Source organism: Cuculus canorus, chromosome 19 (genome assembly GCF_017976375.1).
Source record: "Cuculus canorus isolate bCucCan1 chromosome 19, bCucCan1.pri, whole genome shotgun sequence".
Lineage (NCBI taxonomy): Eukaryota > Metazoa > Chordata > Aves > Cuculiformes > Cuculidae > Cuculus > Cuculus canorus.
In genome coordinates, this window is record NC_071419.1 from 6,223,446 (window position 1) to 6,341,867 (window position 118,422).

Below are 118,422 nucleotides of genomic sequence, written 5' to 3' on the forward strand. Positions count from 1 at the left end.
GAGAATACTACTTACCAGGGGAGCGGAGTGAAAAAGCAGAACATAAACAGCACAGCACTTTAAAAGTGAGATAAATGAGCAGTGTTACACAGAAAAGGCTGTAGATGGCAAATACAGCTTCAGACCAAGCTATCAAAGTTAATTCAATTTTAAAAGATAAAGAAAAATAAATATGCAAGAGCAGTGCAGGAAGTGATAAATGTAGCCCAGCGTCTGCCTTTAATTTATATGTCAGGACAGCGCATGGACTAGGATTTTTATCCCTTCGCATGTTCACCATAAAGTAAGATTTCAGAACCCCAAGAACACTCCTTTTCCTGCAGTTGTAATACACTTGTTTTCAAAGAGCAATTATGCCTCTGTCCAATTAATTTCAACAGCCTCATCAAAGGTGACACTTTCCCTGGCATTGCAGGAAGAAAAATAGCATTATAGTCTTATTATTTGGAAAGAAAGAGCAAATATTTACTGCAGAAGTTCAGTTCATTGCAGATGACTGCTACAAGGTAGCATGAGTGATTTACTGCTTTCATTATTCAAGTTAAATAAATCTCCTCCTTTCCAAGCTATTGAATATAGAGCTATGCTGGCAGAGTGGATTACATTTGATCTATGTACCATGACAAGTAGGGAAAATTGTGGGCTTCATTGCTGTATTCACCCACTCCTTCCTGAACACAAGAAGAATGTGTCAATACACAGAGCAGCCTTTGCTCTGTTCCTTCAGCACGAGAAAGCACAAAGCTGCTCTGCAGCTGTAATGAGTATACAGTCTGACACCATGGAAACGAGGATAAACTCCTTTTAACTCTTCCAACTAACCTGCAGGGTGTGGCATCAGACCTGTTAATGAACGCTTTATTTGCATATATCGTAGCTCCTGACAGGCTTGCATTAATGGTAACTGGAGCTTACTTTTATTTCTAATCATATGGATGAACTCTTAATCACCATAGAAGCAAACAGCCTATCTGATTCAGTCTGGTTTCTATATTATTCGAAAATGAAAGTACTTAAACATACTGCAACCGCTTTAGAAGAACGAGAAGATGAGTCTCCCACACTGCTCAGCAGATGGGCATCTCTGATATCAACCCACAGTCTTGACTCTGAGTTTCTTTGGCATAGTTTGTGAAAAGGAGGCTGATAAGTATGCAACAAGAGCTTGGACAATGTTTAAGAGACTCTGCTCCTTAGTGGGATTTCTGTTATCACTTCATCTGCTACCCACATCTGCTACAGTCTGCTACCCACACCACACCCAAACACAACCAAACCACCACAGAAAGAGAAAAATCTGAAAAATGAAACCCCACTGTTTTCAACCATGCTCAAAGCACAAGTTTAGTTTACTTTATAGCCTGCTTAATCTACAGATTTGTCTCCAGTAGAACCTGGAAGACTCTCCATGCAAACCAAACCCTTATGTTTACTTGCTGTAAGTTCAGCATTTTGACTCCAGGAAACAGCGAGCCTTGTTTTATACCACGACTCCAGCACCAGACGTGTCACCACAACCGTCACCTAAATCAGAAACTAAAGATTTGAATTCCTAGCAAGTCTCGCCAGGAAATTTAGAAACAAAAAACACAATCAGGAAGGAAAGTTTTATTTGATTTGTAATGCCCACATCCTAAGAGTAAAGGTATTAAAAAAATAGCTGCAAAGAAAAAGAATGAAGCAAAACACGAACAGATTTGTATACCTTTAGGAAATCAAGAGAAAACAGGCACGAGTTTACATTCATTAGTTTCAGATATGGCAGAGGAATGTTCTACTGAAGAGGGGTCGATAAAATCCTGCTTTCCCACCTCCTTCTATGAGACAGCGCGAGTCGTGCTCTTCAAAGCCACGCTGATCCCGGAGATACAAAAAGGCAGATTTTTCCTCATTCTTTTTTATTGATGTATTTGTGCTGTTAAGCCCACGAAGACCAGAACCACTGGTGAAGCTTGTTACAACCTCCACATAAAAACTGAAAGTCATACATATTTGGAATCCTGTTTAAGCATCTGAAACCATTGAAGGATTTTATTTCATCACTGCTAAGCCACTTTAAATCCCCATCAGTGTTAAAATCTTGCAAGTGTCAACCCAGAATGATTTAACCCCTTGAGAATAAGGGTTCATTATAAAAAAGGCAAATATCTTATCTCTAGAGATCCTACTGGAACACGTATCTCATCTGCTACTAATACTGAAGAATTTCCTCTGCTAGAACACAATATGCTGGGGAAAGGAGGATTTTCTAGCGATCTGCTATGCAGCCAGAGGGCAGAGAGTTGTTCTATCATAACCTTTCACTCTACCCTGCAAAACAGATGCATGTGAGGTGGCTTGGCCCTGCTCTGGACGTGATCAGCGGGAGCAGCCCAAGCCCCTGCTTGGGGCTGCAGCTGAAGGAACTGAAGGCAGCAGGTCACTGACCACCACCCCTCAAGGTCAGGGAGAGCTTCTCCTACAGGGCCAGCTCGCTGATCCGAGCAGCACCCTGCAGGGGCTGCAAACACCTTTCCTCTGCCTTTCCTCTAAAGCTACAGAGGGACTGGGGAAAGAGAAAGAGCAGCAATGAAACAGCAAGGGCAAGGGGGTAGCATAGAGAAGTTTAACATCCTCCCCTGTAAAGAGAAAAATCAGTTTATCTCAGCAGACATCCTTGGCTCGTGCAGGAGCAAGTTAGCATTGGTGGGCAGAGGGGGAGAACTCAATGTCTGAGAAGCTGTGGATGTTCTCAGGGAAGATCCCTCTTTAACCAGCATACCCCAATTGCAGTAACGGCTAAGGAAAAGCATAAAGCTGTCGTAAAATTATCTTCTTCCATTTGACTGATTAGGAATTTGCAATTTCTTAAATTAAAAAGCTACAGTGCAAGTTAGTGTTTGTTTCATGGGGACCCTGTATCAGTATCCTCTCCTGCAAGGATGCCAAAAGCCAAAGTCAGCGGCCAGCGTTCTTGTCTGTACACAAAGCAGGCAGGCTGCCCCAGCACTGAGGCCAAAAGACACTGAAAGTAGTAAATAAATACACATAAAACAACTCTAAAAATGATAAATTAACAGCATTGATTGTTTAGAATTATAATCCATCTTATGACATTAATCTTCACATTTATCCTCTTTTTAACCACTATACAAAGCTGCTGAAGTTTCTCTGTCTTCTAAACTAGCCAGACAAGAGCACAAAGCACTATAAATTTTTGTTTTGGCAAAGTAACTTGCTTTCAGAATACAACATTTTGAATCACAGTTTACATGTAGCAGGTGTGCCGTGCTAATACAACATCCTCTGCTCCTTCTCTCACTGCATGCTGCCAGAAGCGAGACACCTCAGAGACCTTTCCTACTTTAATTGCTGTCTCTTAAATCCTTCTCCTAACAGTTTATTTCATGCAGCCTCACTCGAGTCAGCTGGTCTTCACTTCTGCCTCAGCACTGTCTTGTTTATTGCATTAATCTGGTCGTCAGGATAAGCCACATCAGTCTGATGTGCTTATAGAGCAACAGGTGTTACATGCTCTACACTTACCTCTTGCAAGCATCTCAGGAGCATTAATCTACTCCTTTTACATCCTCCTGTCTCCTTTTTCCCTGATTTCCTTCCTGCTTTTACTAGCGGAATCCACATTAGATTTCTGAGGAAGAAGACAGAAGGCATTTGTATTCCCCCAAGCCCATGCACTGGCTTTCCACTCATATGGAAACTCCAGAGTCTTACTTCTTTTTTTTCCCTTGTGAAAATACAGCTAGATCAGACTTACGCCTTTTACCTGGAACAGACACAAGGGAGAACTAATCAGTCTGGTTAAAAAACAGTGAAGCCCGTGCTTTTCTGAAAGTCCTCCTTTTCCTCTCCCTGAAGACCTTCTTGGGTATTGGAGGTGTATGTGGACTGGAATAGGAGAAAGCACAGCCTGGACCATCACCCTTCATCTGTGCCATTGCATTCAGAGGACCCAGAAAATCACTGCTAACCCCACACAAAAACCAGAACTGCTTCAAGTCCAGTGTGCTCCGCCGCTGCTATCCTAAACTGGTACCAAACTCAGCACATGGCCCAGAGCCACCGGATTTCAGGTGCCGGCAGTGTGGTCAAGATCACATCATTTGAGAAGAGTCCATCTCAGCACAACAAGATCCTACATACGCACACATTTGACACCCAAAACCATGCTGTGTTTCTTAGGATTGTCAGACTATAAAGAGTCGATTCCTTTCTAGCAGCTTGATCCCACCTCTCCAGCTGCCTGCACACATAACCCTTCTTGTACATCACATCCAACACCTGCATCTCAGAATCCTTTGTGCTTAACAGGAACAGGCACTACACTACACCGGTTCCCTCTCCTTGTGCACACCTCACACCTCCTACCCCAAAAAACTGCTGCTGGCTCATTCTGAAATACAGCAAGGCACTTTGATAGATGTTAAAGACTTTGTGCATGCACAGGCAGGATGCAAATCCACCCTCGCCTCACCCTAACTTGCCTTAGAGGCAAATGCAGACCTCAGCAGACCTCAGCTATCTCTTAAACGAGGATGGTCACGGTACAAAGCCCGTCACCTAGCCTGCAAAGAGCAGCAACACAGAGAGCAAACAAGCTTCCTCAGAGCTTCAGACCAGTTACAGAAGTCTGCATTTTACATCAGTGCTTTACAGAAGTATTTCTTCCTCCTTAGGAAAGAAATCTTTGCTAGTCCCGTTGCATGTGCTAAAACACGTAAGGTGAAAATCAGCAGCAATGTCTGTAAGAAACACAGCAGAGAAGAACGATAATAAAGTTCCCAAAGCAAACAAAGCCTCCTGGAAAAGCTAAGGGTCAAGTGGGGAAATTACCAACGATGTTCCTGCTCCCACACACCATCGTAAACGTCAGGGATTACCTCTCAGAAAATGCTCAGGCCAAACGGGTACATATGTTGCCCTATTCCAGGGAATCGGGCATAAATCTGGGCCCAGGCTGTTCGTGGTTTATATGACACATGAAAAATAATATTAATAAAAAGCACAGGAAGGTGGAACAAAGAAGAAATTCAAACCATAAGCTGGCAAGTGGTCCTGGATCCATCCCAGCAAACACTACTGGCTACAAAAAGCAGAAGGTCCCACCAGGTTGCTGTGTGTTGAGATAGTCTTGCTGCCACATTTCAGGTAGTTTTATCCATCTCTGGGAGGAAAAACAGCCTTGTACAAAACTTTTCCTCCCCTGACTCACATCAGATGAGCTCCTTCAGTGGCTCATTTTCACCAGGAAGCATGCCATTCATCTCGGGGGAAGTCTCAGTGCCCAGATATCCCAAGAGGATCTCACTGCGCCGCCGCGACAGCTGCAAAATGTCTTCTGCCAGCGACTGCACGGTTGTGTATCTCACGATATCCAAATCAAACATGTCCTTCAGATATTGTACTATCTGGTGCTGCAGAGACAAAAGGAAGGTTTACGGTAAGGAGATCTCTTCCCATCTGCCAATACCAGCTGCCTAAACTGCAGCAACCACAGAACTCTAAAGGAATTTTGCACCTTTGCCATCCAAGCAAAGGTTCAGGCTTGGGAATCACAGTTATGGCCAGATCCCCTTATGCCTCTAAAACAGGACAGCAGAGTTCCTGCAGCGAGGAAAGCAATGGCATAGCAATATCCATGCAAACATTTAATGAACACAATGCAGCCTCTCATGATAGTATCTACAACAACAAGAGGACTTAGGCTTTAAGATCAAATACATAACTTTGAGATGTCATGCACTCTTAGACAAGATATTCTTTCAGCATATGAATCCATCCTTTCCAGTACTGAAGGTATAAATTGATCTCATCGCGCACTTTTTCTATCAGCTGTGGTAAATAGTGCTGGGAATTTTTATCAATCTCGATTCAGCAATCTGCATCTCAAAAACAGAGCCAAGTTTCTTGATGCCACATCAGTCACCAAAAGCTCACACCTGCAGCTTTAAGCCAGCAGGTAGCAGGAGCCCCACACAGATTAGATACAGAAAAGCCATCTTACCTTGAAGAAACTGCAGACTTCAGAAAGCTGCTGCTTGGGCCCCAGAAAACCAAAGGCTAGAACAGGACTGACATGCTCCGATACGGAGTAGAAATGAGAGATAAAGCCATCTGGTACCTGCCAGAGAGAAGAGAAGAATTGGTTGGTCTTGGTTCTCAGACAGAATCAGCAGCTTATCTGGTATCAGCTACCAAACTCCCTGACAGAAAGCACCATGCTTCAATAACTGAAATTAAGAGCTACTTAAGAACACATCTTCCTGCAGAATTACATTTATCTTTCTGATCCCTTGAAGGATGAGTAAAGCTTTCTATCTTCATGTTTCTAGACTACTATTTCAGTAGGAAAATAAATAGAAGAAAATGAAAGGCAACCATCAGGCAGTCTTTATAACTATTTATAATCTCCAGATCAAGCCAGAAAAGGGCATGCAAATATCAAAGAGAGAGCTACTGTATAGCAGCACCAATACAGCTCCCAGCACTCTCACTTCTCTTTGCACCATCTCATGAGGCAAAGCCAGTTGCACCAGCTGGTTGTGGGACAGGAGTTGAAAACCCGCCAGAGGCCACATGGTTGAACCAGGGTTGTGACGTTGCAGCTTCCTGTTCTCCAAGTCCATTAACTCATCCGCTGTTATATTTTAGAAAGCCACAGATTTAAGAAAAGCGCATCAAGTAAAAGCTAGTCAGTACTGGGAAGCAGAGAAGCACACGAGCCATTTATTGCACTGCCAAGAGGGAAACTGCAATGCAAGAGCAGCCCCTTGTTGCTTGGTGTCTGTGACCATTGCTATGGTGCAAAGAGAGGGAATACCAGACAGGCAACATTGTCTTTTCAATCCTCACATTAATAAAAAGGGGGAATAAACTCAGACTGATTCAGTAAAACACTGGCACGGCACTGGAGCAATGTCAGCAGGACCACAGGGCTTTAAAGCATCACAAAGAATGTGACTCAGTTCGGTTATACCACTCAGATTTTGTGTTTTTTTCAAGACCTAAGTGTTATCTTTCCAGCTTAAAATACATTACATTCTTTCCCTTTAAATTAATCTTGCTTACCATCAAAAGTCTCCTTTTTGCTTTCAGAACTGACCAGCAAGCAGTTGCTAGAGCCTACAATTAATAGAGAGACCATCAGTTACCAGGATTACTTTTCAGAATAAAAACAGTTTACCAACATGTTGCCATCACAATATCGAAACAGTGACCCTTTTGTGCCACCAACTCTAAAGTTACTGGCAAAACCTAAGTGAATTCGAAGCAGATTTGGTCACTCAAGACCCATTCCAGAAAAGCCAAAGTATTTGAAGACTGCCAATATGATCCGAGATGGTTGCCAAACACCCCAGGATGCAGACTGTAAGCACAGAGATGATCAAAGGTGCCTCCCAAACATCTTTTTCTCAGTCTATGAAACTAATCTATCTTAAATACGCAGCTGGGGGCCAGAACTGGAGAGGAGCACTGCTATTTAAGCCTCAGTGTCTGCTGAGGTACCATCAGAACGAATGGCCACGTGCAAACAAAATCCCTATTTTTCCCTATATTTTGATCCTCTGGAAATATAGGGAAATATGTGCTGTCATCTTTTAACATCCCCAGGGCATCACTAAGAAAGGCCATTAGAGAAATAAGTCTATAGGAGCCAACCCAGTGCTTTCAAAATAAGGACAGCTTTCCTGTAAACAATTTACATGTACTGAAGATTGCTGTTTAGAGCTTCAAGAAAGCACGGTATTTCTAAAGAGCGTATTCAGCTCAGCCAGGACAGCCAAGGTTTTGCTCTTGGCACCACAATCTCACGCTCAGCACAAGGACTCGCTTAGCGCACCGTCTCCTTGAAGCTGTCGGAGAGCCATCGGTTGCGCAGCACAGCCAACACAGAAGAGGGAGGGTTCTCCAGATCCTCAAAAGCATCCATGAGGATAAAGTCCAGCACGATATCAAAGAAACTCATGCACACCACCTATCAGAGAGCAGAACAGTCTGTAAAGGAAACAGGTTTAGAAAAAGCAGATGGACTTCACTCTTTTGCCTTGAAGCAACAGAACTTAATGAGCTGAAGTTTGTCACCCAGGAAGGAGGACTGAACTGTGCACACCCAGCTCACAGCCCCCAAGGAGGGGCTGGCCAAGAGATTTACCAATCCTGTGTCCAAGAAAAGCCCATTCAAAAGGCAAACAAATCTTACAGACCTACAAACAATAGCTTGAGCTCTCTAGGAAAAAAAAAAAGGGATTGGGGGTTTGGTGTGGTTTTTTTGGCTACAGTAGAGCTGATGTCACTGAAGGCAAGATTTGCCCCAAATTTTAAACATCTCAAGAGCCAATTTTCCCCCCACCCTCCCCAACAATGTACAATCGCAAACTAATCGTATTTCAGAGCAGTTCTTTCACTCCTGGCCCGTTCCTACATATTCATTATCTTCCAACTCCTCTACAACTTTCTAGAGAGAATGTCTTTACCAACCCCTCTTCCCTCCAGCTCCTGCTGAGTGGTTGGCCAAGTCTCTTGCTTCAGTGCATAACGCAGCATCTCCTCGTAGCTTTCCAGAAAAGCTTTGGGGTTCTGGGAAAACAGAGGAACAAAACACTTCATTAGGTACAACAGTTAGGGGCATTTTGACCAAAGTTTCACTACTTTTTTTTGAGCTAACACCATGTGTATGACTGGATGATGTTTTTAGCCAAAAACACTTTGTGCAGACAAAGGGAATTAATTTCTGCAAGGCATGGATGGCCCCAGGCTCAGCTGTGACTCAAAACACCTGTGTTGCTCCATTTTCTTCAAGGAAGGAGGAAGAGACCCCGAATGCAAACTGAGCCAGCAAGGGACTAACACAGTGCAAGCGATAATCTCCTTGTTTAAGGGAGAAGCAGTGCTAAGCCAGTGATCTGAGGGCTAGTGTGTGGTTGAGGCAAAGGTTTGATTCTCTTTTCTCTTTCCTATATTCCCCGAGACAATGCCATTGCTGATGCATAGCCCAGACCCTACGTACACTCCAGTATGGCACAGCATCAAACTGTGGGCAGGAGCAGCACAGAGAGCTTCTTTCAAGAGAATTTGGTTAAACAAGAATAAAAGCATAAACACTTTATGTCTCACGATAGTCACCAGCACACAGATCGAGTATTCTTTCTCCTTCCAAGACATTGGAATAACTGGATTGGGATGCAGAACTAAGTGTCCCTGTGCGCACAGCTGAATTGTTACACAAAATTCCTACCTTTTCAGCTTTTGTCATCAGTCCTATCACCATTTGCTTCCCGACCTCCCCAAAAAACAGTTGATTGCTTTCATCCTCCAGTAGTTCCTGCAAAGGGAACACAAGAAGTCTCCTGTGAATGCCTATGGCCACACGAATTCTGAGTTGGGAGAAAAGAAGACAGGACACAAAAGTAGTGCAATGCTGCATATACCAGTATCGCTAACCTTTAATAGGCTGGAATCTAGAAAACAAAACTGCTCTCTCCAGGAAGCGAGTTTAAAGTTAGGCTGAAAGACTGGAAGCAGCAACAACAGAGGCATGGGAGCCACGGAGCAGCAGCGGGGCCAGAGTACAAAAGCTGCTGTTCAGGCTCTAGACACACATTCCTAGGACATGGATTGTGGTAAGGAGAAGGAAACCTTGCTCCTCGACTTCAGAGGTTTGACTCCAACACAGCAAAAAGCTCTCAAGCGGGAGTAGCAGCTCCTGGGCCACTCTGAAATTACCAAACTTTCACCTCCCAGTACTACACCAGTGTCAGTGGCCATGTTACAACTGCTCAAGCTGAGCATGGGGACCAGGGGATCCTCTTCCTCTCCAAATCAAATCAATTGGGACAGGACAACAGAGTTGAGAAACAGGAGTTTGGGCTGCTGCTGCTTCTGCTTTTACTTGCTCTACAGAGACAAAGACTTGGCACCTGCACAGGCAGAGAATGTGCTGCTGGCAACAACACACCGCAGGAACCCAGGAGCCTTGTGCTCTTCTCACCTGGAAGGCCTGCCTGACACAGTGCAGCTTCGCAAGGAAATCCTGGTCACTGTAGCAGCCAAGGAGCTCTGTCCTAGAAGGAAACGGGAAGGATTGCATAAGTATCAGCTCTACTGACATCTGTGTTCCTAACAACTACACTCCCCTAAAATATTTAATTCCCAGTGTGCACCTAGGAGAAAGTAACAACCGCATTGCCTTTGTGCAGCTCCCTGGGGAACCACAGCAGCTCCGCAAAGGCTGTTCCAGCACAGGACTATGCCAGGCAGCCACACAGAACAGACACATTCCTCATTTCTGATTTTCTGGGACAATTACCCTTCCTCAACATGTGTTCTAAAAATCTACAGTTCCCCTGGAAGTCCAAACCAGCAGGAAGGATTCTAAGAGTTTCTGCCCCCAAAAGGTTATCCTGATTATAGAGCTGCTCAAAAGAAAATAATGTGTTCACACTGCTCAAAGGAGCCTTGACACAAGGACCCACAGCTCCAGATGGCACTTCACCTCAGTGTCCGGCACGCAACTTTCCCTTCTTTCACTAACTGCAGAGCTTCTTCATATGCCGCAACTGGCTTAGAGAGGTGGAACGGTATTTCCTCAAAGTGGAGAGGGTCAAAGAGCTGTAGAGGTGGCAAAAGGCATGGGAAGAACAAAATGATCTCGTTAAATATTTACAAATATTCAGAGGCAGCACATAGGACATGACTTCAGCTAGCAAACTTCTGTCAGTGTCAATTATTTAATGCAAAGGTATTTCTTTTTTCCACCAGTTTCAAAGCTGTCTCAGCTCTGATGCAGCTCAATATCCCCTAAAATTTACACAACCAAGCCACATTACATTAGATTTACAGTACTTTCCTACTGTTATGACACGTTTTCTCTTTTAGATAGGAAGATGACATGGAAATGCTGGCAGGAAAGGGCTGCACCATGCCCCTAATTAAACGGCTTTTCCAATATCCATTGTGAACCTCCCAGCTTGGGCTGTTGCTCCATGTTCTACCATCTTTTGCTACCAAGACACATATGGCTCCACTGCTTTTGTGGCTCCCCTGCAAGCAGCTGGACTGCTACAGACAGCTGAAACTCCAGTCACCTCCGCTGCAGAGAAGAAGGAGTCCTCGGAAATCGAGCTCTCTTCATCATCTGTCCGAAGCCGCAATGACCCATCCGTCAGTGGAAGCATTAAAGTCTTTTCTGGAGGAGAGGAAGAAGCCGCATGTGTTGGAGTTCATGGACTACTGCTCCTCTTAGCCACTATGCCGTCCCTCCCACCTCCACAAACAAGACTCTGTCACTGTTCAGTGCCTGATTACACAAAAGCCATAAAATCAGAGAAGAAACTGGCTTTCTAATGCATTTCCAACCCATCTCCCATACCCAGATCCAGCAGCATGCTGTCTGACGGAAGTGAAGACCCAAACTCTTCCTGGAGGTGGTAGGCTCGGTGCAAGAGAGATTCCAGCTTCTCAGCGAACTCCCTGTTCTGGGACTCCTCCTTAAACAGACACAAATGCCACCCTTCATTAGCCAGCTGGGAAGAGACAGATTGACAGCACAAATAGGGAAGGAAATTTTCAGTAAAATGGGATTTACAGTTGCAGATTAACTGATTTAAAAAAAGAGGACTCATTAATCCTACAATGCAGCTAATAACGCAAGGGGAGGGAAGTTTCTACACAGCTTATTCAAACCCTCTGGCTTTTTAGCTTTGCTATATTGTTTTCCTGTTGAAAAAGGAAGAAAGAACTTAAGAACTTCAACCTGCCATCCAGAAAAACAGGTGTTTTATTGACATACAGAGAACTTGGTTCTCCTAACTTGTGGCTTTAAGCTAATTTCAAGAGGGATTTACATCAGAAAACCTGTGTTGAATACAGCAGAGCATCCAGAAATGGATAACAGAGTAAGAGTCCTTGGATGAAGGTGCTGGGCATAAGCAAAGTTTGCTGTAAGCAGCACAGGAGGATAGGAAAAAAAAAAAGAAGGGAGAAAAAAAAGACTTACACAGCATCTTGGCCTCATCCCTTCTGTCTGCTCTGACGCAGTTCACTATCCCAACCAAGCCACATTATATTAGATTTACGGTACTTTCCTAATGTTATGGCACGCTTTCTACTTTAGATAGGAAGATGATATGGAAATGCCTGAAGACAGAAGCATTAACAAGAAGCATGAAATCTATTTTGACAATGAATCAACTGGTTTTAAGTGCATTTTAGAAACACTACAGGAATCTTCAAAGACAGAAACAACAAAAGAACCCAGATTTGACTTGGATAACTATTATCTACCACAAAAGACAAGTATCCTGCATCTTTGCTACCAGCCATGTTTATAAGAGGCTGGGAACACTTTTTGTCAGAGAGAACTCCTGGGCAGTTCGGAATTCAGCTCCTTTCAGAGTCCTGAGGTACAGCGGCTTCTTTTGCTTCCTGACTGTATTAAGCTCTTCTAGTTTGGATCTCCTCTTCAAAGAGCTCTTCCCTGCCTAGTCCTCAAGTCCAAGACACCAAGACATTGTCCTAAAAGTCTTTTGTCTGTAGCTGTAGGCAGAAGAAGTTACACATCTCCCTGACTCACTTACTCAGTGAGCAGGGTCATACTTAGCTCCTTCACTTCACTCATTAATGTATGCAGGCAGCCAGCCTCTGCTTCTCCCAGCTTCCTCAGAAGCGACAGCGACCATCCAGATCTCCACTTTCAAATGAGTTAAAAAATTACAAACACAACACTGCCAGGCAAAAAGCCATTTCTTTCTCTCTGGTGCAGTATTTGTTACAGCCTTTTCCTACCGCAGCTTCTGCTGCTGGAGGACTTGCCTGACAGCGACTGACATGACGCCGAAAGGTGGGTAGAAAAGCTGGGGAATGAGGGGGCGAGACTTATTAAGAAAAAAAAGAAATTAAAAACACCCCCTCACATTGCATAAGGAAGCTGCAAATATAGACAGCTCTTAAACAGAGTCTGGCCCAGCTCTGCCCTTAATTTGCTCTTCTTTTAAATTCCTAATTACTGCTTCCACACCCAGGCTGGTCTTTCAGCCTGGTCTCCAGCTGGCTAATGCAAAGAAAGAGTGGAGAGGTACCTCTGGGATGTTCTCAGACGTGCTGTCGGTCTGTCTCCTGCCGTCCCAGGGCACGGGGGTGCTGGTGCTAGCACTGTCCCTCTGCCTGATGGTCAGTGCCTGCTCCCACTTCTGCAGGGCCTCCTCAAAGAGCTCCATGCCTGGCAATGCAACCAAATACAAGCTGTGAGAGTCCCAGCTTAGGAACAAAGAGATACAGCACAAGATTTTGCTCAGTCAGACAATCCAGCAAATAGGGAAGCCTCTCCCCAGCTGATAAGAAAGAATAAATGTATTTTAGTTCTTTTCTCTTAAAATAGGTTTTCATTTGGATTAGAAGTTAAGGAGAATATGCTCAAACACCCTGCATAAGGTAAGCCCACTGCTTGAAGAACAGCATTTTAGAAGCAAATTATTCACCAAGAAAACAGAGAAATGTTTCTTTAGCAGAAGATGGGACTTTTATACCTTAGAAGTGACTGAGTTTAAGTTGAGAATGGGAGAGAGCTTCCTGCTAGAGCTCTACATTGAGCTACCGATGCTTTATATCGGTTTACATTCTCTTTTTGCTCTCACAGTGATAAATAATCCCCCACAGGATGATGTTATCCTCATGCTTGTTTACCTTGAATGTAGAGGCTTTCGGCACTGGAATCAGCGAGGGCTCCAGCATCCCCCATTGCCTGACCCTCCCACATTCCTGCTGATGCTGGTGTTGGACTGGAAGAGTTGACTACTACCATCTGCAGGAAAGCAGCAGAGAGCAGCAAATGCTTTTTAAATTCTCTCCAAGGGTTAAGACCACACAAACACCACGACCAGTTCAATCTGAATGATAAGCCATTTCCCTTCCCAACGTCTGCCCTTGTGCTCCCCCTTAGCCTGGGAAAAGGCATCAAGAGTTACAGGCCCCCTTCCACTTGGGTTTACACTACACTGTCAACTTCTGAGAGCCACACAATGCTGAGAGGGGAAGGGAGGTGAGAATTCCTCCCCTTTTCCACCCAGCACCACAGCAGTGCCTTTGAAAGCACAGCAAGTTGTGTGGGAAACACCTTCCCAAGCAATTTACACTGAAGCTTCATTAGGAAATGGCAAGCCCGTACAGCACTGAGCACCAGCAGGAGAGCACTGATGGAGGTGACAGCCTGGGAAAGCTCCAAAGCAATCGCTACAAAGGCACAACGGTTTTGATAGAAAGTTCCTGTCGGCTGCCTGTGCAAAAAACCCTGGAAGTGGGGGGAAAAGCGACCACCATCCAGACAAAGGAACAGATTACCAGCAAAAGTACAGCTGAGAACTTTGGCCAGGGGGATCCTCGCTGTTCCCTTTGTAACCAAACCTTCTCCTGGGAGGGCTGAGTGCCGAGATCCACACAGCACAGTCAGCTTTCTCCAATTTCACAGTAACACATACATGTCTTTTAAAGTCTGACCCAACTAACGCACTGGGTTCAAATGCTATCCATGACCAGTGTTTTCATATGGCTTAGAGAAAGACGTCCAAATGTGAGTCTGATGCTAGGGAAAAAGCTACAGTAACCGCCTGACAGCTGAATTCTTGCCCTCCCTCCATTGATTTATCTCTGTGGAGTGTTAATCCATCACCTTGAGATCCGGAACTGCAAATCATCAGTTCACTGGTGCTGACTCCTTTACTGCATGGCACAGAAAAGCCCCAGGAAGCAGACAAGAGCATTCAGAAACTGCAGCTGTGCGAAGGATGAGCTGTTTTCCCATCAAATAACATGCAAGCAAGGGGTACAGTGTGACAGACACTCAGCTCCCGCACAATAAGGGAGTAAGGGAACAGATCCCTCTCCATGTAACCATCCCACCATGCACTGGCAGTGGAAAAATGAATTTAGATCAGTATTTTATCTAAAGTGAAACAGACTCCAGCAACACAAAACCTGCACAGCATCTGTGGAAAGGGAGAAGCCACAGGGGAATTAAATGGACATGAGAATCCCTGCACAGGGAGCGAGGCCAGAGCTGGACACAGTTTGGTCTGCACTAACACATCCCTTTATATCCCAGTTATCCCAGGGGAATACTGGTGCAGGGCCGTGCCAGCACTGCCGCCTGCTGGAGACACACTTCTGCCAGCACAGATTTTTAGCAAATTGTGGTGCTTTAACCATACAGGACCAGCTAAAACAGAGGAACGGGCCAACAGCTCCCTTTAAAGGGTGGGTTTTCCCTTCCTGCCTCAGCAGAGCTAACGAGCACCGAGGCCGGGCGCTCTGGCAGGTGCCGCTGAAGAGAGATTTCAATTAAGTCCTGCATGAAGCTGCAGAGGTTCGCTTGTGCTGCCCCCTGTTCCGACCGCAGCATGTCAGGCTTTGAGCAATGGGCATGTAAAACAGGTCTTGAAACCACAAACACTCCCCAGTCCTTCCATGGCTGGTCTGACAAGAGGTGGATATAAGCAGTGGTGCCTCCTGACACCTGGCCAAGCCAGAATTGCCAGTACTTATAGGCTGCTTTTGGCTTTGGAGGAGGGAGAATGACAAGACTGTTCTCAACCTGCACTCTTTCCCAATCACAACTATCTGATTTTGGTAGTTAACCTGGTTTTAACCAAGCAACCTGTAAGGAGCCCCAGCACAGGAGGGCTGTGCTGGCACAGGGGCTGCTGGGCCACTCAAACCCCCACAGCAGAGGGAAGAAAACAAGCTTCTCATCGCTACGAGACCAAACAACAACGCAGCCTCGCTCTTTGACGGGGTTACGGAGAGCCCCAAGGAATCACAGCTGCGTCGCACACACAAGACCCTCCTGTAGCCCCTCGCTGGCCAAAGAAGTGGGATGCACCCTGGGGAAAACACTGCTCTGATTCATGCAGGCAACTCCAGGCAGTCAGTGCGAGGTTAATATCAGAGCCTGCTCTCTGATTATGCCATAACCGGTTCTGCTCCAAAAGCTTTGGCAGATCCAAGGACTTTGTCTTCTTGTCATAGGTAGGTGCACTCACATCTCCCAGCCCTGCTTCTCCCCGCCCAGTGGAGAAGGTCCTTACCGAGGCGAGGCTGTGGGAGGAACTGGAATGTTTGCTGGGCTCGATGGAGGAAATCCCACTGAGCGTGTCATTGCTCTTGCTGCCAGGACTCTGGACTCTCTTGCTGGAGTATCCTGCAATTGGGAAGGTCACACAAAAACAGGATTTCAAGCCCAGTTCACCGCAGCTTTAAACACAGAGGGGAACACCGCCCTGTCAAGTGTGACTGCAGAAGGGGAAAGCAGCATCCAATACCTAGAAATGAGTCATGAATCTCCTGTATGCTTTGTTTTACTCTGAGACACTACAAAAGCTGACGTCAGTGGGAATCTGAGCCTGAGGAATGAATATTTATCCACTGCTTATGGATGGCAGGAGGCAAGCACAAGTGGAAAGTGTCAGGGAGAAACTCCTCCAGCTTCCCTCAGGCCAAGCAGACCACGGACATTATTAAAAACACTTAAAGATTTTCATATATTTCACAAAACAAATGCTTACTCCCTAAAGTGTTTTGCTGAGGGCCTGGGTCTGTCTTACCCCAAAAATCAATTCAATTATGTGAAGAAGCTGACCGGGGTGCAGGAGCTGCCACAGAGTTGGATGGACACTCCCAACTCGCCTGGCCAAGGCCATCCTTCCCTCTGCTGCCCAGCCTTCCCGATGAGGCTGCACACGGAACCCCTGGGTCAGACGTCATCTCGGCATCACCAAGATCAATATACAACCAGGTCACCGCATGCCCTGGGCCGTTATTATTGGGGGAAGCATGGTGCAATGGGTCCACAGCCTGTCTGCAGGAAGGGGGATGGGAACTGCAAACCTTGGTGAAAACCTCACTTTCTTCTGGCAAAGGCTTTGAGCTCAGGGTCTCTCCCTTTCCTCTGCTAATTCCATGTTCACAGCACTTTCAGGCTTCTAATTTCATTCTGCATCAGTGCACTACACAACAGCTTTGCTTTCCTCTCCTCAGCTCTCAGGAACTTTCCAGCGTTCCCTGAACATCCTCTTTGCTCCCTCACAAAAGGCTTTTGGGGATTTTTCCCTTTTTACAAGTCCAACCTTTCTTCACAGAGGAGACCCTCCTGGTTGGCAAGATGGGCACTGTGATCCCTCCAGGCTTAAAGCCGCACTTCTCTGGAGCAATCTGCTTCTTTCGACGACGACGACGCTTCATCTGATGAGCTGCAAGAGCCAACGCAACCGTCCCAAGAGCTGTAGCAAACAGCACCTTACGCAGGCCTGGAGAGAGCCGCAGCTGAGAGAAGACAGACTTTAAACACAAAAGATATGAAAAAGCAACAATGAAAAAATAATTCCACCACCCTTTTTCTTATTTTTTAAAAGCAGTTATAATATAAAACACCTCGGCATTCCCCCTCCCCCCTGCAAAACACTACACAGCTAAGACTTAGCAGCAGAGGTACTGCAGAGCATCATTTTGACAGAAGCTGGAGAATCTGGTCTCAATTCTCTTCACTGAAACACGCAGCAAAATTTGCACACAGCCCACAACAGATGCAATCCAGGTTAGCCAAATTCAATTCTTAAACCCTGGTACATAGCTGAGCTGTATATTGCCCCAAGTGTTGCATTACTACAAGTGGGAAATACACCAGTCATCTTTAAAACAAGTCTTTTCTTAGTGCCTTTGAAGAAGAGAAAGGTTGAGCCTGGGTGTTCTTCTGGGAGGGATGTGGGAAGCTCTTCTTTCTCCTCTCCAAGCCCACCCTGAGCAGCTCTCTCCCACCACGCCAACCTCTCCATGCAATTGTTACAAACCCTGAGACTGCCTGGGTGCCCAGCATCACCCCTTCATGCCTCTGTGCCTCACAACCGACACAGACAACCTCCACAGAGAAAATCCAAGGAACCCAGTATGAAAACCTTTCCTGTTTGTTGTACCTGCCCGAATGTCGTGTAAACAAACACAGGGATTTCTGCCACAGTCATTGCCAAGGCCTGGATGATGGACATTCCCTCTGTCCTTCTAAATGCCATGTCTGCACGAGGATGTTGGCACCTCCAGGAGCCACCGGAAAGGCGAAGAGCACTTGCAGATGCTGCGTGAGCTCCTCACAAAGAAATCCAACTTTCCTCTGACATCTCGCTCAGAGTCCTGGGGTTGCCCTTCATCCAGCAATCCTCATCCTGCAGGAAGAGGAGAAAAACAGGTGACTGAAAGGAACACGATCTGTCTCCCCCTTGCACTGCACTTCACAAACCATACACCAGGTCACTGGAAGCAGCAACGCTGCTAGAGCCAAGTACATCTAAAGCACCTTCTCACCACCAGCAGCACTTGCTTAGCTTGTCCTACCAACCATGGGGTCAGACTCCTAACTGCTCTACAGCAGCACCATCCTCAGACTCAACGGCTGCCACAGATTTCCACATGCACCAGAAATGGCTGCATGTGGTTGGAAAGATTTTGTTTGCAGTCCTCATATTAAAAACATAATTATTACAAATAGCCATACGCATGCTTTCATTGTCAAAACAGCACTTTCATAGAGTTTTCTGTGCATCCCAGACCAACCAAAAGGTGTTTGTCCAGGAGGTTTCAATGTTGCTCAAGTTTACTCAGAGCTTTGCTGGCCGTGCCAGGAAGGAACGCCATGCTTCACACCAAGGACGGAGCTACAGAAGAGCATATCAAAACTAGAAGGGGTCGTCTTTTAAACACCACAAAGTTATAAAAACCCTCTGGCCCCACTCTCTGCCAGACCAGCCTTTGCAACAAGCCAGCTGCAGCTCTGACCCCGCCACGTCAAGCTCTGGTGTCCCCCACACGGACAGTATAAACCCACCCCGGTGTCGCAGCAATGTGGGGAGCCCCCATGCCTGCCAGACCCACAACCTGTGGGTTAGCAAACCCCTCTGGGAGCATCGTTCACAAACGGTCTCAAGCTGGCTGGAGCCTGCAGGGACAGATAGGGGCGACGGGCTCTCCTCACAAGGTTAAACATAAGCTTTCGGTCACAGCAGAGATGAGAAGAGCAAAGTGCAGGAGATTTGGGGGCACAGAGGGCTGTCTGGGGGTTACTAGGCCTGCCTGGGGGTGCACGCAGCTGGGTATCAGGGCAACCCCTGCCTGGGGCATCTCCTCACAGCCCTGCCGGGCAGCTGAACGCATCAGCCAGGTGGGCCTCAGGCGGGAGCTCCTGCGGTAATCCAGCACTGTGGCACAATGGGACCACACCGAGGGAACCCACAGGCCCTCTGCACCATTCCCATAGCCCTGGGCCCCCCAACACCCTTGGGGAACACCCCACACCCTCAAGACACAACCCCCCCACACTCTTGCATCTCTGGGGCCACCCCCTACGCCCCCAATGCCCCTGCTTCCTGAGGGACCCCCGATACCCCCCAATACTCCTGCACCCTGGGGCAACTCCCTACACCCCCCGTGAACCCTTCAATGCCCCTGCTTCCTGAGGGATCCCCGATAACCCCCCCCAATACCCCTGCACCCTGGGGCAACCCCCTACACGCCTGGGCATCCTCGATAACCCTACACCCCTTTTATTGGGGGCACATCCCCTCCACTCCTAGGGCTCCCCCCAATACCCCTACGGCATCCTTTCACATCCCCTGCAACTCAAGACATCCCTAAGGGCCCCTGGGGCACACCCCCCACATCCCCAAACACCCTCAAATGCCCCTGGGGCATCCCCCTCGCCACATCCCCTGCACTCCTAGGGCATTCCCCCCACATCCCTGGACTTTTGGGGCAACCCTCACACACCCCCACTCCGAGCATCTCCATCCCCCTATATCCCTGGGCTCACGCCCCCAAGCCCGGTTTTACCCGAGGTCCCCCCCGCCCTGCGATGGTACAGCCCGTCGGGCCCGGCCCCCGCGAGCCGACGTGGCCGGCACCACTCACCGTGGCGGGGGGGCGCACGGCCCCGCTCGGCGCCCTCTCCCCCCGGCGCGCGCCATTGCCGCGGAAGGGCAGCGTCTCCTTCCCCCGCGCCGCAGCCAACCCTGCGTTGAGGGGGCGTGGCCAAATCCAAGACACGCCCTCACCGGGGCCCTCCGGTGCAATTAGAGCAGAGAACCGCCTCCCGGCGAACCAATCAGAATGCTCCCCACGGGGATGCGGCGCCGAGAGCGGCGGAGCGGCAGGGGCGGGGGGCGCCGCTGACAGTTCCCCCGGCGGCCGCCTGCTTTAAAGGGGCCGCGACACCCCTGTCCGTCTCGGCGCGGTGTGAGCGAAGGCTTTCGCGCTGTCCCTTTTAAGGGGCGCCAGGCCGGGGTCCGCCCGGCGCTATAAAAAGCAGGAGCAGCGGTGACAGCGGGGGTGTGGTGCCGTGGCTCCAGGGCCGCCATGGACTTCAACGTGAAGAAGCTGGCGTCGGACGCGGGGGTCTTCTTCTCCCGCGCCGTGCAGGTGGGCCTGGGCCTCCCTCCCTCTCTTCCTACCGCCCTATCCCTTCCTTCTCTTCTTCCCTCCCTCCATCCCTCCCCCTCCTCCCTCCCTGCCTCTCTCCGCGCCCCTCCATCCCCCTCTCCCCCTGCCTGCCTCCTTCCCTCCCTCCATCCCCCTCTCCCCCGCCTGCCTCCTTCCCTCCCTCCATTTCCCTCTCCCCCTGCCTGCCTCCTTCTCTCCCTCCATTTCCCTCTCCCCCTGCCTGCCTCCTTCCCTCCCTCCATTTCCCTCTCCCCCTGCCTGCCTCCTTCCCTCTCTCCATCCCCCTCTCCCCCTGCCTGCCTCCTTCCCTCCCTCCATCCCCCTCTCCCCCTGCCTGCCTCCTTCCCTCCCTCCATCCCCCTCTCCCCCTGCCTGCCTCCTTCCCTCCCTCTATCCCCCTCTCCCCCTGCCTCCTTCCCTCCCTCCATCCCCGCTCTCTCCCTGCCTTCCTCTCCCTCTTCTGCCCTCCCTCATGTCATAGGGATACGGGTTGAGGCTACAGCCAAGCCAGGGCATGTTTTTCCCAGCCTGAGGGAGGCTGGGGAATGAGTTTGAGGCTGGATGGATCCCTTTGACTGAGCCATAGCAGCAGGAGTCACTGCTGAGGTCTCTGGGTGCTGCTGACCAGCCCCAGGCAGGAGTTGAGCTACCCTAAACCATGGCCCTGCTCTGCCCATGAGGGGCTACTATAGATTAGTAAGGCAAACAGCCCCAGAGATTGGGGCAAGGTGGAGAGGAGCGTGTGGAGAGGACGTTGCTTGCCTAATGGTTGTTGTCCTTAAAGAATAGCTTGTCTTGCAAACATCTGTTCAGTTTGCTGTGTCCAGACCCTTCAGGGAACTGTTCCTTCTCGCTAGGGAGATGTGGTAGAGACTGCCTGCACTTCTGTCCCATGGGAGGTCAGCTATTGGGAACTCTTAAGCCCTAATGGGACACAGTGCTAGGAAGGAGCTGCTGAGAATGAGCAGGAAGCATCTTGGTGGGCTTAATGTGCCATCAGAACCATCCTTCACACACTGGGGATCAGGGGCTCTCTGGAGATGCACTGACCCACTGGAGCTGTGGAGTGAAGAAACTTGGCTGCCCGTGAGGGGGAAAGTCTGCAGCAGGTGGTGAGATGTGGCTGCCGAGTCAGTCCATTTTGCAGGCATGAAAACCGCTCACAGTTGGGCAGGAGAGGAGGAGAGAGGAGAGTCCGAGCTGGGTGGAATCCTGCCTGAGAAGTGAAGTTCAGCTGGTGACTCTGGGACTGGGCTGGTGCTTCTACCTATCATGTGGGGGGTGATAAACAAACAGAGTGGTGCTGGCTTGTTCCAAACCTTCTGTGCAGTGGAGTAATTCTGGCTCTTTTAGGGCCTGGCCTCCTGTAAACAGATATCACCTCCTATAACCGTGCCAGTGAGTCATATGTTATGAAAAAGGAGATGTAAACTACAGGTGCAAAATAAGGAGCAGATGGAAAGCTTAAAGATGCTGTTCTCATGCAAATGACCTCGGTAGAAGAAGAAAGGAAGAAATGCTGTAAAGAAATCTGATGTTTAGAAGACTCATTGTAAATCTCTGATAAGTGTTTTTTAGCTTCAAGGCGTAGGAAGACGACAGGCATGGGAACAGTGTCTGCGCATAGTGATTCTAGAGCAAAGAGGTGGTTATAAATAGTGGCTTCTGCCTGCTACACCTACTCCAGATGATCTTGTATATGGATATTCATATGACTAATTCCAGTAGTAATTTCTTGAAACAGGCACTGGTGCTAGTGGATAGTGCAGGATTAGGGCGCAGGTGTTTGCATAAGGAGGGGAGACTGGAAGGAAATCATAGGTTCATACAATGGTTTGGGTTGGAAGGGACATTAAACCCCATCCAGTTCCACCCCTGCCATGTGCAGGGACACCTCCCACTGGATCCGATTGCTCCAAACCCCATCCAACATGGCCTCGAACACCTCCAGGGATGGGGCAGCCACAGCTTCTCTGGGCAACTTGGGCCAGTGCCTCACACTCCTCACAGGAAAATATTGCTTCCTAAGATCTCATTTCATCTCCCCTCTTTCAGCTTAAAACCATGCCCCTCATTTACCCCTGCACTCCCTGATGGAGAGCCCCTCCCCAGCTGTCCTGTAGGCCCCATGAAATGGATTGCTGAGGCTCAAAACCACTTCCTGAAATGCAGCTGCTGGGGAATGAGACCTCTTTGGGCTGCCCCTGGTGTGGGCGAGTGCTGCCCTGTCACCTCCAAGAGCCACAAGTGACAGTTGGTCTGCTGTTGGCAGTAAGGATCTGGTTTGTAGCACTCCTTAGCACAACAAATCTTCTAGGAGGGGAATAAGACCTGCCTCGAATAAGCTCTGTTCTCTATAGCGTTGGAAATGCTTTCTTTGGCTCCTGGCGTTTAACAAAGCAATGTTTTACTGGAACTGCAGCGACTGGGAGATAAATGGACTGGCCATTATGTGCTGTGCCGCTCAGACAGCATTAGCTATTGCTGTCTGGCTGAGATGTCTGGCCAACATACAAGAACTTAAACTGGAAGAAGGGCTGTAGCATCACTCAGCAAAGAGTAGAAGAGGCAGAGTGTGGTCAGCACACCTCTGGAGTGCCTTCCCTGAGGCTTCGGACAGGAACAGGTTTGAACAAAACATAACATAGGTGCTGGCTGAAGGATTTTGGACAAGGCTAGACCTTACTCGTGACCAAAAAGACCCTCAATGAACCACTCTTTTTATATAGCTGTTTTCTAGCTCAGGCACCAGTTAGCAGGACTCCTAACTGAGGAGAAGCCAGGCACCTCAAAGGTTTTGCATGCTTCTGGGTGGGCAATCATGCACCAGGAGCAGGACAAAGGTGGCTATGACAAAGAAGCTGTGTAACCATAACAATCTGGCTTCATGGCATCTCAAACCAGGTAGAAACAGACGAGGGAGGTGGTGGTCAGCACTAGTGGGAGTGCAAAATAAGTTTCTAGGCTTGGGCAGCTGCAAGGATAAAGAGCCTTTGTAAGATTCAGCATCCCACTCAAGGATGAGTTGCACCACTTGTTGACACTTGCACCACCAGTCGCAGCCATTGAGTAAGCATCCTCAGAGAGGGTGCAGCACAGCCCCTCACAGCTCTGTCGCCTGCAGAGGTACTTCAAGTGGGTCATGCTCTTCACCTTCACTGAAGATGAATAAAGCCTTTCTCCTCGATCAGCTGTACTTTCCAGGTATCAGTATCCCAAACCTTTGCAGAGGAAGCCATGCTAACAGCTCGAGCTTCCCAACAGAACTTAGATGTCTTCTTCCAAAGTTAACACATTGGATGTCTTTTTCTAGATAGGCTGCGAGCCAGGCTCTCTCAGGGATGTCTGGAAACAGTTGTAGGTGTCTGTCTTTTGTCGGTTCTGATGTAAACTGGCTCTGGGTGGAATTGCCCAAGCGTGAGTACAGTTTTTGCAGTGCTTGTCCCACTGCTAATGTAATTACTACCAGCAGCTAGAGGCTGCCTTATTCTATCTTGAAGCTCCTGAAGAAAGACAGACTCTCCCATCTCTCTGAACTCTCCTGATAAAATAGACTTTTCCCCTCTGCTTGCTGACCTTACTGGGGTTGATGCACACCTTAGAAGTCAAGAGAACAGGTGGTGACTTAAGAAAAGGATTTTGAAGTCAAGAGGTACAGGACAGAGAGTGTTTCCATTTGAAACACACTCATGAATCCACAAGGGCAGTATTTTTTCCTCTCCTAAATGCCTTGCCCGTGAGTTAACCAAGCTGTCCTGTTAATGGCTTCCTTCTGTCCTCTAGCACAGTTTCAGCTGGCTCACAGCCTGGCTTTCCTGACTCCTGGTGACCAAACACTTGAAGCATAGACTGTATCTGTTCCAGAGCTGTTGAAATTCAGGTAGTTTTTAGATGCTGACAGAGTGGCTGTGCCTTCTCTCCTCTAATGCAACCCTGCAAAACTGGGAGGTAGATTTGCCCGAAACAATTCTGTCTTGCCTCTGATCATTGAAAGAGCAAATGTTACCATAGCCTAGGCATTATGGGCTGTTTGGATACTTTGGAAAACCCAACATTCCAGATCTACTGGCAAACGCAGGAGACTATTCCTGGTTTAGGACTCATAACCCTGGTTTGATCCTTGTGATTTAAGGTAGAAAATCATAAGTAATGTCCAGCTGAAAAAAGGGATACTGCAAGTGGTGCAGGGGCCTGAAATCTGCCCTGAGATTCCCTGCAAGAGGGGCTGCAGCTGCCCTGGTCGAGCTCACAGAGCACAGGTCTTGGGTCGGCTGGAGGGCAGACGGATGGAAAAAGCGCACAAGCCTGGAAGAGACACAGGTCAACTTGTGCTGCATTGTGCAAAACAGCTCTGGTGTTGGCATAACTCCGTGAGAGCACTGGGCTTTTATTCCACTCACTTTGAAGGGGAAAAAGGTGCTAATGCTTTCAGCAAGGAAAACAATGCATGTGCTATTTTAAAGCCTAACCTCAATGGCCTTAAGTCTCTAGGGCTGTAGGGACAGCCTGTTATGGTAGCTGTGGTGCAGAGGGACCCCATCCAGCTCAGCTCTACTTGCTCACCCTCCTAACATCCCAGTAGTGTCTCTACCAGCTCTACTGGGGAAAGGGAAAGTTCTCCACCCCAAGTCTGAACACAGGCAGCTGCCTGAGCTGCACTCTTGCCTCTTTTGAGTCTATTGCTCAAGTGCTGCTCTTGCAATCTGTCAGCCTGCTCGCCCACCACGGGCTCTGATAATGCATCTAGCGTTCCTGCTGGCCAGCCAAGCCTCCCAGAGGAAACCCGACCTTTGGCTGAATTATTGATGCCTTGGAATGCAGCACAACTCTCCTCTTCCTGGAGAGCGAGAGTGGCACTCGACAAAAGGCTACCCTGCATTATTAATCACCTCATCGGCTTCCCTGCATAAAGACTGGACTGGTGTTCAGTTGGGATGCTTCCTGCAGGGCAGGAGCAGTGGAGCCTCTCAGCACAGTGACCCGGCACGTGATCCTAGGATGCAGAACCTGGAATTGGTTCAGGGCAGGACTGTTGACCCAGGGATCAGGTTCTAGAAAACAAATGGGAGTAGTTCCGTCACAGCAGAGTGGAGGAGCTTAAGGTTCTTCCCATGTGCTCTGCTTACCCTGACTTTCCCAGGTGGACATGTGCCAACCCACTGGGCCAACCTGATAAAGCCAATAACTCTCTCAATTATAGCAATCTGGAATATTTGGTGCAGCAAAAGACAACAATGCCTCTTGTCCAGGAGAAGCAAGACACAGTATTTTTGATCTGCCTTTTAACAACCATGAGGCACAAGTGTGTGGTCAGCTTGTCTGTCCTTCTCCATCTCTTGGCCTCACAGTGAAATCTTGTGTCTGTTGTATGGCAAGGGAAAACAATGCAATTCCTGTAAGTGTTATGAAAACAAATGCCTAGGAACAGAAATGCTTTGCGGGGGAGTTCTGCTGCAATGCTTGAGTAGCCAGACTTCACAAATTGCTGTTCCTCCACCCTGCTGTTCACCAGGGCCACTGGCTCGGGCAGCCACATGAGAAGGGATCAGTGGCCGAGATCTGTTGCCACATGAAAGCTTGGATCTCTACTCACCAGACATAAGAAACAGCTCACAGGATAAGGCAGTGTAACTTACCTCTAATCTCCTTCGCTGACTGTGCTTGCGTTAGAAGCTTCATCTGATCCCACCGCTGGCTGCTCCTGCAAGAGGTGGTCCTGCTGTCCCCTGCACCTGGTGGCCCATTCCCAGTAGTGCTGTGTAGTCAGGGAGTTCTCTGATGTGCCTGAAAAGTTATGTTAGAGATTAAGTTGAGCTGGATCAGCTACTCCTCGTGCACAGACAAGGATGTAGAAGCACGTTACAAGGGGGGAAAAGATCACCCTCTGCAGCAGCCTGCAGTGAGGTGGTAGCAGCTGCCCTGAGGCTGTGCCTGGGTCTGGACTTTATGGCATAGGCAGCTTCTGGACAGCAGCAAGGGGAATGCTGAGGGAATTAAGAGTAAATAGAGTAAGAGCCTCCCATGCCCTTGCATTCTTTTCATGACATTCATTGCCCTGCTTCCAACTCTGAAAGAAAGCTTGAATAAGAGATTGTTTTCTGGGCTGACCCTTGGGAGCCACAGGCTGTGACTGAGATTCCTGCCCAGCCTCCCCTTCTGGCATAACCTAGGCTTGTAGTGACCGTGGTGCCTGTCCTCAGCGCTCTTGCAAGACAAACAGCTTTAGTGCCTGACTTGAGATAAGAACTGCGTGACTGCATCCTGGTTGCTCAGTGGCTGTGGCGAAATGACCCACGTTGTTCTACCACAGCACGCAAAGAGGGTGGGTTACAGCCAACAGCTGCACAAAACAGCAATGCTTGTGAATACAGCAAAGGGCCTCAGAGCTGGAGCGATTCGAGAGGCTGGCAGTAGCACTGAGGAGATGCTGGAGGGGTTCAGCAGTGATCTGACTGCAGCAATGCTGTAAGAAGCTGCCTAGGTTCAGCTGATTAAAAACTGGGTTTAGACTGACAGCTCCAGGGCAGATACTGGTGCAGGATGAGTCTAACTGCAGGAAGAAGAGCTGGACTTCAAAGTGAGATGAGATCTCAAAAAGCTGTCTGGGAAAGGGGGGGTGAGGGAGACTGTTATGTTTGCATCAAAGAGCCTTGGCTTGTTTAAGAATGCTCTTAAACAGATGACAGAGAATTGGTGCCAAATACCTGGGAAGCCCCAGTTTGCTGCATGGCAGTGACTCAGCCTGGGATGGTAGAGCCTGAAAACAGCTCTGGGCTTCCTGCAGCAACAGAGGAAGCCACTCACACATGTCTGATAGTCATGTGTCCCCCAGAGACTATCCTAGATGTTAAGTACAAAGCAATACAGACATCTCACCTTGAATGCTTTTAGCCATGTGCAGCAGTAGCCACGGGTTGCGTGGCAAGAGTGAGCTGAAAATAAATGTCAGTAACCAGGGGCTGCTGGTGAGGAAGAGACGAGCCTGGTCATGCATGGCTGCAACTCTTCTGTCCCCACAGGGCTGCAGGAGGGAGTGTGACTGCAGTTCAGTGTCTGTCACCGCTGGCTCCAGCTCAAATCTTGCCCAAACAGGTCACTGCGTAAACATACCTGCAGGGTTTGTGTATCTCGGACATCAAGTAATGTTTGCACACTGCTCAGCTCATTTGCCTGCATCGCGTGCTGGTTCTGGGCTTGCTCCTCCTTATCTCACTTTGTTCCCAGCATTGTACTGGATGTGAACACAACAGAGCTTGCCAGAAAGCCCTGCAGGAGGGGCAGCAGACGCAGACCCCACGAAAGGACATCTTAGCCTGTCTAGAGCTGAGCTGTGGGACAGGGGAGGGTAGAGGAGAAGATACAAGCAGCAGATCCACAGTTGTATTTCATTTAAGAGTTTTAGCCAGGCTTTAATCTCCTGGCACCTGACTGTGCCAAGCATTGTACAGTACCACATCCTGATAACTCAAGGGTGGCACCAGAGGCCAGCAACAAGGGCTAAAAAGGACAACTGCAACCTCTGTAGGAGGCCAGATGACATATCTGTCTAAAGGGGTCTTTTAGTACAATCCAACAACACACTGGTTCCATCAAGACTGGGAAATTGTCCTTAAAAATACACTGAGGTTGGCCAACTTTGCTGAGAGGAGTGGAAAACGGGACTGGGATGAGAGGGAAGGGGCTCTTCTCTCAGGAATCCCCCAAGGAAAAGATGAGGGGCATCCAGGCCGTCTGACGCTGCACGTCCAGACTGACAAATCTTGCTTGTCAGATGTCACTGCCCAGTATGAAAACACTAAAGACTTGCCCAGACTGCTTTTCCCTTCTACTAACGTTAAACTTAAAAAGAATCACGGAGGGAGGAAGAGTTTGTTGCCAGTATGAACCCGAGTCAGACGCCGTTCTATTTCACTCAATACTCTGCTTCAGAGCCTGTCCAGCCACTGCCTGTCCTTGGGGAAGTGTCGCTTGCTAGAAGTGCTTTTATCCAAATCTTGAGTTTGAGCCTCCTTAAACCTCGGTTGGCAGCGCACTGCCAGCAAGGCAGGAGCCGAGCTGGGAGGCAGCACTCGGACACTGTCAGAGGGAACTCGCAAGCCCTGGAGCAAAACTGATGTTGTGTACATGCTTGCCTAATAAGATGAGAAGAAAGCATGGCCTGGGGTTAGCGGCATTCCTGGTCCTGTTTGGTTTGTGGGACGTAGAGTTGGTTAGGAGGAGGTAAAGGAGGTTGGCATCTTGCCTCACTTGAAGGTCTCCTGCATGAAGTACTGGAAGCCGTGTCCACATTTAAATCGATTCCTCACAACTAGAGTATTTTTGACCAGACCCTACTAGAAATTACTTATTTCAGAACACCTCTCAAACCTGGGCTCTATTTTTAGCTCAATGCTTGTTTCACTCTCGGGCAAATTTTTACCCTCTTCCCCTGTAAGATGCCTGGGAACAAAGAATGATACATCGAAGGCTTTTTAGCTCTGCTCCGTGATGAACCCATGGGACAGAATAAGCCTCAGTGTCTCGTAACAGCTCTGTAGCACACTATAATTTTGCTTTAGTGAAGCAGACCTTCTAATGACTACCTCCTACCTGCAGTTTACTGAAGAAAAGTTGGGCCAGGCTGAGAAGACTGAACTAGATGCACACTTTGAAAACCTTCTGGCCAGGGCAGACTGCACAAAGAACTGGACAGAGAAGATCTTGCGTCAGACTGAGGTTCTGCTACAGCCAAACCCTAGTAAGTCCTGCTTCCTCTAATGCTCGAGGGACTGATATCACTTGCGGCTTAAAAAGTGATAAAAGACATGTCCTCTGGCAGAGAGCCCTGTTCCACCAAGTTTGTGGAGGTTGGAAGAAATGTGTCTTTGCAGGGCCTGTCCTTCCTTCCATGTGTAGCTGAGAGATGACTGATGCTCCTGAGGGCTGGGAGATGGTTGAAAGTGAGGGCACACTTTCTCCCAGTGCTGGTGTTTACTGTCCAGTGCATGATTGAGGACTGCATGGGATGGGCTGCCATGAATGCCACTTCCAGAGGCATTCCATCCTGTAACCATTGGTGGTATCCTCATTCCAGGTGCCAGAGTAGAAGAATTTCTCTACGAGAAGCTTGACCGGAAGGTGCCTTCCCGGGTCACCAATGGGGAGCTGCTGGCACAGTACATGACAGAAGCAGCCAATGACTTTGGGCCAGGGACACCTTATGGTAAGTAAGCCTGGCTAATTAAAAAGCCCTGGGAATCCATCCCTTCCTAAAAGGGTATCTCCACTACCATTTTGGGTTTCGTAGCATAGATTGGAGTGGCCTGCGCCCCCTCAGGGCAACATGACTATTAGTGTGTCAAAGCTGGTGCCAAAGGGCCTGTCTTCTCTAGCACAGAAGCAAGCAGCCCACCTGGAGTAGGAAGTCAGCGTCACTCCTTATCAAAGCATCCTCCATGCTCTGGGGGAAGAGGGGTAGGGGGTCTCCCAGCCCTAATGCAATCCTCAAAAGCTGGAGAAGAAACAGAGACACGTGGATCAAGGAAGGTCATGGAACTGGTTACAGGACACAAACTATTCTCACTGTTTCTGTAGGTTTCTAAACTAGCATAACAAGGAGTTTTAGCGAATGGCTTTAGCTTTGACCAGTTTGAGCGTATCTTTAGTCTAAGATGGTTCCTCATCACACAGAGTTTCTCTAGGCTCTGAACAGGAGAACCATCCTTTAACTGCATCTCGCAATTGGAGGGTGGGAATATTTCTCCAGCGGAAAAAGAACAGGAAAATAGTCTTGGGAAGGTTGGTACTTGGCCACAAGCCTCAACCAGCCCCTTCCTGACATCACAGTGCATCTTTCTGCTCTTAAATCCAAATGACTGCCTCTTCCAGGGGGAATTCTGGACTTCTTTAGGCAGCAGACCTGCACAGAAGCCTTAACTTCCAGCTGTCCTTGCATCTGCCATGAGCATTTTTATTGCTCTCCAGATCAATAGTTGCTCAATAGAGTCCTGTTTCAGGCAGAACAGCTGTAACTGCATCTATAGCCAGCACTGCCTAATCAACTCATTTTTTCTGGTCTGGTGCTTTTTAATTTGCTGTTCTGTTCCTGTATCTCTGTTTTATGAGACCAACAGATCATTCTGCGCAAGCAGGTGTAGGAGTAAAAGGACATCAGTGGAATAAGTGCCTTGGCAGACAGATAAGATCAAAGCTGCACTGGGAGCAGCTAAGAGGCCTCAAGCTAAAAGCAGATTGTAGTTAGGACTGAAGCTGGTGTGGTATGGACACGGTCAGCTTGTCCAGGCACGGTACATGGTGCCTTTGTCCTCCAAGACTGGAGCCTGATAGCTCTTGGTGAGTTGGCTGAAGCCAACACGATGTTAATTGGTTGCTCCTGGGGTTGAAAGCTCCTGTTATTGCAGGGAAGACCTTGATAAAAGTTGGCGAGACTCAAAGGCGCTTAGGTGCAGCCGAACGGGACTTCATCCACTCTGCTTCCATCAACTTTCTGACCCCACTGCGCAACTTCCTGGAAGGCGACTGGCGAACCATATCTGTAAGTATGGTGGCAGGGAAGGGGAAGCTTGTCACCTCACCAGAGACCCAGGGGAGAGGGAGGCAGTGCTGGAAAAACCCATTTCCTTTCCCTTTTGAGAAAGGAGGACTCCATACCTCTCCCCTCAAAGAATGCAAAGATAGGGATATACCAATCCTAGACCTGCTCAGGGCTCCCTCTGCAGCAGGGTAGAATTGCCAGTTGATGTGCGTGAGGAAGGTAACTCCTTTCCTGCCTGCTGCAGCTTAGTGGGCACCACCCACCCATAAGATGCTCCGTTTCCCTGGCAGCCAGGCCCAAAACACTTGCTGATGAGATGAACATAGCAACTGCTTCTTTCTCACTAGCACTTCTTGCTAAGGAAACCAGTTTGATTCCTAGGGGATACCTTGTTGCTTTCCCTCCCCAAATCTCCTAAGCTGTCTGCTCTTATCCTATCTTCTATCCCTTCCAGAAAGAGCGGAGGATCCTGCAGAACCGCCGCCTGGATTTGGATGCTTGCAAAGCCAGGTTGAAGAAAGCCAAAGCTGCCGAGGCAAAAGCAGCGGTAACTGTCTCCCTTACTCCCCTCCCTGTCCTTCTGGCCACAGGGCTTGACTCACACCAGCAACAGCACATGGTCTCTGGACAAAAATTAGGCTTTCCTATGATGTTCTGGCTCTGGCAGGCATGGGTGGGGGTATTCTATGTCTGGTATGCAAGGGAACTGGGAGCAGGAGCCACGTGCCTGTTCCTCAGATATCCTCCCATGAGAGAGGTGTTGAAACAAATAGTTCTGAGCTTCCAAAGTCTGAAAACTTCTACTTGACCCAGGCTCCCATCTCCTGACAGACAGTAGTTGCTGGATGGTTTCTGCTAGTAACTAAAAGGCTGTATCTTCTGAGGACTTGGCAAGTGTCCTTGGGGATCTTAAAGCAAGCCAAGAGAGCGCTGAGCTGGGAGGTGCGCAAGGAAGGAGCACGCTGGGGCACAGCAGCAGTCCCAGGCTTTCACACTGGCTAGGATTCTGCCAACTCTGACTTCCCCTGGCAGGAGTGCTGCGGAGCGTGTAAGCCATGGCTGGGGTCAGATCAGCCTCCAAGAGGCCCTTCCTTCAGCCTCTCTGTTCACTTAACTCACGGTGCTGTCTAGGTACGGGCTAGTCTTGCCCTCTGGCATTGGGGAAGCCGTGGCATGTAAACTAGCAAAACCCCCAGGTCAGAGCAGTGCAAAGAGACTGATAAGTCATCTAGCATCCCTGTCTTGCCTGTGCAATGGGACAAGCGCTTCAAAGTGCTTGTCTGAGGCTGAGCAGACCTGTCAGCTCAGGGTGCTCCCTGGGCCTGAGACAGCTCCTGGAGGCAAGCTCTCCGCGGGCAGAGAGGCGCTGTGGCAGGAGGCTGTGCCCCCGTGGGTTCCCTGGAGGGCCTTGTTGAAGCAGTTTGCCATCCAGTAGCACTCTGGCTGTTGGCACAAGGACTTGCCAAGTTCTGCTTCTAGCCTGGGGCCAGGAGCTCAACTAGCAAACGTGTCAATCAGAACAGGGAGGAATCCTTGTCAGTCAATCTCTGGGACGCACTGGGATACCAGCCTAGGAGCCCTGCCATCAGCCCATTTTCTAGCCATCTGTTTAGCTGGGCCTCTGGCCTTACAGCTCCCTGGGTGGCCAGTTCCTGGGTGTTTACCCTTTTCGCCATCTCCAACAGCATAGGTGCCATATGGGGAAGCTGTGCTGAGCTCGGCAGCTGCCATCAGCAGGGCTAACGGAGCGCTCAGGCCTGTGTGGGAAAGCCCTGAACAAAGCTTTGGGTGAAGAAAAGAAAACTGCCCTTTTAGGAAAGCCTCCTCTCATCAGTCAGGGCACCCAGATCCACTGAAGGTAGCTTCAAGGATCCCTAATCCCCTTTCTGAAGGGGATGGTGCCCCCTGTCACAGTGGGATGTGGTGGCCATTGCTTTATCTTAAGCTTAAATCAGAGCAGGAATTGAGATGTCTCCAGTGCTTCCTCTGTTTCATAGAATGGTTTCTGTTGGAAGGGACCTTAAAGATAATCCAGTTCCAACTCCCCTGCCATAGGCAGGGACACCGTCTTTACCTTGCTTCCTACCTGAAGTGACCCCAAAGCCTCTCACCTGCACACAGACCCTTGAGTGAGGGACTTCCCTGTAGCTAGAAAATAAGCACTTCTTTTCCCACTGGAGCTGCAGGGTTGGGGTTCTCCAAGCAGGATGCAGAATGAGTCCAGGCTTTCCAGGGTGTTTGCCCGAAGCCACGCTTCAGCCCCTTTGCGTCAAAGAAACAGAGATCACACAGCAAAACAACCACCTCAGCTGCTCTTGTGGGCACCCATCTCTTACCCAGCTTAGCTTAAAGGTGGGGTCCCTGGCCTTAGGGTGCCTCACTGACTACTGGAGCACAGTGCACAGCTGGGAGCTCCCAGCATTGGGGTGGGAGGAAAGAACTGCTGCCTCCGTTCCAGACGTGTTAATTCATCGCTAGACCACAGTGTTCTCCGTAACGTGCCTGGAGTCCCATCTCACCCTGCTCCATCCAGGCTGGCCCAAAGTATCGCACCTCTCCCAGCTCACCACTCTCCTGCTGCTCTTCCCCTCTGTAGTGCAAACTTGTGTTCCTGCAGCTTCTGTCTCGTGACTGACCCTCCAAGCGTGCTGCTGTCCAGACCTGTGAGCTGCTGTTCGAGTGTCTGGGCTTGTGCATTTCTCTCAGACTTTGTGCTTTGTCCTTCCTGTTGATGCTGTTTTGTTTACTAACCTTTTTGTTTTGTTTCTTTGTAATTTGCTCAGTGTGAGGGAGATGTGAGTATTGACTGTGCTAACAGTGCTATATGATTTGTTTATTTTTTTTCTTTAACACCTCTCATTGTCTCTTTCCCATTTTAAATGAAAATTCTTATCCTGTTGGGACTGGCCCTGGAGCATGTACTGAGCGTGGGCAGGGCTGCGGCCACCTGGGGAAGGTGCCCCAGAAAGTTGGGAGTGTCTGTTGGCTGCCTGCAGCCCTTCTGGAGCATGAACTGAGTTCCATCAACACTGCTTGCAAGCAGTGCTCAAGAGAGGCATGGGCTCTGGTAAAAACCCTCTCAGGCTCCTCCGGCTGCAGGCAGGAGGAGGTCAGATTAGGTGGCAAGTCCCTCTCCTGGAAGGGAGACAGCCCAGAGACAATGACAGGCAGGTTGATCTGGTTGTGGTGCTGTTCTGTCCTCCAGGGTCCAAGGCTCTACTCATTTTTCCTCTTACAAGAGCAGAAGGGGGTGGGAGGTGGATCCCTTTTGACCACTGCTTGCAAATATGACTTGTCCATGCATAGGAGCGCAAGAGCGGCTTGCCTCCTTCATCCCATGTGCTGTGTGACTAGTTTTGGGACTCCCTGGAGACCAGGGAATGGGAGGAGAGGTTTCCTCAATTGTTTTAGATCTTTTCCCTCAAAACAAAAAGCACAAGAAGCAATTCTTGCAAGACATCTCCTCTCCCCGGAGGGAGGAGTCAAGCCTAGTTGCTGTGCTGGCCTCAAATCTCACTAGTACATTTTCCTCCCTATGTTCAGTTTTAACTGATAATAGGAATTGCTCCTCCTTATTCCTTCCTCCAGCCATCCCCAAAACTCCTGGATGGTTTAAAAACCTCTTCTTGTTGGGATTGCCTGACTGCTCTTCCACACACTGGTCACTCATTCCAGCAGGCTGCTCAGAGAGCAGCAAATCGGGTCAGCGTGTGTAAGTAGTTCTAGGTGAGCTGCAAAGAGATTAAGCTGGGAGAGGCAGTGTGGGGCCTGAGAGGATTAACAACATAGTTGGGCTGCAGCTGGATCGTGTGCCAGCCTTGTACACCAACCCACTGCACAGTAAAGGCTGACCAGGAGGGTGCCCTGATCCATCTCACCAGTGTGATGGTCCTGATGTAAGCTCGCAGGTTGGCTTCTCTTTGGGTAATGCTACAGGCCAAGGCCTTCCCAAGGAGGAGGCATGGTCTTGGCTTAGCTGAGACCACGTTATATGATTGTAGTGAGCCCACTTCTGTGTGAAGGTGTACTGGATCCCTCACATTCCCAATTTCCTGCTCCAGGGCAGAGGTTTAGCTATGGAGAGGGTAGCTTGGAAGTTCTCCAACCTGTAGGCTGAAGGGTCATACACAAGCCATGGCAAGGCTCGGGACTAGATCTGCTTTGGCTAAGTCATGTCTCTCACCGAAAACAGCAGATCTGGGTCTGTGCCCAGGGGCTTGGTAAGAATAAGACAAGTAGATGTGTTTCTTTAAAAGGCATCGTATAAAGGATGACTGATGCTAGTGAACTTTCCTACGTTAAGGACAACCCACTGCACAGGGACACTTCTAGGACTGCAGGCGGGAAGCAAGGAGAAAGAAGGTCCTACCCACTGGACTGAGTCAACATGACATGAGCAACCTGCTGGCTGCAAGGGAATGGGAAATGCATTAGGGATTGTGCTGTCTCATCTCCACTCCAGCCGGGCACTGTGTGAGCGGGGAGCTGTAAGCGCAGACAGAGTTTCTAGCAGTAGAAATATCCGTGCTTCAAGCACCAGTACGACTGCCTGAGCAAGTCTACCTCCTCTTGCACAAGCCTGGCTTCCGCACACCACTGCCCACACTGTCAGGAGACCTCCCTCCTGCTATCCCATAAGAATTTGAACTAAGCTCCCAGCACAGACAGGAAAACACACCAGTCCCGTCTTTCATCCATGGCCCAACTGACTCCTGTTGACTCTTCTACGTGACTCGTGCATGAAACTGTATTCCCCCCACTAGGCTGTGCCTGACTTTCAGGAGACTAGACCTCGTAATTACATTCTCTCCGCCAGCGCATCAGCGGTAAGATTGTCTCCTCCTAGATGTTGCCTCTCCAACCTCTTCCTGCCCCTTTCTTCACCCGACTTAAACTCAGGCCTTGTGCTCCGCTGTTTTCAACATTTTAATGTGACATGGGCTGCCCAGGGTTCCTCTGACTTAGCCTTAAGGATGCAGATCCACCCTGTGGGGTGCACGATCAGGGTCTGGCACTTCACTGCTCGCTTTGCTTTCCAGTTTCTCTGCCAATCCATTTCTATATTTTTAGTGAGAATCTTCTGACAGGGTTTTTATTGCTTATGGGGCAACTGAAAGGAGAAAAACCGCAAAGGTTAACCCTTCTGGGTGGTTCCAGCTGTACGATGGCAATGTCACACGCACAACTGCCTGACCAATACCGTGGTGTCAGTGTTCAGAGGCTTTGTAGCTGGTCAAGAGAAGCAAAGGTGGAGGAATCTGCCACCCATCGTGTCAGTAATGCAGTAGGCTGGCAGAGCAGGCTTGTCTGCTCTGCAAAGAGAGGTCAATCCTTTTTCTTTCATCTCGGGACCTGTCTGTTGGTGGCTGTTATGCAATCAGATGCGTTGCAGGTGGGTGAATAGCCCATCGCCTCTCTACTGTCTTGCACTGAGTGGCTACGGTCAAGCAATTGACTCTCCATGCTGTGTTCATGGCTCCTCATTGCACAATGTCACATTTCTCATTAAAATGTTGAAAACTGATCATCTTGCTTCCTAAATAGCATTCAGAACAACACTGATGCCTGTTAAGAGAATAATCTGGGAGTGGAAAGGCTGGGGAGCAGAATCTGTAGAGATGAAAAAAGACAGCCCAGCCTTCTACCAAACCAAAAGCACCATGGAAATGAGTTGGATTCGGTTAACAGGCAACCTATCCCATTTGGAGAAAGAGGTATGTCTGAGCTGGTAGCATCAGTGTTAGTTCCCAGGGGAATCTGTCCTAACCTTCTTGGAGAGCAATGCTGGGATCAGAAATGGCTTTGCATAATAGCTAGAACATTGTTTCCGTAGGTAACTGGCCCAGCGATGAGACTCTTTAGGAAGAAGGTGATACCGGTGATGCTGGAGCAGTTGCTCGGTTTCCGTCTCTCCTAGCACAGCAACCAGCAGGGAGCCTGTGGCTTCTCCCCTGCAAAGGTCTGTTCCAAGGATAGTGCAATAATGGGCAAAACTGAGCTGTAGGAGAACTGGAGGAGAGAGAAACTGGACTTCCCCTGCCTCTGAATACCTGTGATTAGGCCAGGGTATCCTGATCACTCCCTGAGGCTTTCTAAAGCAGACCTGAAGGCAAGCATTTGCATAACATGATTAGTGTCTTGCAGAGTGCCCAGATGCTCAGTTGGACACGTCTGGTCATCACCAAACTGCAGCTGATCTGCTCTTGCTGGATTGCAAAGCTGTTCTGGGGAGCAGCTGCCAAGCACAGAAACATGACGGGAGAATTTGGTTTTTGGAGGGGGCGGTTAACCCACAGGTGTCTACCCTGGCACATCTGCCTGGTTCAGTGGTCCCTCTTCAGAGCCCTGCTAGAGAAGCTCTGGCAGTGATGGTGACAGGGGACAGTCAGAGCTTGCTCTAGGTAAGCAGCCAGCACTGACCTTCATCACTTAATCATGTTTGATGGCTGCACAGCAGGACCTCCAACCAGGAGTTGTCCTTGTGGCTTCCAAAACTATCTACTTCAGAGGCTGCAACTGGTGGCTGAAGGGCCACCTGACATCCAGCTGCATTAGGAGGGGTGACTTGAATAACAATTGGCATCTCTAGTTAGCTAAAACATGGGGTGAGCCCCAGCTGCTCCCCACCTCTGTGCAGGTAGGACCACTTTGCGACAAGGTCTCTAATCCCAGCATTCATCCCAAAGGGTCAGGCGCTGCAGCAAGGTAGGAGCTCTTCACGCTGTTGCTCTGCTTTTCTTCCAGGCGAGAGTCTTTGCGCTCCTTTAGCCTTAGTGCTTACTGACAGCATAAAGCGGTGGGTGCCGCTCGCCTTGCTGCTGAGCTCTGCTCCCTTCTGGAGGGAGGGGTTGCTTATGCCCAGGTAACAACTTTGTCTTACAGGTGAGCAAACAGGTCAGCTCTCTCCTGGACTGCATGCCCTCAGCAGGGCTCCGATTTGGCTTCTAAATTTATGTTGCTTTTTGGAGAGGTGGATAACAGGGTGCCTTTATTTTTCCTCTTCCATAACAGGAGGGCTTAGATGGAATTAAATGCACCTGGTGGCAAGCACCTACCTTGTTTTATATGAATTGGAGGCTGAGGAGCCATTTCTCCTCTCTCCCACACTGACCTTTTGTTTTTTGTGTAAGAAGGTGTACGTGGGCTGTGCAAGCCTAAATATCCTTTTCTCTCAGACCCTGCCGCTCCTAGGAGTGATTCCAAGAAAAACACATTGAGTACCTTCCAGAGGGTCCCCTGGCTTGAGCTGGAGTGCAGGAAATCAGGGGCAGATCGTGGTCTTTTCTGCTCCCTGAAACACTGCTGCCTGGAGCCAGGTAGTGCCTCAGCCCAGGGACAGATGTGGCAAACCTGGACTGCTCCACAGCACCACGGGTCAGCGCTGGAGACCACACCATGAGGCCAATAGCAGAGAATCAAACCTGGCCACGCACCCAGTGTGTGTTGCAATGATTAAATGAACCTGGAGTAGTTAAAGCACTGGCCACAGCATCTAAATAAGACAACCTGAGGCCAGAGCGAAAGCTTGCCATTGCCCCTAGAGTAAACCTTCCTGCAGAAACACAAGGATGTGCTGACCCAGGCCTTGTGCCAGAGCAGCAGTTCAGCCCAGGACCGTCTTCCAGAGGTCTTCCAGCCATCTGCCTTCCAGATTCAGGGCTCTTGGGCCAAGGAGGGGCTTGTGTCCCCACATACGGTGAATGGCCCGGCCCTTACTTGAGCTAATTTCTGACTTATAGTAACAAAACACCCTCCTGGCCTCAGTGTACTGAGCACTGCCCAGGGACAGCTTGCGGTCCTACAAGGACCGGCTACAAAACTCCACTCAAGTAAAAGGAGATGCCAGTAAGGCTACTTACCTTGGATCAGGAGCTGCTGGCCAGGGAGACAGAATCTGGAGCAAGCCAAGGAGCTGGTGTAACACCACCCTCCCTCAGGTGCTCCTTATATTGGCTGGTGATGTTGTCTCTGCGCCTGGGGCTTCCCCAGGGCACCTGAGGGCAGTTGCTGGTGAGCAACCTCAGCAAGGTTCAGCTGGCTCTAAACAGAATGTGTTCTGTCTCCCACACCACAGCATCCAGCCTGGGGCTTCAGGTGCCTGCAGCACAGGTTCAGCGGTGCCACGGTGAGCTTCCTGACCTGCAAAGGGGGCATCGGAGGGTGGAACTGATGGAAGCCATCTCCTGGCCCCACCGATTTAAGCTGGTGTGGTTCCATCAACCCAGGGTGATTTCATGTTGCCAGGGCTGAGGGAGTCATCGTCTGCTAAGGAAAGGCCAAGCCAAGAACCTCTGGGAAGGATCAATGTGTTTTTCTACCTCTTTTCCCCCTTTCCCATCACTGTGCGTGACTTTTGTTGTCAACTGTTCCGTGTCCTGGAGCCAGATCCCAGCGAGCAGCTGGCAGTGTTGTGCTGCCCCAGACGTGCCCTGTGGGTGAGGAGCATAGAAAGGAGTAGTGTGATGTTTAGCCTGACTCAAAGGCAGCATCCAGCCATAGCTTCATCCTTCCTGTAGCTAAACGTGCCTTCGGGAGCACAGACTCACTGGATTAAGATCCCGGTAACCTAAGCTTTGTCTGATTGGAGCTCACGGCACTTCCCAGGTCCTGTTCATGGGTTCAGGGAGCTCACTTGCCTCTCCACAATCCTAAAAGAAGGGCTGTCCTTCAAGAACAACCTCTTCAAGCTTCAGTAAAGTAACTTTTGCTGCTCAGAGGTCTCTGCTGCTCAATCCTTCTCTTTCTGGAGCCCGTTGAATGCATTGCTGTAAGAGCCCTGGCAGGAGTGGAGCTGGATGCCGCTGGCTCTGCTGGCGAGGGCTTGCTCTGCCGTTGTGAAACTGAGCTCGAGGGGCAGGAATGAAGGCAAGGGGCATCGGTCTGGCAGCTGCTGCTGGGTGAAGGGCTAGCTTGTCCCTGGAACTGCCCTTCTGCATCCACGGAGCGTCCTTGCCCATTGGTGTTAATGCCCAGTGCTTCTCGACGTCTCCAACACTGATCTCCTTTCCTGTTGCTCTGTGGCCCCTACAGCTTTGGAGCGACGAGGTGGAAAAAGTAAGTACCCAACTGAAATTGCGTTCAAACCTTCTGAGGGGGGTGTTTAGGGGGCGAGGGCGCTGTGGATTCTTTCCTGCTCATGTGCCTGCACGGATGCAGGGGAGGATCAGCGGGATGCTGCTGTTGTCCTGATCTTGCGGCATATGGGTCAGGGTGACGCTGGCAGTGGCGGGGGCAGAGCCTTCCCCGTGGGCTGTTTGGCTGCCCTGGAGCGAGAGGCTTCCAAGGCAACCCGGCGTTCGTGTGTACGTGATAGAAGTGAACTCTGAGAGCCCTGCACTGGTGTCACAGGAGCAGAGGTGATGCGCTGTGACGTGATTCAGCTCTGCTTCTGTGGCAAAGGCCCTGCCTGCTCCAGTTTTGCACGTGCCATGCATTCATCTGTAGGAGCCCCTCGCCTGCTTGTTCTGGGGTCTGAGCAGGAGTTCCGAGCAGAGCTGAAGCAAGGAGAGAGGGTTCCCCCCCTGGACAGCCCCAGCTGCTGGAGGGAACAGCTCTGTCAGGCCAGCAGGGTGGGAAGTTTGGAGCCTATCACGGAGTTGATGCTGTCTGGGTGAGCTGCTCTTACCCTCTGAGTGGATCCATGGAGACAAAGTCCCAGATCTTCTTTATTTTCTGGGCTCCGCAAGGGGAGTGACTCGTCTACGAAGATGGATGGAGGGCTGCTAGGGGACTAGAGATGAGGATCAGCTCTGTGCAGAGTTCCAGCGTGGCATGGAGCTTCCAAGAGACCTTCTGGGATCCCATTGCCCCTCACGCCTCAAATACTCCCAGCAGACATTAGCCTGAACTCCAAGGTGGTAGAATGGCACGTTCCGCATGCTGTGCATGGTGGCACCCTGTTACTGCCTTACTCCGAAAGCTGCATCAGAGCAGACCAGCTTGTTTTGAACCAGCTCTTTAAATCCTTCAGTCCCTCAGATGAGCTGACTGCACTCAGCTCTAAGCGTGCAAGGCTCTGTGCCTCTATCCCGGTTGGACAGGCTGAGGTGTGTCAGTAAACTTCAAAGTTCTCCATGTCTTGGAGAAGCACAGGACTGGAAGGGAGCTCCCAGGTCACAGCCCGGTGCTGGCTTTATAGCGAACCACATCCTGCAACTGCTCTGAGCCAGCACGGAGAGGCAATGGGTCCAATCCCAGCCAGCACCAAATGGAGCTGGGGCTGCCTGGCAAAGGAGCAAATCTCTGCTGCTACCAGGGTCTCTGCTCAGCTCACCGGAGTAAGAATCTCTCGGTGCTGTGTAAGGCATTGCACTGGTAATTCCCGTGTCATCCTCCCTTCTCCTTTAAATAATCCCTTTCATACAGAGGATGCAAAAAAATAGATCAGTTGTAGCTTAAAATAGGCAAATCTGATTACAAGACAGTCCAAGCATTTCTTTATTCCAGCCTGGCTGTTCCCAGTCCTGGTAATGCTGGTGCCGGGTGAGAGATGGAATGGCCCCAGCAGCTCCTGTGGCTCACCCTGCTCGGAACCATCCGCGATGGGGCCTCTGCTCTGTGCCTGTCAGGATTAGCTCTTTGAGGTCAAGTCCAAACAAGTGCAGTGCCAGATGGATCAGAGCATTTCCAGCAGAGCGAAAGGAGCTGTGCAGGAGCCACTGCGCCAAGGCAGGCAGCGCCCTGATCGCTGCAGCCCCTGGAGAAGGGGAAAAGGACACAGAACCCTTACTCCCCTCTTTCCAGTGAGCTGTAGCTGAGCGGATATCACTCTTCTGTGCCATCCAAAGAATGAACTGGCATGTTCCGCTTGGTGTTAAGGAGTAACGCATGCTAGAGAGAACAGAAATGTCTGTTTGTTACCCCTTCCCCTCTGGCAACAGGAAGGGGAGAGCAGACAGCAGGACACCCAACTGCCCCAGTCCTTCTGGAGCTCTTCTCTTTGCAAGGATCCACCTGGGTATTCTGGTACTGCAAAACTGCCCTAGCGTGAGCGCACTGGTGGGGGAGAGGTGTTCTGTCTGGTTGGTAGAGTCTCTGGTATCAATCTGTCTTTGAATTCTCAGTGTCTGCTGTGTAGCTGCCTCCTAAGAACCACTGCTGAATTCCTCCAAGCTCAAAATAAGTATCGAGCTTCAAAGGAGAGCCTTGGGTAGAAGCTGGGTTGGGATGTAGTCAGCAACAGCGATTTGGTAAATGCTCCCTGGCCTCAGCCTTTGTTCTGTGGTGACAAAAAGGATACCAGCAGGAGCTGTGCTTCTGGAGAGAAGCTTAGGGAGGCTGTCACGTTCCTGTACCTAAAGGCTTAGAGAGAGGGAGTAAAGGGACAGGTGCTGGCATGGGACTGGCTTTCCACATATGTCAGGATCAGCAAAGCCTCTCCATCTTCATGTTCTAGTTTTGTGGGAGAAGGAACTTCAAAGCTTAATGGGTCTCTCTTGAGCTGCCATTCCATGACATGCAGTGATCAAGCAGGGATTAAGGTGAATTACAGCCAGAGGCTTCTGGGATCCTCACGCAGGGTGTCCTGTGCCTGATGCTCAGTGTCGCAGGCGCACGTGGATCCCACTGAGCCGACAGCACACTTATCTCTGTGCCAAAAGCGGGGTTTGGCAGAGGAGTCGGGTGTTGCCTCTCCCTGGAAGAGGCAGAACAGGGGGTCCTCACCTTGTGCTGTCTTGAACACTCTGTCCTGTGTTGCAGGCGGAACATGAGCTGCGGCTCACACAGACGGAGTTTGACCGACAGGCAGAGGTGACACGTCTCCTGCTGGAGGGGATCAGCAGCACACATGTGAGTCTTCCAAGGTAACGGGGGGGTGACAGGGACCACAGAGACTCTTGGCTCCTTCCTCTAAGAATGCAAAGAGGATGATGGAGCCTGTGCTGGGAGCAGAGGTAGAACAGGTCATAAAGTTGAATGACAGAGCAACCTCCTCGTGAGACCAGGAATACTCAAACTGCAAACCTGCACAGGTAGTGCCATTGTGGCACCTACTCTTCTGCAGTCCTTTAGAGGTTTCCAAGCCAGAAAAAGCTAGTTCTTCTCTCACAAGAGCTGTGGATCGGCTACATGGGCATGGCGAGGGTGCCTGGAGCAGCCTCCTCACTGAGATCACCCTGGGACCTACACAACATTCCCAAACTTGACAAGTTAGTGTATTCAAGTGAACCAACTATGTTTCACATAGTGGCCTGCACAAACCCGCTCCCTGTGGAGGTGGGTGGTAGCTGTGAGAAGAGATTTCCTGTGCCTGACAGCCAAACTCACACAGCAGTTTACTGTCCTTCTTCCTCCAGGTGAACCATCTTCGCTGTCTCCACGAGTTTGTGGAGTCTCAGACCAACTACTATGCTCACTGTTACCAATACATGCTGGACCTGCAGAAGCAGCTGGGCAGGTGAGCCAAGAGATGGCTTTTGCTTCTCTCAGGGTTTCTCCCACATCCAGTTACCCCCAGCTTAGCATCACTATGTTGTAACGCTGGATAGGAGTTAAAGCCCTCTCCAAGCTCTGACAGAGCTTCTGAGCTTGCGGAACAGTGAGCAATCCCAGCAGCAGTGCCTTTAGACCAGGCTTTGCCATTGGATTCATCTGGGTGCCTACATTCATCTCAAAGCATCATTGCCATGAGAGTTCAGATGTTCTTCCTCTAAATGAGTTAAATCGCATGGGACACATTCCTGTTGCCAAGCAGTGAGCCCGAGAGTGCTCGGCTGCAGCAGGAACGAACTCTGTGCTGCGGCTGCACAGCCCGTGGGCAGGGCTGTTTTGTCTGTTACCTGTCACATCAGCACGGTCGCCCAACTCGGGAGGGGCTGGTGCCTGCGCGTGATCACTCACAGCTCCTCTTCCATTCTTTTCCATGCTTGCAGCTCCAAAGGAGAAATGTAAGTAAGGTGTTGCACGGGACTGGCTCTAAGAACTCTCCACCTCAGCCAGACTCTGGAGTCTGTGCAGGCTCGCTAGGAAGGCCAGCGAGGGCCAGACTGTGCTCCCTCGGTGCAGAGGGGGCACAGCCGCAGATAACGAGAGTGAGAGTGAGCTCCATTACTGTCTCTCTCTAGAAAGCCCAAGAGCCTCCAGCTGTGGCAAACAGTTTAACAGCACAGTGACCGTCTCTGTCCCAAAGAACTAGCAGAGTAACCAGGTAACACAGACCATGGGAGAGCAGGGCAAGGGCACGGCCCAATGAACCCAGTGGAACGGCCGCAGAGCCAGAACGGCCCCTGCCCAGACCCCTCTGTGCCACACTTCAGTCTCAGTCTCGGTGCATTAGGTGCCAGTCCTGTAATAAGAAACTGCAATCCAAATAAGCAAATAAACACTACCTGTTACGACTCAGCAGCTGAGAACTGAGCGCGTTTCCCCACCTGTAGGGCATCATAGGTACGTTATAGCCGTTAGCTGGAACTCTGCAGTTTTAACAACTGAAAGCACAGGCTCGCTCTTGTTTTCTCACACCAGAGCCTTGCTGAACTCTGCTTTTTCCCCCCCTGCGTAAGATTTTCAGGCACGTTCGTGGGCAACGCAGAATCCACATCTCCTCCCCCGGCCGCTACCTCTCCTCCAGCCGTTGCTGCTGCCACACTCCCTGCTGTGCCTACCATTCCCGTTGTGCCCACGATTGTCGGGGTGCCCAACACCGTGGCAGAGAGCGTACTGAACCCAAATGAAGTCAAGCCTCCTGCCAGCGGGACACGGAAGGCCAGAGTCCTCTACGATTACGAAGCAGCTGACAGCACCGAGCTGGCACTTCTTGCAGATGAGGTTGGTAGCTTTTCTTTGCATTGAATTTTGCTCTAACTGCCAATTAGATGCTCAGTGAGGTCTCCATTACTCTCCCTGCCCCTAGAAACCCTGTTTTGTGGAACTGCTAATGAAGTCTTTCCCTTGACACTCGTATTCACTGGGTTGCAGTGAGCTTGTGCTCATGGCCATTTGCTGTTTATCACCCCAATAACTCTTCTGTTCCTGCTGGAGCCTGGCTGTACCCAGCTAATAAAATCCCCCAGTACTTGGTACCTTCACTGTGACCCTCAGCTAGAGCTGCCTTGTCCAAGAGCAGCGAGAGCAGCTGCTGGCTGGGGCCTGGTCTGATCACACTGAGAAAAAAGGGAAATTCAGCAAGTTTCAAACTTTGCTGTCAACTGGACTGAACTGTGGTATTCGGAAGGGATGACACGGCAGTATCGAGCCACCCTGCCTGCGAAAATACCTTAAGTCAATTTGGAGAATGAAAAAGCAATAGGGGCATCGCTGGGCAGACGGCTGTAGCTCTTTTATTAAAGCTGCAGAGAGCTCCAGGGAAGGGGGAAAGACACCTGCCAAACGAACTTCAGGAGTTATTGTTCTTCTAGTGCCCATCTGACTGTGCTTCTTGGCTCCGCTTGCAGAGCGAGGTCCTGTCTAACGCCCTCTTCTCTCCCCAGATGATCACTGTGTACAGCCTGCCAGGCATGGATCCAGACTGGCTCATAGGGGAAAGAGGGAACCAGAAAGGGAAAGTTCCTGTCACTTACTTGGAACTGTTAAGTTAAATGTTTCCAGGAAGAAGAATGTACAAGCAGAATGCACCCCTCATCTCCTGGCACTTCTAACATGGATTTCTTCATCCGAGACCATTGCTCTCTTCAGGGTTGACACTCCATTGCTAAAACGGGAATTGTGGGAAAGAAGTAAAACTTACAGTAAGGCTTTGGAAAAGGGCTGATAGCACCCAGGACTGAATTTGTTAACTCCCAGTGCAGACTGCTTTGAGGTTAGTCGTGATGGCATGAGATTCTGTGATTACTTTTTCCTACCCTACCTTAGTCTCGTTTGTCACAGTGGCTTTCCCCGGGCCAGCACGCTGTCCCCCTCAGCAGCTGCTCACAGTTTGAGTTACCCTTCCCTTGTGTCCGGTGTGGGTTAGAGTCTGCCCCCCATCCTCTCTGTTCTTCAGCCATAGAATTGCCCGAGTCAAACCATCAAGCATTCCAGTGGGGAGGTGTCCCACGCAAACCCCCTGACATGTTTTAGCTCCTAAGGCAAGGAAGCTGAGTTTAAGAGTTCAGAGCCTGTTAAACCCTTCCACTTCGCTCACCTGTGGGAGAGCAGTAATGCAGCACGCTCTGCGGGCCGTGCTTGCTGCCGCCGTGCCTGGTAATTTCAATCCAGAGCCGTCCTGTGCAGCTGGAAGGAAATGTCTTTGTGAAGACCAACCTCGTACCATAGGGCCTGTCTGTCAAAAATCCAACCTCAGTGCGAAGGACCATGCATCCTGCTTGCCTTTCCTCTGAGAAACTGCTCTTGGACTGCAATGAGTTTACAAGCTTTTTTACATGCTTTGCTCACTGTGTTAATTGTCCAGGCTTTTCTTTCAGTGTGTCTGTTCCAGGCATGGTTTAGCCTGACTTTCACCCGAGCTCACGGATTTAACTGGCCCTTTCCCTCCCGTCTGGGCAGTGAGCGCTCGGTGCATCCCAGTGCAGGGAGGGGCGATCCCCTGTGTTGTCCTCTCCAGCCACGCACACACGGAACAACCCTGGCTGCCCTTGAGGTTGCGGTGGTTTAGCTCGAAGGGAGCACTTGGGTGTGAGGATGTCTTGTCGTCCTGCAATGAGTTGTGTAGCTGGAGCTCAACCAAAGGATTTCCGCTGCTGTGTAACCAGTTCTCTGCTCAAGCTGGATGGAAGAGAAACTCACCTGCACCGAGCTCCGTTCACAACCTTCCCCTTGGTATGTCAGAACTAACTTTGCTTGTTTATCAATCTTTTTGCACTTTCCCCCATGGTATCGTGACCACTCTAATGTAACAGGGCACGGAGCACCTGTCTATGTAGGGCTCATGGTTTTCAGCACTTATTTGCCAATAAACAAACTGCCTGACCTCCTGCCTCTGTATCTTGTGTGCGCGCAGGGCTGCTCTTTCTCTCCAGCCAGACAGCCAGAGGCTGTTGGACAAGCGGCGCAGGCAGGGAGGCAGCTCAGGTGGGAGCTGTGCCCTTCCACCAGCCCAGCCTTGGCAGCCACCAGCAAAGGAGAACAGAGCTGCTGCTCCTCCTCCCTGTCCCAGCTGAGACTCTTAGTGTGCCTCAAGGCTGTTAAAACCTTGCGGTTCCTTTCCCAGCTGAACGTCTTGGTTGTACTACAGACTGGGGAACGCTCAGAAAGAAGAGCTCCCCCTGAACCTAAAGCAGAAATAGAGCAGCAGCACGACTTCAGCTGCTGCTGAGAGACTGGAGATGCTATTCTAGATCTAACAGACTTTTTTTGTTGTTATGGAAACTAGAGCTGCTGCTAATTTAAAATCCTAAAGCCCTGTCCCTAGCACCCAGCTTGGAAAGAACTCCTGGGAACAGCAGCTGTTGGAATGCTCTGCAGTGTAGCAATAGTGCTCCGTTGTCCTAGTTGAACTCAAATGAAAGGCAATAGGGAAGTGGCATCATGCTCTGTTTTAATCAGTTCTACAATTGCCGTGATTACCACTGCCACGGTTCTACCCCTCCCTACCTCCCTCCCACCTTCCAGGATGCACACCTTTCCCTCAGGCTGCTTAACATCCCTGCTTCCCGGGTACACAGAGAGAGGAAGAACAGCTTTGGCAAAACCAGCAGCAACTTAACGATGCAGAAAATGGTGCTTCTTCCCTCAGAGCAGCCAGAAGGAAGTCTGTTCCTGGCAGCAGCGCTCCCTTCCCTCTGCGCTAGAAAAGAGCACATGAAAAGCCCAGCGCTGCTTCTGAGTGGCTCTCTACAGAGATTACGCTCTCCTGCTGCTTATTTGCAGATGCCGTGGTGAGCCAGCGTGGTTGGAGGCTGTTCCACACCCCTCGGCAGCCACAGGGCAGTAAGGGTACAGCTCAGCGCTGGGATGCTGCTGCCCACGTGATGATAGAGCTCAAACACGGATGTAACCAACAGCATCCACTATTCTTTACTGTCTGGCACCAAAGGCTCCTGCCAACGCCATGAATTTCCACTCTGAAGAAACATCTAAATGCCTTACTTCCCCCTAAATTCTCCTCTCCATTGTTAAACACTAACATGACTACCATGCTGTGGGTGACTTCAAAAGCTGAGACAGAAGGTATCTATGAGAGCTACCAAATGTCCACCCTAAGCACTACTGAACCTGCTCAGGGGTACTGAATTCTGGCTTAACTCCCTCTCCCCATTGCTATCCGTCACCCATTTCCATCTTCTCTGTGCAGTTCTCCATGTTTGCACTCAGAGTTAATGGTTAAAGGTAACCCCACCCAAAGGAGACCAGGCTTGGGGCTGTCACACCACCTCCCTCGCTCTCAGAGTGGCTCCCCTCAACATTGGGAAGGTATTCAAGCCCCACTCCCTTCTACCCTAAGACCACTTGGTCTAAGTTCAGATCTCTTCAGGGCAAGCAAAACTCGATCAAACAAGCATGCTAGAATATCACCATCGCTTAAGCTTACAAGAAAAAAAAAAAACAAACCCAAACTCCAAGCAACATAACCCAATTTTCTCACTTAAAAGCATCAAGATTAAAAGGGTTCTGACTGGTAAAGCAATCAAGTGTCTATTTAGGAAAGAATTTGTAGGCTACTAGCTCAAAGCTATGCTGAAATTTGATTTCTTACCTTGGTTCTGTCTGCCTAGATTTCAGGCTTTACTTTAAGCAACAGCCACTGACCTCTTCCTGTCTCCATCACCCACTGAGCCTTGGACCATTTAAGGGTTTGTTGTTCTCCTTCAGAGTTCTGCAACGGTGCGATGCCACTGTAGAGAGTTCTTCTAGCTGCAGCCGGTGCCCTCCCCTGCTGCTGCCACAGGCAAAGCACCAGCTTGGCCCCGGGCAGTCCTCCGTGCACGTGGCTCACACCACCGCCTGTGGCACAGTCACTCCCGAGGAGTATTTTATAGTGGTGCTTCACTTCAAACCTCCTGTGAGTTCCCCGCCACGAGAGAGACGGGGAGTGGGTGTGGGAAAGCCGAGGGAATCAACCTTTGATTCTAATCACTTTCTGATTGTCACTCCCACGCTTCGCATCGCTGTTAGCTGCGACTTCAGCCCAGCCAACGCAGCAGAGCCTTACACAGACGGTGCAGAATTGGTGCTGCAGGTGGCTGTGCCCAAAGCAAAATCACGAACCCAGCTGCTGTCTATAAAGGTTTTAATATCAGTATAAATAGGGCACAGTTACAAAAACTCGCAAGACTGGAGCAATGGAATTTGGACTTAAAAACATCGAGTGAGGCCTCGCTCTTCAGAAACACACGCAACGCACAGACTGCAGGGTGAGGGGAAGGCGTGAGCACACATACACCGTCTTGCCTTGAACCATTCAGTACAAAAATAGCAGTAGAAAGATGGTCTCTGAATTGCTGGCTGATCCCTTGGTTGTGCCTTAGCTGGACCGTGCGGGACTGCAAGGGAGAGGCGGATCGCACCTTGTGTTAAGAGCAGAGTTAACGCCCAGCAGGAAGTTTGTCCCCTCTCTCATCCAGCCCCAGTGTCCCCAGCTGAGGTACAAGCTATAAAAATAAAGGTTTTGACCGCTCAGCCCTCGCACCCAGCCAGGATGCTCTAGAGACGGAGCGAGTGGGCTGTGTGTGGGGGCTGATCGCTGGAGAGCCGCTCCCGGCTCTCCTTACATTCACTCTGCTGTTGGGTTGCAAGAGTTCCATGGGATCTCGTGGCTAAAGTTACAGCTCGGTTTACACCGCTGCCCACGCCAGGCCTCCCTCCCTTTCCCACTCCACATGAGCTCTACCAAAGGTGACGCCTTCTGCGGTGGTCGTGAATCATTCCGGTGCAAGTCCTGAAAAGGGAGGCAGGGGCAGGACAGAATCTATCTCTGCACGTGCCGGACAAAGGCCTGCACGAGCTGAAACAAAGGCTCCTGCCCCTCGGGACCCAGCTTGGTGGAAGACTTTCCTTGGGGAGAGGGAAGGACCCCGCTGGCAGGTGAGGAGGGACCACCGCGGCGGAAGTAACGAGACAGGCTGGAGAGCAGAGTACTCTGAAATCAGAAGCAGGTAACAAGTTAGCTTCTCTCCAAGGCCCTGCCCAGACAAGGTGCCGGTGGCCCAGGAGAGGCTGCAGAGCGTGCGGCCCAAGACGCCCTTTCCTTGGGGAAGGGGCTCTACTGGGCAGCCAAAGGGAAATGACCTTCTCCCACAAGACACATTTCCACCGAACAGAAAGGAAGGACAGTCCAAGCCCTTACCAGCTCAGAGCTGAGCTCCTGTTTCATCCGCTGCTTGTCACGGGGATGCACAGCTGGGTCTCTCAGGTACCGAACGGCCTGGGAGATGAGCAGGTAGAAACAGTTTTCCATTGTAAACATGAGCAGAGACCTGTGCAAAGAAACACACGTCAGCAGGAGCCAAAAAGGGCAGCGGCTCTAGTTTCAAGATCAAATACTCCTAGAAAGACTTCACACACAGGAAACATGCGAGGGAACACCGTTACTGCCCACATTTTGCTCCAGCAGTGGTACCCAAAAGCCACTGTCTGGAGAGCAGAAACCCCTGCTGGCAATCAGGGAAGTCTGATTTAAATACTGTGGTAAATAAGCATCAAACAACTTGGATCACTACATCAGGATGGGATGGCTTCACACACCCTTCCAAGAAAAATCCCTGCTTGCTTTGGAGAGCTTCTGATAGGCTGTCTGAACTCCTTGGATTCAGAGGGAGAAGCTCTGAATACACGAATGCATCTAAACCTCAGTTCTGATCTGAGGAACACGAGGTGCTGCTTCTTGGCCACGACTACGTCAAACAGCAATAAACTTACTTGAGGATTTTGGTTCCCTCTTGTGTATTCAGCCCTGCAGCCTGAGGGAAAGGTTCCTTCTTCTTATCAAGCTTAAAAGGAAAAAGAGGCAGGGATTAGAGACCAGAGACAGTATAGGAAACAGCTGAATGAATGCTCCAAGATCACTGCAGCTGCTGTCCCAAACACAAGTGGCCAGTACCTCTCCCAGCATGTTAAGGGCCACGTTGACTGTGGCAAGGAGAGTCCCAAAGGAAGGGGCAACATCCGAATCAAAGGCTGGTGTGGTGAAACTCAAAACGAAGAGCATGTTGTACTCGGCAAGGTCCAGCGACTGTGGAGAAACAGAAAGAGTAGTGAGCAATGCCCGAGGCCGTGAGTACGCTGTTATCATAGCGACAGGAACACCTAGTCCCTGTATCCCGCTTTTTGTGCGGAGAACTAGAAGCACTGAGCCAATTTCCCAAATCTCAGGCATACAGATGGAGCAGTAGAGTGTTCTGTATGGTACTGCCTGCTTAGACCACATAGTTCCCCTCACACAATGAGCTTTCTCCAACTCCCAAGCCACACAGCTTGCCACCAAGTGGCAAGCTGAAGTAATGACCATTTCCAGACTGTTTTCAAACGCCCCGGCATATGTACCTAGAGGCACAGAAAAAGGACGTTAACTATCCAGGAGGCAGCAGCAGGACGCTGCCAGAATCGAGGATTAAATCTCCCTTTTCTGAGACTGGAGACCGGCCACCAGGTCGCACCGACACTGGAGGACAACAAGAGGATGTCTCTTCTGAAGAGTGGCAAACTGGATATAAACCTTGCTGGGTTATCAGTCTTCTCCAGCAAGGTTACACAAACACAGCGTTGTGCAGATCACACAAAAGCTCAGCCAAGCCTTCCCTTCACACTGATCAGTGTCTAATTCCTAAAGGGAATTCCTTGCACCCTGCCTTCCAGCTTTATGCAGGACAGACAGATGTATAGTGGGGTCACTGTCTCACAGAGGACGGACTGCGCCTCACTACACAGGCCCAAACCATTACCCAAAATGCTGAAAACTCCCTTATTCAGGGAGCAGCGTCGCTCCTCTTTCCTCTACCTGATCGAGGAGGATCTGGCAGACATCAGGGGTGAAATGGCGCAGGGCGGCAAGACACTTGCTGAGGATTTTCAAGAGGCTGTACTGCACCGTAAGCAGTGCTTTCTGCTCTGCTGCTTCTGACTCAGGGCTGGGATGTTTGGAGGAGGCTTGGGGATTACGCTGCACCCGTGGAGTCACACTTGATGGAAGGGAATCACCATTTTTTGTCTGTGGAGAAAGAAAAAAAAAAGTCTAGAATACAGATCATGATGGTTTTGTATTACTTTCAGGAAAAAAAAATGCTATGAACAAAAGGAACGAGGAAGCAAAGCACCCAAGGTCTGCCACCTGCTAGAGGCATCAGAATCTGCACTTAGCGCACATCGGGAAGGCACCGCATTGCAGGGAGGCAGCTGCAGAGGCTATTTAGATCCACGTTCTGGGAAAAGACTCTCTAATCAACACACTGAGGCTTAGCCATGCTGAAATAACACATCAGTAGCAAAACATCATCTTCATACCGTGAATCTAAGGATTTCCCAAGAACAAGAGCTATCCATCTTAAATCAAATCAGATCAAGGACACCAGGACAATGGTGGCTTAATTAACGGCAGTACAGAGTACTACAGCAAAGCAGCTTTCTCACTGCAGCACAGGCAGCTCTAAAACAATAACAGCACCATTCAAACACAGGGTGCTGTTTCTCTACAACTGGCTTGACACGGTCCAGAGTTTTTAAGAATCCAGGCTACTTTTAGCAGATATTTTTTCTGTGCAGAAATGCAAATCCTAGCTGCTGACGAGTGTCAATAATTACCACTAGGATTATCAACAACCGATTCAATATCTAAGAGCCTGGATACTGGATAATATTTGCATTTTAACAGGAAGCATGGGCATGCAACACTCCTAACTGACGGTTTGGCTTATAGTCCCCCCCCTCCTCACCTGCAGGTAGTGCTGGAGCATCTTGCGGCTGTGCAGGAGGCAGGTACAGGCCTGGCACAGGTAACACAGATTCACCTGAAATAAATAGGGTGAGGAAGAAATCTCTTAAAAGCTCAAACCTGTCTATTCACTCATCTGGGTGAAAGCTAGAAAATACAGTTAAACAGAACTCTGACCATCAATGCAATCTCTCAATTTCCCAGTATTTTCTTGGGAGTCACCTGGCGTGGAGTACTGAGAGCAAGATATTGAATTCCCCAAGTTACTTTTCCAAGCTAACATCTGTTTGCCCCCAACAATTCTCTCTCCTCACCTAACTCAGACAAGGTATTGACAGAATAGACATTTACATGACCTCAGCCATAGCTCCTATGAAAAGAGCAGCAATAAAAAGGAGAACTAGTGCCATTTTCTTTTAACACACGCAAATCCCTGCGCTCCAAGGCAATGTATTACCCACAGCAGCGCCCTGATCTTTACCTGCATGTCCCTCATCAGCTGCGGCAGGTGGAAATGCCACTCCTTTTTGAAATTTGAGAGCTGAAGAATGAAGCCAACAGTGTGATCGGCCTCTTCCAGACAGGCCAAGCTCTGTACTGTCCGAACTGCATTCAGGCACTGGAAAGGAGAGAGAAGTAAATCAGGGCGATTATAGTTAAATCACAAAAAGCCCATTCCCTTCTCTAGAAGAAAAAGCTGAAGATGCAGCAGATCTGCCTCTAGTAACAGAAAATGCATTCGTGAAAGCAGCCACACCACATGTGGGCCAGACTCAGAGCACGTGACATTCTGAGACAGAGGGCAATGTGTTTCATGAGCTGTGCTGCCACACGAGAAGACAGCTATTTGTCTTGGCTTACAGACAGATGCGCCAGCGCCTCTGTACGAACAGAACCCTTCTGCACTCACACAACTCAGCCAGTACAGGTATCTCAGTGTCGCAGGACAGGAGAACTTGCCAGCCCAAACGGTGATTGATCCCTGAGTACAGCCTTTTCGTTATTTGAGCAAGGCTGAGCTGAAGACACCTCCAACAACAGCTCCTATTTTTATTTCCAGAGTGTTTCCATCAAACTCCACCCTCTAATATGTCTGCTCAACACAAGAGCAAACACTTGTAGCAAAGTTATAACCTGAAAGTGAATAGGGTGAACAGATGGAGACTGCCCAGGTTTAACAAGTATCGTAACAATCATCCCTGCCTGACATACCTGAAGAATCCTCTCTTGATGGACACCAACAAAGTCCAGTGCTTCTGTCAGGAAGTTGTATCGAAGTGTTTTAAGAAGGCGTTCCATCAGCGACATGGAGAGGCGATAGACCCCCGGCCAAGAAGGGGCATCCAGAGACTTTCGAGATGAAGCAGACGTCTGAAGAAATCGGATACAAAATTAAAATTCCTTATTCACATGCTGCCCGGCGTGGCACCCACCACAAACCCTCGCAGCCCAGGAGGGCCGCGCTCCATCCACAGCCCGCAAGGCGGGGCACAGCAAACCAAAAGGAAGCAGCACCCACCTGAATGGCTCCATTGGTGCTGAGCTGGTACACGCTCAGCAGGGGCAGGCAGACACTCTGGGTGACACCAGCACCAGCCACTGCGGCTGCTCCCTACAGGACACAGAACAAGCTACTGTTAACATCAGTCTCAGAGAGGAAGGAGACAAGAAAAAGGGCCTCGCTTTACATTAGCTATTTCTGTCCTCTGCTGTCACTACCCTTTTAGAGACATTTCATCTACACACACTTCTTCTATGTTGTTAAAAATTTGGTATCAAGAGAAGCCACAGTGTTCCTCGGTAAAATCTAACCCACACAACCATGAATTCCATTTCAATGTCACCTGCTTTGGTACATACACAATCTTAGAAAATAGTTGGCTTTGGGATGGCCTGGCTTTCACCTAAAGCTTCACACAAAGTTGGATTTTTAATAGATAAATAATGCTTTACTGCAACTAATGACAAAGCTGGTTCTGACACTTAATGCTGTTCTAATTAGGGGAGATAATTCGCAATGCAGAAGAATATATTCAGTGAAAAAGTGTCTGCTCTTAATTACAGGTCTGCTCTGGCTGGCTCGGCTCTTCCATCCCAGACATCCCGTTATAAGAAGAACACGGCAAACCAGGCAGGCATAAGTACAGGCCCCGCTACTCGCCAGCCTCTCAAACCCCTCTATGAACAGATCATTGTTCATCGCAGACAGAATAACGGGATACAGAGTTCCCATTAAAAATGTAGAGCTATATGTTCTCATTTCTCTGCGCCTCTGACCTGTTGAGTTCTTGCTAAGGTCAGCAGTAAATGTAACGAGGCCTCTGTGAAGTGAAGGTTTTGTTTAACTCTCAGGCTGATCTCCAACGCGGCAAAGATAGTAGGAAGCACCGGGACTTTCCTAGTAATCTGCAGCCAGTAGTCTCCATCTTCATCAGCCTCACAGAGCTCTTTAGCCAGATGCAGACCCAGAACACACACCTGCAGGGACAAGGAACGGAGAATTGAGTATGGGCTTGACATGGATAGCAAGAAAATCTTGAAAGCATTTACTAACACAACCTAAAGTTCAATCGTTCTCAGCATAGTAAATTAAGGCACCTGGTATCCCTCCTGTTATAATACAGCCAGGAATTGTGCAGGGTAACAATTGCAACTATGTCTTTTAGGACAGCTCTGAGAGACAGCAACAGCCAATTCCCCAAACTTACCTGTGCCAAAAAGACACAGAGTAATTCTGAAACAGTAACTGCTGAAACCTCCTTTGAAGGCAGAAGGCTGTGAGGGAAGCTGCTCCAAGCACAGATCAAACTTTTGTTTAGAGAAATGAAACACAGAAGCAAAGCAAACGGACAGGCCAGTTACCCCATCTCGCTGGTCCTTGTGTTTAACTCGGGAGGCATCATCTGTTTCCATGCTGTCCTTGTCATCTGTGGCGTCTCCCAAGGTCAGGCTGTGTCGAGTCTGATCAAAGAGCGCTATGACCTCATCCTGGAGCGTTTCACACACACTCAACACCAGCTGGGAGTACTGTGGGATCTCATTCACTGTGACACACACAGAACAGACAGCAGTTAACGCGCCGTTTGTGTACTAAGGATTCCAGTTTAGCTGATAACGTCACTGAACCACATTTCTTGGAGTTAGTATTTATTCTGTTTTCATATCAAAACCTATAAAACAGAATGGGAGGAACTGTGACTAAGTTAGATGATGAAGCCTAGAAGCATACAATAAGGGATCAGACTGTCATCTGGATAATAAAGCATGTCATTTTCCCAAGAGGTCATATAAACTCTTGACATTTCAAGACAAATCAAGCACCACTATGGACAGATTATTCCATAACTGCTCACCACAATACTTCCTACCCATTTCTCCCTGTTGCTGGTACTGGCCAGTGGGTGCAGTCTATGTTCTGTAACTCCATATTAATACTACATTCTCATCAAAACTATTAGAATAAATTGCACCACCTTTTACCAGCATGACCAGAAACTCAAATTCAACAGCAAAGAAAAATATTTAAAAATCAACTCAACCCTCCATTTTCTAATTATTTTCCAAAATATATTGGCTTGCAGAGCCCAAGCAGTGGGACAAGGACTACAGGGAAAGGTAAACTGATAGACTTCTCAACAACACAGTGGCCTTGCGTATGTGTTGTATAGAGAAATACAGCCCAGATTCCACTGAGGGTCTTCAGGTGCTACTGCAATATAAGCTGCCCCACCAGTGACAGGAGTAATACTCAGATTGGTTTCTCTGGTTTGTAACAAAACGTACCCTCAGAAAAGTTTCTTGTGGTTTTCTGTTGGGTCTTCTATTATCTCCAACTAGAAATTCATGTCAGAACCTCAGCTCTGCAGTCACTCTGTGGGATGGCATCCCTTGGGTGTCCCTCCCACACCTCCTGAGATATTTGAACCCTATCTCATCTCTATCAAACTGATCAAATACAGAGGTTGTTGTTGGGGAAATGCAACAGAAGGGAAGACACACACATGCTGTGAACTTCAAACCTCATCTCTTTCTAAAACGAGCTAAAGTAAGTCATTAAAGAGCACAGAAGTCCCAGAGATCGGTGACTATTGGGCATTCTGCACTACTGCTAACACCACATGCATTTTTGTCTTGGAAACACTAGCGCGTTAGGTTGTATTTGGCCACAGCAGCCCTGCTCTTGACACTTGTACATACACCACCTCACCTTTCATCTCCTTCATTTGCAGCACAGTGATAAGAGCTGAGAACACTTTGGCTTTGGTTTTCTCCATCATCTGCTGATCTGCCTGCAGCACTCCCTCCAGAATCTGCGTCAAGGAGTTTATGATTTTATCCACAGAACCCAACTCGCTGACAACAAAAAGGGAGAGCTCTTCAGATTAGACAAGATCCCTCAGTAGATACACTGGCTTGACTGAGCTGCGTGTATCATAACTTACGCGATCCACACAAATAAAAGCAGTTCTTGCAAGTAAAGTTTAAGTGACCACCTGGACCTCACTAAAGACATGCCACAGTGCAGCAAGCATGCAGGACTGACTATCACAAAAGCATTTTCAATACACTTTTCACCATTAAGCAGGAAGCCGAACCATAAAGAGACTTCAGCAACAGCCTACAAACATTTGCCATCCCAGAAGGTTGTGATGTTAAGGTTTCAACTTCCTCCCCAAATCACTAAAGGAACCTCACTAGAGCAAACCACTTAAATGTAATCGCCCGAGTTTTTATGTTTAACAGTGACTAGCAATTATTCAAACAAAATACTTACCTCTTCCACTGTTTGAGCAGGATCAGAAGAAGGGTACAGAGCATAGACCCCAGCTGCAGGCAGGAGACTGACACGGGAACTAGGAGCTAAGAAGAAATACCACAAGAGTTACAGCTCCAGTAGTCACACGTAAGAACATTTCAGAAATCCTCAACCCAAGCACTGCAACCAAATGACCAGGTTTGTTCTTCAAGAGCCAACAGCACCAAGAGAACCAGGGTCAGGCCCTCTGCAGGGTCACTCAGCGATGACAAGAATGACCCATACAAAATGAAGATTGATAAGAAGCTTATCAATCCAGGGAGAGAGATTTTGTTTCAGTCCACTTTCACAGGATCTAAAAGACCTATGATGGCAGGCAGACGCACAAACAGAACTCCTCACAGTACAAAGGAGATGAGCAATTGGGAAATTAAAGAACTGACAGGAAGCAGCACCTACCAAGGCCTTGGTCCCATTTAGCACATCCAGAAACAACTGCTGACGAACTGCAGGATCAGTCAGATGCATTATATCTGCCTAAGATCCACAAAAACAGAGACCAGTCAAGCACGACAAAAGACACATCTTAGCAGTCTAACATCACTCTACTGTTTTCATTTCTTTCTTTAAGAACTCACGAAATGTTACAGCTGCTGAGGGATGCAGTTTTACATACATCACTCAAGTACGACATTAACAGTTGACAAGAAGTCAGCAGTGACTGATTTCCCTAATGGTGCACTCCTGCCTCACTTGACTCAGAAAAATCTCTTCAGGATTACAGAATAATTTAGAATCGTTATAAAAATCATCTACTACCTCCTTCCTCTGCTCAGACACACAATACACTCATTTTGATCAAATAGCAAACCAACGCCTACTCCAAGCTCGTCTCATGCTCGTGCCAACTTGTATTGTAAGAAAATTGAAAGATAAAACCAGTGAATTCCTCACGATGGCTTAGCTGGCCCTGAGAAGCTGCCATTGTATTATTCAAAATGTTCATTTCTGATTGTCATGAAAGATAAGAAGTAGCTCTTACATGGCTAGTAGCGATGATGAGCAGCATCCGCCAGGCGGAGATCAGCATCTGATATTCTGTCACGGAGGCACAGCTGCTGCCCTCTGTCTCTGCCACATGATACGCCAGTAACTTCACATATTCTGACCAATAGGCAAAGCGCTTTTTGGTGGAGAAATTCTTCAGCGTGTCCTTCAGGGACTGATCCAGGGAGCCTCTGACCAAATCAAGAGGAGAAGTTATCTTTATTTATTCTTTGGTCAGAAAATACACTTCTTCTGAGATTCAGGTAGGAAAGCCAAGGACACAGCTTGCAAATGTAGGTCATTCCACTTATTAAGACCTGTGCAGGCAATCCCACTTTTCACCTCAAATGTGAAGCAAAAACAGGATCCCAGAAGAAAATCTATGATTTATTTTTAAGCAGAGATTTTAGTTAATGCTGACTTTTCAATATTTTAAAGGGCAGTCATGCTCAGGAAAACAAAATGAGTAGGAGAAAGCTACTAAAATGTTATTCAGTAATCACTATAACAGGTGTAGTTAGCTTAGTTTCCCATCAGTTTCAATAAATACTGTATATTTTCATTCCAGGATACAAGAAAAATACTACCATTCTCATCAAGAGGCTGCAGAAAGGCTGTAAAGCCTCTTTCTGCAGTTGGTGATGGCAAGAATCTCTAATACACATATGTAATTTGTTCTTTAAATCACTGTTCCTCACACATTTTTTACAGCATTAACTGTACTTTGTCCCCCAAAGCCTGCAAGGTCTAACAAGATCTAACACACACAGTTTAACAATTTAAAAGTACAGGGACAAAGGAAAGACTACCAAAGACTCACTTGACAACATAGTAGATCTCCAAACAGATGATTTTCATAATTAAGGCACAGGTATCCAAGACACTGAGCTATAAAGATAAAAAAGGAAAAAAAACAACTGAAGATCTAGCTCTACAGGCTGAGTGGAATTCTGATTTATCCCTAACCATCCTCTTGCAGTGACTGATATTCTAGTTTTGCAGGAGCCTTGTTTCTTCCACAGCAGCAATAGTTATGTCGTTTGACCATGGACTAGTGATAACAAGGAAAGAATGCTGTGTTCAAAGTGGCACTCGGTGAGAGCATAGGCTTTAAGAATAAAGGGGAAAACTCCCAGAGAAAGGAAGAATAACAAGAACCTAATTGATTCCTCTGTGATACCAGCCAGCCTGAGCTATGCCTATAAAAAAGGGAGTTTCTTTTGCCAAACAGCACACAAGGCAGAGTACAGATACACTGCAGCCAAAAGACTAAGTGCACCCACAGGTAACATCTATTTTTGTTTCACGTGCGAATAATTTGAAAAGACACTTCACAGCTGTCCAGTGTCTGCAGAGCCAGAAAGCATCCACTCCATCTCCTGCCTGTGTTTAAACCACTCGAACACACTTCCTTTTAGAAAGCTGCAAGCAGAGGGAAGAGCCTATACATCACTGAGAAGCCTTTGATGAGAAGTACGTAACTACCCTCATTTTGTTTGGATGTAACTCACCTCTGATGATTCTGAAGGTGGAGGAAGGGTCCCAAAGAGGGGATTAGTTAAATTTTCCCAAAACTTTGGCCTAAAATATATATGAAGAGTAAAATCAGTTTTCTCCCCCACACCACAGGCCTAGCAGCATTTTGACTGTTCCAAACTTCATAGAAAATATGCTGGGATAAATACAAACTTATGTGGCTTTGTATAAAAGAAACAAAATGTATTTGATTCTGAACATGCACATAGGGGCTTTTCGGCTTCTTTCCTAAGAGACTAAATCCAAAGCCCATACACTGCCTACCCTTACCAGGGCTCACAAAACCCAAAATGCAAATGGCCCTGAAAAGCCTGACGAACCAAAGAAAAGATATTTTGGAAAAAAAGGAAGGAAACGCATTGTAAAAAAACAACAACTCACTTTGTCCTCAGAACTAGCATGGCGCTATCTCGACGGTCCTGCCACAGAGCATGCAGGAAGGCAATGGCAGCACGATGCAGCAGGGGAGGGCACCAGTACCTCTCTTGTTGTTTGGAATCTATCAGCTCCAAGACCACTTGGAGGCAACTCCACTCCCCTAAACTGAATTCCTAAAACAAGGAAATGAGAGAGGTTACATCACCACAGAACCACTATGCAGACAACGATTAAAGCAGAAGACATTCCATTCCACTTGAACAATATATGGACAAGTAAATCTTGAGCACACGATGCCGTCACACATTTTGTATGCAACTACAAGGAACGCAGTCAAAACACAGGAGAGATAGAAAGTATTTTCAGGGGAATAAAAAACGAGGTAGGCTAAGTCTTCGTAAAGCTCAAGTGCCTCCCAAAAGGTTCCAACCCAAAAAGACCTCGAACTCTGGAGCAAAGCACCAGAGAGGGTATTCTGAAAAACCAATACTGTCTCACTGCACCTCAATCTTCAGCTTTCTCACTGACTGGCCACTGCCAGAGTCAAGAGAGCAGCCATAGAGATCTCTGGTCTAACTCAGTAGTGTTCTTATGTTAACTGCCTTGAAACACTGGGAGAAACACCTTGGTTTCAGGGCAAAGTAAAATTGAGGTGCAGCACATCCACAAACTGCAGCACAAGTTGTACGTATCTTTACATTAAGCACATCAGGTTACACGGAAGAACTATCAGATTTTAGAGACGGTGCCGTAAGACCACGCTGAATGCTACAACAGAAAACTAGTAAGTCCTTGGGCAAACATTTGCTATTCTACCTTTGAGCCGTCACTGCCATCCTTCACTTCCAAGTTCAGGAACAGCTCAATGAGCCCAGGTTGTGTCTCCACTGCAACTGTGAGGAATTCTAGTATCATGACCTTGATACGCATGTCCTCAATCTTGCTCTGCAGGCGGGTGAGGAAGGCATCGCGGATGGCAGCAGCATCACTACCAAGGCAGGCGTAAACAGACATGGGAGCAACCTGCAAAAAGAACGGAACATCAGAAGCAAGGAAACCCAAACCCTACAGAAAGCTTCTTCCGTCCAATAAAAGTGATCTGCATTTCAAACCGAAACTCAAAACTATTTGATATTGAGTCTACGAACACACATGAAGGAACTTAAAAGTTGTTGTTATTAAGTGGGAAGAAACCTGCAAAGTGACACAAGTTTTTCTCTTTGGCAATTCTGCTCTATTCTTCACCTATTTCTGAGAGTTGTGACAGAGCTGGAAAGCACCAGGAGAAAAACATTTTTGGAATAATGTTTCTTGAAATAAACAAACCCAGAGCTGGATTTATATGCTTTAATAAAGCTACTAATGCCTTCTCAGAAGTATAGTAGCCAAAAAGAGGAAGTCTAAAAGCCAAAGTTGAAAGCGTCTGATAAAAACTTAAACAAGATCCCCTCTTAAGCTGCTGAAGTTCTAGTTAAGAAAGTGTGGGAATTGTATTTAAGAGAGTGACTTAAGAAAGTTGCTCAAAAAAATGGAAAGAAATCAACCGGACGCACAAATACTTTGCAGAGAGCACCCAACTTGCTTGAAGCCTCTCAGTGAGATGCTGGGCAACTTTTGAAACAGCAGAAGACTACGTTAAAAAACTAAGGGCCCTTTAGGTGATTTTTAACTTGCTCTAACTTAGAGCTTTCAGTCCACGCTGCCTTCAACTGACCAGCATTACAAATAAGCCTGAGGAGTTATCTTGAAAGCATTTCAGTGGTGGAAACACTCACAAGGGAAGAAGCAAAGAAGCACTCGAGTGAGTGTCATCTTACCGTAGCCAGTCGCTTGAGCAACTGGATGGCCAGGCGTGGGAGTGCAGGGTCGTGCTTGTGGTAGATGTATTTGGCCAAGACTGCAATAAGATTGTTTCCATGAGCACCTGGAGAGAATACAATGAAAATCAAAGAAGATACTGCAATGAGATGTCGCTATTTACCAATGATTTCCATAGCCAAAGGTGACAATTAGGTCAGTCTTCCAAAAGAAGGCATGGGCCCAGCAAGAAGTACTAACAGCTGCTGATCCACAACATTCTGTAATTACATCCAGCTCATTACGAAGCAGCAGACAACAAGTAAGTTTCTATAATACTTTAGAAGCTGCCTTGGAGGAGAATCGCTTAGTGGAGGGAGAATAGAAGTTTCTGCCACTGCTAGAAACCACTTTTTGGAATCTTGTTTGTAATGAAACACACACTGACTACCTGCAAATAAAAAAGCATAGCTGCCCAGGCTGTCCCAATGGAGAAATACATACCATGCTGAGTAAGTGCCTGTTCCAATGGAGATACCACGCTAGAGGGGGGCTTCAGTCGGATGACGTTATTGGTAACCGAGAATGCCAGCTTAACTGTCTGGATCAGCAACTGACCTTGGCCTTGTGACTCATCACTGCATTTCCAAAAACAAACCAAAGTAAGTAACTGTGATGACAATCAACATTTCATATTTGCACAACATTCAAAGAGGAAATTCTATACTCTGTCAGTCAGGGGTTATAAGACATTTTCACTCAGGTTGTCCTGTCACCCCTTAACAGTTGCTGAAACACAAACTCCCACAAACTCTACTCAGCCCGAGCTGTCAGCATCAAACAAAACAGAAAAATAGCCTGACAGCCCATTGTCACATTTGTTCCCCTCTTTAGGATACAGACAATTGAAATGTGTTAAGACAGGGGAAGAAACATTTGCAGAACCAATCTCACAGAAATTATGGTGTACAAAAATGGGACAAAGAGACAAAACTGGCTCTAAGTCTGGTATTTTCCTTATCAGATAAACATTTCTCAGATACGCCTCACTTACTCATTAACAAGTCTAAATTCCCTTCCTGACTTGTTTTGAAAGAAAGAAATAGCAGACTTAATCAGAAACAACCTGCTAGCAAGTTTGGCTGGCTGCATGTCAGGAAAGGTTGGACAGGAAAAGAGAAGAGAAGGAAGGAGAGAGATTCAAGCCTCAGTGAGAGCCACATAAGGAGGTTAAGGTACTCAACTGGAGATATCATCGGTACTTCCAGAGTACTTCAAGCTGCCTTTAGAACCATGCTGAAAAGCACTTCCTAGCACTTCCAAAATTACAGTTCAAGCTTTAATGCAATTTACTCATGAGCAAGGCTTCACTTGAACTCTGTTACTAGAAGACATAAAACTATCATTGGCTCTAATCTTCTCCCTTCCAATTCACTCATGCAATCTCATAGACTGCATTCAAGCAACTGCATTCTTTACTAACAAAACTGAACTGCTAGTAAATTTTAAACTATTGAGCACATTTACACCTACCAGCATGCTCTAAACATCTTTCAGAAAGAGAAACCCAAATCAATTGCATGAAATGGATAGCGTACAGGAAAGATTATATGCAGATCTGAAACAAACAAGGCTTTTTCCTCCAGATCACACAAGGCAGGCCGTCATGGCTAGCTGCTATGCTGATTCCTCATTAAGCACAATCGACTAAAGCTGCATTTCAAATATTACTGCTTTCCTCACACTACTAAAATGAAACACATCACTCACCTACTAGACTGGGAGGCCATTACCATATCGATGGTGTCTACACCGATTCCCATGATGTTAATGACAGCTTGGCCTGCTTCTGTGTTGGCCAGGCTGAAGATGCACAGGGACTGAAGGCTGGGGGCATTGCTGTGAGATACAAACACCACAGGGCATCAACACTAAGAGCATTTACAATACCTTCCCACAACGTAACCTCTTAATTTCTACACCCCTACTATCCTCTAACTTTATTCTCCTTTCTTCAGGGTGGATACACCAAACAGGAAAGCAGACAGCAGTCTGTCCCAGGAAATCTATTTACTGTTCTCTCTTTCTTCACCAGGTGTTCTGTAAAACAATGTCCCTAATCTTTTTCTAGCCTTCCTCTGATCACTAACACCAAAAAGAGCTGAAACCAGCACCAAACAGCCTTGCCAGTTCACTCCTAGTCATCTACATTTAAAATTTGAATCAAAAAGAGCAACGGAGCCCTCCTGTGCTCTAAGCCAGGCTGATGCAGACCTGAAATCCATCACCCGGTCTTACCTGCTGCGAGGATCCATTTCAGGGCATAAATTCAGTATAGCATGGATCAGCTGCAGAATAAGGCATCCTAGAACAGAGATGAAACGGATTACTCAGGTCAGGAAGGTCTGTTGCCTACTTCCTAATATTTTCAAACAAATCACAGCATCTAGCAATGGCAGATGTACAAAGCAAATCCCAAATGATTGCTAAAAAAGGTATAATAAAAAAGGAGTAAAAATTCACATATTCTCTCTGAGAACACAGGCAATCCCTTTTATTCCTTCCTTCTCCTTCCCCTTCACCCAACATCCTTACCAATTTTCTCTCTCACTCCATGAGAGTTGTAACGCCATTTGTGGTAATTTGGTAACATCTCCTTCAGGACAAACACAATGCAAGGCACGAGTCCTTGGCTCTGGGTGCTACCAAGTTGTCCCTAGGAGAAACAGAAATGTTATTGTCCCCTTTCCAGTTAAAAGGACAAGAAACCTTTTGCAGGAAGATGTGCTGTATGTCTTCAAAGTGTGAGAAAACTATCGAGCATGAGGACGTAGATTTACAACTTCTATTCTTTTGCAGATAAGATGAATCAAAACACTTACTGAAAGAATCAGACTGCAGAGAAAGCACAAATAGGAGCACGGAAGGGAGCGTCAACCAATGGTTACTCATAGACCCATTGCACAGGGCATCTCAGACATGGCTGTATTTCCCTTTTCTATTCTAACAGCCTACAGCTGAATTCACACGTAGACCATTCCAGAAGCACTCACCCGGACAAGGGTTGTGATCAGGTTCAGGAAGGAGATGGTAACGCCGTACTCGCCTTGAGGCTGTTCTATACTCATCAGCAGGTTTCCATAGCCCCCAGCATTCATTCCCTCTGCACTGGGAAGTGAAAAAGAGGGTTTACTACATGAATATAAGGACTGACATGAGTCAGAGCTGTCAGACGCATAGATTTCACACTGGCAAAAAGCTCTTAGGACAGAGGTTGGGGAAAAAAGGGTCGAGGGATGATGAATACCTAATCATGTGATTCATACTGGACACAGGATTGGCAACAAATGGTAAGAACCCCGTATGGTGAAGGTCAGTCCAGACCTGCATGAGAAAAAGAACAGATATTCCCCCTGTGTCTAGATACACGTGTCTGCTAGTTCTCAAACCCAGAAGGTTGTTTCCTCACCTTGGCTGGCATCCAAGCAGCCAGTACTGTCAAACAATTGACACAAGAAGCAATAACATCCACAGGGGGAGAGATGACAGTTGTTAGCCTAGGAAAAAGAAATACTGTGCATAAAAAGCATTGCCATCAGAGGGCTAGACGATACACTGTCATTCTGATCAAAAAAGCTTCTCTCTCACTTAAGTACAGAAGTTTAAAATCTAAGCAGGTGAATACACGCACCAGAGCCTGTGCTTTCAGTCTAGGTTTGGCACCTCCCCCCTCACACCTGAGGCAGATCAATTTACTGCAAAAGGCAAGGCTGGCAAGACAGCAGCCTGTCACAGCCAACAATAATTATGCAGTGGAACGTCAATTCCCAGGCAGTTAATACTGAGTAGAGAGTTAATGAGTACAACTGGTTTAACACCTGGAAATTACTGCTCTAATGATATGATTTATTCCCCTTTTAGTAAAATACAGCTACCAATAAAAAAATGCCTTTAAATGGATAAAATCGCACAACACTGGCAAAAGACGTGGAAGAGGGGCCATTCTCCTGCATCAAAGCATTATATAGTGTGTAACCAGAATGGTCTTGAGAACCAAACACCAGTTTTGGAGAGTTCAAGCACTGAGACACACTCCTTGTAAAGCTCTTAGCAGAATTAGTAATTAGCCACACTTCCAGCTCGTTATATCTTCTCAGGTATCTCCGCTGTTAGTGGCTTCACGCCGGTCAGTGACTTACCTCTGCAGGAGCATGTAGATCCGTGATGTGATGGGTAGAAGGCAGTCTGCTATTGATACATCAGTGCTGATGACTTTATGAACCAGATCAATTATTGGCTTGACCCTCTGGCAATGTTGAATCACATCTGCATAAAGAAAACTAACACTAGAATGCAAAAGCATACTTCAGCAGTAATCAAACCTGCAACAATGCACATTAATCTTACCACAAATCTCCATGATGATTCCAAAAATACCACTTATTTTATCCACTTCAACATCTACCTCCCTCATCGAAAATTTCTCACTACTCAACATGCTCTTGGCCTTTTGCAGTGGACTTTACAGTATCATAATAATAATAATGAAAAAAGATCAGGTTTCTGGGAAAGTATTCCACGTTCTTTCAAAAGTATTCAGTATTCAATCCTACTATTAATTTCAAATCAATGCCGACTAGCAATTATTCGTTCCCTTTTCTACTCCCAGCCTATCTCACCTGCTGTTGAAACAACATGGAGCAGCATCTCAATCTCGCAGGTGAACAGTGTCCAGCTGCTGTAGGAATATTCCCACCGTACCAAATACGCCCGATCGTCCAGCATCACTTGACCCACTGTTCCCTGAGGTATCCGCAGATTTGTTTGACCTAGTCCTAAAATTGAAGCAGCAGGTGAAATGAAGTCACAAATCTACCCATGAGTGAGAAGCCAGATAAAGAATTAAATTCCCCAAAGCATTTCAATACGAAAAGTTTAAGAGCGGTTTCCTTACCAAGAGGATAGAGGAGCTTTGGAGCCTGTCTTCGCCAAAGCGTGCCATCTTCATGAGAGATCACATCGGGAGGTTTATGCTTGTACAGTTCAATATAGAAGGACATTTTATCCAGGAAACTGTATACCTGGATATAGAGAGAACTTAAACAATACAGCAAAGAGACAGACCTTCTTAACAATTAATCAAGCAGATCATTTCCAGGAAAAGGCAAGTTTTCTGGATGTGGATAATATCCTTCTAATGCATCAACCTATCAAAACGTTGTTGGACAACCAACATGTCCTGACGAGTCTCATCTAATGAATCACAAACTTCTACGAATGAAGTACAACCAGAAAAACCTGGCAGTATCTTAACCTTCAGCCACTAGAGTTGAAAGTTTTCCAAAAGCCAGAAAAGAGTGTCCTGCAACAACACAGGACTAAAAAGGAGCCCTGTCCATCGTTCTTTGACAAAAGCTTAATGTCTGTTACCTAAGATTGCTACTGAGATAAGCACATGTAACAGAAAGAAAGAATCACACAGCATTATCACATAGTATGTTAACTCTCACTTGAAATAAACCATCTCCCAGACACCAAGAAAGATCCTCTACCTTTTTTGCAGTAGACTTATCAGACACAAGGGCTTGGAGCAGCTGAAGAAGAGGAGTAAGAAGATGGGGGAACATCCCACAAACACTGTCCAGGATAATGCCCAGACCCGCAGTAGGTTCCTGGTAGTGGAAACAGAAAACAAACCACCTATCACTATAAAGAAATGCTAAAATGATCTCAGTAGAGCACAAGGATACGGTTCTTTAAGCTGTACATTTAACATTAATCATGCATAAAATTATCACTCCAGTCCTTGCACAGACTAAAGCATGAGGCAGTGTGCAAGTAAAAGGCAGGAAGTAAGATCGTAATGCATTACAGATCACCCTAATTCTGTGACAACAAAAAAATAAGCATGATGCTTTTGCCAGCAGTTAGTTCAATCCTTGCAACCACAGCCCTGGTTTAAACTATCACCTATATTAAAACTTGTTCCAGTATCCTTCAAGGGTAAAGCCAAGGCTGTACCTAAAAGGTAGGAAAGGGCAAAAGTAAATCAAAGATAGATACAAATGAACACTAACTCCTCAGGCCTTCCTAGAAACTAACTAAACAAACAATCGGTCCATCCCTTTCCTAAAATGGGATCTTTTATTGGCTTTTAGCTATAAGCAAGGTAGGTCAAAGAAGTGGCTAACACACTCACTGTCTTCCAGAAGAGCTGAGGAATGCTGGAAGCTGCCAGAACTTCACATGCAGCATCAATTATATCCTTCAAAGGAAGAGAGGGAGAAAATAAAAGTTACTTTATGCAGGAGGATTTCATCCCAACCAAGTTCCGCCACATCTTTGGAATTTAAGTTACCATGTTTTTCAGTCAAGTCAAAACACCCAACACATCCAAACCCAGAATACACAGCCAGACTAAAGCCACACTTCATCCTTAGCACGATTTGACTGTCCAGGACAAACATGTCCTTTATATCAGCAAAGGGCTATATGATGTCATCTCAGACTTGAAAATGGAGTATGTTTGATTTCCATTGCTTTCGAAATAACACATCAGCAATTAGTTTCAAATCCATAGAAATTCAAGTGCAAGATATCCTCTTCCCTTATTAAATCGGTCCGTCAGCAGAGCTATTTACTAAGTTTGCATTATGCAAACGCAATAGGAAAACCAGCAAATCAGGGGGGTAATTTAAATCGCAAAGCTTGCAGTCTGAAATGCAGGATTACAATGTAACAAAAGTAATTAGCATCAGTTATGACAGGTTATTTTAAATCAAGTAACAGACACAATGAGCCTTGGACACTTACCTGCTGACTGCCCAATGTATGTAACTCCAGTGAGGTCAGGACAAAGGAAAGAAGTCCATAGATACACATGCAAGCTGTGCTGGCAGTGCACTGCAAAGAAAGAATACACCAGGCTGCTAGAGAAAAGACTGTGAGCACACTGTAACTGTTCCCAGTCTCCTTTACAAACTGAGTAACTGCCTTTTTCACAGACCCTAGCTGTAGTCAGCAGTCAGGCAGCAAACAGGTACCAGTCATTAGTTAGGCTCCACATGAACTTGAAGTATTTCACCAAAATGACAAATCCTGCTACTACTATCATTGTTAGAAGTACCTTCCAAACATCAGAAAAAGAAGCACTTGGTGTTCATAGAAATCAAAATTATTTGCTTTCACTGTCTTCTGCCTACAAAGCAGTTTACTCTCATACACAGCATCATCTAATGAAACCATACACAGGGAAGAGCACAGAGTTAGACCATCCCAACCTCAAGACGCACAGTGGCAAGCGCAGTCACGGAGGCACGTGACCAAATGTGATTAAATGCAGTCTATCCTCAAAAGAGATGTAGCTCCTCAATTTACAAAAGCTTTTTTTTTTTTTTTCTCCTTTGGACATAAAAATCTGTTTTGTTTCAACTCGATTTCTGATCTTCATTGAAAGAAGGCAAGATGCTAAAATATGTTTCACTGGATACTCTACTTCAAAACCCGATTTAATTTGAAAGAACATTGGTTCAAAATCATCGGATTCCCATGATACCTTGACATCAGCAGCAGTTAAAAACCTTCAAGAGCTTACATATGAGATTATAAGAAACTCACATTCTTCCCCCCACTGCTCAGTGATTGCAGAAGCTTTGTCAGATACTGGAAAACATTGAGCTGGATAGCAGTGCTGCCCATTCTCCTGATAATATTTGTAGCCTCCTCTGGGTTTATGGTGTGACGGAGCAGAGCCCAGGCCAAAAGCACCGGAGCATGGTGTGAGACATCCCCCAACTGCAGCAGCTGACTGTCCATCTCCTGCACAGAGACAAGACAAAAGGAAAGTAAGAGAAAAAAGTCCATATCGGCAAGCATATGGCTGACTGCATTTCCTTGCTTACAGTCACCTTTCCTTTGAAAATCATTATTTCAAACGTGTAACTGACCAAATCACACACTTGCAGCCTCAGTCTGTGTTTCTGCGTGGTTTACTGACTTACACCTGGTCTGACCTCAGGTGTTTACTGTCCTATAAGCACTGATACTACCAATCTTTTGCTTCATTTCCTCCACAATGCCCATTTCTTTGCACACATCCTTCTCTAAAGAAAGGCCCAGGGTAACCGAGGAAATATAAGAGGGAAAGGAATTGATTTTGCTCTTATTTCCCCCAGAATATCATGTGATGCCAGTTCCCACACTTGGTCATCAAAACCAAGGGTCAGAGACTTACAGACAATCTTTAAACAGCACTGCTTGGGTAATCACAGCAAATTCTGTATAATTAGGCCTAAGGAGAGGTTACTCTGCCAGTGCTTTACCTGGTGGATGCGTTCATTACTGGCTAATTTGTGCTCCTCTGTCCTGTCATCCAAAGCACGCTCATGGAGGGAGTCGATTTCCATGCCTTCCACCAGAATAAGAGCACTAAAGTAGCTACAAGCAGGAAAAGAATAAAACTAAGGTCATCAGAAAATTTATTTAAGAACTCAGAGGGCTTTTTAAAATCCGAAGTAATCAAAACCACAATCTTTAGCTAGCTTTTGTTCTGCTGTTCTTTGAAGCAACAACAAATTATACGAAATTAAAAGCAGGCAAACCAAATTTTGCCTTCAAATGCTAGTATATGACAGATTACAATCTTCAGAACTACCATTTCTGGTTGAATAGACAAAATGTCACTGAAATTTGAAGATAGCTTTTCCACCTTTGTAACTCTCTGCCACCTGTCAGGATTTTCATTCCCCTTGGCTGCAGCTCCAGTTACGTCCCAGGCAGCAAAATGAAGACATTAATGCCATTTTGGCAGTCCCACAGTAGCTTGAATGGAGACAGCAACGTTAACAATACAGGTCAGAGTGTCAGCTGCCATGCAGGCAGTAGCACAGGACTGCGAAGACGTAATTCCACTCTCTCACACAACCATCTAAGGAATGGCACTGTGTCCTCATTGCCAGAGGCAAGATGATATACTAGATTAAAGCTGGTACGCGGATAACTCTCTACTTTGCAATCACCCCTTCACTTTACACAAAGTTTTTTCTCCAACGTTGCCAGAAAAGCTATTTTGTCTCCATCACAAGCAGCTTAACTTGAAATAGTGGTGATTTTAAGAGGCGGCACCTAGAATTATAAGTAGTCTTACTGAGGAAAACAATTGTTTTGTTCTATCCTTGCTTCACAAATAAACAACACTTACCCAATACGATCCACCAGGTGATCCATGCTCTCATCTATCAAATGTCTGTTGGTTTGCCTTGTGCCAAATCCCTGTTCTTTGAACATCTTTGCAAAAGCCAGAAGCTCATCAGGTGCCATTTCAAAGTATGCATAGTAGAGAAAGATGACTTCCAGGAGCATGGACTGTTCACGGAGGCATTGCATAAACCAACGGGAAACCTGGCGTTCTGTCTGCACAAGGAAAAGTCCCACCGTCAGACATCAAAGCTCACAAGTCAGTTAAAGCAGTTAAAACGGAGAAGTGGTGAAGCATTTCAACAGCTTGTGTACCCAGCGGTTTGTATGAATGGCAAAGAAAGCCACTGTAGATACAGAGTGTGCTGATGCAAAGAGATTATGAACAACTACACATAAATGGATCGGTTAGCCTGGCGCTATCGATGGATTTCTTACAAGGAACAATACGTTCCATGCCACACTCTCTGTTTCTGAGCAAACGTGTTCAGAAAAACAATTTTAGGTTTCTTGGACCAAGAGAAACATCCCTTTTAACTGCCTCTGCACATATGCCTTTTCCAATATGCTAAATCTAAGGAAAGACTTTATAAATTTGATAAATAACAGCACGAAACAAAATACCATAAGATTTCCATGTGTTTCCCACGTAGGAGCTTCTGCTTTGTACAGTGCTTCGAACTGTTTCCGGTAATTAGGAACTAGTTCCTTGTCCAACTTCTCAACACACTGGAAGTATTGTGCCTTAAATAAAGAAATAAATAAATGAACTTCTTGCATGCACACTCACGTGCTTTCTTCAATCACAAGTGGACAATTCCTACCCAACGCACATATTTAGCCTACATCAATGATATCAGTGCCTGTACTCACTGTGTAAGGGTGTCTCTCATCCTGAAAATAAGTGAGCAGGTGGAGGACACAGCGCAGAATACAGATCCTCTCTTCATAGTAATAATCAGCAAGCTGTGAAAATACAGTGTGATGTCAATTTGCTACAGGGTCCAGCTCCCATACGCTCTCCCGAGCACTGCCAAGGCCTTCATCACGAGAATACACAAGGCTCAAACATTACTACGGATGGAGTTCCAATTAAGCAGTTAAGTTCTCAAAAAAACCCACCTTAATTAACTTTGCAGAACCCAATAATACGTGCCTATGGGCACATGTCTATAATTACATTGGTAAGTGAGAAAATTAGAAAAGGCAAAAAGACAGAGATGATCTCTCATTCCTCATCCTTATTATCCTGTCAGCTATGAGCATCCGTCTCCATTTCAGAGCTGTCACTTCAGACAATCACATGCAAACCTATAAGCTTTGGGAAACACACCTGCTCACCTAAATTCCCTGACATTAAGCCTAAAATTTCTTTCTGTAGCAACTATTAACACTGTTCAAATCTTCATGTACATCCCCCTATTTCAGAAACAGGCCTTTTAGAATCCGAGAAGGAATACTTCAATAAATTCCACAACTCCAAGATTTTCTTAATCCATAGAAATAAAGCTGAGATCTTTTGAACTGCAGATATAAATGGAATTGACTAACCTTCAGCATCAGAGCCTGACTCTGTCTTTCATCCTGAAGAACTGTCTGTAAGCAAAACACAACAAAACAAAGAATTACATGCTGCAGAAATATCTTCTGACAAAATACAGTCTCATCAAAGAGAGACTGAAACAAAAGAATTTGTTTTTACACTTCTGTTGGAAAGACAGATCCCAAAAGTACAAAGTACAACCACTCATTTTTAACCACAGAGTTGTTCTTCGTCTCCACTCACTCCCCTTCACAAGTGTGTAGCTTTCCTGTGCTTCTGCAACAGAGCTCCCACAGAGGGATTCAAGCAGAAAGAGGTACTAGAAAGTCACAACTGGATATCTGCTAGCACTTTGCATTTTCACTTGAGTAGTGTAGGCAAGAGAAGAAAAGCTACAAAGCCATTTTCAAACCAGAACTCAGACTCGCACGTGACCATAAGCATCAACAAGCCACTGGTATTAAGGAAAGAGGTAGAGCAAACAGAACACAAATGGGAGCTACAGACCTTCAGGGAGTCCCTTGTTCCTCTGTAATCCTCTTGAAGATATAACTGTAACAACTGTACACTCTGCTCTTCATCCAAGCCCTGAAAAAGAGAGACATGCTCTGAAATGAATAAAAGGAAACTGAATTCATTAAAAATGAAGATTCTCTCTAAACACTCAGGCAGCTCTTCTCTGCCAAAATAGTAACTTCCAAGATGTGCCAAAAGAAACTTTTTTGCATCAAGCAGATGCTCCCTTTAGTCAGCACTTCTGTTTAATGCAAAATACATCAGCTTTGATGCCACTAAGATGCCACTCCAGTTTAGCTGGAGTATAACAGTGATTATAAAAAACATACTGCCATCGAGTCACCAAATTCCAGCTTCCAGACTGAAGGAACATAACCTTGCCGGCACACTGACAGTATTTTCAAATACAGCAACTATTTAAGGGACATCAGTTCATAGCTGAGCAGTTTCAAATGTCTTGAAAGAGCCCAAGAACAACCAAAAGCAGGATGGGGTGTTAGCCAGGACTACTGAGGCACCTCAAGATTACTGATCACTTCAAAATTTTCACCTACAGCCCCAACACGTACTTCTAACACCCTTCTTTTGAATTGAAAGGAATCCAAGTTTACCTCTTGCAACATCAAGAAGCTTACTTAACCAAATCCCAGTAACAATGCATTCCAATCGCAGAGATAAAAACTATAACCAGAACAACATCTTCACTCACCAAAAACTTGCTGACCCTCAGACCCAGCTCTTTCAGGGGAGCAGCGACATCTTTATCAGCTTTTATTTTTTCTGCAGAGTCCGTGCTAAAGACAAAAGAAATTTTAGTCGTGAAAAATCCCAAGGAATGAACTAGAGGGGCTTAATCTCAAAGTTGTCAGTTTTATCACTTTAATTTGGACACAGTTTAGTGGGCACAGTGGGGTTGGGCTGAGGGTTGGACTGGACAATCTTAGAGATCTTAGAGATCTTTTCCAACCTTAATGATTCTATGATTTTCCTTTTCCTCCACAGCCTATCAATGTTTCATACAGCAATAATTATAATCTTCCCTCCAGACAAAATTGACCATCGCTCACAATCATTGCTACAATAAACACAGGCTATATTCATTCCACCTTTTCTAATCAGGGAATTTGGATATCTTTCTGGGGTGACTGAGCATCAAGAGGAGTCACTTCTCCACAGGCTGCACACTTTCATAAGATTGCTGCAGCTCTGCAGGATAAAGAGCTACCAAACGTTCGTAACGACAGCAGAAACTGCTGTTACTTCTTTCCAGTTTGTTTTTCATGCCCAAAAACGCTATGTGTTTAAGTACTTTCTGTTACTATTCCTCTTCTGAAATCTCAAATTATGCGAGAGAGTACAAATCTATTTTTAAGTAATCAGAAATATTTTGCATGTTCCTCTACTCATTAAATGAGGCCTCATTTTAGAGATTAATATAAAAAATCAGAAAATCACTATACCTTGGTGGTTTATAGTATGAAAGTCCCTCTAAAAACCTCTGCCAATGCTTGTTCAGTTCTGCTGCGATCTGTGCCTAAAAAAGAATGGAACGCTACTGAACAGATTCCGCACTGTACATTGCCTAGTACCAGATTTGTTAAATTTAAGCTAAGTAAAGAAATTCCACCACCACAAAGAGACAAGGACAACACAAGACGAGCATCTATGATTCCGACTGATTCAAGGTGCGTATTGCACAAGAAGGCTTGTTGTCTTGCCTAATCACAGGAAGGGAGAGGAAATAGGAGGCAACGGACTAGGTTCAGAAACATTTGGATTTCCAACCTCTGGGCAAATTCTTGAAAGCACGGGCTCCGTCCCAGAAAATACGGAAGCAGGCTGTACCACTCATGAATACCCCAGGCCAGCCAGTCTAGGAAGCAGCACTTGTGTCCGCTCCAGAAAGGGAACCACCTTTTCACACACACCCTTCCAGGCAGTTCATGAGGCAGCTACAAACAAGGAGTGGAAGAATGAACAAGTAGCAGAGACAGAGGAACAAAAATCGCACTGAGGAAGAGGGAAAAGCAGCAAAACGTCTCACTAATATTCAAACAGATGTACGAACGATACATTTCACCATGGAATCCATTCAGTGATGAGTAAACCTGCTCCGGAAGACATGGACTTACTGGTTCTCTTAAAGCTGATCTGCCCAGGAGAATCGTCCACAATTCTCTGCTGCTCCTGCATAGGAAGGGACAAGGTAGAAAGTATTTTAATGATGAACACTGTTGCTTACATCTTTTCAAACCTGCAATTAACTCAGATCACACTGCAATACAAGAAAACTAATTTAAGGAACATCAGTTTTCAGCTGACCGGTTTCAGATGTCCTGAAAGAACTCGGGAAATACCCAAAGAGGGTGACAACCGATACACTTGCAGCTCACAGCAAAGAAGCATCACCTTCAGGTCATTTTCTTAGCTCAAAGTGATTTTGCTAAGTGGATGTCTGAGGTTGGGGAAAAAATACTAATAAAAATACAGAATATTTTACTCAGTTACATTCAATGCTCTCCTCCAAATAGAATTCTTTCGTAACAGTTTCATCCTTTGCTCTCAGTGGAACATAAAGCTGGGTGAAGTGAAAAACTGCAATACCTTTACATAAAGCAGAATGATTTGCCACAAATCTTCAGAACATCTACCCTTGGCTTCTTATTTCTCCCCCAAAACTCCATAGAAAAGTCAGTCTGCGCTATAAGGTATCACAGACCAAACCCTGACCCTGCCATACACATCCAAGAAAAGTGAGTCTCCCTACCGCAGCTCAGAAAAAGGATGTTTGCAAAACCAGTATTTTGGGAGCTCAGACAAATGCTGATTTGATAGCAATGTAATGCAAATGAGGAGTTAAACACCACAGCTCCCCACGCAAAGACTGTCTACAAGAACACTCATTGACTTATTTTTAGCACAGCTTCATCAAAATAACTCCCTATGGCAGCAAAACTCATCTGCAACTTCTGACACGTGGTGCCACTTAACAGAATGATAACGTCTATTATTTCCGTACACCTACCAATGCAATTTTCACCGGCTAATTCCTCCCTCACTTCAGCTTGTTTGGCCACCCACTATGGGTGCAACCTCTCCAGCCCACACAGAGCACTGGAACAGCCACAGAATTTTACCACGAAAAGAACAGAACTCTGCAGTTCCATTCTTCAGCCCAGCAGAGCCACACCACCTACTTTTCATTCCCTCCTGACCTCTTCCGTGAATAAAACAGACCAGGATTTGCTGCCAACTCATTAACTAGACTCCACAAGAGCCAAGGAAGGCAAGCTCTCTTTACAGGATCACATGTAACAGTGGTGTTCTTGTCCCCGTTAGGGCTTACACACATTAATTTAATAAAAATTAGACACGGAAGAACGCTCTAGAGTCTAAAAATGTTACAATAATATCAAAAAGTGTGCTGAGGACAAACGAAGGCACCGATCTGAAGCGATGGCTGAGCCTGGGAGTCACCAAACCGCTTCCCTGCCTCATCTTTCGTGACTCCGTTGTGACTTTCACCCTCTCAGAAGGACTCGGGGAGCCCCGCCAGGCACCCCCTAAACTGAGACCTCGCCAAGCCGCCGCTCGCACACAGCCCCGCGTCCCTTTTCACAGCACGGCAGGACGAAAAGAACGCGAAAACCGCTACGAAATCCCCCGCCAACACCCGAACTCCGTCGCTCGGGGGCGCCCTGGGCGAGGGGCGGGGCCAGACCGGAGCGGGCCGCGCTGCCGTTAACGTCCCTGCTCCGCTCGGCGCGGGGCGCCTCACTGCCCTCCCCCTCTCCCCCGCTCACCACGGAGGGGACCCCGCGGCGAAGGACGAGGCCGCCCCCTCCGACCCCGTTCCCCGCCCCGCAGCGGCCGCCGCGGCCCCGCACCTCGCGCTCAGCCCGCCCGGCGCCATCTTGGCGCCCCTCTATCACGTGACACCTGCCGCGTGGCCCCGCCCCTTCCCCGCGGCGGGATCACGTGGCTGAGGCAGCCGCTCCGCCCCCCCGCCCCCTCTCACGTGACCACGGCCACGCGGCCCCAGCCCCTTCCCCGCAGCGCGGTCACGTGATTGGGCAGCCGCCCCGCCCCCGCACAGCTCGACGCCATTTTGGTGTCCCCTCGCTCACGTGACACAGAGGCAAGGGGCGGTCACGTGGTTGGAGCACCCCTTTGGCCCCGCCCACCGCGGCTGTCTAGGTCATGTGACAGGCGGCGGTGCCAAGATGGCGGCGTCCTGGCAGGTGGGTGAGCGCCGCATTCCCGGAATGGGAGGCGGGACACAGGGATCACGCCAGCGGAGCCTCCGAGCGCTCCCAGCGGCTGCTGCGGCCCCTGCGCCACCGCAGCGCCCCTGTAGGCACGGGCTGCCGCAGCTAAGGGCGAAAGGAGACGAGGGGGGCACGGAGGGTCAGAGCCAAGGGGGGGCTCCTGCAGGGCTAAGGAAGGCCTCAACGCCGCAGTGGAGGGAGGGAAGAGAGGCAAGAGGCCGGTGCTGCAGCGAGGCAAGGGCTGCGGGGCGTTTGGGAACGCGTCAGGGGGAAGCCTCCCCACCCAGAGCAGCCGGGATGGGGATCACAAAATAGGCAGAAAACGGAGAGCGGTGGGTCCCGGCCAGTGTATGAGGAGAAAGGAGGAGCGCTGAGGAGCTTCGCCTTCCCGGGAAGAGGGTGCAGAGGACAGAATTGCAGCTGGCAAGGGAAAATGAATTAATTCAGCAGTGAAATCCGTGGTGTTGCCGATTCGCAGGTCAGCAGCTTTCGAAATTCCTGTCCGATAGCCCAGCGGGCACGCTGCCAGCTGGGGGAAGTCATCTTTGCGTGCTGTTATTACTGCAAGAGCTGGGTCACAACCATAAAGTTGCCAGACAGAGCGTGAGCTCGTGTTAATCTTTGACAAGTGAGCAGTATTGGCCCTGCCTCTCCTCAGATAAACCTTGAGTTTCCCCCTCCCCAGTGCCCAGAAAGATTACATTTGGCCTGACCTGCCTGTATAGTAACAATAAAAGCAATCAAGATGTTTGGCAATTGTATATTTCAAGATAAAAAAATAAAGATGCCGTAACAATCTATTAATCATTAAGTTTCCAATACAAAGTCATAAATAGCAAAACTTTCCAGACCCACACTGGAAGGGAGTTCGAGAGTACGCACTTTAGTAGTTACCAGTCATATCGAGACCAAAGTCTTGATCAGCTCTAAGCTCGTGACACCTCTCAGTACCTGATGAAAACCCAAAACAGAACTCTGCATAAACTTCTAGCCTTCTGTGAGTGAGCTTATGCAGATATCAGGAGCAAAATTTAATATGAGGTTACTGCTAAGATATAACATCAAATTATGGATAAAGAGAAATAAAACAATAGACGCTGGTGAGGATTGCACAGCATTTGAACACCCACAAAACTCCAAAGAAGGCAAGATGTGATTTAACCTAATAGAATTGTTATGTGTGTTGCTGATTAGCTCAACTGTTTATCTTACAGTCCTGAAGTTTAAAGGAACATTTAGTTTGCAATGAGCTGTCATTGGCTGTGAGCCTTGATTCGGAGACATTGAAGTGCTGTAAACAGAGTAAGCGTCAGTAAGACACGGAAGTGAGTGAATATCGAAAACAATGACAGCTTTAGCTCATGATCAAGAAGGTCTTACTAGGTTTGCTCAAAGAATTCGAGGAAAACTGTGCACACCAGAGGTTAAACAAATCTCTTATGAAAAATGGATTTTTGGGCTGAGGATTGCTAATATTTGTCTGGTGTCATTAATGACTGACTAGCATTAAAATATTTCACTTATTTATGCAGATCTAAAGTCTCTGTGAAACGGCAGTGCAGGGGTTATTGCTGTGAAAATAGCAATCAAGATAGGTGCCAGGGTCTGTGCCATGGATCCAAGAGAAATGAAGCTGGTACCTTTCTTTAAAAACAAGGAAGACTAAATCAGGCTCCATTTACTCACAGGTGAAGCTGTGTAACGGTTAAAGCATACAGCTACAACACAGCCTGGAGTTAAACAGAATATTGCCAATACGTCAAGATGGACTAGAAGTGTCTTTTAGAATCAATATCTCTGTAACAAACATGACCCAGCAGTGCTGTGGAAGCAAAATAAATTAAGCAGCTTAATACTAAGGCTGTGCTGAACATCCTCTCATGGCCACAGGCAAGATGAGGTCTGTTCGTTTCATTTTTCTGTGCTCAGATCTCCAACTTTGCTTATCTTGACAGTTTTGGTAATAGAGCAAAAGTAGATAAAGGATGACATTTGATGATTTTTAATGATTGTGATGTTTTCTTTCCTTTTTATATTGTAAATACCACTCAGCATTGTAAAACATCCGCTGCAGTTGTGGAAGTATTTGGTACATTCAGACACCAGTAACGGAAGGAGAGAGAGAGGTATCTGGGGGGGTTGCACAGCCATGGGAAGATAAATATTTAATTAAAGGAGGAGCACTGTGTAAAAATACAGTGAAAACCACATACAAAATTAGGTTCTAAGGTTACCTTTAAACTTTTAAACTGATTGCATTGCAAATTCATGCCATCACAGTGAAGCCTTCGGGGAATATTTGTGGCTTGTTTGCTTCACATTTCAGTTCAAAGCTGCTGCAACAGAAATATTGAAAACTGCATCTGAACACCCCAGTATTCGGTGGGTCATTTCTGTCACTGCAAGCTCACTGCTCTGATTCTCAGAGCCGGGTGTCAATTTTGGCTGATCTATTACCTCACTGGTTTTATTTCTTTTATTCACCTGTGTATCAACATTTAACAATTGGCACAGAGCTGTCAGTTTAAATTGAGCTGAAGGATGAAACAGCTGCGTGAAAGCTTTAGCTTTTCTACTAGTTGCTTTAATTATTTGCTCTTTCTTTTTTTCTAAATAGGAATTGCAGTAGCATGAAGGAGGATTCTTCCTAATGGACAACTATTGAGCACATTGGGACTCCTGAGAAAGACTCTGAAAGCTTGAGCCGCATTGGACTGGAATCATGTTAAACAAGCCAGTGCTGGCAGAGTCCCTGATTGTGTTCCTCATCGTTCTCTGCGTGCACGCAGTAGTGTGGGACCGGTATTCCTGGTGTGCCGTCGCTCTCACCATCCAGGCTTTTTATGTCCAATTCAAATGGGACCGTCTGCTCCAGCAGGGTGGGGCTGTATTCCAGTTCCGTACAGCAGCCAACAGCGGCCTCCTGCCAGCTAGCATGGTCATCCCCTTGCTGGGGATAGTGATGAAGGAGAGGTGCAGGTCTGCTGGCATCGTGTACTTCGAACGTTTTGGCATAATTGTAGCTTCCACCGGCATGCTGGTTGCTCTCTTTTTATCTGTAATAGCAGTTGGCATCACAAAACCTGTGCCAACCAACACTTGCATACTTACCGGTATTGCTGGCAGTGTCATTATCTATACCATGAAGCACTCCTTGACTGTTTCAGAAGTGATAGAGGTCCTAGAGGTGCTGCTAATTTTTGTCTACCTCAGTATGGTCTTGCTGTACTTGTTACCTCGATGTTTTACTCCCGGAGAAGCATTGCTTGTTCTCGGAGGCATCAGTTTTGTTCTCAATCAGCTCATTAAACGCTCACTAAATGTAGTTGAGGGCAGGGGTGATCCCATAGACTTTTTCCTTCTGGTGGCAGTTGTTGGAGTTGTTCTTCTTGGGCTTTTTTTCACTGTGCTCTTCATTTTCATGGACTCGGGTACGTGGATCTCCTCCCTGTTTTTCCACATGATGACAGCAGTGCTAGGCTTAGGGGTCATCATGCCTTGGCTGTACCGGCTGATCCAGAGGAACCCTTTGTTCTGGCTACTCCAGTTTCTGTTTCAGACACAGACAAGAGTTTACCTTCTTGTATACTGGACCTTTTTGGCTGCTTCAGCATGTGGCGTAGTTTTCTACCAGAATGCTAAGAGATCATCCGAATCTAAAAAACACCAGGCCTCGACTATAACTAGGAAATATTTCCATTTCATTGTTGTAGCTACTTACGTTCCCGGACTAATCTATGACCGCCAGCTTCTCTACGTTGCTGCAGTACTGTGTCTGGCAGCCTTTATCTTCTTAGAGTATGTTCGGTACTTCAGGATCAAACCATTTGGCCAAACCCTTAGGCATTTGCTGTCTCTCTTCTTGGATGAAAGAGACAGTGGACCTCTAATCTTGACTCATATTTATCTTCTTCTTGGCATGTCCCTTCCAGTATGGTTATTCCCCAGATCTTGTGCTCCAAAAGGGACCTTGTCTGGGGCAGGAGCACTGGTTCCCTACTCCGGGGTGCTGGCGGTAGGGGTAGGAGACACCATCGCCTCTGTTTTTGGCAGCACAATGGGGGAAATCAAGTGGCCGGGAACAAAGAAGACCGTTGAAGGGACAATGACAGCTATTTTTGCTCAGATCATAGCTGTGGCGCTTATTCTAATCTTTGACAGCAGTGTCAACCTGAACTCCAGCTATGCCTGGATTCTGGCATCTGTGAGTTTGGTTTCTCTTTTGGAAGCTTACACTACCCAAATCGATAATCTGCTCTTGCCTCTCTACCTCCAGATAATGTTTATGGCATAAAAGCACTGCCTGGAACAGAGGTTTCTCCCTTTCTAGAGAAAAGTGGTAATAGAATATGCATCGTAACGAGAGCTCAAAGCTGATCTAAACACTACGTTTGGTACAGCACATAAAATTGTTAAAAACAGAAATGAAAAAGACCCATTTAAAATAAAGAGTGGTTTGGTCTTGTTTTTTCACCCTGTTAAAACAGCGTGAGGTGCTTTGTTTTCACGGGAACACAAACGTGACCAATAAAAATAGCATTGCTGTTTAACAATCCAATTTAAGTTTCTTCTGGGTGCCTAGAGGAAAAGGAGGTAAGTCAATCAGAGAAGAATAAAGAAATAAATAAGCAAACAAACGAACAAACCTCTCGGATGATGCTGCGCCTCTGTATGGTAACACAGCCAAAACATGTTTTGTTGTCCTGAGTCTTGTCTTGCTGAATATGTGAATCCTTTGTTTCTGTAGGAGCATTTAAAGCATGTTTTATAGTGAGGGTGCAACAGCAAGTACGACTGTCCAAGTATATCCATCACCAAGAATCAAGCTGATGCACGGGGACATGAAAACAGTTCAGACTCAGCTGCCGTAGCTGAGTTTATCCAGGGCGGGTTGGGGAGATCTGAGAATGTCAGAGCCCGTTTATTCCAAACAGAACTAACACGGGGGTTGCAGTTCTAGCCCTGAATTTTTGTGGAACAAGAAGAAGGTTAATCTTTTTCAAGATTTTAAACTTTGGAATAATAATATAGAGGGAAAAGCTAAGCGAGGTCACAAAAACTAATTACACATTAATCACAAAAGCAGAGAATCTGTTAAAGTCAATAAACTTTTCTAATACTAAAACGGTTTCTGACGTTTTGCATTTCTTCAGCTACATGTTTAATCAAAGAATTTATAAAAATGCTTCTATCAGCAAATCAAGTAAGTGATTTAATTCTGTCCATTTAGTTAAAATGATAACTCCCATTTTGTGGCAAAGAAATCCCATCTGACTTTTACTTATTAAGCACTTCTGTATTGACAATCTCTTCTTGACGATGCCAAGCATCCACTAGAACACCACACACGAGCCTGTGTAACTCTCTGCCTCTTCCCTTCCCCTGGGAATTGTCCAAGCAGAAGAGTTGCATTCCAGGATTCTTGTCTGCGGAGTGAAGTTAACTTTGGATACTTCTTAGATTGACTTTTGGGAACAGTTTTGTGCCGGCCCACAATCCCTTATAGAACCACTGCCCTGCTTAGACTGTGTTATAACTGAGAATACGACAAGGGCTGGAGTGAAACCAGTGCTCCGGGCCAGCAGGCTGAGCCAGAACCCAAGATTGCCTTTGTCCCTGCAACAAGCCAGGACTCAACCAGCCGCGAGACAGCGTTGCCTAATTTGTACCCCAGCCAGGGCCGGGCTCCTGGGATTTGGTACTGCTTTTCCTGACAATGTCAAACCTGTTTGGATTTGGGTTTGGTTAATAATGCAATAAGTTGGCAGATACTTTTTGTAGGGAACCAAAAATCATAACTCCGCTAGATTTCCTTCACATTTAACAGGAAATCCTGCCAATCCAATCCAGCTTCTTGCTTTTATTTATGCACTTGCACTTGGTGGTGGTGTGCATTGCAGAAGAGAGGGCTGCGGATCACCAGAGGACAAACTACCGCTCCTCGGCAGAAAGGTGCTGTTCTAAATTATTAACTCTTCTGACGGAAAGATATGGAAAAAGCTTTAGCTGCTCCCGTCACGAGTCACAGTCTTCTACTCTGGCATGAAATAGTACTAGAGTTAAAAGTCATTTTCCCTCCACCCCACTCAGCTTCCAAAGCAACCATACAAAAGGTAGGGGAGGGCAGCAGCTGCACCTGCAGAGACTTTGAACTCAAGGTTCATGCTCTTGCCATTGCCCGGCTTCCTAATTCCTGCTACAGCCCCGGGTTCAGTCCTCTGTGACGAAATCTGTGCTGTGCTGAACCTGCCCTGCACCGCCCAGCAAGCCCAGAGGGCTGAAAGGAAACCTCTTACCATAAAGAAACCAAGTTTGACTATTTTGTTTCAAACAAACACCAGAGATGGGCAAAATACTTTTGAAGCAATGAGTCAATACTTTTCTTGTTCAGCCTTTTCCTGATTCAGCCTTTTATGGGGCTCCCTCTGCCAGGACTCGAAGAAGTCTTAAGGGGACTATGGTGTAACTCATGCATCGATGAGCCTCTCTCACACCTCGGGGTTGTCCTTGCAGCAGTGCCAGTGAGATTACTCCTACGCAGCTTCTGTTCAGCTCAGGACACAGGCTTGAGCTCGCCTCGCATCTAACTTACATTTCTTAACATTCTTTAGGTTTCATCTCGCTCTGAGTTGGTTTGGTTGGGGTTTTGGTGCTGGTAGCTCTTCTTGTGCACACTGAGGGTTCGAACCAACTTTACACCAGTCCCATCCATTGGGAAAAGGTCCCACCATGTCTTCCTCAAAGAAAAGAAGAGGAAGGTAAAAAGGAGACTTTAAATTTTTATTTTATTTAAACGTTAGGAGTTTGATCGGGGATTTTTGTTTCCATAATTCCAACACGAATCTGTAAGAACTGTAATATTTGTAATCAACACACTCGGAGATCAAACACTCAGCTGCAGTCTGCTAGAAATACTTAGAAGATTGATTCTAAAAATAGACTTCCTACTTCATTTTGCCCACAACAGCATTATTCCTAATCACTATTATTCAAACAGCAGGACAGAAACGCAAGAGTAAGAGTCAGTCACCTTCACACGACACGTTCATCTGCATTCCTAGGATCGACACAGCCAAGAAATGCATTAGACTTAAACAGAAGAAAATAGAGAGTAGCTGCAAGAAGAATTACTTCTTAACTGGTCCCGGTCAAGGTGCAATGGCCTTTAATGGTCTATTCCCAAGACTGAAGATGTTTCTTTACCAAAAGGACTGGATGACTGTTCTCATACTGGTAGGGCACATGCTGTAGAAGAAGTTTCTGTCTAATGGGGGTTCAAACGTGTCAAGGGTCCTCATTCTGAGAAGAGGATTAATTAATCGTGAGCGCTGATGTAGTGAAGGTTGTATTTAAAGGGAACACAAACAATCAGAAAGGAATACTGATCAGCTATCGACTCCAGAAGCCAATCACTAACTTCAAGTGTAGAGCGATGGAAAAGGCAGTTCGGGAGTTGGCTGAAGCCTAGAAAGTAAAGAGGTCAAAACAGAATTTCAGAGGTTGTTTTCAGTCCTAGCGATATGAAATCAATGTTAACTGAGGTACTACCAACAGAAACTGAGACACACATAGAGACAACAAAGAAAAGTTTATCCTATCTCATTGGAAAGCTCTAGTTTCCTCAGCCACTCGTTGGGATGGGGAGCTTACCAGTTCTCTTTGCTCCAGCTGGTGTCTTTGGCTTCCATCACATGGAAGGTGAATGCGTGCCGAGATGACTCCGAGCTGTTCAGTTCACTCTTATGGACGACTTCCCCGTGGATGAGAATGAGCCCACCTGGTTGAGAGAAACACCTGTACTGCTTGTTGAATTGTGAGTGCCAGCTTTAAAATAGAAGGGAAGCTGAGAGCGTTGAGATATCATTCTGGCTCTTTTGCTTTCCTTGACCTGTAAAGCAGACTGGTCGGGGTTGGTTTTACCTTTACTTATAGGCAGAGGTATGAACTGGCTGTCATCGTAGGTTGGCTCTGACCCTACAAACTCGACACATGTCGAGGCACCTGAAGCTGCACGAACCATTCTCCGGGTAATTCCATCTGCAAATCCATAGAATAAGCAAACACACGTCAAAATTAAACAGCTAGCGACATTCTGCATAGCAGAACAGTGCCTGTGATTTCTCCTGGCACTGATCAGAAAGTCATATTACAGTATATTATATTTTTTCCTTAGCAATTTGGGTGGGTTTTTTTCATTTAATGAAGGTTTCGATTTTCCAGCTGTGGCAAAAACTAATAGACAACTACCTTTTTTTGCCTTTCTGGCTATTTCTGTGCATTATAACACAGCCCTTAGGAACACAAATAGTCATACACTCATGCAAAGACAACTTTTGCTCCGTTTCTCCTTTCTATAAGACCATAAATTGCAATCAGAACGCAGCCGACTCCAGAATTTATGAGGGATGACTGCCTGCAAAACTTAAGAGTGCTATGATTCCACTCACAGAGTGAACGCTTAAGTGATTAACAGCCTAAAGCTGATTAGTGTGCCGTAGAGGTAGTGAAAAACAGGAAAGAGTGCGGGTAATTCCATAGTGGTTACAGACACGGCAACGCTCATCACTCACAAGAGCTGTTCCAGGATATGATTTGGTTTAATCTGTGCCCTCCCCCGGGACACTGACTGCTCTCCAATGCTTTGGATGGTGTTCAAGCAATCCTTGTTTAGACTTAGAGGCCTACTTTGTTCACTGATATTCAAACCAATATCTGACAGACGCGTGCATGTCGAGGAAGGTTTTTATTCCCCTTCCATAGAGTTGTCAAGACTAAAACCATTAGAGGGAAGGATGCAACCTTGAAAAGAAACAGTTTTCTGAGCAGATGGGGAAATAAAGACAGAAAAAGGGAAAAAAAGTTAAAAAAAGAGGTTTCTCAGCGTATTCCTGCTCTGGAAGGCAAAAGGAGAATTTCTCTTTGTAGTCCAGATCAGACTTGAATGTTTTCAAGGCTACAGTCAAAACTGTGGAAGGATCATCAACACATAGCGATGCTCTGTCTCACCACAGGAGGGAAGAACCCAGTGGTTTTAACACCTTCATTACATCAAAGCCTTAAATCTCAGTGGCCTGGCAAGGCCAAGTCCAAACCCTGCAAAGGAAGCTTCTGAAACAATAGTGACGTGAAAAGAAAAGCCTCAAGAGCTGTTTTAATGGGCCTCACTTTAACAGATTCTAGTGTAAATAAAATTTCAGAAGGACTGTCCTTCGTTTCGCCGGTGCTTTGGATTCTTTGTTTCTAGGCTAGATATCGATTGGACACGGTGCAAGTCATGTACACCACCTTTTTTTAAACTAAATAGTATTGTTATATCTGACTCATCTGATGGACCAGTAGCCAAGCTCAAAGTGAAGCAGATAATAACCTGCTGAAAAATATAGTTGTGGATTTGGCAACAGCATAAAAGGAGGCTTTAGTAGTAAAGAAAGTTGTTCTTTCGATAAACAAGGAGAGCAGTGCGCTTCCACAGGCACTGTGGGATGCAGAGAACACAACATGGTCCGTGTTACCCTTTCACCCTTAGGCACAAGGACGGCACACGTTTCACAGCACGCACCAAACGCCACAATTCTTACTGGTGTGAGAGCCAGGAATGAACCACAAGCAGCCGTTCTCCCGCGTGGCGTCCTCCAAGGCGATCCAGAACCCCAGGATTCTGCCCAGAGGCTCCGTGTGCAGGAAGGTGGCATCCTGGTGTGGTGTCACTGCAACGAGAGGACCTTTTAATACCCGCAGAAATCAGTTCTACTAGGATAGCCGGCTTGTTCTCCTTGAACTGACCTATCCTGCCCACCCACCTGTCATACATATGAAATCATACATGAAAATACACCCTTCAGCCTGCTGCAAACGTAAAAGCTTTGCTCAAGCTGCGAAGGAGGTAGGAATGTTTCTGGAAAACACAGATGCTTTTTAATAATTTTAGGAAGGTTCAGACCACAAACCTCACAGGCTTAAATCTGATTCTAAGCCTTTTTCCCGGTAATATTCCTTTGCCAAAGGAGTATTATCTGCAGTGTGTTGTAGGGATAATACGAGTCTCACCTTCACCACCAATGCCAGGTTGCTGCAGGGAAAGAAAGATGATGTGTGAAGAGAGTTGTTCACAGCTTCCCACCTAACCGAGTCTTATTTCTGGAGTGACAAGACAACGTGAATTACCGTACCTTGAAGATATACATGCTTTGCACGACTACTGGTCTCTCAAGGCCCAGTTTTCTTCCCAATTCCTGTAAAGAAACTTCCCAAAATTTACGTTTGCTGCTTTTGTGCACAAAGCATCATTCGTTGAAGATAGTTAAATTTCCTTTTAAGGACAAAATTACCCATTTAAGATTCTAGAACATTTCCATTAACTACTCCATAATTTAGTTTTTTCCAGACTACGAATGGTGACGGCTCACCTGCACCTTGGAGGAGTGGGTGATTCGCTTGAAGACAGGATCATAAGCGTGTAAAGCTGAGGGGAGACAAAAGGTTCACACTGAAGATGTCGTTAACAGAAAGGAACTTGGCAGCACTCAATGAGCTGCAGAGACGACAGTCAACCAAGACCAATTGCAACCAGAAACTTTGATCCCTCCCAAGAGTGGATATAATGGACTTAGCACGCTTGAGGTGATACAACACTTGTAGGCTTGTACCATCTTCTTTAGAAACCAAAGATATAATCACTCGCTGAGCCACAAACTGCAGCTACATAAAAATAGTGTATAACAGTGAACAAAAACTTAGTATTCTGTGATGAAGGATTATATGGGGCAAACGCTAACACAACAACCACTACATGTGGCCCCGAGGCAGACAGATGAGTTTGATGCTTACAAATATGATCCTTAAGAACTAACAGAAAGGTAATTACTGCAAAAATGAGCTAGGGCTTATCCTCAGTGCTGTTTGCAGAGGGCCACAGCCCGCAGTCAGAGCTGTCAGCATGCAGGCGCTTGCTACAGTCCGGCTCCAACGAAACCATCAACCAAAGACTTTGAATCATGAATCCATCTCACTGTGATCAAATCTACCAGGAGGACACGCGACTGGGTCCAGCAGGGGCTGCTCCTGAGCAAGGGATGAGGGAAGGCTGGACCAAAAATGAGCAATTACAAAAAAAAATAAGTCTAAGAGAAGCTTTTTGAATTGTTAAGTTGCTGAGTCAGCAGGCATCTACAGTTGTTTTCACTTCCACTGTGGAAAAGCTGATGTATCACAGGGGAAGGGGAGAGTGTTTTCCTGAGAAAACCAAAGAACCAAGAACTCTCAGTACTGAATTTCCAAGTTTAGCGAAGTTCAACCAGAGCAAAGTTCATGTGCTTGCAGATGCAGTGAAACCTGCTTGCGTTTTCCTTGTATTGTTTGAAAGCAAAAGGGGTCAAAATACAAGCTCGGTTGCTGGCAGAGAGGAAAATAGTCAAACTGAAACCAGTGAGGGTAAAGAAAAGGTGCTGCTGGTGACACCAAAGGAGGTAGGACAGCTTCAGCATCAGCAACCCACCACTGCGCAGGACACAGAAGATGGTTTGATCTGCACTGAACATGACCAGTCTGAGGTGGTAAATTCATGCAAACAATCTCTCACATGAAAGAGAGAAGGGCTGAAGTCCAAGCTTTTGCACGTCAGTGACTCTGAGCTATGCACAGCTGAAAAACCTCCTGGAAGGGTTTGCAGAAAAGACTGTAAGGGAAGATTTTTCAGTCCTTTGACAGCAGAGAGTGAAGGACAGCACAGAGAGAATTGCAGAGGCTGTGGCAGAGCGACTTAGGGAGAAGCAGACTGATGTGTAGAAATCAAGTTGAAGGACTTAATGCAGAAACTCAGAGTAAAACAGCCCAGGGTTGCAAAGACGGGCACTGTCACAATGGCAAGAAGGACTGAGCTCTGTGATATTTGACGTAGTCGCCCCAGGAGGCACAGGGAGGGAACAAAGAGGGAAGAAGTCGCTTCTGTGCTCAGAAAGGTTTCAACTCAGAGGGTCACAGTTATTTAAAGTGAGTAGGTCTGGAGAAATCCTCATGTCCGACAACCACATCCTCATTTTGTCCCTCCCTGTCAAAACCCCTTCTTTTAAACATACCGTGACCGATCTTGCTGATGGACTTCTCTTTGGGAATTAGAAAGTTACCTACAAAACAAAACCAGAATTTAACATTGTTTGCAAAGGAGGAATCATCCCTAGAGCTGGAAACTGCCCCTGATCCCTCACTCCGCCGACTCCTGTCCCCTCCCTGTGGATAACACCAGCCAGGGCTTACCTTTCTTATCCAAAACACCTTTCTCAAAGAAGAATCTAATCTTGTCTCCACTGGTTAGGAAATAATCTGAGCTACCCTGTCAGGAATAAAAGCCTAGTAAAGATAGCATCCTTGTGAAAAGATAAATGAACCTTTGATCAAGGTGTTGATACTCACCTGCATCTTTTCCCCATCAAGCCGCAGCATGAACAAAACACAGTCAATAGAAACCACTCACACAAAGGCTTTCCACGGCACTAAATCTCTTGGCATTGATTTGGACTTCACAAGAACCTCTCATAAAGAGGCTACCCTCATTCTTCCTTCACTCGCTGCCTGGAAAATAACCTACTTTCTGTCTGCAGAATAAGTACAAAGTGATCTGTGTGGCTGCCAGGGGCGATAGCTGTGGGGACCGAATGTCCAGCAGAGCTGGACGCACCCTCTCCTCCTTCACCCACCACCAAGCATTTGTATGAACCTGGAGAGCAAGTGCCTCATGGTGTCACGTTCAGTTCTCACAGAGTGAATCCCGAGCAGCTATCTACTTTTTTCCTTTCTCCTTCCAGCGCTTTGATGGGGACAGCCCTTCCCTTCCCAGTACCTGTGCCTGGAGCTGCTCCTCTTCTCTGGTGGAGAACTCGGTGCGGCAGTGTGGTGGCACTTCCATTTCCGCTACGATTCTCTGAATCTGGTTCCTCATGCTATCACACTCCTCAGTGGTGAAAAAGTGCTCGAGGACAAGGAAACCATCCTTGCAGAACTGGAAAAGACGGGGTGACCGCTCTCCTCCAGAGTCCCCAGGGGAAGCAGCATAAAGCAAGTGAAAACAGTTCTGGCCCTTTGCTGTGACTCAGCTCAGTCCAAAAAGCTTCCCAACTTCAGCTCTGCAGCTCGACAACCTGCTCTTAACTTTTAATTTCAGGAAGGGTTTCTACTGTTAAAAAGTTTGCTCTTAAACAGGCTTAGATTCCATAGATTTAAGAACTATGTATTGCAACACCTCAGTCCACAAAGCAGAGGAGGTACCACCGGTAGAGCCTTTGTGGCATAAGGGTCTCTTACCTAAGGTGTGCGACCAGCAACTATTAAATTGCGAAGCCTGCTAAGATGATCAGAGCAATCGTACCTGGATTCCAAATAAGAATGAAATCCTTTACAAGCTGGAAAGCATTGTTTTCTCCAAGGGAAAAATCCCTAGGTGATTTCTCACAGTTGACTACACAATCCCGTATAAAATGAAGTGAACTCTGGTAGCACTGCAGTTTCTTTATATAGAATACCCCGGAGATTATCCTTCGACAGGCAGATTTTGACTCGGCGGATGAGAGCAGAGCAGCAGAGACAGAAGGGCATGAGAGAAATTTCTCTAAGAGCTCTGCGGAACAAGTCGCCCTGTGAAAGAGTCTGTAGCCACGACGGGGTCCTCACACACCAAAACCGAAGGTAAATATCAGAAGCTGAGAATATGAAATGTTTGGAAAGCAGATCTTTGCTAGATCTGACCACAGGGTAACTAACAGTGACCGTCTCTCACAAGCAGTGCCACCTGCCTGCTCTACAGCCGTGCTCCTTCGCCGGAGCGCAGCTCCTTACCTGTTGGATCTGATCCTGAGTTACAAACGCCATCAGAGGTGAAAGCTCCCAGGATCCCACCAGCAACACCACGATACAGCTCAGGCTTTGCGGGATTGACTCTCCGCCTCTTCACGTGATCCTTTTCCCAGCACGCGATAACAGCAAGCACCAGGCAGCTGGACTGGGGTGCAGCCAGCGAGGCTGCTTCTCAGGGAATTTTGTCCTCATTTCTGGCCATTTGTTCCTGGCAGGGACATTCAGGGTTGAAGAGTTTTGCTTTGGCTGTTGGTATCACTTAAAGTGCCAAAAATGTTCTGCTCAAGTGCATTCACAAACACGATTCAGTTAACTCCAACGAGGAATCACTGCTTTAATTAATAAACCAGATTAAAAACCAGACCAGTTAGGCTGGTAAACAGCGGTAAAATAAGGCAAGGGAGGTAAAATGAGATTTAAGTGGGATGAAAAGATATAAAAGTTTTGAAACAAATTTAAAGCAGTGATTCAAACCCGTAGTGAGTCCTTTCTGCTCAGTCAGCAACTCCTGCCTGCATTTCCATGCCTGGAAGGGGCTCCAGGAGACAACAAACATCAGACTAAAGGGTGATAAAGCTAAACAGCTTTCACTAAGGGTTCAGAAAAATTCATAGAGAATATCTTCTTTTCATTCACGGCTGCTCTGTGGTGATTTACACCCTCGCTTGCTCAACTCACACTTCTCCAAACGTACTCCAAACGTACCTGTGAATAAGTGACCCCAAAGCTGCAGCTGAAATCGGAGAGATAAAAATGCAGAAACCAGGTCTAAAAGGCAGAAGTGATGAAGAGATGGCAGCCCAGCGGTGGCGCTCCCCACCAACACATCCCTCCCATCGCACAGGAATCCCAGGGGAAGATTTTCTTCTCCAGAAAAAAGTGCTTGGCTCTTGCTGGAACTACTGAGAACATTCTCTCAGCAGCACTGCACAAAGAAAGGGCATCTAGGGGGTGCAAATTGTTCTGGGAAGGTGTTTACTTTGCATTATATTTGCTCGCAACTGAAGATCCATCTTAAAGATACGTTCTTTGAAAAAATAAAGTCCCCTATTCTGTAAGGGAATTGATTCTAGATCAAAATCTCTCCTTCTTCAAGGTTGGTTTGGGGTTTTAATGAAAGGGAAGTCTATGTTTTCTCTTTTTGAGCGTTTACAGCTTATTTTCCAGCTTCTCTGCACACAAGCGGATAGGAATTCAGCCGTTTAAAGGGCTAAATTTTGCAAGAGAATTTACCCACTGGGCTACAAAAACAGAGGGGAGACAATCAACCACCCACACAAACCAAAAAATAACCAAGCAGTTCCTCCTTCCCGGTTAAGGACTCTCATCAGCTGATGGGAGGTGAATTGTTTTTAAGGAAGCTGTGTAACCAGCGGAAAAAAACCTGGTGTAGCTGTTGCCCATGAGTCGATCTGGTGAGGACTCACCTCACCCTTCACGGGGAGGCAGCAGTCGTGGAGAGGCAAATACTCCCAAGCCACTCCCCGGTTCCTCTCCGATAGTGTCGTGTACTTCTAATTCCCAAGCATATTTTTCCTTCTATTTAGTACGTCATCTTCTCCACTCCCCACCTTACGCACACACGGTGACTTCAGAAGCTGGTTTAGCTCACACGCATGACAGTCAACCACAGTTTTCCTGTTCTATGGAGTGTTTGGAGCAACATAAAGAGTGGATCATGGTACGCAACACGGCAAGAACCCCAAGACTGCTTGAATTATGAGGTAACCCATCTCGGTTACAGGAGCATTCAGCAGTGTCTGTCCTTAGGAGTCCTCCAGTTCTTTGCCGCTCCAGACATGCTCCTATTTTGAGGCTTAGAAACACCTTGTCAGCAAGAGGAAAACCACCTACACCACATAAAGCCCAAAAACAGTCGGGGAGAAAGATGTCATCTTTGTCAATACCTTCTGTTCCAGTAAGTTTAAATAAGGAAAGTAGAAAGTACTCGGACAAAACTGGGAAATGACCCCCTTTTCCTTCCTTTCCTCCCCCTCCGAGAGTTCTTTTGCAGACTATTAAACAACATTTTCTCCTGCCAGCTCCCCAAGAAAACTGCACTTCTGGCAAACTCCATTGGAGGCTGCCAAAACCCATCCCACGTCTGTACGAAAGGTACAGGAGTGAGTGGCACCTGGAACACAGGCAACCCCTCCAGCAGACAAAGCACAAGTGTTTCAACCGCCTTTTTGACTGGCACGATTATCTTAATTTCCCTCTTCAATAACTGTTCCTATTGAAACCACTCGGAGCCAGGCCAGTTTGCCAGCTCTCCAGTTTAAAACTGCTGCTGTTGGAGCTGCCAGGGTTCTTAGGGGAGGAAAAGTTGCAGCTAGATCTCATCAACTCTCCTGAAATCTTCTATATGATCAGCAACAAGAGACAGAGTATTTAATGAGAAACAAGGAGCACGAGAGCAATGACAATGATGAATATTTCAACTGTATTAAACAGTATATTTGTATATAAAATGGCATAGATACTTGGATCATTTTCCCTGTATTGACAGGGCCTTTCAAGTTATCAACAGCCTCATAAATGCAGTCATTTTCCATCGAGGGAGTCTCATTGTCATCAACAAGTAAAAGCAGGATGGTTACTTCCTTCATATACCAGCAGGGTAAATAACTTAGGTGCAGCAGGACTAGAGGGTTTCATCAGAATAAAACCAATACAGGTCCAGCTGCCTCTACTGCATCTTTAGTTTGCGCTTTTCAGTGATCTATTCAGAAAACATTAAATTACCAGTATTAAAATTCTTTTTTCAGCAAAGACAGATCAGTTCTTTACCCCATGCTCTTTCCCCATCACTATATTCCTGCAGGAATCCAGAAAAAAAACAGTTTTCTTGGATAATACCTTTAATTCCTTCCTGTGGCTCAGCTATTCAGTGCCTGTAAATCCTCGTCAAAAGGAGCTGCAGTGCAAGTGGAGCACCCAGAGAGGTACCTTTCACCTCTTACACAGCCTGCTCACATTTTCCACCTCTGAAGTGGGACCGGTGTCACTGTGGTCAAGTAGTCAGGGGAAGAGGAAGCAAGGGAAGGCAAAACACAAGAAAAACACTTTTCTGTGCAATAAACGGGCCGCACAGAAACTCACGACTGCCTTTGGAAGTCGCAGGCTGATTCTCCGTAATACATCAAGAACCCACTCCATCGGGAAAGACGCTATCTGCCAACATTTCCAGTTGGAAATGCTTCCAGGCAGACAGCTAGGAAACACACTGAAATAATGTGTTACCAGCAGTTGGCTGCAGACACAATTTCTATGGCAATAGGCAGTTTTCTCCACCGACTGCGGTCCCTATCCCTCTGCGAGGAAAGGGGAGCGCAATATGCATCTTGAAAGCCCAACGGAGCCCCTGTAGGGCATCATAGAATGATAGAATCACCGGGTTGGAAAGGACCCACTGGATCATCAAGTCCAACCATACTCCAATAGCCTTGTATTTGGCAACAAAAACTGTTCCAGCCATTTGTTAAAGCAATGGTGAAATACATAAGGTAGTCCAGGCTTGTCATAGGGCAGGACCTCCTTCACTCTACATTTAATTTTTACTTATTCATAAAGGAATGCCATAATCCACAAGGACTCATACAATGAGTGAGAGAAACAATAATCCTACACAATAGCTGGAATTATTAACATTTGTCTTCAGAAAAGCAAGATCGTGAAAGGCCAAGTGCCTTAGCATACAGAAATTTTAAAAGAAAGCAGACATTAAAGGAAAATGCAAATTAAAAATTAAAACTTTTATTCTGTTAAAGTGTCCAGTCTTACAAGTCGTTCAGAGAAAACAATAGCAGCCTTCAGTGCTGAAGGTGGAGGTGCTGGCTGATCAGCTGCCCAAACAACCCCACTTACAAAGTGAATGCCATGATTCTGAAACGTTACAGCAAGTCGCAGGTCTCGATGCCAAACCACAACCCTGCTCCTACTTTTACCAAGTGGGAGTGAACAATGTTTAAGCCATGAGTAGCGTCTTACTGAAATGGACACATCTGTCAGCTGTAAAAGATTCGGGCTCCTAAGCCCCCTTTCTCATTGGCTCCTACGGAAAAATCTCCCCCATTGTTCAATAAAATTCCTTTAAAGGAGACCGAGGGAAGAAGGGAAGGATAGTTCCCGAAATCCTAAATTAAGCCTTTCTTTGTGTGAATGCGCACAAAGTTCACCTTCACGATGCAGCGCAGCAATTCAAATACAGCTGCTTTTAAAAAGGGATTTTGGAGATGAGATTTCAGGAGGATTTCATACCGCCAAAGTGGTTGAATATTAACCACTGCAGCTGGAGGGATGGAAGGGGAAAGGTCAGAGTCAAACAATACTCTACTCCAGTTCCAGTTCTGCTTCGTGCAATGTGAGAAAGCAGGTAGGACAGAAAACTCTGTTTTGGCACATGATTGGTAAACCCACAGGATCCACTGTGTGGCCAAACAGTGGGGGGAAAATTCATTTTAAAATGCAACAAGAAAGAAAAATAAAAATCAAGGTGAAGCTTAAGCAATAGTTTTACTTGTTAGCACTCGCACGGCCTTACCTTGGGTAACATTTCAGAGTAGATGACTCTGCCGCTTACAGTACGACAATACTGTTTGTCAGTGAGAAGTCGGGCCAAAAGCTAAGAAAGAAAAAGAACCAGAGGGAACAGCTCTGGCTTCAGGCAGAGCTGACTGCAAATACACTTGAAGAGCGAGAGCCCCTGTGGAGAAGTTACATTAATGCATTGCTGGGGAAGGCACAGCTATTAATGAGGAAAAAGAAGTTATCCCTCTCTTAGAGGACTGAAAAAATAAAAACACCCAAAGAATTCAAACCACGCAAGTCCCCTTTCCAAAAAAGTACAGAAAGGAAACAGTGCCACAGCTGTTGAATCGATAATATCTGAAATTTCTTCCATACACCTCATCCTCTGCTAAGGATGTGTCATTGTTCTCAAAATCCCTAGATTCATTTGTTAGGGAGGGAAAAAAGGAGAATCGCAGTGTGGTTCAGCAACCGAATGCCACTTAACACTACTTGTGGTAACGAACACCAAGGACTGACTTAATTCAGTGAGCTAAATGGAGCGTATAAATGGTAATAAGAAAAAATAAAAAATGAGGTAGGATATTATCAAGAAGCAACAATTAATACCCAAGAACACCACATCATGAGACACCTGTAACGGCCATTTAACCACCCAGACTGGCAGAGTTAATTGATTCCAGCTGCTGAATTAATGGGGACCAGATCATAAAATCAGAAAAGAATCTTAAACAAAGAACAACTCCAGCTCATTCCAGTGCATAGTTTCAGAGATACAGCAAGATTTACACATGTAACAGGTTTGGCGCTCCTCGCCTTCCAGCTGGTTACAAATAATCAGTCGCAGGTTTGGGGGATATTTAGCAGGAAAGGCAGAATTTCATCTTACAAACCTTCGGTCTTGACACGGGATGAGGGCGTATGTGATCTACGCAAAAACTCATTCAGCTCAGAAGTGCTATTAGGGAAACAGTTGGTTTGAATTCAGGTTGTTGTACAGTTTAGCAGCTAATAAATAATCTGGTTTGCTACTATTCAAGTGCTTTGAAAAGCCTGTCAGAAGAACACTACACTGACCAGACACTTGATTGTCTGCTTAAGTTGATATTTTTTTTTTTACTGAAAGCACAGAGTGTCAGAAATAAAACCCCTAAACTTCAGTTTGATGGATATTTAAAGGAAAATAAATAAAATACACTGATTGCATGCTTGCAAAGGAGGAAGGATTGTTGATGTAAGCTCATCCTTCAAAGGCTGAGCAATCCAGACAATATGGGTAGCAGGTGACTCATTCTGCTGTGGGCTGAGTTTGCAGGAGTCCTGAGCAGTGAACACGTTCAGGACCTCATGGTTTAGACCCTGTCCTTGAAGTTTTAAAGCTTCTTCCATCTCATCACACAAGACTGATACTCTGGAATCGGTATCTATTTGAGGAAAGACCAAGAAGCACATATCAGGAGTAAATAACACATATTGCTGCCTACCAGAATGGCAATGGATTTCTGTGCCACGTGTGTTTCTGGCACAAGAGGTTATCAGGCTGCCCATCCCAATTTTGCCACACAGGAAGCCATCTCAAGCCCTATCAGCCCTGACTGGAAAAATCTGAGCTTGGAATATTGTAAGAGCAGCAAAAAGCTAGTGTTTTCATGCATGATCAGTACTGGCCTGGCCTGTAATTGCTTTGTAGCCCTCAGGCACGGAGCAGTCTCTACTCAGAAAGCAGCAGGAGAATAGGTCTGTTATTTATCAGAAGCCGGAGAGTTTCCGACTTCCAGCAGAATAGCCTATTGCCCACCTGTCCTGTGGACTCAGCACCAAGACACACGGCAGCTCAGGGGCTTGCAAGCTTTTAGAAGCGCTGCAGCATACTTTCAGAAGCTGCTTATAGAAACTTCTAGCCTAGCTGTGTAAAGATTAGTTTGGATAACTAAGACCACACTGGGAATCAAGAGTCATTTACAATGATCCAGGCATACAGAAGAAAGCCCTCTGCTCCTGTAAGCCAGGTGAAAACCCTGTGAGGTGCCCTGCCCTGTCAGCCCTGCCTAGCCTAAAATACACATTGTAAACCAGTCACCCAGTGGCCTTGAATGCAAAACAGAGTTCAAGCCTCTGTTCTGCAGCCATCACAACCTTTTGGCACAGAGTAAGGAAAAGAAGTTTCCTCCACAATCCCACAGCCTCCACACTCACTATTACTGTAGGTAAGCCCAAAGCCATTCCCACTTTACTTAAGCGGCATTAAGCCCATCCAGCAATTTCTACCCTCTGTTGATGCAAAATGCTTGTGCAGGTAGAACGAGTACAATCCAGGAAACATCAGCATCAATACTTCACCATCCTCTCAGCGGCAGCCCCTCTCTAACACAATTTCAAAACACTAACCTTGTTCGAAACATGAAGAGCTTTTAGAGTACCTTGCCTTCCAGATAGAGATTTAATTACATTATTCTCTGGATTGTTTAAACTTCTCATAATGAATGGACTAAGGGAGGCAGAATTTACGTCTTTCTTAAAAGCAGTTTTATAAGCAGATCTCCCAGATTTTAATGTAGCTTTATTTAAGCATCTGAACATTAACAAATCCAGAGCCCAGTTAACATGATTCATGGTTTCAGCATGTTTAGTGTATATATTTCATATCTTACATCTGATGAAGAAAGCCGCAGCATGCCTTATTGCCTCAACATCCAAGGGATCACTAGGATTTGCTAAGCCGAGGCCCTCACACTGGCAGCGTGCCGGGAAGCACTTTTGGGATATGGCTGCCGCTTCCCATGTTTGCACCCAGGGGAGGCCTCCAAACTTCTCAGGCCTCAACTTGCAGCACTCCACCTTGGAGCCAACCTGTTGGTCTGATGCAGAGTATTACAATGAGGACCTGCAGGTCCTTGAGCCTCCTCTTCCTTCTGATGGAAAAGAGCAGACTTAACGTGTACTGTGGGCACGCTTTAACCATCCCACCTTAAGGACATGATTATCAGTAGCTATGATAAATTATCTACCTCTGCCAGAGCAGAAGGTTGGGGTTTTGTCAAACAATACCAAACAGGTCAGACTTGTTTTAATAAAGACTGCTCTGTCCCAGGGACCTGGAGGAGCTCAGTCCACAGAGGATTCTCACACTGCTCCTTAATGCTGAGGGAATGAAAAGGTGAAGAAACAGGAAGACCAGTTTCTTTTCCAGCACCAACTTCAATCAGCATTAGCCTCTTATTTAGGTCAAGAGGTGTAACAGGAACTGACAGCTGTTAAAGTGAGGAGGACAAAAGAAAAGAACAATCAAGCAGCTCTGTAGACTGCGTTAATGAAAACGGTGGCAAAGCATCTAACAGCTTAATGGGGGGGAGGCAAAAGGTGCAGAGGAAAACTGAGTTTCCACTAACACCATTCAAGCCCAGGAGACTCCCCACCACACCAACCAGTTGTACAAAATATCAGGAATTCAAAAGTAACTTAAAAACTTTAAAAGCCAGATCCTGAAGCAACTCAATGCTTCTGGGAGAGTGGATTAGGCAGTCCCACTGCTTTTTTTCGCAGATCTTTCTCCCATTTCCACTAAAATCACCCATTTCAGAACACACTAAAGCTCCGGAACTGTGTCAGTTAGTGCCTCCAGCATATCAGCTGGAGAAGTGTGATCTACCCATCAGTACAAATGACTTAAAACTGTTAAAATAGTGCAAGCTGAAATGAGCAGAGAGTCTGAGGGGTCTGGTTCCTTCTCCAGGGGCAAGAGGAGAAGGTACAGGGGGTAAAGGGGAAAACATGATTGGTAAAAAAACCAAAAAGATCCTGCATTCAAGCTGATGTCCAAGATAAGTTTATCCCCCAAATTTTAATGCCAGCATCTAGATAAAATCAGCTGTCTGTATCCTATCCCACCCCACTGTGGGGCCTCACTGACTGAATCTCCATGTCAGAGGGGAACTGTACCAGGTGTCACAGAAAGAGATGGAGGTTCAAGAGTTTCCTAGTCTCTTGACCTTTGCTTGCAGGACACTGGACACCATCAGTCCCTGCCACGTATAAGCCCCATTTGGAGCAATGCAGCAAACCCCATATTTCATTTTCTCCTTCAAAGGTAATTTATTCTCACCAGCACCATCCACCTCACTTCCTGTCCAGAAGAACAGCAAGATCTCTTGCTCCCTCTGGCTCTTCCTCAGAGGCCAACTAAGCTGTCTTGATCCTCATCCTGATCCCAAGCTTCCCCCGTCCTGCATCTGAGGCAAGAAGTTGCCTCATTCAGTCGCGATTGTTCAGGGACTCCTTGGCTAGTCTGGTAGTGATAGGAAAGGAGAAAGGGGAGGACCTGGGGAAATGGGGACTGGAATGGCCTTTTGTTTCCTTCTAGTTGGTCAGAGGCTTTTTTCTCCTTTCTCCAGGGGTTCAAGCTTGCTCTTTGTCCGCCCTCCACAACCGCTCTTTGACTTCCAAGGGCAGCGTGTTGAACAGGTCCTCCTCTACCACAAGCCCACTGCGTTTCAACAGAGGACATTCTCCCAGCTCCACAGGCAGGCACTCCAAGCGATTCCCTCGTAGCTCTATCTGGGACAGATTTGTCAGCTCTCCAACCCGGGATGGAAGTGACTGCAGCACATTGTTTCCCAGGTGCAATGTTCTCAGCTTCCTGCACTGGAACAGCTCTGGTGGGAGACTCTCAATCTGAAAAAGAGAAATCAAATTGTAGGCAAAGCCGCCAGCAAACAGGACATGTGCTCATAACAGACCAACAAGTCCACACAATCCTTCAAGGTTCACAGAGCACTTGTTTTCAGTCACCCACTTCTCTCTTGAGTGAGCTCCTGCTTTCCACCATAAGGACTGTTCCCAAAGTAAAAGTCACTACATCATGACCATATGGATTCCTCTTTCAGACATTATTGTGTGAGTTACAAAAGATCTCCAATGATGGTGGCTAAAGCAAAAGACACCACTGATGTCACACTGAGAGGACCAGCAACCTGCTCACAGCTGGCCTATGCTGTCACACGTTCCCATCAGCATTAGCTTCTTTCCATCCCAAACTCTTAGAACCATCATTGGATCACAGTCCCTTTGCTCTAAACAGCCATAGCACAACTGGTACCATACTGAACACCACCCAGACTGGGGTTAGCCAGTGCTCCTAGATCTGCTGTAAGAAGAGCAGAGGCTACATGGGTACAACCTCCAGGCCCTGACAACTGGGGCTCTTCTTTCATTGTTTCTGTAGGGCTTTCAAATGTTGCAAGAACCCCCCAGGCTCCACAGCACAGGGGGTTTTGACAGTGACAAAAGGCAACCAAAGAAATGAAGCCATCAGCTGTGAGCTTTCCCACCACCACCTTCATGCATCCATGAGTCACTAATTTAATAAGGTTTATTACTATTATAGCTTTCTAATAGTCCAGTCCTCCCAAAGAATTTCTAGGAAGACAATGTGGCTAAGGTTTAACACACACCAGGCTATGAAACAAAGGTAGCAACTCAGTATTCTCCCCTTAGTTCAAGGCCTCATCTTGGAGGCCTTAAATTGCCTTTAAATTCAACAGTGTCCTTTTTAAAACTTAAATTATGCAGGACATCCTTCACGGCTAAATTAGACCATAATCAGTTCTGAACAAGTTGAGTCCAAGGAAAAGCCAAGATGAGACTGATCAATTAAAGACCATTCAATTCAGTCATCGTTACTGGTACTGTCCAGTATTTTGCAAACAGCAACATGCAAATAGCCACGGGGTCCTGAAAATAATAGTGCTATTTAAGGGACAAGTATTGGTTTAGGAAGGAAACAACGTGCTATAGCACAGCCTGCTTTCCAGAATGGAACACTGGTACCAGCCAGTTCCAAAAGGCTCTGTTTGCTGCTCTGCTGAGCCAGGAGAGGACAGTCAAGATAATTCCTGGCCTTGGGAAATGCCAGCCTACCAGTTCATGTGTTTCTTGCTGTAAGCAACAAGACTGTCAGGGTCCCAGGGCAACTGTGGCCTTGCCCAGGAATCTGCAGAGGACACAAACAGCTTTGCTGTTTCACCGCGTCCCCACTACCTTTTGCTTCAGAACACACTGGAGAGAAGACTGATGCAGCCTTCCTGTTGCAGTTTTTTTTCAGAGAGGAATGGGTGGTGCCACAATGCAGAAAATGGAGCTGCCTCTCACTCCTTTTCATCCAAGAAGGCTCCACCCCAGGACTGCAGAGGACACACTGCAGATTAACCCTCAGGAAGCTGTGCAAAGGAGGCTGACGGAACACAAATGGTACAGAATTACCCAAATTCTGAGCTTAAAGCTTAAGAATCTTTAAAACTCCCTCATCTTTGCTTAATGCTATCCTCAGGCACTGCCCATATCAGCTGTGCTTGCTCCAAGAAGAGTTTGGCTTTTAACTGAATAGAAAATGATGTGTGCCTACCATGGGGTTTACCAGAGCTGAAGCCATCCAGTGTGTCAGTGGGGGAAAAGAGAGCACAGCTATTAAACTGGGAGCACTGAGCAGCTCTGCCACTAATCTGCAGTGGCATAACTCAGTCATGAACCTTCAGACACCGACTTCAACACGGTGACTGGAGTTTTAGGAACCCTGTGTTAATACTGAACTGCTTTAGCAATTAAATACTTGATTTGAGAACGTTTCCCTGGGTGAAAAGCCAAATCATGCCAGAGGGGCTCTGTCTACCTCTCATAGGCAATCCAACAGTGCTCAGTTATAAATACATCTCGCCAGCAGCGGTAAGGAACTCGACATACAACTGCTCCAGGACAGTTCTAGTGCGTGCTCCCAGAAGAACCCAGAAGCCACTAATTAGATCTGCCAGCAATTTGTAGTTATGTTAGAGCCTTTTGCAACTTCAGGTGGTAATAAACTCCAAGACAAAAAGAACATTCCAGGAACCTGCAGATAGAAGGAACGAAAGCTTCAACAAGCCCTTCAGCTCAGCACACCAGTCTGTGCGGTCACTGACTGATCCTTGTGATCAGAGTGAATGAGGTTTCCTTTATCCCAAACAGAGGAGAAAAGGTTCAGGAAAAAGCACGGGTACAGTTTGCTTTAAGCAAATAAACATTCTCCAACACAAGCCAGGAGACAACCTGTGGTAATCGAGCAGCACAGTGCACTTGGTCACCCTCGCTGCCCTGCATGTAGGCTCAGACAGTTAATGCTGAGACTTGACCTCTGGGATTACACAAGAAAATTCATGGCTATCACACAGAAGCACGGCCAGGAGCTATCGTATTTCCTCTCCTCTGAAAGTCAAAGAATTGCCACAGTTCAAGCTTTCACATCTGTCTGCCAACAGATAAACCTGGTTTAGTTCACCCTGCCTTGAGTAAGGGCGCTGCAGAAGACTGCTTTGCTCCCTCCAAAGTCACCTCTGTGGAATGAGCCAATGCATTAAAAGTGAGAGCTTAAAAACCGTTTCTCTTAAGTCTGTCCCTACCCAACTCCTCACCAAAAGCGCATGCTTACAAGACCAAAAACTACGGAATATTCTCTGGAAATGCAAGATTCTATAAGCAAAGCTGAAAGCACACACCTACATGCTGCCACGGTGCACAACCACTGCTGAAGTTACACAGGTTTACATACATAGTTCTAGATTAAGTTTCTCCCATCTCCATTTTAAGCTCAAAACTGCTGTCAAGTTAGAGACTACAAGCTTCTAACTGCAGAGAAATAACAGACAGGCAGGATTCCTAAACAGCCTCCAGTTACCACTTATGAGTAGTCTAACAGTCGAGAGGAACGGCTACAGAACCAGGGCTGTTTGAAGAAGACTTTTGCCCCTGGAGTTACCTGTATGTTTAGATAAACCCCTCAGAGAGAAACAAAAGCTTAAGAATTTAAATAGAAGGCAGTGTCAGGAGTATTTCACACACCTTAACATGTTTAATCACACAGATAACAAAAGTGCCCCAGTTTTACTCACACAGAACACTCAGCTCCCTGCTCACTTACCCTGTTGGCTGTCACAGCGAGGTTCTGCAGGTTTTGAAGAAGTCCAACGTCTGGCGGTATGGAAGTCAGGTTGTTGTGGCTGAGATCCAAGTACCGAAGCTTTCGGCAATAGAAGAGCTGCGTAGGGATCTTTTCTATCTTGTTACGATTCAGGTAAAGGCGCTCTAAATTGGTTAGGTTGCCTATTTGCATGGGAATGTAGGCAATGTGGTTGTACCACAATTTAAGGCAAGTGAGACGATGTAAGTGCTGGAAGCTGATGATTTCCTCAATGGTCTTTAGGTTATTGTCCTTCAGATCGATCTCCTGCAGATTGTGGAGGCTAAAGATGGAGTGAGGAATGCGTTCCAAGTCACAACGGATCAGCTCAAGCTCTGTCAAGTTGACCATTTTCTTAAGGCTGTTGAGAACAATGAGCTTGGTGCCCTCATTGTTGATGGAAAGCTTCTGAAGATGCACACCAACATCTGTCACCACCTGCGGCAGCTTGGTGAGGTTACTCTTCAACCTCAACACCTTCAGCCTCTTTAGCTCCCTCAATCCATCTATCACAATGTACCGGTTGTTTTCAGCACTCAAGTTCCCTGTCAGATGAAGCTCCTCTAGGGTCTTCAGGCTATAAATCCAAAGAGGAATCTCCTTGATGTCTGTGAACTTGATGTGGAGAGATTTCAAATTCTCCCTCAAGAAGGCAAGGGCTGGAGCCTCAATTTTGGCAGCTGTGTGGTAGAGCCACAGTTCCTTAAGGCTGGTGAGCTGAGCAATGCTTGGGGGAATAGTGACATCAGGGATAAGCTCCAGCTTCAAGACCTCCAGCTCAATGAGGTCGAAAACCGTGTCAGGAATGCCACTCAACATGAAAAGATGCAATTCCAGCTTTTCCTGGGAGTTCTTGGTGATCCTCTGGCGCAGCTTCTCCAAAGTCCACTCGTTGTTGAGGTTCAGCTGCCGCAGTTTGTTCTCGCTCACCTCCGACAGAAAGACTGCAAAGCGCTTGGAGTACAGGGGGTCATACTGATCGATCAGATGGAGCATAAAAGCAAAGTCATTTTTCACATCGGGAATATCACTGTAACTGCTCTCCTCCCGAATAGACTCAAAGGAATATTTCTTGAGTGATCGCCTCAGCATCCACCAGAGCGTGTACATGCAGATGAAGCCATAGAATATCACCAAACTGATGTAGAACGATGCCAAGATTTTGAAGAGAGTAGCCAAAGGATGAGCACAGCGGTACATCCTGTAGCCAGTCAAGCTCTCAATGTCCACTTTACAGTCAACATCAAACGTTATGTTGTTGACGTAGTAAACAGTGTAGCAGATGATCAGGATGAACTTGATCACTTTGATGATGGTCTGTCTCATGTACAGGCGATAAACTATATCTCCCTCTTCCACATGCGTGCGAAACTTTTTCACTTTCTCAAAGAGTGCTTTGGCCTGTTCACCTTCTTTTTTGTCCAAGACACCAGTCTCAGACCGGTCCACGATCCCTTGCTCGATTCGAGACTTTGTTCTCTGCAGCATGGGAACAGTGGCTTCCACATCCTCACTGACCGTGGAGGACTTCTTGTCCATGGAGCCATTCATTTTCCCAAATGCTGGCTTGGTATCACTCTCTTCCACCACTGTCTCAGACAGGGCCCTCGTTGTCCACGGAGAGTCAAAACACTTAAGCAAAATAGACACAAAATGCTCCAGCTTGGAGCTGGTCCTTGGGAATTTGAACCAGAAGTTGCTACAAGCCAGGAAGATGAGAGTATGTAGCAGCACCAGGTAAGGAAAATACTTGGCAAACCAATGCAGACGGTTCTCATAACACACTGCATCCACATAGTTATACTGGTGCCGGTCCAAGTCATATCGGATCCCCGTAGGTCCTGTATCAGTCGAGGGAAGAAGACTAGAATTATAGTAGGTACGTTCTGGGGTTGTGGTTGTCCAACCTCTGACTGAGTCATTGCAAGAGTCTTTGGTAACCCATTTACAGGGCAAACAAATCATTTTGTCCTGGGTGACCTGAAGCGTCCCTCCAAACACCGCAATCATCAACATCACGATGGAAATGTAGTCCGTGAAGACGTCCCACCATGGCTTCAGGATGCGGTATGCTGGCTGAGTGTCAGCAAAGTAGCGCAATTCAGTGACTGGAATCATGATTCACCTGAAAGGAAACCAGAAGCAGGCATTACTAGCTTCAACTGTTTTGTTCTGCTTTTCAACAGGGCATCAGGAAACTCATGTTTTAAGCGCTGGCACAGCAAGACTGGAATTAGCCCAGGCCTAATTTCAAGTCACTTTTAGACAAATGAATGAGGCTTCCTGTGAGTAATTTGCTACAGCTGAGGCTGTGAAGTCAGTTTGTTGCTTTTCTCCCTGACAGATGAACTGCCACAAACCATCAGAAGCAGTACTTATCATTAGGAGTCTGTGGGACAAGGCATTCACGCTTAAAGTGCGCCAGGCCAACCTAAACCAGCCTGCCAGACTGGTGGTTGGCAGCTTACTGCCTTATCTAGGGATTTTATTTCAGGGATGAAGGAATCCACCAGCACTGTTAGAAGTGATAAAATCCACACACAGGGCATAGATGTCATGAGTTTGTTACCATTTTTAAAGAGCTAGAAAATAATAATTCTGTATGTGTGGTTCTCAGCAGGGCAAGGAGGAGGATTTACATTCGATACAATTCCATTTCCTAGAACCACTTCATTGACACAACTCAACATCAGTGATAAAGGAAGCTGGAAAAGAGAACAAAGCTGCTCGATACCATAACTTTTCCTTCCATGTAAGGAGTTTTGGCTTCATCCCATTGCACTAATTCTCCAAGGAAAGATTAGTCAGTTGCCCTCTAATAGATTCAGAACCGAAATCCTGTAACAGCTGCACTTTGCATTATTTACTTCAGAAGGAGAGGAAGGGGGAGATATACTTAAAAGAAGAATTCACTTCCCTGATCAACCACTCCCACCCAGAGTTCACTTCAGCTGGGATTTAAGAGCCACAAAGGAAATCAAAAGGTTCTGGGAAGCAGAGGCCTTATGGCAGTGCTTCTGTCCTTCAGATTTCCAGATGGAACTCTGAGCACATTCTCTACAAGCCACAGAAAGCCCTGAAGCCTGAGCAATCCACAGATAACTGTGAGGTCACAAATGTTTCCCTGTCTGACAGGCAACACAAGCAAAGAACATGAAGTCATTGTAACTTGTTCTAATGATGGTGAAAAAGCAGTAAGATCACATCATACCTGCTAGCAGAGTTCAATAGCAGGACAAGCACCAATCCTGCAGTGGTTTTGATATTCCCATGAATTCAATTGTAAAGGAGGAAGATCAAGAACTCTGAATTCCTCAGAAGCACCAGAGCATGACACACACAAGGCTTTTTTTGCTTTGTTGTTTGTTTGGGTTTTTGTTAGAACATCCACCACACCAGGCTCGGAAAGAAAGACAATTCCTAGAGAAACTAGGAAGTTCAGCTACTGAAAGGTTTGAGAGCCAGGGAAAGACGAGACACCACTGGACCACGAGGGAAAACAAACAAGACAAGAACATACATGCCCTTTGTCACCCTCCCACCGTAATCAGACTGAGGGAGCAGAGCCCTACGCTTCCACACTCCAAACAAGAGAAAGCCTGGAAAGTTTTGCAAAGGGGAACATCAAAAGCTACTGCAGTCATCTGCTGGAACAGTTAACCTGGACATGGCTTAGCTTCCCAAATCAAACTATGCTTGCAGGTGAGCACAGCTTCAGTCCTACCAGACTCATAACCTGGAGGGGTTTGAGAGCAGAGACTTCGCCACTCTCCACTCCAAGGTTCCACGGGAGTCCCAAGGCTGTCTCCCAGCAAACGCACATCCATCTCGAGCCCTCCGGACAGATCTGATGGAAAGCTTTGGTAGGGACTCTTTCTAAACTACATCTAAGAGGTAACAAATGCTGCCATATCATTCACTGCTCTCCATAAATGCTGTGTAAGATCCTATTCCTCTTTTCTTTTCACTGCATGTTCCTGAAGACACTGATATTGTTCATAAGACAATTGTTCCCTATTTAAACAACTCCTTACTCTCCTACCCCACACCGAGGAAGAAAAAAATATATATATATTTTATTTTGTTTTTTCTTGCCTAGGCCTCACTTCTTCCAAAGACCCTTCCTCCTCCTTCCAGTGTTTCATCACTCTTGGTAGGGAAACTTAAGTAAGCTCTCCTTTTGAGAACTGGGGTCTCATGGCTAAGGCATTGTCAGACTCACGTTGTAGTGCTGAGTTGCTAGTTTTGCCCAATCCAGAAATTAACTTTGTGCTTACTTGGATTTGTATCTCAAGACAGCCAGGAAGGAAACTAACCAGGAATTAGCCCAGCAGGCTCCCTAGTTCTGTTTACCAGTAGGGTAGGAAATCTCCTTTCACATTGTGCATCTACAAGATAGATTAAAAAAAACATCTGAGTGTCCCATGATAGTTTATTAAGGCTCAGTGTCAGCAATTAAACCCCAGCAGGGTGGAGCAGGAAATGTCCTGCCTTCTAGTAACAATGACAGGGTCACTGGAGGAAGAAAAGGACATTCTCAGCAAGTCTCCCCTGCTCCTGGCAGCAGTGGAGACCCTGCTCAAGTCCCAAACAACAATAAAACTAGAGGCCACCTTTACAGAAGCTGGAATTGATCATATCTTATTTAATCTTACTCCCAGCATCTGCAGTAAAAGGGAAAATTTCCCACTAAAAACTTGAGAAAGTAGGTGGGAAAGTTGCGCCCCTCCTCACTCAGATTTCCCATGTGACCTATTTTCCCTTTCTGAAAGACAGTTTTGCATCAAGATGCAAATGTCATCTTTCCTTCGCGGACTCCATTTTGTAATCATTTTAGAACGTGATTCTTGTTGCAACACACTCTTCTGGATTAGAGCAAGCACTGTCGCTGCTGGGGCTGATCAGGACAGCAGACTAACTGAGAAATCAGATTGTCAGGGGCCACGTCTGTGACTTGACAGTCTCCTGCAAAGCAGGATTCTTCCCACAGGGACCACGATTCCAATTGCCGCACAGAAACCATGCAGGTAGTTGGAACACACCCTCCCAACAAGAACCAGGCAGCAGGATAGAATAAGTTACATGGAGGGTATTATAAGAGTAGGAAAGATCCTCGCACAAAGACAGTTGGGCAAAAACAAAGTTGCCTCTCATATCCAAGACCAGACTGAGTTTCATAGCAGGCAGACTGCAAAGACTTCAAGGTTCTGCTCTTCTATAGAAGTTGAACTCCAGCATGCTCCATCAACGGGAAAGCGTTTCCCACGAAGAAGCTTCATTTGCTAAGTCAGCTCTGTCATGCAGCCTCGATGAAGGCTGCACACAGAACACATGAACTGAGCAAAAGAGTTTATACACAGGAACAGCCCTATCTGGAAAGGAAGTACTGTGTCAGAGTAGCTTTGTTGAAGAAGGATCTGATCTCCTTCATCTACACCTCAAGCTGCAGAACTTTCCAGCTGGAGCTCAGAAACAGGCAATTCGCTAACAGTCCAGTTAACTCTGTCACATGGAAGGCATGGATACTAAGATTTCGATGGAGTGCTTTACTCAAGTTTAAAAGCGCTGATTTCACTAAATTTGTATAAGCCGACAGGGTGGAACATCTCTGCCTCCTGTCAACTTACCAGCAGCATAAGGAAGTAAGTTTTCCAAGGGCGTAATTAAAGACGCAGGCTTTAGGTATTGCAGACTGAGAAAAAAGATAAAAAAAACCTTAAGAAGGGTCTGCCTCAGAGGAGTTTCAGCTTTTGCATTCCACAGTGCTCTCCAAGCTACCACACAGTCCCTGAGCAGTCCTTCACCTTCTGCCACTAAGAAATTACCTTGAGGATTTGGGATACACCAAAGCAGCACTACAATTCATACCCCATAAAGAACAACTCCAAGATAGTTTATAGCAGCAACATCTGAGATTGTACAGGGAAAGATCTGCATGCTAAAGCCTCATTATCACACATCACGATCCATCCAGCCTAAACAAACACACTCCTGAATTCTTTGCACATTCCATGTGTAGACACTACATACCTCTTCAGTGCCTGCAGATTCCCCTGGATCCAAGGATTCCTTTAGCCAGAGGACCATCCCTGCTGCAGCCTGCAGGGCACCTACCTGCCGTGTGCAGCACAGCCTCACCATTAACGCTGAACACGCTGATCTGTTGAAGGAATGGCAGTTTCAGACTTACATAACCAGCTGCCAAACCTACCCAGACTGCAGCCAACCATAAGCATCACCAAGTACTAATCCTACGTGTTACCAGACACACCTGGAGGAAAAAGATAATCGCCTGTGTCAGAAGAACAGGGACATTCTGAGCACACCACACCTAAACAGTAAAATCAGTCAGAAATGAGATGAAACCTATCTGCCTGACAGAGACACTATAAAGCAGCATGTAATTCAACAGATAAAGGCTGACAGAGCCGAGAGCATGAACGCTTCCCACAAAGCAAAAGAAGTTCAAGGTATTAAGAGAACAACTGCTGCAGGAGCAAACATCCTCTGATTTGGACAGTTCCTCTACCCAAAATCATCCAACCTAAACAAGTGAAGACTGACTTATTGTTGACAGACACCTGGCTTAGCAGTGCTTGGAATTCCTGCCTCCAACTGCTAGCCAGTATATCCAGCTAGGAACAAAGTGACCAGAAACAACATCACTGTTGTGTTTCACTGCCTAGTTTGGCAGCTCGACTCATCATTTGCCGAATACTTTATCCAGCCTCCTCTTTCCTCTTCTTTTCTGTTGCCCACTCTGAGCTAACGGCACAATAGAACTGCATGCAAAAACTCATGGCATGCATGAGAATTTCAGTTTCCACCGCTTACTTCCAGGACCTTCCTGAAATCAGGGAAGTCCTCCTCACCTTCAGTGATGTGCAGCTTCCAAGCGAGGCAGCCTCACAATACAGCTATAGGTAAGGAGATATGGATGCACTGTATGTTGGATATTGCAACTCTTTAGTGTCCACTATTCTCAGTGGCTTTCCTTGCAAGACTGTGGTCTGAAAGCAGAAGTCAAGCACCGCTGACAGAATTTCTTACCTCTTAGAAGCCCAGTGAAAGAGGGAGTTGTTCGTACACCAAGAGCAGAGGTAGATAAGGGAAAGAAATCTTGATGCTGTTAAGACTATAGCCCCGATTATTGACAAGCTGCAACACGTTACAATAAGCTTTCAACAGAGCAGTTTCCCTCCCCAGCATGCTGCCACCTGAAATCCTAAAGAAAGGCATGACACAGAGCTCTTTGTTCAAAAACCAGGAAATGTAAGGTCAGAAATGGGACTGGGAATTTACGTGCCTCCTCCCTGTGTTTATTAGGCCTAGAATTAAGAGGGGGGAAAAAAAAAAAGAAGCTGAAACAGAGCTGCTTTCAGGCATCCCTCGGAAAACCTTCCAAGCACAAGGACAGCCATGTGATCAGCTGGAAAAGTGCAAAACATGAGACAGAATCACTCAAGTGATTTTGTACTTTGCTGTTTAGAAATAACGGGGTCAAAGCCCTCCCCAGTAAACTGTTATCCCTACATCAGGCCCTCTCTGCATTAAAAAATATAAACCCCTCCTGTGGGACAAAATGTCTTCTCAGATAGAGAAGTGAACATGTGAAGTTTAAAGGGTCATTTATCATTTAGATTAGCGCACAGAAGAGTGGAAACAGCAGCTGCCAGAACACACACTCTTCACTTGGTGGAACAGTCAGTGAACTGGAGTCTGAGAGCCCTGTAAGTTAGAGTTCACACAACTGCCCAACAGCTGCGCACAACATTCAGCCTCACCCAAGCCACAAGACACAGCAGGATGAAGTGAACCAACTGGGTCACATCATCTTTACCGAAGCTCACAAAGAGTATCTCACCTACACCATGCAGAGCACATTACCATTTGCACAGCCACCCCTTAGCTGATCCTTCCCATGAGATGCAAGACTGGCATTTTTTTTCTGAACAGCCTAGTGCAACGGCTCCCGTTTACCGTCACACAAGCCAAGCCTGTCCTAACAAGCACAGGGAAGAACACCTGCACTATCAGAACAATCCACGCTGGAGATCTGGCTTAGCCTGCCACATTTTCTGACTCCTAACAGCATTTTGCCCCAGCTGCACAGAATTGAACGCAGTCTGAGGTTATCAGCATCACAGAGGCCTGGAGCAGGGACTGTACATACACCTATGTATTTAAGTGCTACCAGATGACTTGCTACAATGATGCAAAACAGAAAAATGTCTTTGTCAGCTTATAAATTATGAACGTACATGGTCACAGGCTTCCTATCCAAAATTACTTTTCTCTTTGCCATGAAAATAGATATTTCAAGGACAAGGAACTTCATTGGAACTTGTCTTGGAAGTACCACAGCCTTATTCCAACAGGATACTATGAAACACTCCCTCCTACTGACTAATGCCAGTGATGGAATTAATTCTGTTAGTAACTACTCAAGATAAACAGAGAGCAACATCATTAACTTGTAACAACCAGAACAGCTTCAAGAGCCTCATCAGCTGCAGAAGGCTACTCAGCAAGTAATGCCAGCATTGAGAAGAGTCACACAAGAAAAGGTAACCGTTTTCAGCTACACACAGAAATGGTGGACAGAGCAGAGCTTTGACAGACCCATCATCAGATTAAGAAATCAAGGCAGTAGTTTCAAAGTGAGAAAAAACTTTTAAGCAAGCATAATCTTAACTGATTGACAGACTGTCACAAGATGCAGAAATCCATGGGTGTTACCACAGCTGTTTTCAAGCTCAAAGAGATGAGCCTGTTAAGATGAAAGAAGCTACAGATGAGAGCAAAGCAAGATAAATAACATCAGCTATGAGCACAGTAATATTGAGTCTCGGTCTGAGGAAAGAGGAGGAATAAGTACATACGCACCTATTCACCATGCCCTGTAAGCCTTGCCTTCAGACCATGAGCTCCAGAACAGTGACTGTGACTTCCAGTTCAGAACATTTTCTGTCTGCGTGAGTCGATTAATAAGGCACAGGCCATCTTTGACCACCAAAATCTGATTAAAACCAAGCCTCTAAAAGAGAGCCTGTTAACTCGCCCAGGACGCACCTCTACAGTGCACAAAGGTAGGCTGAGGCCAAAGAAAGCCGCATGCAAATCTGTCACAAGAGGAGCTTTGTGAATTGCCAAGGAGCTTTCATAGCAAATGTTAACAATGCTCAGTACACAAGGAGGAGGTGGCACTGTTATTTCAGCAGGGAGGTCACGACTGAATAGCTTTTCATTTCAAATGCATTTTCGCAGCACCAGGAGGGGCACGTATAATACAGCTATATGAACTGCAACATACAACACACACACTACATCAACAGTTTAAGGGAAAAACTGCTTAGATGCATTCAAGATATGCTCTTCCAAGCACAGACACTGGGAAATGCACGTTCAGTATCTACCTCAGTTTAGGATACACACATTAGTTTTAAACACTTGAAACATGCACAAAGCAGGCTCAGCACCCTGCAGCTCAATACATTAACATTTAATCATTACCAAATAGCTACACATCCTCCCCTCAATCCTCACATTAAGGAGCCCCACACAAAATTCCTAAACCCTTCTTCCCTCTGTGCTCCACCACTGCTCACCTGATATTGCACCTCTGTTTTCCTAGACACTGGTTAGGCCAAATTTAACACCAGAAATGAGTTTCGCTTCCTTTTTAAGTGCCCTACTGAACAAAATCCTTCTTCAGAATGGGGAAGAATCACACAAAGGCCACTAATAAAGCTGCTCTAATCACAAAGCTATTACACAATAACTTATATGTTTGACCTCCATTGCTTATTTAAAAATATAGTATCAGAGAACCACAAACCACCTCTCTGAACGCCTGCAGCATCTACTAGCATGTAATCAACTCTAAGCATTCAGTAAGCCATCACTAGAAGGTTTCAAGCACTCCACATTTCAAACATGAAAACGTTTAACTTTCATCACACAGCTTCTGGCAGACTTTAAGGAAATATTTATGCAGATTGTTTTGCCCTACACGAATAAAGTCTGAGTTTCCAAATACCATGAGAGATCAGCACAAATAACAAACCAGTGGACTGCCAGCGCATCAGACAAGTCTTAGGGATCCTCGTGCTCTGGATACGTACTGGACATCTCGCTGCTCAGAACATGGCCAATCTGGACAGCATTTCTCATCCTGAAGATAAGCATAGAATTCTGCAATACCTTTCACCATGATCCTAGTGAAGAACGAAGGAAGGAGTTTCTTGCAACTAGTTTCTGTCGTTGCCTAACTGACACCCACGTCATGAGCCAGAGTGCTCAAAAGAGTTTGCTGCAAAAAACTGCCTGAGATGGGTGTACAGAAACACAAACACCACCCTGCAGGAAATGGATGAGCGCCTACCAAACTGAACAGTTCTTGCTAACTTTCATCTGCATTCCTTTTAGTAGCAGTCACCAAACCACTTACAGCCTTGAGATATTTACTGTTTAGTGCAACGAGGAGTCGGGGTCATCTGGCCAGCGGACAGATGTACGGATGAATAACTATAACAGTTATATTTTACTTTGGATAACACACAGCTCATTTACTCCTTAGGTGACTAAGGGCTCACAGAACTTAATTAGCACACCACCACTCTCCTCATATCACCCTCTGATGAACCACCTTTCCTCTTTGCTTCTTATCCATCATCCCATCACCACCCTGTGCTTTGCAACCACGTTTAAGTAGTATCCTGCTGGGTTTTTTTGCTTTATTTTATCACTCAAGTGCTGGCCTGGAGCCCTTACCCTGCAGCTGGGTTCCGCTATCTGCACTTCAGTTCTCTGTGCTGGAAGTGGATGATGTTCCTGCGTGCTGGATCCTGAGCGGGTGCTGAAGCGTTGCATTCCCCACACGCCATGGGAACAGCTTCCCTGAAATGAAACAAACAGGGATTATCGGCAAAGAACAGATCCTCAAGTTCACAGAGGATCCATGCTATGTAAAAGCTTGGTAAAGGATATTCAAGGAGCAAGGCACAACTTGGATGGTCACAGGGAAACAGAGACACCTCAATACGTAGAAAGATGGCAAGAGCTCTAAGAACCAAGTAAATCTCTTAGGAGGAAGGAATCTCCAACATCTTTTATTACAATACAAGTTATCAAAAAGCGGGTGGCACGGACCCAGCCAAAGGAGATGCTGAATATTATAATTAAGCCTAAACTGACAGAGACAGATTAACCTCAGGGAAAAAGGATCAACAGCTTTACTATCTACTACCTAGTCTGAAAAGTTTGATTTTTTCCTCTAAGATGTTACCATCGGGAATATCCGAAAATGTAGATCATCTTCCTAACCATTCTGGATTCAAGCAACTGCCTCCTCTCCTCTCCACATGTATCTACCAACACAAATCTCTAAAGGGACAGCAGTTTAGCAGCATCAACAAGAATTCCCTTCGCTTTTTTCTTCCTTGCTTCCTGCATGTCAGCACGGGGCATGGGAAACCAGACAAGGGAGCAGCGCGAGGCTTGGAGAGCTTTTCAAGCATCCAGCCTTCTGCCTGTGCAGGGAGGACTGCAGAACTTCAGGAAGCTTTTTGTTAACAACAAAGAAAAATGGAAAGGAACAGACATCACTGGGGAAAAAAAACAACCCAAACTGGTGAAGATGTTCAAGAACACACTCCTCCCGATTCCAGGGTTACTGCTGGGGCTGACAGGTTCTGAAAAGACCTCTGATAGCTGGAGCTGCTCTGGTTTAGCTGTGACAGACTGCTGCAGAGGAGAGGTTTAAAGGCTCTGAGCTTCCCCCTGTGCTGCATGGGAGATGTTAAAGGAGACAGCTCTGCCCTTTTCCTCCCTCAGGCTTCATCTCCAGCCCAAAGCCAGCACACCCCAGCACTAGCTCTGCGCCTCAGCTCTCCAGAAAGGGAAAAGCCATCCTCTAGAACCGAAAACCTCAATGGCTCCATCCCCGGCACCGAGCTCCCGCTTGGCTGGACCCCAGCACCGGGCACCCCCGTAACAGGGACCCCGCACTGAGCTCTCCCGGTAACAGGGACCCCCTTACCAAGCTCCTGCATAACGGGGACCCTGCACCGGGCTCCCTCCGCGTCGGGGATCCCCTTACCGAGCTCCCCCCATAACGGCGACCCCGCACCGAGCTCCCCGGCCCTTCCTCGCCCCGCAGCTCTGGCAGGGAACCCACTGTCCTCTCCGGGACCCGAAGGAGTCTCATTCTCACCGAATTAGTCAGCAAATCCCGGCGCAGCGAGGCCAATGCGCTCCCCGGGCCCTGCTGAGCGGTGCCCGGTACCCCGACCCCCGGGTCCCACAGCAACCGCACCACGTCACAGAGCAACCACACCGGCCGTACCCACCTGCCCGCCTCGGCCCCCGCCCTCCCGCTCGCCGGCTCCTTTTGTTCGCCCCAAACCGCACCGCGGCGGCACCTCCCCGGAACTGACCTCACCCGCCCCCGGCGAGACAAGAGGGCGCCGCCATCTTGGGAGCGGGGCGGGGTGAGGGAGAGGGGCGCGCCGCCATCTTTGTGCAGGGCAAAGGCGAGACGGGCGGGGCTTATGGTGGTCGGGGGTTAAAGCGAGGGCGTGTCGGGGAGGGGGAAGTGAAGGCTGGGGTGCCATCTTGGTGCAGGGCACGCGCAAAATGGCGGCCATCTTAAAGGGGCCGCTGCAAAGCTAGGCTTGGAGCTGAGCAGGTGGAGGTAAGGTGGGCGCCTTCACCTGCTGTGAGCGACTCAGGAGATCGGAATTCATCGAATCATAGATGAATCATCATGATGAATCTCATTCATCATAGATGAATAGGATTATCTCCATGCCCTTCCCTAGATTCGCTCCCACAAACCCACGTCCCTCCTGTGCTGAAAGACTCCCGAAGTGGATGCAGAGCTCCAGGCGAAGTCTCACGAGAGCAGGTTATCAAACTAAGGCCACCAAAAAATAACAGTGTGTGTTTTCCTTACAGCAGGATTAGTAACACCAGTGCGTAACGAAGCTCTATCCAACAGTAACTTTGTGGTACCTGAAAAAAGTCGGCTGATTCACTAATGCCTATTTTCATTTGTCTGACTCATTGCAGGACACCGGGCAGCATCAGTTTGCTAAAAAATTCATAAAGGATGGTTCAAAGGCATTCATTATATTTTCATGGTGTACGAGAGGAAGTACTGAGTGGTTAAGTGCAGCCAATTCAAACATCAGTGATCATTGCTATAGTAAAATAAGCATATCTGTGGCTTTCTAGGAACATTAAAGCTTTTAGCATCCTGTGCAATAGGCACTGGATCAGTACCAGAGAAACTATGATCCCATCTGCCAGGGGACAGTGTGGTAGATACCACTGCAGTAGCTGTATTTACTTAAAAAAAAAAAAATCATTAAGAAGAATTTTTTAGACCTAGATGCACCTGTTAAATTAAAATGACCATAACAGGGTCCTAATTTTCTTTGAATTTTATGGTACAAAGTCCAAGAAGGGCAGATGTGTCCTTTCCTTGCTGGTCACATACATGGCATCCAGCAATTTCTGCTGAATTTCAAGAGGACATTAAGGTGAAGTTGCATGTTATTGTTGAACCAATAGGAAGGCCAAATCCTGCCTACGAAGGTAGGGGCTCGTGCTCCTGCCCATCCCTCCTTCTCCCCACTCCTCTCAGCTCCAGTCCCTACCCAGAGCTCTGTTCCCTCGCCGTGCCTTTAGCACTCGCACTGCCCTGAGCCAGTTCAGCTCATGGACCTTACACAAAACCATCTACTTTTCTGCCAGGCTGGCTTTTGCTAATTTAGCAAGTTAAGAGAGCTCAGCTCCAGGGCAAACAACAACTAGGGAAGGTGCAAGGCTGGAAGAGGAGGGGGCAGAGTATAGCGTGAGCAGCAAGAGGGAGAGGATAAAATGGTATTGAGCTAGTAGATGGCTCAGGATGTGCCATGTGCATTCTTACGTAAGCAAACATAACTTTTCCCTCCATCTGTTTGTTTCAGTATGGGAGTTAAACAGAAGTTTAATAAACAAAGATTTTGCATCTGCCTGCACAGACGTTCCATTCTGTTTAGTCATGGCAGGGATGCTGTAAGCCAAGCAGCTGGACGTCAGGTTAGGATTTGGAACCTTTGGCACAGTGGACGTCAGTCACTTCCTTTCTCTATGGCTCACTTTTTCCTACTGTGAAAGGGATACGCTAATTACTCACTCAGGAGACCTACACGACCTGATTCATTGGTGCGTGTCACAAAAGGAAGACGGAAGCCAAGGAAGACAAGTTGCTCTCT

The 118,422-nt window shown here is 46.9% G+C and overlaps 6 protein-coding genes across 14 annotated transcripts; 2 read left to right on the plus strand and 4 right to left on the minus strand.

Moving 5' to 3' along the window:
* Positions 1–1,580: 1,580 nt before the first annotated feature.
* On the minus strand, positions 1,581–20,099 carry MIGA2 (mitoguardin 2). 2 transcript variants are annotated; one of them, XM_054084410.1, is made up of 16 exons: positions 19,942–20,099; positions 17,958–18,203; positions 17,115–17,310; positions 16,077–16,189; positions 13,681–13,798; positions 13,077–13,216; positions 11,369–11,486; positions 11,085–11,185; positions 10,493–10,608; positions 9,989–10,061; positions 9,236–9,322; positions 8,479–8,577; positions 7,841–7,975; positions 7,069–7,122; positions 6,005–6,121; positions 1,581–5,414 (listed from the first exon to the last, which is right to left on the minus strand). In XM_054084410.1, exons 2-16 carry the CDS (start codon positions 18,051–18,053, stop codon positions 5,214–5,216), a joined length of 1,764 nt encoding a protein of 587 aa, XP_053940385.1. In that variant the 5' UTR covers positions 18,054–18,203; positions 19,942–20,099; the 3' UTR covers positions 1,581–5,213. The 2 variants fall into 2 exon arrangements, with proteins under 2 accessions (XP_053940385.1, XP_053940384.1); XM_054084409.1 differs by having other exon boundaries at positions 17,115–17,325.
* An 86-nt stretch (positions 20,100–20,185) lies between these two features.
* On the plus strand, positions 20,186–46,889 carry SH3GLB2 (SH3 domain containing GRB2 like, endophilin B2). Of its 5 annotated transcripts, XM_054084411.1 has the most exons (12): positions 20,187–20,448; positions 29,065–29,206; positions 29,543–29,671; positions 30,870–31,003; positions 31,458–31,550; positions 35,767–35,829; positions 40,034–40,057; positions 42,704–42,793; positions 43,300–43,400; positions 43,876–43,890; positions 44,506–44,770; positions 45,433–46,888. In XM_054084411.1, exons 1-12 carry the CDS (start codon positions 20,386–20,388, stop codon positions 45,538–45,540), a joined length of 1,227 nt encoding a protein of 408 aa, XP_053940386.1. In that variant the 5' UTR covers positions 20,187–20,385; the 3' UTR covers positions 45,541–46,888. The 5 variants fall into 5 exon arrangements, with proteins under 5 accessions (XP_053940388.1, XP_053940386.1, XP_053940389.1 ...); XM_054084413.1 differs by lacking the exon at positions 35,767–35,829 and having other exon boundaries at positions 20,186–20,448; positions 45,433–46,889; XM_054084412.1 differs by lacking the exon at positions 43,876–43,890 and having other exon boundaries at positions 20,192–20,448.
* Positions 46,890–48,586: 1,697 nt separating this feature from the next.
* Positions 48,587–77,497, minus strand: NUP188 (nucleoporin 188). Its single transcript, XM_054084416.1, has 44 exons — positions 77,422–77,497; positions 75,667–75,721; positions 74,995–75,068; positions 74,244–74,328; positions 73,526–73,606; positions 73,027–73,071; positions 72,349–72,441; positions 72,100–72,219; positions 71,480–71,691; positions 70,602–70,716; positions 69,898–70,098; positions 69,094–69,183; positions 68,480–68,545; positions 67,833–67,952; positions 67,235–67,361; positions 66,960–67,115; positions 66,480–66,606; positions 65,750–65,837; positions 65,588–65,664; positions 65,334–65,448; positions 64,876–64,996; positions 64,579–64,645; positions 64,051–64,179; positions 62,785–62,918; positions 62,301–62,407; positions 61,300–61,506; positions 60,487–60,656; positions 60,081–60,150; positions 59,390–59,457; positions 58,565–58,760; positions 57,982–58,059; positions 57,541–57,626; positions 56,974–57,119; positions 55,629–55,810; positions 55,044–55,244; positions 54,286–54,378; positions 53,979–54,137; positions 53,248–53,385; positions 52,768–52,842; positions 51,837–52,046; positions 50,940–51,071; positions 50,759–50,829; positions 50,187–50,316; positions 48,587–49,979 (listed from the first exon to the last, which is right to left on the minus strand). The coding sequence occupies exons 1-44, from the start codon at positions 77,445–77,447 to the stop codon at positions 49,809–49,811; spliced, it is 5,214 nt and encodes a 1,737-aa protein (XP_053940391.1). The 5' UTR covers positions 77,448–77,497; the 3' UTR covers positions 48,587–49,808.
* Positions 77,498–77,651: 154 nt separating this feature from the next.
* DOLK (dolichol kinase) lies at positions 77,652–82,434 on the plus strand. 2 transcript variants are annotated; one of them, XM_009569456.2, is made up of 2 exons: positions 77,652–77,775; positions 80,420–82,434. In XM_009569456.2, the coding sequence occupies exon 2, from the start codon at positions 80,525–80,527 to the stop codon at positions 82,094–82,096; it is 1,572 nt and encodes a 523-aa protein (XP_009567751.1). In that variant the 5' UTR covers positions 77,652–77,775; positions 80,420–80,524; the 3' UTR covers positions 82,097–82,434. The 2 variants fall into 2 exon arrangements, with proteins under 2 accessions (XP_009567751.1, XP_053940317.1); XM_054084342.1 differs by lacking the exon at positions 77,652–77,775 and adding an exon at positions 78,553–79,702.
* Positions 82,435–84,568: 2,134 nt separating this feature from the next.
* On the minus strand, positions 84,569–92,457 carry PHYHD1 (phytanoyl-CoA dioxygenase domain containing 1). Its single transcript, XM_009569454.2, has 12 exons — positions 92,353–92,457; positions 91,630–91,855; positions 90,638–90,796; positions 90,055–90,130; positions 89,877–89,924; positions 88,209–88,264; positions 87,972–88,034; positions 87,850–87,871; positions 87,381–87,509; positions 85,723–85,839; positions 85,453–85,579; positions 84,569–85,266 (listed from the first exon to the last, which is right to left on the minus strand). Exons 2-12 carry the CDS (start codon positions 91,660–91,662, stop codon positions 85,221–85,223), a joined length of 876 nt encoding a protein of 291 aa, XP_009567749.2. The 5' UTR covers positions 91,663–91,855; positions 92,353–92,457; the 3' UTR covers positions 84,569–85,220.
* A 2,930-nt stretch (positions 92,458–95,387) lies between these two features.
* On the minus strand, positions 95,388–116,645 carry LRRC8A (leucine rich repeat containing 8 VRAC subunit A). Of its 3 annotated transcripts, XM_054084308.1 has the most exons (5): positions 116,512–116,645; positions 114,935–115,060; positions 110,192–110,321; positions 104,123–106,286; positions 95,388–100,848 (listed from the first exon to the last, which is right to left on the minus strand). In XM_054084308.1, the coding sequence occupies exons 4-5, from the start codon at positions 106,277–106,279 to the stop codon at positions 100,573–100,575; spliced, it is 2,433 nt and encodes an 810-aa protein (XP_053940283.1). In that variant the 5' UTR covers positions 106,280–106,286; positions 110,192–110,321; positions 114,935–115,060; positions 116,512–116,645; the 3' UTR covers positions 95,388–100,572. The 3 variants fall into 3 exon arrangements, with proteins under 3 accessions (XP_053940283.1, XP_053940281.1, XP_053940282.1); XM_054084306.1 differs by lacking the exon at positions 110,192–110,321; XM_054084307.1 differs by lacking the exons at positions 110,192–110,321; positions 116,512–116,645 and adding an exon at positions 116,376–116,511.
* Positions 116,646–118,422: the final 1,777 nt, after the last annotated feature.

Excerpts from the sequence above, each read along its gene's own strand:
- MIGA2 (XM_054084409.1), bottom strand. The coding sequence starts at position 18,053 with ATGGCATTTAGAAGGACAGAGGGAATGTCCATCATCCAGGCCTTGGCA. Across the intron at positions 13,217-13,680 it reads CGAAAGCCTCTACATTCAAG|GCATGGAGCTCTTTGAGGAG; the intron begins GTAAACAAGCAT and ends TTGCATTGCCAG. Across the intron at positions 9,323-9,988 it reads GTGTCAGGCAGGCCTTCCAG|GAACTACTGGAGGATGAAAG; the intron begins GTGAGAAGAGCA and ends TTCCCTTTGCAG.
- SH3GLB2 (XM_054084411.1), top strand. The coding sequence starts at position 20,386 with ATGGACTTCAACGTGAAGAAGCTGGCGTCGGACGCGGGGGTCTTCTTC. Across the intron at positions 20,449-29,064 it reads TCTTCTCCCGCGCCGTGCAG|TTTACTGAAGAAAAGTTGGG; the intron begins GTGGGCCTGGGC and ends TCCTACCTGCAG. Across the intron at positions 40,058-42,703 it reads GGAGCGACGAGGTGGAAAAA|GCGGAACATGAGCTGCGGCT; the intron begins GTAAGTACCCAA and ends CCTGTGTTGCAG.
- NUP188 (XM_054084416.1), bottom strand. The coding sequence starts at position 77,447 with ATGGCGCCGGGCGGGCTGAGCGCGAG. Across the intron at positions 69,184-69,897 it reads TGAGCAGTGGGGGGAAGAAT|TGCACTGCCAGCACAGCTTG; the intron begins GTGAGTTTCTTA and ends CTTTCTTTGCAG. Across the intron at positions 54,379-55,043 it reads CCTTAGCAAGAACTCAACAG|GGAGCAGCCGCAGTGGCTGG; the intron begins GTCAGAGGCGCA and ends TGTGTCCTGTAG.
- DOLK (XM_009569456.2), top strand. The coding sequence starts at position 80,525 with ATGTTAAACAAGCCAGTGCTGGCAGAGTCCCTGATTGTGTTCCTCATC.
- PHYHD1 (XM_009569454.2), bottom strand. The coding sequence starts at position 91,662 with ATGGCGTTTGTAACTCAGGATCAGATCCAACAG. Across the intron at positions 90,131-90,637 it reads AGGAGCAGCTCCAGGCACAG|GGTAGCTCAGATTATTTCCT; the intron begins GTACTGGGAAGG and ends TATTCCTGACAG. Across the intron at positions 88,265-89,876 it reads CATCAGCAAGATCGGTCACG|CTTTACACGCTTATGATCCT; the intron begins GTATGTTTAAAA and ends GTCTCCCCTCAG.
- LRRC8A (XM_054084306.1), bottom strand. The coding sequence starts at position 106,279 with ATGATTCCAGTCACTGAATTGCGCTACTTTGCTGACACTCAGCCAGCA. Across the intron at positions 100,849-104,122 it reads TCGCTGTGACAGCCAACAGG|ATTGAGAGTCTCCCACCAGA; the intron begins GTAAGTGAGCAG and ends TCTCTTTTTCAG.